The sequence below is a fragment of the Solanum dulcamara genome, chromosome 3, assembly GCF_947179165.1.
Source record: "Solanum dulcamara chromosome 3, daSolDulc1.2, whole genome shotgun sequence".
NCBI lineage: Eukaryota > Viridiplantae > Streptophyta > Magnoliopsida > Solanales > Solanaceae > Solanum > Solanum dulcamara.
Genome location: NC_077239.1, coordinates 78,049,921 through 78,159,394, shown reverse-complemented (window position 1 = coordinate 78,159,394; position 109,474 = coordinate 78,049,921). Strand labels below are relative to the sequence as shown.

Sequence of the window (109,474 nt, the reverse complement as noted above, 5' to 3'; positions counted from 1 at the left end):
GCTCAATCCAATGCTGCAACACTAGTAGTAGATCATGGAGGCTTCTTAATCCTTTTGGTCTTCCTCCGTCTAAAGCTAGGTAGGCCGGCTCTATCTAGCATATAGTATCCTCGTGTACCCCGAGGTAGCTGCTGGAGGGTGGTGTAGTGTCCTGGAGTGGTAAGAGTGTGACTGTGCTTGGAGAGAGCATCCGCAGTGAAGTTTGCCTCTCTATATACATGCCTGCAAGAAAAGAAAACAAATAATTTAGAAATAACAACAAGGTCATGAGTTATCCGGTAAAGGCTCCACGGAGGTTTCGTCTGATGATTGATCCATTTAGTGATCAACTCCGAGTCGACTTCTAGGATAACGTGCTAAAAGCCCTGTTGAATGCACCATTTAAGCCCATAAACTGCCGCCTCTAGTTCGGCTTGATTTTTGGTTCCCTCCCCTAACGGTATGGCGTAGGCGAAGATGAATCTACCCATATGTTCTCTTAAGATGCCACCCCCCCAATTGCTCCCGGATTACCCAACGCGCTTCCGTCAGTGTTCAGCTTAACGAAACCGAGTTGTGGTTTAGTCCACGAGACTTAGGTGATCTTCATTTCATGAGCACACTTATCTATGCAGGAAATAGTGTGGATCCAGTTCGAAGGCCAATTGATATAGGGGTACGCAACTCTAAGTAGATTAGAGATGTCTTTGAAAATGGCAAATTTCACTCTCGCCAGGCTAGAAATCTTTCCCCCGTATTTGCTCGCGCACCTATTCTTCCACAAATTCCAATATATAAATATTGGGATGGAGTGAAGGATAAGTTTGTGAGCTTCTGTGCGGTACTTGTGAAGCCACCAGCTCATAACAAGAGGTTTGAGGGGTGTGGCTTCATGCTTTATCCCTAGGGAGTCAGAGAAGTAGCGCCAAATATTCATAGCGAAGTGGCCCGTGTTGAAAATGTGCTCTATGGTGTCTGGACCTATACTGTGGCAGCAATAGCATAGAGTGGAAACATGACCGAATGCAATGATCTTTTCCTCCGTTGGCAGCTTGCCTCTAAAAGCCCTCCACAGCAAAAAAGAGCATTTAAAGGGGATGTTTTTGTGCCAAGTGTAATGGTCGGAAAGTGTCTTGGTCCTATGTTCCCTCACAAGCTGCCATGCCGAGGAGCATGTGAAGTTCCCATTGGTATTCAGCTTCCAAATGGCCTGGTCCGGTGTGTTTCCTTGCTGCTGAAGTGTGGAAGAAGTGATGAGAGGAACTAGTTGCGCTGGTGCCAATTGATTTAGCATATCGATGTTCCATTGACCATCTATAAGAAAATCAACCACCCTAGCATTCCTTGCTCTTCCCAACTCATGCGTATAGTTGGCTAAGGGTCCGATACCTAGCCAATCATCCCACCAAAAACAACATGAACCCGAGTGAATCCTCCATTGAATGTGAGGTTCGGCAATGTATTTGTTGTGCATCATGTGTTTCCACATAAGCGACTGGCCAGAATGGAATTTTTTGATGATGGGGTTGGCTCTCTGACAGTATTTGGCTCTAAGAAACTCACCCCACAACGTTGGTTTAGCTCTAAAGATCCACCATTGCTTTAACTAGAGAGATTTGCACACATCTATAGTTCTCCTTAACCCAATACCTCCTTCGTCATAAGGATAACACAGTTTTTTCCATGAAGCCCAATGGTATTTTTTCTTGTTATCCTTCCACCCCCAGAAAAAATCAACGGTGACTCTCTCAATCTGTTTGAGAGTGGTACGGGGGGGAGTAATGGCCGAAAGAAGGTGAATGAGGAGCGACTGAAGTACGTATCTCACGAGTGTAGCTCTACCGTCGTAGCTGAGGATTTTGGAGTGCCACCCTCTAATTCTGTTGACAACCTTAGAGACCATGTCCGTGTAGTATATGACTCTCTGCCTGCCAATGTACAGAGGGCATCCTAAGTAGGTAATGGGACTATGCTTCTGAGTGAAACCCATAACCTGTTTCACCGTTTCCACATTGTCTTGGAGCGCACTGGGATGCATCATAAAGTGGCTCTTATTCTTGTTTATAAGCTGCCCCGATGTCTTTTCATACAGAGTCAATGTCTTCATGATAATCTGAAGAATTTCCCTCCTTCTGGAGGAAAAGATGATAATGTCATCCGCAAAACTCAAATGATTGATCTATGGGCCTCTTTTCTCCATATGAAAACCATGGTAGAAGTGGTAACTATGAAGACTATTCAACATTCTGGACAGCACCTCCCCTCCCAAAATAAATAAGGCGGGAGAAAGAGGATCACCCTGTTTGAGCCCTCTGGTGGAGTGGAAAAAACCATGTCTAGACCCATTAATGATAACAGAGTACCAGTTGTTAGACATAATTCGCCAAATCATATCAATAAAGGTCTCACTAAAGCCCATCCTTCTCAGTACCAGACAAGTATAGGACCAGGAGACTCTATCATATGCTTTGGCCATGTCTAACTTGATAACTACGTTGTCGCCAATAACAGGCTTTTGGATATCGTGAATAATCTCCTGTGCTAGCATGATATTTTCTGAGATGCTTCTTCCTTTTACAAACCCGGACTGATTGGGAGAAATAAGACCGGGGAGAATCGGAGCAAGCCTGAGGCAAATGAGTTTTGATATGATCTTATTGGTGAAGTTACTGAGACTAATGGGTCTATAGTCAAAGAGTGTGTTGGGTGATATACCTTTGGGAGCAGGATCAAACAGGCATGAGAAAAGAACTTAGGCATAGCATACCCCTCAAAGAAAGAAGTAACCACTGCTAGTAGGTCTTCTGAAATAATCTCCCAGCAAGCTTGGAAGAATTTTCCATTCATACCATTCGGACCAGCTGCAGAATTAGGATTCATAGAGAAGACTACTTGTTTCAACTCCTCTATGGTAGGCGTGGCTTGAAGGTTTTCATTCTGAGCATCTGTGATCATTCTAGGAACGTAATTCAAGATGTTCTACGGAATCGGAGACTCATCGCCTGTAAATATTTTCTGAAAATGATCGCATGCTGCTCTAACAATATGTTCGTCGCCTTGAATCCACTCCCCCTCTTCGTTGGTAACCTTGTGAATGAACAGACTCCTTCTCCTACCACGGATTAGAGCATGGAAATACTTGGTGTTAGCATCTCCATCCTTGAACCAATGTAGCTGACTTTTTTGTTTGAGAATGTTCTCTTCAATTATAAGAAATTTGATGTATTCGGCGTTGAGAGCATGCAATTGCATCATGTTCTCTTCACTATTGGACACTATCAGATTTTCTTCGGCACTTTTCACCAATTCTTCATATTCCTTAACCTTGGCAAAAATATCGCCGAATTCCACTCGCGACCATTTGCTAAGGGTGGAGGAAAGTCTTTTCATTTTATGGTGGAAGGACAATATTGGATTCCCTGTCATGGGTCTGCTCCAGCAGGACTCTACAGTTTTGAGAAAAGTAGGGTTATCCACCCAACAATTCAAGAATTTAAAATATTTAATCGCGGAATCCTGCCTAGCATTCATCTCTATTAGTAAAGGGTTATGGTCAGAACCAGTAGAGGGAAGATGGGTAATTAAAGTGTGAGGCATAACGACTAACCAATTATCGGACACCATAGCTCTATCGAGTCGCTTCCAAATTCTTTTATGCATATCTCGTTGATTACACCAAGTGTAGTCTAAGCCATGATACCCTAAATCTGTAAGGCCGCAAGCTTCAATAACGTTGATAAACTTGAAGCTTTTTTGCATGTTATAAGGGATTCCACCTAGTTTCTCATTATTGGAGGTAATGACATTGAAGTCTCCAACTGTGCACCAAGGAAGGTTAGTGGGAGCGTGGTGAAGGAGCCTATACCAGAGCGGCCTTCTAAGAGTATCTTTGCATTTTCCATAAACAAATGTCATAAGAAATGCATTTTGATGCTTTACGTGTTTCACCTCGCAAGTGATCTGTTGGTCGTCAACATCAATAACTTTACAATCGACATCTTGTGTCCAGAAGATCCAAATCTTGCCATTAGGATTGCAAGTGGACCCATCCATACCAAGGTTGATTCTAAAGCTTTGCAGATGAGCATTGTTAGAAAAAGGTTCTAGGATGGAAATTATGGACGTTTGATGGATATGTTTGAGTGAGTTTAGTCTATCTATGACTCCTTTGGTATTGATACCTCTTGCATTCCATACAATTGTGCTAATCATTGATGGGATCTAAGGTTGTGGAGCCTAGTGTTTGGTCTTCTAATAGAAGCACGAATAGTTGTAAATTTTGGATTGTGATGAATGTCTCTAGGTGATAAGCCTTGCTCACTAGCTAGTTGGTTCATCTCGTCATTCGTGACCTTAGTAGTGGTCTTGGATGGAGCAGCTATTTTAATGGACTGTTCAGTAGTCTCTCCTTCATCCTCAAATTCAACCTTACCTTGGAAGTCTTGGTCATATTCATCCTCTGAATGAATAACACCATATTCATCATCACTAGCAGGAGTTGAAGTTTGAGCCTCATTGTTAGTGCATAGGATGTTGGTGGCATTTTCAGGTTGCATAAAAGGAGCTAGCTGAATATTCAAAGGGGTAAGATTAAGGGGATCTTCACAACCAAAATCTGGACTTCTTATTGGATTGGTCTGATCTAGGAGAACATACTGTGAGCAAGAGTTTGAAACCACCTCACCATTGTTATCTTTTTCACTAGTATGAACAGTGGTTGTAGGGGTGGAGGATGCAACTTCTTGTTGCTTTTCTAGTTTCTTCTTTCTAGCTCTCTTTCTCCTTAGAGTTTTAGAGGTAGCAGGCTGATTAGAGTTGCTAGGGGTAGCTGAGAATTTCATATCATTAATGTTGTAAGTGTCTTGTTGTTTGGAGTTTGAATCTTGCACTTGGTGGGAGCAAGGACTAGACACTTGGTCACTTAAGATTGTGCTGAAACTGCAGCCAGTAGCTTGGTCATTTTCAGCCCTCTCAATGTGACCAAAACTTTGCCTTTGGTGCTGAAATGATGTAAGTGTAGGAGCCATAGCTTGCACATTTTTTTCTTTCAACCTAGGAGCTGAACTAGCACCCAAAACCTGCAAATTTTCCTCCAAATCTGCAGTTGAGGCATGTCCCAAAACCTGCAGTTTTTGAGACTGCATATGGGCTGAACAACCTCCCAAACCTTGATGAAGTGAACTTAGTTTAGGGGTCACAGTCTGCACTCTATTTTCATTCAAACTAGAAGCTGAATTTGCACCCAAACCATGCATATTTTCCTTTAAACCAGTAGCTGAACTTCCATCTAATAGATGCATGTTTTGATCTTGACCTGAAGCTGCAATTTGACCAAATTCAATAGCAGTACCAGCAGGTCTGAAATCATGCAACTGAACAACCTGTTGAGGTTGTTTTGGGGGCTGATTTGCTCCCACATCTGCACTCACAGTAGGGGTCAGTTTGGAAGCCATTCTTTTAGCATTAATAAGGTCCATTTTGTCACTTTGCTGGGAAGAAAGATGCTGAAACATATTTGTAGTGGTAGCAGGGGCTCTAATGTCATTCCTAGGGTCAACCAAAAGATTCTCATGCAAAACATGAGATAAAACCCCCCCTCTGGACACCCCATCCTGCAGGTTAGTTGGCTTCTCCTGAATACCATCCTCACCTCCATCAGCTTCAGAATCAGACAATACAGTTAAAATATTGTTCGGGGAGCCATGGGGGATTGGGAGCATTGAGTCAAGAATATATCAAGAAGCTGACCAGAGAACAAAGTTTTTTCTTGTGTGACAAACCAAATAACATTTTGTAAGTATGAAATACACAAACTAGTTTTCATTACTCAATAGCAATAGTTACACTCACACCCAACAACTAAATAAATACTTTCTCTAATTTCAAAATAAGTGATGTTTTTAGTTTGGGCATACCCTCTAAGAAAAATACTAATTCTTAGAAATTGAGATGTATTTTTACTAACTTACCCTTGATAAAGGTAAAAAATACCACTTATTGTTACATTATTATTATGATTAGATCTTGTAATGCGATAACGCAGAATTTCCATCCAGGCCTCTATTATGGACGTAAAGAGTGTGGTCTTTCACAGTGGTTGTGCGATATTTTGGAGGATTATCTCCTGATAACAATTCAGAAATTGGTCCATAAAGCTTGGAAGATTGAAATGTATTTTCACCAAAGAAGCATGCAACTGATATTCTTGATCTATCTTTGTTTGCAATTGCTCTGTGCTCAAGACTTATGTACTTGTCATTTGACATGAGCTGCAAGAAAAATAAGCACAACTTGTTGGTTTTAGTACAAAAATAAACGATGATGTACGTTTCAAATGGCTACAACGATTAATATTGTTTTTCATGCATATGGTCGGGGTGCATCAGACATCTATATACATTAGAAAGAAAAGAGTACTAGCCTGCAGAAAATCTCCAATGTTAACGACAAGAGCACCAGGTATAGGAAGAACATCAGCCCATTGATTCTGATGAAGAACTTGGAGTCCTCCGATATCATCTTGTAGAAGCACTGTGATAAAGTTATTGTCGGAATGTTGACGGATGCCCATGGTGAGTTCTGGCTGAGGGCATGATGGATAGTAATGGCATAAGCAACTAACATAACAACAATCCATATAATCTTTGAGATAACTACGATGGAGACCGAGACCTTCAGACAATAATTCAAGCAAGAAAAACCCCAATTTCATCACATCCTTGGAGTAGTCCATTAGTATTTCCCTACATTGAAACAGGACATATTTGTAAAAAAAAAAAAAAAAAGAGTAAATAACAGAGTAGAACATTTTTGGATCAAACTATTAACGATAGAGACATTTTTAGACCATATATACTATTAACTCGGGGCATTTCATTTTTCAATTTCACATATTTTAAGGACATTTTTGACCCTTTTTCGTAGAAGAAATGAACATATATATGTACCCGCATGCTGTTGGAAATTCTTGTGGACTAGGAGGATTAGGATGCATGAAACAGAACATAGAGTCTCTCCAACTTGCAGCTGGAACAGAAGGGCTATACAAATCAAGATTGCTAGTATAAATAACCTTTTTCCCAGTATCTCGAGTGTAATACTGTTTCTTAACCTCGTCATCTTGCTCGAAAAACTGTCGTGCTCCTTGCAACGTTTTGTCCAGGACAGATATTGGAATTCCATGATTAACCACTTGGAAGAAACCCCATGTCTTTGATGCATCTCGAACTTTGTCCACAATCTCCTTATGCTTGATCGGATCCTCATCGATGCCTTGGAGGTCTATAACTGGAAATGTGAACTGTGTTTTACATGTTTTCGCCCTGTATTTTGGTGGTAGAATGAATATTTGAGGTACTTTAGTGATTCCAGAATCATAAAGACCTTTGACACCAGCCTTAGTATCATCAAAGGCTTTTAATTCACTCATTTTGTCATAACTTTTCTGAATTGTGGCCTCAAAATCATCTTTTTTGCTAGAGATAACTGCCATCTTTTTGCTCTGATGTTATAAACAAGATGGCAGCACATTTATACTATAACTCAGTTATGAATAGATCCCTTACAATAAAACACTTACCGTTTTAGTTGATAAAGTTTTTGTGACTTAACAGTTATAGCAAATACAATAAGTTATCTTAATGTGATAAAAAATAGTTTGGCTGCTTAACTATTATAATATATAAAATTAATTATTTTAACATGATAAATAATACTTTATAACGTATTAAATTAAATAAAACTCAATAAACACATCAACAACGCATCCAACATATATCACAATATGTTTGTGTGATCAAAATAGAATATCATACGTGGCGTCCTACAATATCATAAGGATCTCTCACGCGTCTTAAAATGTGAATAATTCTATTAATCTGTCCAATCAATATTTTGTGTTTAAATGATACATTGAAAATGGAGTTGGGCGATTAAAATGAAACACGATTGAATTAGAGTGTCAAAATGAAATTTTAGGAACAAGTTAAAAGGGATTGTGCATGTATTTGGCCTAAAAACAATGACAGTTGAAAATTTGTATAGATGAACCAATTAGAAGACTGATCGAGACTAACCAGAAGATTCTTATTATATTAAAGACATGATCATTATTAGAGTATATAATTAGAGAATAGTATTAGATAATTATACGGAATATTGAAATAACATTGATTCAAACAAAACATTTATGATATTGAGAGGCATAATTTCAACTTGAATTGGGAACAATGTTGATCTCAACCTCTCTCTGTCGTTATTAATTTTATTAAGAAAGAATAAATGAGGCCGTTGCACATTCTAATGGGTAATGTTCGAGTTATGCACAATTTTTAATTTTTGTCTTTAACTTTTTGTCTATTTATATATACTTCCTAATTCTAAAATAATTAATGCTATAGATAAAATTTAAAAAAAATAATCAATTCTCTCTTGATGATTTTTAAATTGAAAAATACTCTCGTCGTTCTATTTTACTTATTTATTTTAGATTTTGCATGCCCTTTAAGAAATAATGATTGATATAAGTATTTTAACATAGTACCTATATTAATTGATGTTTATATAGTATTAGATATTGAAAATAATTTGTGGAATAAGTAATTAATATTAAGGGTAAAAACATTAAAAAAATTGATATGTTAAAAATGACAAATAAAAGAGAAAATCTATATTTGAAATAGTGGACAAGTAAAAGTGAATAGAGGAAGTATTTGGGAATAATTAATTTTTTTTTGTATATATGACCATTATAAGGGGGTGAAGGGAGTGCTCTCTCCGTTTTATATTACTGTACCCTTGTTGATTTGGCACATTCGTTAAAAAAATATTAGAGATATATTTTACCAAACTAATGTATCTATATATATCATATCTATCTATTTATAGTTATATCTATCTATCTATGTATCTAAATCTACATCTATCAAAATGATGAAAGTTTTTAAAACGTTGATTAATTTTTTTGTCATTCATTAAAAGGCTTTATAATAGATAAAATTGTCATTTACTATTTTCCTCTATTAATTACTATCATTTAATTATTATCCTAATATATTTTTAATATTTAATACTTTAAAATTGACTAAAATATTGAATATTGACTATAATAAATATATAAAAAGGTTATGTATAGGGATGACTTAATCAAACCCAACCCGCCCAATCCAACTCAACTCGTTTAAGTTTGAATTGGTTATTGACTCAACCCATTTCAACCCATCAGAAATTGGGTTGATATATAATCTGAATTGACTCATGAGAAATCTTCTTAAAATATTTTTAAAAATCTTTTTTTTTTCAATTTGATATATTATATACAGCCATAATAAAGAAAAAACTAATTTTATTGGGTACTAAAATAGTTTAAAAGAACAAATAAAACAATTAAGCTTAGTAAAAATTAAATTGAAATGGGTCTTGACCCGTTATATAACTCATTACCTAACTCATTTTGACTCAAACTAATTTGAGTTGGATTGGATTATGTTGGGTATTGATCCAATTGTTATCTTTCATTATGATCCACTCATACTTGACCCAACCCGCCTAATTGGCATTCCTAGTACGTAAAGTATATGGGAGGGTTGTGTATGTGAATCTTTTCTAATAAAGATATGGAAAGGTTGTGTACGTGAAGGGATCCTAAAATAATTAATTATGGGAAGACTCCAATGAATATGGAAAGTTCTGCTTGTTACGTGAGCCCTAAATATATGAGAAGTAAACTCTATGGGAACATGAGAAGTTTTGCTTGTGTACGTGATTGAAGATACGTAAAGATTTTCTAATGTCCTTCTAAAATATATGAGAAAAGAACTATTAAAATAGATGGATTTATGGGAAACCTGATAAAATATTAATTAGTGTTCTTTTTATTTACGAATCCTCTACTTCTATAAAGGGATTTCTTTAAATAGTTATTATTTGATTTTTATCCTTATATTTATACTTTGAAATTTATTTAAATTATAGTTATTAAATCTTACTTATTAGGTAAGAACTCCTAATATTTAAAACTATAAATATTTCCTTATTTGAGGTATATTAAAGATCTTAACATTTAAAATTTTAAAATCAATACTTTTACCTTATATAATTTTATTTAAATTATGGTAAATAAATAAATAAAAGAACTAAAAATATTTAAAAATTAGGTTCAAATCTTTTTAAATATATTTTTAAAATAAATTTGTTCGTCTTGTCACATTTGGTCACTTTCAAAAATTGAATTTAATCAATGTGCATTGACTTTGTGTGATTTTACCTTATTGAATTTAATCAATGAATGAAATGACTTGCTCCGATACTCTTGTTGTTCTTCCCTACTCCTTTTAATGTATTTCTATGTTGATATAAATGCGTTGATATTGTTTTAGAAATGGTTGCCTAAATGATGCAGAGTAGTTTTACCTAATATGAACTGATTCACAGTTTTCGATGATGCCAAAAGGGAAAGATAAAAGGGTATGCATTATAAACCCAATTTAACTAACCTAGTTCACTCAAGTGTTCCATGCTTTAGTGTTAAGAGGTGAAAATAGAGGAGTGAGATGGGGAGCAAAATGCCATATGTTTGTCATCATTCAAAAGAGGGAATTTGTTGGGTCTAGCAAAGTTTTGATGATTGACGAAAAGCTATGAAATAGGTAATCACACTTGGTTCACGAGAAACTCTTTCAAGAAACTTCTATCTACACTAGTACTATGAAGATAAAGTCAAGTGTGCTCAAATCAAGGAACACAATTACTTCATATAAAACACAGTGAAATAATCAGGTGTTGAATATTGAAGAGTTAGTGTTTGACTACAACACTTGAAGAAAGGAGTTAGAATTCAAAAGGAGTTCTGATGCCAAGAGGAGTCTCAAGTGAAATATATCTCTGTGAAGAAATTGTATAAATATGAGATTCATTTAACCATGAACGTTTTTATGCATTTCTAAAGCTGTAAAAGCAATTCTCAATTGAGCAAGTTGAGAGATTGACTTTTGAAGTGAATCACGATACAGTGGAACATATCGTAGAACATGGTGCTAGTTAAGGATCTTTGGTTGAGTTGGGTTCATTGTAATGTATTAGAATTATTTATCGAGTTGTATTTTTTATGCTTTCTAGATCCAGTTGAGTTATAAAATTGGAGTAGGATCATTGTTTTAAGTTGGGATGACTCGAAGACTTGGGAACATAAATCTATTGAGGTTTGTGTTGTTTTAGGAATTAGAGTTAATTTCTTAGGCTACTGAGTTTGTAATCCAATTGAATTATAAAATTGGAGTAGGATCATTGTCTTTTATGTTGGGATGACTCGAAGACTTGGGAACATAAATCTTGGGTGGTTTGTGTTGTTCTAGGAATTAGAGTTAATTTCTTAGGTTACAGAGTTTGTAATCTTCATTTGTTATTGGCTCATTGAGTTTGGTGGAATTGGGTTTAAATCTTGTAGATGTATAGGTTGTGATATTTTACACTCTTGTGAGCCGGGTGTTTGTGAGTCAGCCTTTCGGTCAAAAAACAACGTCGATGAAGGCCTGTAGGTGCACTATTCCGTAGTCTTTACTTATTGTACCTATTGTCTACTAGTTTTTGGGCATGCGCTTTGAGCATGTACCCCATATAAGTATAAAAAAAATATTTTTTTTGCCATATAATATACTTAAATTATAAACTAAAAAGTGTGATTTTCTAACAAATGATTTGTGTTTAACTCATTTTTAAGGGTAAAATAATTGAGCGACTTTTGTTCAATTGAATTTCCCTATAATCACTGATTCATCATGGAGAAAAATGTAGTTAGAGTTTCAATGGGTAAGATAGAAAGAATTATTGAAGACATTTGCAAAGCAGATTTATCAATGAAAAAAACAGGAGGAGGAGAAAAATAATGGAATAACTCATCTCGTCATTTATATTAAAATTATAATTGATATAATTCTAGAACTAAATAATATTACCCATTTAAATACGGAATAAAATAATTTCACGAGAGATATTTCAGAGTTATTATCCTTAATCTCATTGATTCCTAAATTCTTGAGCATCGTGGACAAATTAAACTATTCAACCACTTAAGTAAGTTTAGAAATTAGAAAAAAAAAATGTTTTATCAAAAGAATGATCCAAAAATAAGTGAACATGATATTCCGTGGCATCACCACATCTCAAAGAAATCTATGAATTCACAAAGTTAATTCCTCTATTATAAAATTTAATTAGATAAAAAAAAATATGTATATTAAAAAAATGCTTACACGTCTCCATATACAATATGTATAGCCTCCAAAGGCTAATTCACAAGACTACGGAAGGCTACACAAATATTTCATTGAGCAGTATGAACACATATGTGGGTTTCTTCTCTTGATTTCACATTTGTGCTGCTTTCACATTAGCCTTGCTTTCACATTTGAAAATACCGTGGCTTAAGACACAAAAATTAGCCTCACTAACCAAAAAATGAAAAAATTAGTTAACAAAGCAAATAATTTTATTAGATAATTAATACTATAATTATAGACTATAGAGAAAAATAGAACTATATATTGCCCAATGATAATGTAATCAAATTCGTTTAAAAAAATAGTGAAAGGAATTGATATTGAAGGAGAAAAACTGAATCATTTTTTAACTCTTCTGATCCATTAAGTCATCAAAAAGCTAAATCAAATGTTCGTTATCTATGATCATTTGAATAATCTTCTCAAATAGCTAGTTACCTTAGCATAACAAATTATTACAACAACTACAATCCATCTAAAGGCTAAAACATGTGGAATTTTACATTGACACCCAAATAATAGTTACCTTTCAAATCAACGTTTTCTTCATTTTGTGTTTTTGATCTTCTCCTCCATTCTACATTAGCTTCCATTTATAATAATGAGAATATCATGTTGGCTTGATTTTAATTAGGTGACATAAATTTGTACATTTAATAGCGAGGAGGTTATGAAAATGAAAGAACTAAGATTTATGAATATTACTTAATTACTAATATCAATTAAGAATAAGAATTATGAACATGAAGGGGTGTGAGTTATGGAGATGACTTTTTAAAATAAAATAATTTATAAAATGATAAACATAAGCAAAGACAAAGAAAAATGACAAATATAATTCTTGGCCAAAGACATATATGTCACTTCAAAAAAATGATATGAAGGGCCAAAAAAAGAAGAAATAAATATTTGGCCAAGGACAAGCACATTACTCTTCTTTATCTAGTTATATATATATATTTTGTTATGAAAATTTTCCTTCTCCTTCATTATTAATTGGATATTCATTGAATTGTTGGGTGAATTACAAACACGGTTTATATCTAACTGATTAACATGAATGGTTAGAATGTACATTTTCAATTTTGTACAAAATAATAATGTTTGGTTGGAGGGCAAAATAATCTTTCAACTTTTGAGGGGTATTTTATTATTTCAACTTTCAACTTAGTGGCTTCCCACTTTTAATATAAATATATATATATAAGGTTAAGCACTAGGTCTTGTTGAATATCACAAATGTTGACCAGAAAGTTGTTGTGTAACAAACCAAATAACATTTTGTAAGTATGAAATATATAAAGTAGTTTCTATTACTCATTAATAGTAGTTTTACTCACACCCAACAACTAGATAAATAGTAATACTCTCTCCCGGGTCTTGTGAAACATCACTTATTTTAAACAAGAAAGATGAAAAGATAAAACATGACCAGTTTACTTAATAGATTAGATCTTGTAATGCAACAGCGCAGAAGTTCCATCAAGACCTTTATTAAGGGCATAAAATTTGTAGTCTTTGGTTGTGGTTGAGCGATATTTTGGAGGATTATCTTCTGATAACAATTCAGTAATTGGTCCATAAAGCTTGGAAGATTGCCATGGAGTTTCACCAAAGAAGAACGCAACTGAATTTCTTGATTTGTCTTTGTTTGAAATTGCTCTGTGCTCAACACTTATGTACTTGTCATTTGACAGTAGCTGCAAAAGAATAAACACAACTGATTGGTTTCAGTACAAACACGTTTGAAAATATATAAAAGGATTAATGTGGTATATGAGTAGTACTAGCCTGCAGAAAATCTCCAATGTTGACGACAAGAGCACCAGGTTTAGGAGGAACATTAACCCATTGATTCTGGTGAAGAACTTGGAGTCCTCCGATTTCATCTTGTAGAAGGACCGTCAGAAAATCACTGTCAGTATGTTTGTTGATGCCCATGGTGAGTTCGGGTTGAGGGCACGCTGGATAGTAATGACACCAACAACTAAGATGAAAACAATCCATATAGTCTTTGAGATAACTACGGTTGAGACCGAGACCTTGAGACAATAATTCAAGCAAGGAGAACCCCAATTTCTTCACATCGTTGGAGAAATCCTTTAGTATTTCCCTGCATTGAAACAGGACATATTTGTAAGAAAACAGAGTATGCTTGGTTGGTCTAAAAATGTCCAAACAGTAGGGACATTTTTTTTTTCAATTTCACATAGTTAAAGGGAAATTTTACCCTTTTCCATATAAGAAATGAACATATATACGTACCCGCATTCTATTGGAAAATCTTGTGGACTAGGAGGATTCGGAGCCATGAAACAGAACATTGAGTCTCTCCAACTTGCAGTTTGAACAGAAGGGCTATACAAATCAAGATTGCTAACATAAATCACCTTTTTCCCAATATCTCGAGTGTAATACTGTTTCTTAACCTCGTTATCTTGCTCGAAAAACTGTCGTGTTCCTTGCAATGCTTTGTCCAGGACAGATGTTGGAATTCCATGATTAATCACTTGGAAGAAACCCCATGTTTTTGATGCATCTCGAACTTTGTCCACAATCTCCTTATACTTGATCGGATCCTCATCGATGCCTTGGAGGTCTATCACTGGAAAAGTGAAGTCACATTTTTCCAAGGATTCCGCCCTGTTTTTAGTTGGCTGAACGAATATCCGAGGTACTTTAGTGATTCCACCATCAACAAGACCTTTCACACCAGCCTTAGTATCATCAAAGGCTTTTAATTCACTCATTTTATCATAACTTTCCTTTTGAATAGTGGCTTGAAAATCATCTGTGCTAGAGACTACCATCTTTTTTGCTTTGATGTTATAAACAAGCTGATGGCAGAACAATATGTATGTCACTACATTTATACTTTGGAAGATTTCCACCAAAAAGCACGCAACTGATTTGTCTTTTTTTTTCAAAAAAAGTCACTTGCGTGCAGAAAGAAAGAGTAGTAACGTGCAGAAAGTCTCCAAGATTGGAAAGAAAGAACAGTTAGTGAACAAGATTTATATTAATTACGTATACAAATTGAAGATTTCCACAAGATGTTGGATCTTTGTTTCAAACCACAGGTTAACCACTACGTCTCACTTGAGAAAATTGAGTAACAGTCTTAAATAATATAGGCCTGGATATAGGTTGCCAACCGTTAGAAAAAGTTCTCAATCAAAAAAAGTCATATTGATTTGGTCCAATGGGATGGGTTTAAATGGAATGTGGATCTGATTACAGTGATTAGAAATTTTGGGTGCATATTAGAATTTTCAAATTTTAAAAAGTTAATCTTCTCTCTTATTTCAAAGGCATAATATATAAATGTGACTTTTAACTTTGCATCATTTTACATTTATGTCCTTTAACTTTTGGTGTGCATAAGTAGACATGTATAAAATTAAATAAGTAGATGTTGACACCCAATTTTGGCACTACATAATATAAAAAAAATGAGTTTCTTCAATTTTAAAATAATTAGCTTGCAAAAATAAAAATATATATATATATATTTTTTTTATATATATTCTACCTGTAGTTTAAAGGTTGTATTGGATAATACTCTATTATAAAGTTAAATAGTTCAAAATGTTATCAATTGAGAGAAGGTAAGTAAAAAATAAATAAAAATATAAAAGTTATTCATGAAAAAATTAAATTGAATTTGGCTAGAAACTCTATAATATTAAAAAAAAAATCTTGTCCCTTTTTCCTTTGCATTTAATATTGCGGAATCCTTTGTTGTTTTAAGTTTGCAAATACCTGCATATATATTTTTATCATGAAAATTTGAATCGTTTTCCTAATATCTTACTTTTTTTTATTTACATGTACACTCGGGAGCGCATTTGGAGTTGTGATGACTCCATCTCTGTCCAAATCAGACAAGCTATCAATATATGCATTTTTTGGCTCGAGTCTATAGTGATTTGCTCACTCCAAAATCCATCACTTCCTCCTCGCTTCAAAGCTTTAACAAACATACTGACAGTGATTTTATGACGGTCCTTCTACAAGATGAAATCGGAGGACTCCAAGTTCTTCACCAGAATCAATAGATTAATGTTCCTCCTAACCCTGGTGCTCTTGTCGTCGACATTGGAGATTTTCTGCAGGCTAGTAGTACTCATATACCACATTAATCCTTTTATATATTTTCAAACGTGTTTGTACTGAAACCAATCAGTTGTGTTTATTCTTTTGCAGCTACTGTCAAATGACAAGTACATAAGTGTTGAGCACAGAGCAATTTCAAACAAAGACAAATCAAGAAATTCAGTTGCGTTCTTCTTCAGTGAAACTCCATGGCAATCTTCCAAGCTTTATGGACCAATTACTGAATTGTTATCAGAAGATAATCCTCCAAAATATCGCTCAACCACAACCAAAGACTACAAATTTTATGCCCTTAATAAAGGATTGATGGAACTTCTGTGCTGTTGCATTACAAGATCTAATCATCATAATAATAATAATGTAACAATAAGTGCTGTAGTATACCCCTTAATTAAAATAAGTGATGTTTGTGGCTTTTAATTTTGTTTCAAAATAAGCGACGTTTTTACCTTTTTCATTTTATTTAGTTATTGGGTGTGAATGTAACTAGTGCTATTGAGTAATGAAAACTAAGTTTGTGCATTGTACACTTACAAAATGTTGTTTGGTTTGTTATACAACTACTTTCTAGTTAGTGTCTAATTTAATTTTGAAGAACAAAATATGAAATATAATGATATCCTTATATTATGTCAAACTCACAAAATCCTTAAGAGTATATTCGATATGGTGGCCATTGAGTTTTTACTAATTTACGAAACCATCAATTTGATAATTGAACATATACAAAAGAGTTATGTTCTTTCATGAAAGAATGCCACTTTAAATGTGGTGACTTTTGATGAAAATATGCATCTTGTTTCAAAATAAATTAACTTAGCAAAATATAAAGAAAGACAGATATAAAATGAGAGAATGGAGAGTATTTTCTGTATTAATATCATAACATGTAGGCTATTTATAGCCGGAGAAGGGGAGAGAGTTATAATCAAAAGCAAGTGGTAATATAATTGGGTAGGGAAAAGTAAGGGGACAAAATTAATGGGTAGGAAAAGAACAAATGAACAACCACTAGTATAACAAATTAGCAAAAAATGTTATATCAGGACTGTTGCGTTAGCAGGATACATAAATGCACCAATAACACTGAGATATGGTACTTCGGGACCATGAAGTTCTTTATTCTCTTCTGGAGGTCGAAATGGATCTTTTTCCACTTCAAGTGATTGAACAACCATTAGAGTACTTAATGGATATGCTTTGTTCATGTAAAATCGTTTTAAGATTTTCTCAATGTAGACAGATTGGTGGACAAAGACCCCGTCTGCTAAATGTTCAATTTGTAGACCCAGACAAAGTTTTGTCTTTCTAAGGTTTTTCATCTCAAATTCTTTCTTTAGATATTCAATCGTCTTTTGGACCTCTTCAGGGGTTCCAATAAGATTTATGTCATCAACATAAACGGCGAGTATAACAAACTCTGATTCTGTTTTCTAATTAAAAATATGTGGACAAATTACATCATTTATATAACCTTCATTTATCAAGTACTCACTAAGGCGATTATACCGTATACGCCCTGATTGTTTCAGACCATATAATGATATTTGTAATTTGATTGAGTACATCTCCCAAGACTTAGTACATGCTTCAGACAATTTTAATCCTTCTAAAATTTTCATATAAATTTCATTATCAAGTGAACCATATAGGTAAGCTGTAACTACATCCATTAGATGTATTTTAAGATTTTTATGTACAGCTAGACTGATGGGATATCAAAAGGTTATTCCATCCATAACAGATGAATATGTTTCTTTATAGTTGACCTCAGGTTTTTTGAGAGAATCCTTGTGCAACAAGACGTGCCTTGTATCTAACAATTTTATTTCTCTCATTTCATTTTCGCATAAAAACTCATTTATAACCAACTAGTTTTACACCTTCAGAGGTTTGGACTACATGTCCAAAAATCTCACGTTTAGCAAATGAGTCTAATTCTAATTGAATTTTCTTTTGTCATTCTGGTCAATCACATCTACGTCGACATTCTTCGATGAATTTAGGCTCAAGACTTTCACAATCTTGCATGAGATTAAGTGCAACATTATATGCAAAAACATTATCAATCGTGATATTTGATCAATCTAAATTTATCTCATCACTGGTAGAACTTGTTGAAAGTTCTTCATTCACTTGAATTTTGGGTTCACTGATTTTTTCAGGAATATTCGGATTACTCAAATCTTGACCTTCTTCAGGAGGTTCTTTTGTAGTATCATCTTTATTATTTCTTATGTTTCTCTTTATAGGATTTTTATCCTTTGAACCCAATGGTCTACCACGCTTCAGGCGTGTTTGGAATTCAAAAGCTATGATACTAGTAGATGGTCCTTTGGGACATCAATACAGATAGGCATATTCACAACAGGGATATATGACTTAGTTATCCATTTCAAATCAGTAAATACATTTGGCATTTGATTTGCTATTTTCTGTAAGTGGATGATCTTCTGAACATCCTGCTCACATGTGCGGCTACGTGGATCAAAATGATATAGTGATGAAACTCCACGCAATTTCTCTTTAGGTTCCTTTTTCTCTTCCTCTAATTGCAGAAAAATTATTTCATCAAATCGATAATCTGCAAATTGAGCAATAAAAAAGTTTTCTATCAACAGTTCAAGATAACGAATTATGAAGGGTGAATCAAACCCAACATATATGTCCAACCTTCGTTGAGGGTCCATCTTTGTACATTGTGGTGGTGCTACAGGCACGTATACCGTAAAATCAAAATTCGTATATATTTGACTCATGACCAAATACTAATTATGACGGAGAGTATTTATTATAATTTATCGGTTTGAGACGTACAAATGTTGCTGCATGTAAGATAGCATGACCACAAACAGTAATTGGCAATTTTGTTTTCAGAAGTAGAGGTCTTGCTATCAATTGTAGGCATTTAATAAATGACTCTGCAAGTCCATTTTGAGTATGAACATGAGCAACAGGATGTTCAATTGTTATTCCAATTGATAAGCAATAATCATCAAAAGCTTGGGATGTAAATTCTCCAACATTATCAAGGCGAATAGCCTTAATTGGACAATCAGGGAATTGCACCCTTAATCTTATTATTTTTGCTAACAAATTCGCAAATGCCAGGTTGTGAGATGATAAGAGGAACACATAAAACCATCTTGATGATGCATCTATTAGGACCATAAAATATCTAAATAATTCACTAGGTGGATGAATAGGTCTACATATATCCCCATGTATATGCTCTATAAAGTCAGGAGAATCGATGCCAACATTTAGGGTTGATGGTCTGACAATTAATTTGCCTCGATAACAAGCAGCACATGAAAATTCATCATTCATAAGAATCTTCAGGTTCTTTAATGGATGTCCAGTTGAATTTTCAAGAATTCGTCTTATCATTATTAATCCAAGATGACTTATTCGATCATGTTATAGCGTAAATGTATTTAGATCAGTAAACTTTTGGTTTATAATCAAATGTGTTTCAATTGCACTGATTTCTGCATAATATAGGCCAAATGATAAAGTTGGTAATTTTTTCAAAATATATTTCTGGCATGAGATACTCTTGGTTATATCAAAATATTTAATATTCATTTCATTTAGTGTTTCAACATGATATCTATTTCTGTAGATATCTTTAAAACTTAATAAATTTCTTGGGATTTAGAAGAGAATAGTGCATCTTCTATAACAATCTTTGTCCCCTTAGGCAGAAATATAGTAGATTTTTCGGAGCATTTAATAATTTTTGAATTATCAGAACTTGTAGTAACATTGCTTTTCTTCTAAGCAAGTAGAAAAAATATTTTTCGTCATTAAAAATGCATGAGTCGTTCCACTATCAATTACACAAATATCCTCGTGATTGATCATTGATCCAAACAAAATTTGAGGCATATCCATATTTTTCTTCAAAAAGAAATAAGGTAAACGTTATAATTAAAATATGGCTCATTAATCAAATTTTATTTATTTACATGAATTAAAAAAAATATAAACATATTATTTAGTACATACAAATGAAAAGAAAATTATTTAAATATTATTAGGGTTATCAAAAAACACTCACTCTTCCCCATCTACTCTCACTCAACTCATTCTACTATCATCCTGGTCAACTCATCACAATCGAAAGCTCAAGACTTACTTTGGTTCATTACCCTATCATCTCCCCCTTAGCTCAAAGGCAACAACTAAAGGATACTAACTAGACACCCAAAGCAATTCATAAAATTGAAGCCTCATTCAAATTTATACTATCTCATATACACCTCTAAGCCTCTTCTTACCAATGACTTAGCCTTAATTCACTATTTACATCTGAGGGTCGCGTAACCCTCCATTCATTACCCCCCCTCACTCCTTGCAAGTTAATATCTTAATCTCTCACATACGTCATGTCAAGCCTACTAAATCAAATCTTAAAACTAGCACTATCATAATCATTCATTACACCTCATTACTCACCCTATAGATACTTCACTCTAGTTGTAGGCCTCAACCAACCACCATTCTCACTATTTGAGTTCTACTCCTCTAACTCCCTCTTTCTAACTCTACAATCATTCTACCAACCATAGCTCACCATGCCTCAAACCACATTCCATTGGATGGTGAGACTTATCATTTAGATACACAACTTCCCTCTCAAACATAACATTCAAATAAATATTTAGAGATGAGATTCTAGGATACATCTCGCTCTGGCTCAACACATGATCCATATGAATGAGAATGCATTCTTCCAAATCAATAGAGTTAAACACATTAATCGGCTCCTCTCAAGCCTTGTGCACTCTCTTCACTTTCTCAAGACTTTATCTTAACTCATTAACAAGAATCTTAGATTTATTGTTCCAATTACCTTGAGTATGAGGGGTAGTCGAATGGATTTGAGCAACGCACGAATTAGAAGGGAACATTTATAGAGTTAAACTCTATCGCACAAATTCAGAATATGAAAGAGGTGAAACAATTCCTAATGTCCTATAGCCTCCTGATTATAAGTGTAGTGCACAACACACTTATAAGCAAGACTCTACTAGACACGGCTTCATAGACTCCCTATGACTCTTGAACTCTGTGCTCTGATACCATGTTTTTCACGCTCCGAGAGGGTACCCTAGACGTGACTGGCACTTGAAGACCATTGCTGGTCCCCAAGCGAACCACTTGGTTCAATCACACATCCATTCACTATCAATCAATCAGCAGAAAGTTTAAAATAATGAAATAATTTAATGGGCAATCCAAATCAATGATCTAACTCAAGAAAGAAAGGTCATGGGCCAACAAATCAAACTTCAATCTTTGTCATTAAAATAGTTTGATAAAAATAATTCAAGGAAAGAAAATACTCAATTGACCCATCATTATCTAGTCTATGAAGCCTCTATCACTACTATCTAATTGATGACAATGACATGTTCATGGCTATCTCAAATCAAAATAAAGAGGGCTCACTCAACGCAAGAATAACATAAGCGGTGTCCTCCGAATATAAAGGAGGACTCACCAATACGTTGAGTGTGAATAGATCCTCAATGGTGCTCCTATTGACGATCTCTTAAACCTGTCTTTGCATCATGAAATGATGCAGGTCTAAATGAACGTCAGTACATGAAATGTACGAGTATGTAATATGGCAGAATGAAATATACCTCAGGGAAGAATAACGTTGGTTCAAATATCTCAAATTAAAAAAATAAGAGAGACTCAATCAAAGTGTCATAAGTCTAAAGTAAGAATACATTTTTAGACAAAGACCAATCATATACCATACAATCCAATCCAATCATGTACAATGTAGTCAATCAAATTATTTACAATTCGATCACATCCAATCACATACCACTCTATTCAACCTAATCACACATCATTCTATTCAATCCAATCCAATCGTACACTGTCCGATCACATATCATTTAATCCAATTCATCACATTTCACCTAATCTAATCCAATCATACACAATTCAATCATATATATTCTGATTCAATCCAATTCAATATGTATATTCCAATTCAATCCAATCCAATTATATGCAATTAACTCCACCATAAAGTCAAAGGACTCAGCTCAATAGATATGCAAATTAAATTATGCAATGTTTTACAATTCAACCCAATCATATACAATCATAATCAAACCAATCATATCAAGCACAATCCATTCAATTGGGAGTTTTTCTAACCAACAACTATCACCATATGAGCGAGTGATAGTACAATAAGCCGACGTTGTTGCCACGTTCGTTCATACCTTGCCAGGGTAAGAACGAATCAACAATCATGGATTTATAACCAATCAAGTCTTATCATGCCAGGATAGTAATTTAGGAAATATCCGACTTTAACGGTTCAATCCTCTCCTATGTTTGGTGACATAGTTTATTGGTTCGAGTATGGACTATACTCTTACCCAATTCGGTGCTCGATACTCCTCCCAAAACTCAATATGCTCATATCTATCAAGTGAGTAAAATACTCAAAATACTTATTTAATCTCACTGGACTCTTTTCAAAACTCAATCAAATCTGGCCTTATTGGACCTTCTTTCAGATCGACTCATCTTAAATCATCAAATACTTCTCTTTAAATTTGATACCATCTCAACTCAATGAATGCAGAAAATATTAGATGCATTTAAAACATAATTTCAACCCCTCAACTCTAACTCAAAATAGATATTTTTATGTAAAAATACTCAACTCGTTTATACTCAAAATACTCATGTTCAAAAATAATTAAAAGACTTCTCAAACTCAACTCATGCTTAAACTCTTTTTAAATCATAGATGAAAATAATCATTCTTTAAACTCAAAAATAGTGTGTAAATAATTTATGCAAAATGTTCACAATCATTTATTTAAAACTCCTTCTCAAAAGATCATTTATTTTTAAAATGTTCATAAGACTCCAATCAAATTAAATTATGCAAATCACATATCACATAATCACATTAGACTCCAATCTACTTTATCACACAACATCCTCATCAATATAACCTCTTCATCAATCATTCTACATATGTTAAATAACCGCCATTCACATCATTATTCACACCATCATCAAACATCATCATTCACATCATTATCAAACATCATCATTAACATCGTTATCAAACATCTTGCTCCAAAATTCTTATTTAATTCTATATTCTATTTATAGAAATAAAAGTGACATTCTAGCTCTATCAATATTTCATTTGTTTTTATACCCTTCACATTCATAACTATCCCAAAATTCTCATATAACTCAAAATTAATTTCATCAAACTCATGTAAAAGAATACCTCATTTCACTATGAAAAATAATATTGTTTTTATTATACATAAAAACCATCAATCTCATCCTCAAGTTAAATTATGATCAAAAAGAAATCTCATCTTGAATTCATGTGAATGAATACATGAATTCATACTCTCAACAAAGTCAACTCAAGAACATCATTAACACATTTTAGTAATATTCTATAGTTTAGGAAATTTCAAAAAAACCTTCATAGAAGGTTCAAATCTTTCACAACTTCTATCCAACACATCTATGGGCATATGGAAGAACTCATTCCATATTTTAGGTTAGCCTTACATACCTTGCTTGAATATCATCCCACCAAAAACCAAGACTTGACTTGAAGATCTTGAATCCTTGAGCTTTTGAGGGCAAATCTTGTTGGAGATGTTTGGGAGAGAAGAGAATGGAGATTAGGGCTTTTTAGAGAGAGGCACAAGACTTAAAATATGGTCCAAATCGTGAAGTCTAGAGTATATATAATTAGAGAAAAAGTCCAATTTGCCCTTCCTCAAAAATCTGGAAAACTGGGCAAAATCCTACTAGCGCTATAGTGGCGCGTCGCGCCATTGCAGCGCCAAGCCAAAATGGGATTAAAACCCTGCACACCTAATAGTGGTGCGTCGCTCCAAGGACCAAACTACTGAGGTTATTTTCTGGCGCTATAGTGGCGCCGGGCGCCACTGGAGCGTCAAGCCTAAATTTTCTGCAGTTAGAGTCCAGGCCTGTAGTACTAGTCTGTAGTAAAAAGGTCATAACTTTTGGCTCCAAACTTCAAAAATTACAATTTTGGTGGAGTTGGAAAGAAGACTCAAAGACCTTTAATTTGGTAGGTGATGGGCCACCCAGTTCGTTATATTCAAAGAGATATAGTCGTTTGAAGTTGACCCTTATACTAACTCATCCGAAAACTTAATCGATTGGAATTCTTTGGACTCGGTTTGGTGTTAGAGATCCCTTATGACCCCTAAAAACTTCTAACACACTTCAAATACTTAGAAATTAATCTTAACTCATATATAAAATTACAAGTCCTTCAGTTCGAGTCTACACACACACGTGAAGGAATGTTCGAGTCTTTGCGGAAAACAATTCTGGGGTGTTACAGGACATGACCTCTTTCTTGTTGGTTATAGTTTGTTTGGTTCACTTCAGGAAGTGGCAAAGAACCAACGGGCCAACTATCATGATTTTTCATTAACAGTTCGTTGTGACATTCAGCAATAAGAAGATGAGAAAGTAATTCAAAATATTTCTTAAAACCCTTTTCATGATATTGCTGTTATAGGAGCATATTCGCGGGTGGAAATATGGAGTATATTTTTTTAAGTTTGTCTTGCTCAGTGATTTTTTTCTCCGCATAAATTTAACTGTGCTATAATTCTAAACAAGGCAGAATTATATTCAGTTATATTTTTAAAAATCTATTAATCTCAAATTGAGTCAATCGTGACGTATTTGTGGAAGGATGACCAACTTCAGGTGGTCAAATCTTTCTTTTAGATTCTTCCACAGTTTAAGAGGGCCTTTTAATGTGAGGTACTGTAATTTTAACCCCTCGTCAAGATGGTGAGGGAGAAATATAATGACTTTGATACGGTCTTGACTAGATGTCATATTGTCATCTTTGATGGTGTCTGCCAGACCCATCGATTCTAGGTGTATTTCGTCATCTAGTGCCCATGATGAGTAGCATTTTCCAGATATATCAAAAGCAACAAATTCAAGTTTAGAAATATTCGACATTTAAAAAAACTAAAATTCTTACCCTTTTGTTACCTTTTTAAAATAGCTCAAAGTGGTGGAGGCTCGTGCTGATAATGTGTTATAAAACAAATTAACTTAGCAAATCAAGAAGAAAGACGGATATAGAAAGAGAGAATGGAGAGTATTGTCTGTATTAATATCATAACATGTAGACTATTTATAGTCGGGGAAGGGGAGGAAGTTATAATCAAAAGCAAGTGGTAATACAATTGGGTAGAAAAAAGTAAGGGGACAAAATTAGTGGGTAGGAAAAGAACAAATGGACAGCCACTTGTATAACACATCTACTAAATAGAATTATTTGTATAGACATGAATGTTGGTGAAAGGCTATCCCACCTTTTGTTGGTCGATAAAAATGACGATCAATTAATCATTAGTAATGATAAGTGTTTGTTGATAAGTGTTGATTTAACACAGCACTTATGGGGGGAGAGTTATTCTTACAGCTAGTTGGGTACTTAATTGAGTGCCCCATAAAAAACACAATCTACTCCACATGAAAATGAAAAAGAAAAAGTTCAACTTGAATTACTTCAAAGTGTGGAGGTATTTGGCTAAAATGCAAGTTCCTAAATCAAAAAGGGTAAAATAAGATCGAAAATTGTTGATTGTATTTTCATAGAATATACCATCAATAATAAAGGATTTCAATTTCTGAATCACAATTCAAAAAATTCTAAAATTGAGTTAATACAGTGATAATCAATCAGACTATGCTGATTTATTGAAATTATTGTGTTATGACAACCCCACCATATGTCTTTAGCGGCTATTAATACGGTAGTTACTGAAATTCATCACATAACTGGTTGATAGAACTACTCATTATGTCTTTTCAATAAAGGTCATCTTCTTTAATTTAGTGAACAGATGTCACTTGAAATGTTATTACTTTTCATAATAAAATGAGTTTGTTGAAAGACAATCTTTTAAAAAATAAGATGGTTCATTGAATGTATAAGTTCATTGGTCTTATCGAAAAAATCAATTGTTGATAATGATAAAAATTGACAATTATTTGAATTTCTCATCATTAAATGTGTTATTAATTGGAAAAGTCTTGTCTGTCCCCCGATCAAGTTTAGCACATAGTGATAGAGTGTCTAATTCAGACTACATATCATATTAACATATATCCTCATTCCTCAACTATATGACTCGTAATATGATTATTTTCTGAATCGTTTTGCGGTTAAGTAGTATCTAAATAAATAACATTTAGAAATAGTTATTACGGGTATTCACATAAAAGGTTTGTTTGGTAGGGAGGAAAATATTTTTACTAGGAAAATAAATTTTTTAAAAATGGAAAAATGACTTCATTAAAGAAAACAAGAAAAACAAGTTTTACAAGTGACACATTCTATGTTTATTGTATCCTACCCACCCACCCAATGCCCCCAACCCCCATGACTATCCCACCCCCACCAACCAAGAGGCTCCCCTCCCTACCCCCTCCCACTCCTATATTATTTTCCTAAATTACATATAAATGCACTTGAGATAAACACTAGAAAATAAGTAAAAAATCAATTTGTTTTTCAGAAAAACATTTTTCATGAAAAATATTCTCCTTCATATCAAACATACCAAAAATGTGTTATCTCCTTTAATGATATACATCAGTCTCAATTAGAACAAGCTTAAAATTTTTCCATTTATTGAGACTAGCTAATACATATAATTAAAGGAGGATATATATTTTAAATGATTAACTTATCTACATAATTAACACTTGAGAATACATATAAAAAATATTCCAAAAGTTGAAAAAAGTCTCTGATATGAATAGTTTATCATGTGTTCAGTTGCATATATTCACTGACAAATTTAAAGAGATATTTATATATTAAGCCTTCAATAATAGTCTTTCTCTTTCTTTCCGTTTAAGTGATGATAATGTTATGACATAGTTTTCTTCCAAATATTGTCACGTAACTTCTTCATTGGATAAAAATTCTTGCGTTACAATCCCTGCATAACTAGAATGTGAACCAAACGAAAACTTTAGATTTTTAAGTGAGATAGATTTGAAGTTCCATCAAGTCCTTTCTGACTGAAATAATCATAGAAATCCTTCAATGTCGTTGCGCGATACTTTGGAGGATTATTTACTGATAGAAGCTCATCAATTGGTCCATAGAGTTTGGAAGATGGCAATGACCCTGAGCTGAAGAAACTTGCTACTGATATTCTTGGACCAATTTTGTTTGACAAAGCTCTATGATCTACACTTTTGTACTTGTCATTTGATATGAGCTGAAAATACAAAGTTTAAATAAAAATAATAAGTTGATTATAACCTGTTAAACAATTGAGTCTTAAAGAGACTTCTATGGAGAATAGAAGGTTAAGGAGAAGAGGAAGATTCAGGGGCCACTTCGACTGATTCCATTGTTTTTTACTCCATGTATACACATATAATAAAGGGATAGTCTGGTGCATGAAGTATCCATATTGTTCACGCAAGGTCGAGGGAAGAGCCACACTTCAAGGGAGCGTAATATAGACAATCTAGCCTAATGCAAGCAGTGGGAAATAATTTGACTTTCTAGTTACACACTCCCTCCATCCCAATTAATGTGGCACAGTTAGAATTTTGTGAGTCAACCAAATTTTTCTTTAACCAAAATTTTTTTATAGGTCTTTAATTAAGATATTTAAGTTGTTAATTATTGTGATTTATAGTATCTTTTTACATAGTTTTTAAATATATAAATTTTATTTGAAAAAAAAAAAACTTACTGAATTCATGATCAAAGTTTAGAAGTTTGAATATCGAAATTTCAATTGTATTATATAAATTGGGACAAGAAAGTATCACATAAAATGGGTACTCTAGATATTGTCTTGAGAATTTTCAGTATATGTAGTAGTGTACTGAACTCGGAACTCTATCTACATAAGCAGAAGCATTCAAGAATCACTTGACGATTCTTATTTCAATTTTCCTACTCTCATCTTGGTAACTGACTTAACCACAATACTTATCAAACGATAGGACAAGTCGAAAGAGCTTCAGTAGTTACACTTTCAGATTCCACGCCTCAAAATTCGTGACCTATAGGTCACATAAAAATAACTCTAGTTACCGTTGCACCAATCTCCCCTTCAAACTATGCATACATATGCACACACAAAAATTAGTGTATACATACATATGATACTATCATACTCATTCTTCACCTGCTCACTCTAGATCTTGAATTCAACTGATTATTAAGAAGTAAGAATAAAAAAGACTTGCCTGGAGAACGTCTCCGATATTGATCACTAAAGCTCCATGTGTGGGAGGAACATCAACCCAATGATTCTGATGTAGAACTTGGAGACCTCCAATATGATCTTGTAGAAGGACTGTGAAGAAGTCATTGTCTGTATGTTTGCTAAGACCTATGGCTAGTTCTGGCTGTGGGCATGCTGGATAGTAATTGCACAAAATGCTTAGACCCTCTGAACATTCCATTTCTTTGAGATGTCTTGTTTTTAGTCCAAGAGACTCTGAGAGTAACTCAAGCAAAGTGCACCCCATTTTCATTACATGATGTGAGTACTCCATTACTATTTGCCTTCAAGAATACAAGTAAAGTTTATAAAATTTAGTTGTTGAAAGTAACTAATAACAAGTTTTTAAAAGAATTAAGTATGCAACATTTCTTATTTGTAAGTATATCATGCTCCTTCTAGATATTCCATATGTATTTTCTTTTATATGATATAGTATCTAACTAGACAGAGTCTAAGATATAAGTGGACTTTCATAGGAGTACTACTCATGATATATTTTACTCTCTTCATTTTAAAGTAAGTGGTATTTTTAGTAAGAAGTGTTTTTACTAACTTACCCTCAATTAAATGCCTTGAAAAAAAAGTAGCTCTTTAATGATTTCTTGATTATTAAAATTTAATTTATGTAAATAAGGATAAAATTGGAAGAAAAATATAAATATCTTCTTCATTTTATGAAACACCCCTTATTTTGAAACAAAATGAAAAAGAGAAAACACCACTTATTTAATTGGAAACGAGGAAAGTATGTGGCAAGATTCAGAGTAGGAATGTCAGACAACCTGACTTTCTTTGTGAATTCAAACATAAATACTTGAAGGTTTTTTCTAAAATTAGATTTATCTATTTGAAAATCATATAAAAATGTTATAATTTATAATAATTAATGGTTCAAAATATTCAACAAAATCATGGTTAAAGAAGAAACTCGGTGACTTTTCAAAGAGTAATATATCGTGTCACGTAAGATAAGATGGAACAGAGGGAGCATATTAATGATAGTAAAAGCAAACTACTAAAGCAATAATTGAAAAATTATGTTGATTGAAATACCAACTACATATCATAGATTCATAGTTAAAGTTGTGCAATGAATTGGATATTCTTGAAGGTTGTGAAACTTGTGTAGCTATGAAATGGTGTCAAATATTTTAAAACGTCAGAAAGAGTGTCATATAAATTGGACGGATAGAGTAATTTTCAGAAAATATATACCTGCAAGCCTCAGGCAATTCCTCAGGGTTAAGAGGAACAGGTCCGATAGTGGAATAAAGTGAGTCTCTCCAATTTGCTGCTAGAGCTTTAGGACTATACAAATCAAAATTGCTATTGTAAACCACTCTCTGTGTATAATCTCGATGATAATATTTCTTCTTAACGTCGATATCTTGCTCGAAGAAACGACGTGCTCCTCTCAGCATTTCGTCCAAGACTGACACTGGAATACCATGATTGATCACTTGGAAGAATCCCCATGTCTCTGAAGCATCTCCAACTTTTTTAACCATCTCTTTATGCTTAAAAGGATCTTTATTGATGTTTTCGAGATCTATTAATGGAAAAACAAATTGTGTTTCCTCTAGGCTCGGGGAAGGCCCCGAGCCTAAAACCTCTGGATGGATGAATATCCAAGGCACTTGAGTAATTCCATCATCAACAAGACCTTTAACACCGGCTTTCGTGTCATCAAAGGCTTTCAATTCTCTGTTTTTATCATAGTTTGATGAGGAAGTGTCTTGAATTTGCTGTACCATCTTGTAACGGAAATAGAATTTTTTACTAAGAAAATTCCAAAATATAAAGAAGTAAACATACGAAAAAGTCTTTTTATATAGTGTAATTTTTAGATAAAGGGGACTCAGATGAGCTCTCTTTCGATATCCTAGCTCCGAGTTTATTATAAGTAAAACAAAAGCTAGAGTCTCTTTAAACTATGAAATTCCATATTTGATACAAGTTTTGTAATAAAAGGATAGAAAGATGATAAGAATGAGATTCATTTCAAACTACTAATTAACAGCCACTTGTTTGGTAAATTCTTTTGACAATAAGCAGCAAATATTTCAGTTAAATCCTAGTGGACTAGTGGAGCAGTGAGTTATATATTTAAATGGCGGCTTTCACGTTTCTAAGGAATAATTTTATGAAGTCAACGCTTACGGTATATTGTTGTTCAATTAATATTTATAAACACCCATAATATAAGGATGTTTAGCTTAGAGGGAAAATGAAGGATTTATGTGGCATAATATATATGCATTTAACTTAGCTTCAACTGGTATATCTATGCTCTTCAATTTTGAATATCCATAAATAGACACTTAAACTATTATATAAAGTTGAACAAGTAGACACACTCATCCTATATGACAATTCGTGTGAAATACACTAAAACTGATTTGTATTACTCCCTTCATTTAAAAAAGAATAATCTGGTTTGACTTGTCACAGAATTTAAGTAAATAAATAAGACTTTTCAACCTTGCGGTCCTAAATTAAGGTTATGTCACATATATCAAAATGCTCTTTAATTTTGTGGTCTTAAACATGCTACGTAGAAAACTGAAATTAAAGTATTGCCACAAGGAAAGGGGTCATTTTTGTTAAACAGACTAAAAAAGAAAGTAGGAAATGAAGAGAGTATGTCATATAGCATACATAGTATGTCATGTAGAATGTGTGTGTCTACTTATACAAATTTAAGTGTCTACTTGTTCAAAAACAAAATTGAAGACAATAAATATCAATTAAGACTAAAATAAAGGACATATTTATGTGTCATGACTTATTTTTCGAAGGTTCAAGATAAACAGTATTTTTTAGGGGTAGGTGATGGTACACTAGAGCCGTAACTGATATGATAAAAACTCCACCATCAATTAATACAGCCTACCGACAAAAGCTTGGATGAAAAAATCTTCTGGATTATAAAGACGTGTTTAGTGCGCACCTCTAATACTGTTTACAGCTACTTTTCTTTGGGCATGTCTCAAGACTTCCACGGCTGTAAATATAAATGTATAGTTGGAAAAACATATCTCTCTGTTCATTATATTAATACTATCAAGATTTGAATAACTCATGACTGGAAAGCAAAGGTCTTAATTTTCAATCTGTGCGTGAATGAAATAGTGCAAATTGACTAGTTGCCTGCTTTGGATGCAAAGAGAACCAACATGGCTACAGATAATAACAATGTAAATATCAACTAGATATTCCTCATGTTACATTGTTGATATCTAAATAGTCTTCCAATGTTTAAAATTGCCGGCAAAAGGAAAAAAAAAAAAAAACATGAATGCTAAAAATGGCTGGAAAAGTTCAACCCGGAAATAGAACAAGACATTGTAAAACTATGACATCGTGAACCCGTTGCAACAAAAACGCACCCTATCACCACTTCCATTCTTAATTTGCTTTTGCCTTGGGAGCCTTCTTCTTTGAAGACGAGGAGGATGATCTCCTGGGCATTGAGTTCTTCATTCCGATGAAAAACAATAGTGCACCTAGCAACGCCAAGTTCTGTTCAAAAGAGTGAAGAGATACACCTCTTTAATACACTGCAGATACAAATACTAGATGAAGGGAAAGTTTGAAGAGCAAAACAATGGCTTAACCTGAGAGAATTTGAAAAAAAGTTGAGCAAATTCTTTCTTGTCAACATCATAGTTGTAGAAGTCGTACAAGACTGGGGAAGCAACGGCCTGATGTACCAGCTGTGTAAACAAACAAACAAGATGAGGATTGGTGGGTATGAAATAAGAAGGTTCAAACAATACCGATTCCCAAAAATGAAACCCCACGAAAGCTACTATTCAAAGTAAGTCCAACAAGTAAATGACGCATAGTAAGATACAAACCAGAAGAAGAGCTCCAACAGTGCTGCTGAAGATGAATAAAAGGCTTCCAAGACCCTTCAAAACTATGGCCCCCAAAATAAGATGTTTCATCTGTAAATTACATATCATGTTAAGTTAGGTAGAAGTAGAACTAAGAAAGAAGGTCAAATAAGCTGAGCCAAAGTGATACCTCTACATGGGGTACTTCAAATCCGGTGTGTGTTGCCACATGCTTCGACAAAAGACTGAACTTTGGTCCTAATGCCTTTGCTGCTGGTCCACCATCAGACCCAAACTCACTGAACCTATAAACCGGAGCAGTTAGTGAATGATGACGGTTTACGAATAAAATAAAAAAGCAAAGGAATCAACATAATTTTGCAATTTTCTCTACTCTCCTTACATTAAGGTGGAAAAACAAATAAGCAATGATAGGCATGTCAAATTTCTTCATTTTCTTGATAAGTATACGCATATTAAATATAATCAGTTGAGTAGACACATCCCCCCAGACCCCACGTTGTGGGATTTCACTGGGGGGTTGTTGTTGTTGTTGGTAGACACATCCCAATGTTGAAGTCCAAGACAGTCAATAGTATTACTTTGCATAAGTTCTTTCAGCCCAAAGCATCCAATGTAAAGATATCAATCAATGAACTAAGCATTGAAGCCCAGTAGATAGGAGTGCCACGTGGTTGCACTCCGGTACACGTTTTACACCGTTTCGGTAGTGTTATTGACCTCTTAACATATTTCTTTTTGCTTCATCTACAGCTATTTGGCAATACAACTCCCGAAAGAGAGTCTCGGAAGTAGGCTGTGTATTTTATATCAGAACCCACAAACCAAAGAGGTAAGTTTATACGCAGCTTTCAACACAATGTTGCAATGAACACAAGTTATTGACTTTTTAAAGGATTGAGGAAGGTCAGTTATATGCACATTGCAAAAGAAATATTGTGCAAGTTGTCATTATGTCCTTAAGAATTGGCTTCCATACTAACAAATATTGTACATAACTATAAGCTTAAAAAGTGCATCATAAAGGGTATGCTTGTTCAATTCATTTGATAATGAGTTAAGTATTGGATAAAAGTCTACATAAGCTAAACAAGTACTCCATAACAGACTCAGAAGAGAGAGCGGTAACAGTTTACACCATAAAACACACATTCTATACCGTGGACAGACTTTACCCCAATACCAAATTCAAGAATCAGGATGGGGCCTCACATTTAAACTTCGTAATGTAATTTCCCTCCATCAATATGAAACTCCTATGACGGATCAACTCTACCGGTAGTGTTAACAACATGTCAACAGCCAGTTCAATAGGCATGCTTCAATCAATGGTGAGCCTTGGCTCAAACTATGCTATCTTTGCACCATATATCCAGTCATATAGTCGTAAATCTACATCTTCAACGGATCAATACACAGAGCAAAAAAGAAACACAGCTCCAACCAAAAGGTTCAAACTTCAAACATCCAAGTCAAGAAAATTAACAATAAAATCATTGGGATACGTCCAATCACAGCCAAGTGAGCTAATTGCAAATCCCAATTCCAAATCGGTCACACTAATTCATCCACAACTTAGTGATCCAACTCTGATAACAAATCAACCGAACCAATTATAAACATGGGCAGTATCTAATCCCCATCGACAAACTGTTCAAGGCAGAGTAGTAACAACCTAAAGATCCCAGATTTGAATCTCAATTACAGCACTCAGTTATTCAATGTCAACCCATAGGTAGGCAGAATTATCTAGCACCTATCTTGTAAAGCACAGACACCATCATCTCAAGTTAAAAAATTAAACTTTGAGCTAATAACTCAACCCCAAAAGCTAGACAAAACAAAAACACCAAAATAAATGGGCAGATCTGCATGCTGGCTAGTACAAGCTAACCAAAAATATTGCAACTTGAACCATATTTATACAGTTGATATTTCGTCAAAAAGATATATGTAATAGGTCAGCGCATATTATCAATTATATAAAAGATTGTGAAATTTATATAAATTCTGGATCCATCTACTAAAACAAAGAACAAAACCCTAGCTTTCCTAATTGTACACATTCAAACCCCTTCAACAAAAAAATTACACTATTTAGACACATCTTTTTGTGTTTACTTTTTATATTTTAAACGAGTGAAATTTCTGGTCTGTACACATACATACAGAAAAAAACCCAACAGAGATAACCGAATGCAAGTAATTTAGTATTGTTTGTTTTTAAAAAATAAAAACAGAGCAGATCTGAAGAAGAAGAAGAAAAAAAGAAAAACTTACTCTTGATAAGCGGAGAGAACGAAGACGGATACGAAAAGAACCCTCCCAATGAATGATATGACCGCCATTACAATCTAAACGGGGATTCAAATTTCTCTATCCTTTTGCCTTCTTCTCTCTCTACAACTCACAAAACAGAGACGAGTTCAAACACAGAGAGAGAAAAAACAGGTATCTTGTTGGTCTTAGCTTCCATTAATTTATAGGTAATAATAATAATTACTAGAGAAATGAAAAAGAAAATTGTTCTTTTGGTCCCCTGAGTATTGGGGAACTCAAATTTTGGTACTGAAATCTTATTTTTAAACTTTTTATTTTCTTTCGGTATTAAAAGTCTTTATATTAATTTAAATTTATATTAAAAGTTGTCTGCTTGATTATTAAGTGTGAAAATGCTATTGCAAATCATTTCAAAAGTAGTTTGTAAATTGCATGCTTAAGCTACTCACAAAATGTCCATTTGATTGTAAATTTGAGGAAATTGTTGCAATGTTTTTCATGAAACTATTTGCAAGTTATTAGCTTGAATCAAGAAGCTATTGAAGTACATGAATGTACAATTTCAAGTTTGGTTCATTAAAAAAAATTAAAATTATTTTTTTTAAAAAAAGTTACTTAAAAATGAGAAAACTCATAAATAATATTTCATATGAATTGCGTTATCTCTGCTCTTTAAAACAAACAATCTTCATACATCCCGTAAACCTCGTCCCCTCACCACAAAATCCTACCATTCTACCCCATTTTTTCATAGTACATACAAGTGTTTTTAAAATGATATTTTTTACGTATTAAAATCAAAATATAAATATAAATTATTTATTTTTTAAAATTAAAAAAAAAAACAATTTTACTTCGTACCGTACCTACAGCTTAAATCACAACTTTTCTGAAAATGTTCACTTCTACATTTTTCTCTTTTGACTGCTTGTTTTTATATTTTTGTAATAATTTCATCCATATTTGTTACTCCTTCCGTTTTAAAAAGAATGACATTCTTTGCTTTTTAATCTGTTTCAAAAAAGATGATTTTTTTTTCTTTTTTGATAAAACTTTAATTTCAATTTTTCACGTGGCATAAGGTAGCAAGATTAAAGAATATTTTGGTACATTTGACATAAAATTAGTTTAGGACCACAAGATGATTTTTTTAATTTATTTTCTTAAACTCCATACGAAGTCAAAGTAGGAGTAATTTCCCCAAACAATCGCCTATGTTTGGAAAATTACCTAGTAATATTACTTTTCTTTGTTTTAGGACCAGAATATCACCCATCTTTTTATATTTTCCTCCAAATATACTTGACGTAATGATAATAATAATAATAATAATAATAATAATAATTTTCTCTCTCCTAATGGTTGTCGTGTCACTATATTCATTTTTTATTAATAACATTTATTTATTTTTTAATGAAAGTTGTTTAGGGCTTGTTTGGAAAGTCACCCTGATAATTGGATTTGATGTAATTGGATGTAATTACATTGTCTGTCATGTGTGATTGACCATATAATTAATTGGTCAACAAGTAATTGAGTGTAATTGGCATGGGGTAATTACACTCTACAATTCTCAAGGAAAGGTTGTGAATTGGTGTAATTACATTGTTCCTTTTAAATTTCTTTCTTTTATTTCTATTTTTATTTTTTTTGTTTTTAATTTTTTTTAATTCTTATTATTTTTATTATTCTAATATTTTCTAAAAATATATTTTTTAATTTAAATTTCATTTTCTTCTCTTTCTCAACCTTTACTTCACGTGATTTCATGCAATTTTTTGTATTATTTTTTATTTATTTTATGTTTATTACTTTCATTATCATTATTTTGCTAGTTTCGAATTTTTAAATTAAAGTAGAAATCATTGTTGAATAAAGTTTCAAATTTACTTTTTTTAAAAAATCATATGTATGTAGGTTATGTTGAAATTTGACATAAGAATAGTATTGGGTTTAAAATTTTATTTTGAATTTAGAACTTATGTTATATTTTCAGTTTCATTTATTTTATAGTATTGACATGATATTTCACATTGCAAGCCATTTTGTTTAGTTAGACTTGATAGATCATCTTTTTGTCAAATATTTTAATAATTTTATGACATTATATTTATAATATTAATATTTTTTTCAAACATCCATTTCACGATGTTCAAAAAAATCTTATATTTTTAGTTTCTATGATTAATTAATTAAAATACACTAATTTATAAAAATATAAATCAATTATATTTTATAATATTAGTAAGAACGTATTTTTATTAATTAATATATTTTCAAAAGACAATATATATCTTAAATATTTAATTTAATATAATTTATAAAGGTTCTTATTTGTTTAATATAAATTTTAAGTTTAGATAATTAACTTTTATTTTTAAAATTTAATATAACCTTGTAATTACACTTGTGCAACCAAACAATACAATTGTAGTTATATTGTCGACAGATCATCATAGTTATTATATTATGTAATTATTAGGCTGATAATTACTACTCTAATAATTACATCAATTTCAATTATCAGGTGGCTTTCCAAAAAGAGCCTTAAAGTCTCTATCGACTTTTTTTACATAGTCTAGGCATTTATCCCATTCTCTATGAAAATCTAATTACTTCAACTTTATAGCGGAAATTTTTATTCTAGATTTCATTCATGAGTATTTGCCGGTATATTCATACAAAAATTTAATCTTTCTGATCAAGAAAACAATAAATTTAGACAAATTTTCATCACCGCCTTACCAATATATATGCACAAACATATTTCTTGAAGAATCGGAGGAGTTAATATTGGATTTGCCTCCGAACCACTCAAAATTAGGGTAGAAAATTTTGGCGCTAATGTAATTTCTTTACTGGGTATAACATGTGGGTTATTTAAAAAAGTTACAAAAAAATTATTATTAATAAAAAAATGAATAAAATGATATGGCAGCCATTAGAAAAGAGAAAATTATTATTATTGTGTCAAGTATAATTGAAGAAAAATATTTAAAAAAATGAGTGATATTCCGATCAAAAATCATATTACTAGATAATTTCTCCAAAGTGAATAACTATTTGGAAAAATTACTTTTCAACTTAGATCATTGTTTTTAAAATAAAAGGAGTACAAGATTTTGCTACCATTCACTTTGAACTCAAAATTTGTTGAATACTCGCTTTGTGGTTTGTCCATATAAACGATTGATTGAAGAAGACACGTTTCATAACCAATAGCATTAGCTTAACGGATGAAACAATTGAGAAACGTGGCAGCTTCACTCTATCAGTATGTGGGTATGGAAGAAGTATTTTTGTATCCTTCTCAAAATTTTCCCTTGTTTTTAGAGTATATATATAGTTACGCTATATTTAATATAGAATATATGGAATATATGTTAAGTGACGATGTCGTGTAAAAAAAAAGGACTCAGAGAATCAGAAGCAAATGGAGTTTTTGCTCATTTTTGTTAATCCACAAACATAATTTATACATCTCAATCGGAAAAAAAATCATAATGAATCAATAGATTTTTTGAAGAAAGGAAAAGAAATGAAACATGAAACATGAAACATAAATAATTAACTAAGTCTATCTTCTTCTCCTTTTTATTTTCATTCGGTATCTAGTGTCCACATTGAAGCTCGATTAATCTGAATTTACATCACATGAAGCCCATTCAGGACAAGCCTCCCCATAAAGAAATTTTTTCATATCCAAAGCTCGAACCCGATCCTTTGATACAACTAGTGCCTCATTTGTTTGCACTTAATGAGGTTTGAATTGAATGGTTCAGACACTAAGTGCATTTGTTTTCATTAAGATTTAAACACTAAATTAGTCTGGAAGATTTTGATAATTGAGATTTAGAATAGAGTCTTAATATCATTAAAAGGTATTTTTGTGTGGATTATATTCATCACCATTCTATCCACAATCACCAGCCACTATCACTAATCGCCTCTACCATTATCACCATCACCACCACTATTACTGTCGTCTACCACTAACCATCTTTGTCATCACGACCATTACCATCGCTAACCATTATTGTTAGCTACTACCACACTTATCTCATCAATCATTATAATTATATCCATTGCATTCATCACCCCGTCTCTATAGTCGCTGCTCCCTCCGTCACCACCCTTGTTTTTATAGTCATCGCTCCCTCCACCATCACTATCAACCACTACTACCACTACAGTTTATTTCTAATACCAACAAACTCCAACATCACAACGAGCACCGCCAACAACTACCAACATACATTCTTCAATCACCATCGCCTCCGCCTCCACCACTATTATCAGTCATTATCATCACTATGGTGAATCTCTACTGTCAACCACCTCTATCATCATAACTAACACCGCTATCAATTCCCACAAACACATCATCAAACACCACACGTTCCTTAGCAATCACTATCAACACCACAAACTATTAACATCAACTACCTTAACTATTACTACAACCAACACCACTATCAATCGCCATCAATATGACAGTCACCATAACTACTACCATCACCTTCATCATCACAACTACCACAATCATCAATACTAATCATTAACAACAACAACTATTATTATTACCATTGTCATTACAAACTATCTCCACACTAGCAAACCTACGTGTTTCTTTTTTTATTAAATAATAATTTTATTTTATTAATTTTTATTTGAATTATATATTTATTATATGTAATATAAAAATCATATACGTTCAGAAAAATAAACCATCCTAATTATTCAATAATTAGATCTAAAACAACATATTGTTATAATATATATTAATTTAACAAAATAAGAAGGAGAAAGTAAGAGAAAAGAAAGGAGAACAGAGGAGAAATTTATCTGTATATATTTTTTGTATCCGTGCTTAATCTTGGTGATGACTTATTTATAGCTAAAAAGATGAAGTAAAATAGTGGGATGTGGGCCCCACTTAAATTAAACAAAATAATTATTTCAAGTGGACAATCCACTTGTCTATTTGTTCCAACTAATGACCGAAAATTTTCATATTCTTCATAAACAAAAAGATACATGATAAGAACGTGAAAAACTAATAACATAAGAAACTTTAAGAAACTGTACTGCCTTAAGAAATATTTTACGAAGGACAACATAATATCAAACATAATAAAAATACTACTTTTATTCCTAGTTAGATGATTAATTCTCCGGTCAACATTCATAAAATCTTCAGCTTCCAAATGAGTAATATTTGGTAGATCTTCAAAAACATCATCTTGATAAGCAAGATTCACCTCACTATCTTCAAATTTATTTGAGAGAGTTGTTTCATTATCATCATTTCAAAAATTCAAGTGTGCCTCTACATTATTATATCTTCTTTTGAGAGAGACTTGATAAAGTTTCACAAAATGATCGGGCGTACGACATTCACGTGCCCAAGAGGAACTTTATTGTTCTCATGTTTATTTCCATCATGATGACGATAATTGTTTCGTCCTCTTCCACGTCCTCGCCCACATCCTCGACCATGGCCACGGCCGCGGTCACGATAATTATTTTGTCTTGATTTAGACTGATATTTGCTGCTACAACATTCGCTTCAGGGAATGGAGCAGACCTAGTGGGACATGCTTCATGATTTTTTATCAACAAAGTATTATTTTGCCCAGCCACAAGTAAGCATGTAATTAATTCAGAATACTTCTTAAACTCTTTTTCATGATATTGTTGTTGTAGTAACACATTTGAAGCGTGAAAAGTGGAAAAAGTTTTCTCAAGTTAGTCATCATCAGTGATAGTGTTATATTCTGTATTTTTGCTTCTTGGACTATTCGTGAGCTAACGGATATAAATTCAAGGACTTTTAATTTTAAATTTTAAAATGACATGATTTGTTATAAATGACTAGTTATATGGATAATTTATGTGAAGTAAAAGACATCTCAAGAAGTACCCTTGAGCCAAATCAAAATAGAAGCCATCAAATATTTTTTTTCTTAAAGTCACGTTTCGGATAAGCTGACTTCGGGAGGCCATAACCCTTTTATAATTTGGTAATTTGGGAAAACCCTACAAATGAAAGTTGTAGAAAATTTAAATATCTTTCCAACCATAGGTCGTGGGTCTGGATATAACATCGTAATAAATAGATATGCATGTTTTAAGACAGAGGGGTCAAGCTGGATAGTAGATTCGGCCCAACCTGATTCTAACTCGGGTCAGGCCCAATAACCACATCCTTAAGGGATTTGTTTAAGTTTCTATCTTCATCCTCAAATAAGAAAACATCCATAAATTTCCAGAGAGAGAAAGAGAGAGGAAGTTCTTGAGAGAAAATCCTAATCCGTTCCGAAATCCGAAGCTCATGAAGAGAAAATTATTGTACGTCGCGTTGGTTTCAATTTGAGCTAGATATCAGCCAATAAGGAGAAGATTTAGTTTGTTTGCTGCACACTTGAGGTAATATTAAAGTCCCTTTTTTATTGTTAACAAGTTTAGTTAGAGTTTTAACGGATTAGAACGGAGAAAATAGCGTTATAAATTAGTTTGGTGATTTGTTGAGATTTATGGGTTAAAGGGTTATTTTAGGTAGCTTAAATGGATGGAATTAGCTTACTAATGATGTATAATAATGGTTGATATTGCTTGGATGTTGTTGATGAGTTGTGGTTCTTGAATTTGGAGGAAAAAGGTGTATGAAGATTGTGAGGGTTCAAATCCGTTTTTGGGATTGTGTAGCTGGTAGTAATTCTGGAATATCTAATTGTGTAGACCTTTGATTTTAGATATTAAATATGTTTTGGAAATCTAATACACGTACCTACAACTCTTATGTTTATGTTGTAGTCTATATCTGCTGTTATTATGTCAAAAAAAGGGGATGAATCATGAGAAAAATTCTGTCCAGATTCTGGATTGAAAAATCCCTCATGTATAGCTGTTAGTGTTTTGATGATATCTTTTTGTACAAAATGAGTTTTGAATTGATTTCTTTTGGGTTGAAAACTTAAGACATAGATCTAAAAGTTTCATGAAGGTCATTAAGTCCAGTTTTACCGTTTTCAATTTCAAAATGTGGACACAACTTGAGGTACTCGATTTTCCGAACTTACTGTTTTGGATAACATAATTCGGGTGGCAACATTCTAGGCTTATTGTCAATAATAAATTTTGTTTTATGTCAATATTTTGGATTGTTGATATTACTTGATGATTATATGACTGATTTGAAAGTGGGAAAAGTGAGCGGTATAGGGGAGGTGCTGTCCAAATGTTTTTTAGAAATAACCTACTAACGGTAGAGTACGTTTTATTCATGTCCATAGCTTAACCATAGTGCTTAACGTTTTAATATAGGTTGAGAAAATATTGGGCAACATATTCGTATAAACGCTAAAGGTATGTAAAGCTAACCTTTCTTTCTTTTGGCATGATCTTATGAAATAAATGGACGACGAATGTATAAAATTCCAACGAATCTCTTATTCTTAGATATACTAGGATGGCGAATGTTCTTAATTTTCAGAATTTATATCGTTATGTATTGACTCATATGTATGATTCCAGCCATCCAAGTTGGTATAAGTCGTATTTTAGTATAAATAATACTTCTGTATAATTCATATTTGGAATAATTTATAATGTCAATCGGAGGTTACTTGAAATGAATATTGTCTTGATTTTCAAATGATTTTTCATTTGAATTATTCTATTTAGTCTCAAATGATGATTTAAATGCATATGGTTACTCACTACTCTACTCATGCATGCCTTAATGTATCTTTCACCGAGTCCCGGGCTGGGTATGTATTCGTGCACAGTTTCACTATATTATTCACCGAGTCCCTCACTAGAGGGCCGGGTACGATATATATATATATATATGATGATATGATATGATGACATGGTGATATGATGATGGTGCCGAGACCCATGATGGGCTGAATATGATATACATGTATATGACAGATTCACCGAGTCCATAATGGGCCGGATATGATATATGATATGATTATGCATGATTTTATTTCATAAGGCACAGGTACAATGATTTCTTGATTATCGGTATTGTTATGCCCTATTTTTAACCGAGGTTAGATATAAAGCACAATATATGGACTCTGAAAAAGATTAATTATTGTATAGAGTCGCCACCTAATTTATTAAGGAAAATAAGGAAAACCTATTTTGATGCATGACCTGTATGACTCACATTTCAATCTGCGAAAAACCAGTTTAGATTCTAGGTAAGGGTTTACATTATTCCAAAGGGAAGGTGTTAGGCATCCTTCGAAATCCACAAAATGTGGTACCCAGCTAGACTTAATTCATCAAAAAGGGAGGAGATAAAATTATTATTTGCAAGTATAACAAACATATATATAAAAATATATACACTAAAATTGTATAAGAATATATGTATAAAAAAAGTATGTACTAAGTAAGTAAAGTATATTATCACCAATTATGTGTAGAAAAATATGAGGAAGGTATATGTATATAAAAATGGTAGTTTTTATGCAATATTAAAAGAATAGCCCTTTATTCATATGAACAAAAAACTCTTTTATCATATGAAAAGAAAAATAATTTTGAATATTATTTGCAGAAAATATCTCCGAATACATGTACAGACACTTGGTAAAATATTAATAATGAATAAATTATTATCAAAATAATTTTAAAATATGTGTGTATATATACAACAAAAAATAGAATTCTATTTTATAGTAAGCTCAAAGGCGTAACTGTAATAAGTGTTACATCCCTATTAGAATGTCATGGGGTTCGTAAAAATCAATTCAATTGTTCAAAAGATTTTAAAAGAAAATAGTTTAATTTAAGGAGTCACCATAATTTTAGGATAATTAGAAACCAATCAATTATTTAAAAATGTCTACAAATTCAATGGATCCTAAGTAAGGGGTTCAAGTTATTTCAAAGGGAAGGTATCAGCATTCTTCGAAATCCACAACTGCAGGTCCCAGCTAAACTCAGTTTTTAAATTGAGGAGATGAAAATATTGCACAAATATGTAATGAAATATACATAAAGAATAAATTAAAACAATAATATAAGGAACGGCCTAATGTTTGTCTAACGTCAATAATATACACAATAATAAATTAAACATATTATTCGAACTTAATTCGAATAGCTTTCTCAGGAAGCAATTCTGAGTACCTGTAAAAGACTTAATAGAAGTGTTAGTAAGGAATAAATATGATGATGATGATAATAATAATAATAATAATAATAATAACTAAAAATAAAATCCGTCTTATAAACATGGAAGGCCTTGGAAATCGACGGTAATTTCTTCATCGACCTATTAGGTGTAATCTCTATTTAATATGATGAATTACAATAATAATAAAAAATAATAAAATTATTTCAATAAAATGGCGTGAAAGCCATGACAACCAATAATTGATGAAACAATCGACATAATAGAGACAACATATAAGATATTTGAGAAGTAAAACAATAATAGCGTAATTAATAACATAATAAGAAATACACTAGATAAAAGATGTAAAATTCAAACCAACAACAATAATTCAACAAAAATAGTAACATAAACAAAATAACAAAAGAAAAAAAACAATAACTAGTGAATATTTACATCATCAAGCACCAACACCCACAAAAAATAAAGGTACAATATGACAAAAAAAATAAGTGAGAAGATTTTATCAATTAACTTAAACACATGATAATATAAAAAATAAAATAATAATACTAAAGTTTATGACAAGTGAATCAACCTAGCTTTAGTATATCCTACATAGTCAAAAAGAATAAAAACAATAATATCAACATCCATTAAATAAGAAATCATGTATTAAAGAAAATAAATTCTTACTAATCATCAATTATAATCCTTTGATGAATAAATATAGTCAAAACAAATGAAGTTAAACTATTAGCAAAAGTAGTCAAACAAAGTTAAAAATAGATACAAGATAACTATAAATAAATAAAGTATACACTAATCATCAATTATAATCCACCAACAAACAAAAGTGATGAATAAATATAGCCAAAACAAATGAAGTTAAACTATTAACAAAAGTAGTCAAACAAAAACAAAATAATAATTTTCACTCAACAAACAATAGATATCACTAATAGAGAGATATAATGGAGACAACAACAATAAAGTAGAAAAATAATAGAAACAAATCACAATAATTATATCTATCATCAAACAAAGTAGATTAAAACTATCATATCTTTTAAAACAATCAATTAAAATAATCAAAAGCAAATATATATGACAATAGATGTCATTAATAAAAGATATGATGGATACAACAACAATAAAGTAAAAAAATAATAGAAACAAATCACAATAATTATATCTATCATCAAACAAAGTAGATTAAAACTATCATATCTTTTAAAACAATCAATTAAAATAATCAAAAGCAAATATGTATGACAATAGATGTCACTAATAAAAGATATGATGGAGACAACAACAATAAGTAAAAAACATAATAGAAACAAATCACAATAATTATATTTATCATAAAATAAAGTAGATCTATAAACAAAAAAAAAGTAAAAAAACAACAATGAAAAAACAAAAAAAAACAAAGGAGAGATAGAGTTGTTACTTGTTAGTTTCTTACCGGATTTACCATCGCGATAGCTAGTTGTTGTTTCCCGAAGATGGAGCTACTCCGGAGGTTATTGATTTAACACTATTGGACTTTGTTTTAGCTTGCAAAATATAACGTAAAATATAAACTTAAACTAAAATCTCCGTCTTTTTTTTTAATGGGGAGGCCTCGAAAATCGACGGAAAGATTTTTTCATTGGCCAATTACAATTTGAACTATATATAAATTTGAAGTAATATTTCATATTATCACTTAAGGCTATACAACAACAACAACAACAACAAACAACAACACTTAAGGCTATCAAAACAGTAAATCCGACCAAAAATGTACCTCATGTTGTACCTAAAATTTGAAACTCCAAACGGCAAAACTGGACTTTATGTCCTTCATGAAAGTTGTAGATATATGTCTTAAGCTTGCAAAAAGAAAAGAATCAGCACAAAATACATTTTGTACAAAAAGATATGATCAAAATACTAGCGGTTGTACATGCTGGAATTTTAAATAAAAATCTGGACAAAACTTGTCCTATGTTGCGTCCTATTTTTCGACCCAATAACAGCAGATCTAGGCTCCAACATAAACATAAAAGTTGTAGGTACGTGTTTCATCTTTCCAAAACATATTTATTTACTAAAAACAAAGATCTATACAATGAGATACGCCAAAATTACTAACAGCTATGCAGTTTCAAAAATCGAATTCGATTTACTTACCAACAAGGGAGGGGTTGCTTTGTTCTAGCTGAAAGGACAAGCTTCATTGGAGACTTTTTGAGGGAGAAAAAGAGAAGATAATGGAGAAAGTGGTGTATTTTTTAGGAAGAAAAAGAGAAGAGAATGGAGAGAGTGGTGTGTTTGTGAGGGAGGAAAAGAGAAGATAATAGAGAGAGTGGTATGTGTTAGTCTTCTTTTGAAAGAAGAAAAAAAAACAAGATTATCTTCTTTTTTCTTTATGTAGGATTAGTCAAAAGGAGATGGATGATTGGAATCAATATTCTAAATTAATAACCAATGAAGTAAATAATAATATTATTTATATAATAATAACAATAATAAAATTTTAAATATTATACCAAATGTAAGCTCAAACATACAATAAATAAAAATTTAAAGAATACACATTTAATTAAATAGCAATCGAAAAATGGGTTATAGGTCGGTCAAAATTGGATGTCAACACTAATTTACGAAATAATTAATTAAAATAAAATCTTTTTGAGATTATTTTTGAATAATGATAAAAAGTAATAAATTATTATATATAACTATATATATATCATTCAAAAATTATAAAATGACAAATTTATTTTAAAGTATTTAAAATATATTTTTTTGGATTTTTAAAAGATTAATTATTTCAAATTGTTTAAAATTGGAGAAGCTCGATGATTAATTTGCATTGTGGAGGATCGATGTCAACATGGATAAGAATCCTATTATTTACGAAACTAAGAATGCTTATTCATAAATTATAAAAAAAAATGAGAAAACAAATTCATGAAAATGCTAAAAATAAGGATAATTATAAATAAAAAAAACTAAAAAAAAATGTGTAAAAACAAATATTATATTTTGTGTTCTTTAACGACCAAGTAGCCTGAAGACGTTAATTTTGAGTACAGAGAGCCAAAATTGGGTGTCAACAGGTATTATACTTGTCTCCTGATTGCCTATTTCAAATGTGAACTCCTTTGTGGTATTTTATGCTTTATATACTCAGTATATATGTCGTACTGACCCCCTCTCTTCGAGGGGCTGCGTTTCATGCCCGCAGGTACAAATATTAATTTCGGGGATCCGCCAACTTAGAATTTCCACTCAGCTATTTTGGAAGTGCTCTATTGTCCCGGAGCTTAGAATTTTGATATAGATATTTTGATGTATATATTTATTTATCCATGGGTATGGTGGGGTCATGTCCCGTTATATGTTACTGTTGATATTCTTAGAGTTCTGTAGACATATATGTGGGTGGTATATAGATGTTGTCCGGTGTACTAGTATACAACAACAACAACAACAATAACAACAACCCAGTGAAATCCCACATCGTGGGGTCTGGGGAGGGTAGAGTGTACGCAGACCTGACTCCTACCAATGTAGGACGGCTGTTTCCGATAGACCCTCGGCTCAATAAAAGCATAGAAAAAGGTCAGACAAGAATATTAGAGTAAATAGAGTAAATAAGTAGATGACGAAAACGGTCCAAACAATAGTATAATCAAAGCACAAAAACAGTAGATATTATTATTGGATAATAACATAAATACCATAAATAACATACAACAGAATGCAAGAAATGATAGTGCGTTAATACGCCTACGAATAAGGGAGAATAAAACTACTATGTACTAGCCTTCTACCCTAATGTGTGTCCTCCACACCCTCCTATCTAGGGTCATGTCCTCGGTAAGTCGTAAATGCGTCATGTCCTGTCTGATCACCTCTCCCCAATATTTCTTCGGCCTACCACTACCTCTTCTGAAACCATCCATGGCCAGCCTCTCACATCTCCGCACTGGTGCATCTGGGACTCTCCTCTTCACATGCCCAAACCATCTCAGTCGCGTTTCCCGCAACTTGTCTTCCACCGAGGCCACTCCTACCTTTTCTCGAATAGCCTCATTTCTAATCTTGTCACTCCTGGTATGCCCACACATCCATCTCAACATTCTCATCTCGGCAACCTTCATCTTCTGCACATGGGAGACCTTAACTGGCCAACACTCTGCCCCATATAACATAGCTGGTCTAACGACTACTTTGTAGAACTTGCCCTTAAGTTGCGGTGGCACCTTCTTGTCACATAACACACCGGAGGCGAGCCTCCATTTCATCCATCCTGCCCTAATACGGTGTGTGACATCCTCGTCGATCTCTCCGCTGTCTTGCATGATAGAGCCAAGGTACTTAAAACTACTTTTCTTTTGGATGGCTTGGTCCCCGAGCCTAACTTCTGCGCCAACCTCTTGAGGTGTGTCACTGAACTTGCACTCTAGGTACTCTGTCTTGGTCCTACTCAGCTTAAACCCCTTAGACTCCAAGGTGCGTCTCCACTCTTCCAGCTTAGCGTTAACTCCGCTACGAGTCTCATCGATGAGGACTATGTCGTCCGCAAAAAGCATACACCATGGCACCTCACCTTGAATTTATCGCGTCAATCCATCCATCACCAAGGCAAATAGGAACGGGCTAAGAGCTGATCCTTGGTGCAACCCCATCATAACTGGGAAGTGTTCTGAGTCCCCTCCTACTGTCCTTACCCTGGTTTTGGCACCCTCGTACATGTCCTTGATCACCTTTATGTACGCTACAGGTACACCTTTAGCCTCCAAACATCTCCATAGTATCTCTCGTGGAACTTTATCGTAAGCCTTTTCCAAGTCGATGAACACCATATGCAAGTCTCTTTTCCTCTCTCTATATTTCTCCATTAGTCTCCTCATAAGGTGGATGGCTTCTGTAGTTGAGCGTCCCGGCATAAATCCGAACTGGTTCTCTGAAATAGACACGCCTCTCCTCACCCTCATCTCTACCACTCTTTCCCACACTTTCATAGTATGGCTTAGGAGCTTAATACCTCTATAGTTGTCACAGCTCTGGCTATCCCCTTTATTTTTGTAAAGCGGGATCATGATGCTCGATCTCCATTCTACGGGCATCGTTGTCGTCGTAAAGATGACATTAAATAACCTAGTCAGCCATTCCAAACCTACCGAGCCCGCACTCTTCCAAAATTCTCCAGGGATCTCGTTAGGTCCGGTCGCTCTTCCCCAGCGCATCCTACGAACAGCATCCTTAACCTCATCGACCGTAATACTCCTACAACCCCCAAAATCGTGACTCCTTCCTGTATGTTCCAAATCTCCCAATATAATTTCTCTTTCCCCTTTGTCATTCAAAAGTTTATGGAAGTATGACTGCCATCTTTGTTTGATAAGGGTCTCCTCTACCAATACTTTTCCGTCTTCGTCTTTAATGCACTTCACTTGATCCACATCGCGTGCCCTTCTCTCCCGGGCTCTGGCTAGCCTGAATAATTTTCTGTCCCCACCTTTCTCTTCCAGTTCAGCATAAAGACGTTCAAAAGCTGCCATTTTTGCCGTTGCAATCGCTGACTTCGCCTCCTTCCTCGCTATCTTATACAGTTCTCCATTCGTCCACTTCTCCACCTCATCCTTGCTCTCCATCAACTTAGCATACGCCACCTTCTTTGCTTCCACTTTCCCTTGTACTTCTCCATTCCACCACCAGTCCCCTCGATTATGTTTTTGGACATTTACATTCAGAGTGGAAGCATTGTCGGCTTACGTATTATGTTATCGTATTTTTGACAATTAAGACTCCCCACGAGATAGGTAATTTTGGTAATATATAAGTGACAGTTTGAGACGATGTGCTGCCCATATAAATCCTATATCATGTTTAATTGCCGATTGACTATAGATAATAGGTGTGTATATGAGTGTCCAATTCGGACACTAGTCATGGCCCACGGGGTTAGGTCGTGACAGATAGTATCTCCACATAATTTTAACATGGAACTTACCTTGTGGATAGCAGAATTATACTTTGTCACAGTTTTAAAATCTTGAAATCGAAGGTGTATCCAGTCATATCGGACTTTTAGTAACATCGTAAGTTTTAGGTGGTGATATCGATCGTTCAAATTAGTCCATAATTTAAGGGGGTCTTCACAGTTAAATATTCGATTTTTAATCCTTCATGAATATGATGACGGAGAAAAAACATGGCCTTTACTTTATCTTGGCTTGATTCTTTATTTTCTTGTTTAATAGTATTACCAAGACCTTTAGCGTCAAGGTTTATTTCAACATCAAGAATCCATGCTAAATAATTTTTTTTGGAAATGTCAAGTGCCACAAACTCAAGTTTTGATAAATTTGACATGATAAAAACTGAAACAAATTAATTTAGAAATAACAAAAACAACTAAAATAAAATTTCTTTAGTAGATATACTCAATATAGAAGTTAATTTATCTGAAAAAAATTAGAGCTTCGTGCTGATAACGTGTTATAATATATATTAACTTAACAAAATAAGAAGGAGAGAGTAAGAGAAAAGAAAGGAGAACAAAGGAGAAATTTATCTGTGTATATTTTCTGTATCTGTGTTTAATCTTACATTGCAGGTGATTACTTATTTATAGCCAAAAAATAAAGTAAAATAGTGAAATATGGGCTCCACTTAAATTAAACAAAATAAATATTTCAAGTAGAAAATTCACAAATATTCCACTTGTCCATTTGTTCTTTTTAACACATAGTAGTTATTCAAATGGAAACGATGAGGTCTAAGAGCCTGTTTGAATGGATTTAAAAAAAATAATTTTTATGTATGAAGTGCTTATAGATTTTGAAGTGCTGAAAGTTATTTTTGTAAATAAGCAGTTGAGTATTTGGATAAAAGTGCTTAAGTTGAAAATAAGTGTTTGAATTTTAGGGTTAAAAGAATAAAAAGGGTAGTTTGATAATTTAGTTAAAATATAAGGGATATAAAAGTAATTTCTATGGTCAAACAAAACGGCTTTAAACATTTAGAAAAAAAAAGTTAGAAATCCTAACTTTTTATTTTTAACTGACTTTAAGAACTTTATGACTTAAAATTAGTATTAGACAAACACGTCCAAAAGCTAAAAAAAGACTTATAGGTTGGTTTGACCAACTTAAAGCCCATGCAATCGTGCTGTAAGTCAATCTTAAAACAACCTCAACTAAGCTAATCTAATTTTACGTATAGTCAAATTAATCTGTACATAAATTGAGCAAATTCAATTTTGGGTCAATTTCGAAGAGTATATAAGCTAAACCCCTTCTTCATCAGTAGCGTCTTCTGCTCCGTCAGCACCAGCTCAAGCTTTAACCATGGTACTTTCCTTCACCATTGCTACACACATTCACTTTTTCTATATTCTTCTTCTCAATCTCTTTTTTCTAAAAATCTAACAAATTTTGTTTCCATGGCATATACACAGGATTACCTGAAAACGGCAGTTCCTTCTAACCTATTCACCGAGCGCGGGTCCAACATCGTCGTCATCAATCCAGGTACTAAACCCTAACTTCTCTCAATTTCGAGTTTTTTTTTTCTTTTTCTGATAGCTAATTACTTAATCAGTGGATAAATTATGTATAATTAAATTAATTTACTGTAATTTAGGTTCCGCAAATATCAGAATAGGATTGGCTCAACATGACACGCCATTCAATATACCTCATTGCATTTCCCGTCGCACTAGTCAATTGCCTAAGCGAAATGTTCAGGATCAAGTAAGGCCAAATTTTTGATTTTTTGTAGTAATGTTTGCAGTTTTATGTGATTTTCCGCAAAATCAAGTTTTGAAGTTTTAATTTATCTTTAGTTTGTCGATCATATTTCAAGTTTGTATTTTTATGTGAATGTGTTTTGATGATTTTTTTTTTTGTGCTTAGATGCTGAATTCTCAGGTTACAACTGCACAGCATATGGAGCGGGAAAGAGCGTATGACATTGTAAGTACAATGGAATATAGTAAACAACGTTTAAATTATATATGTGATCTTGGAAAAAAAAGGTGTTTAAACATATATGTGTGAATATGAAACTTTTATAGATGGATGACATGAATATTTTATAACATAATTTTTTAATTATCAGATCGCGTCGTTATTGAGAATTCCATATTTGGGTGAGGAGGTAGCTAACAGTTCTTATCCACGCAAGGTACCGGAGACAATTCTCTATGCTTTTTAAGTATAATATGAAATTTGTTTCTTGGATTATGCGTGATTTCCATGTAAATGTGTGGTAAGAAATGGTTGTTGGAGCTATTGAAGCTCGATTTTATCAGGAGGATTTTAATGGAATCGAAACTAGTTGAACTACAAAGTATCTGTAGTCATGCTTGCTGGAATACCTCTATTGACAAGCTTCTGCGTGCATTTTGTGTTTATCTGTCCAGATAGGGCGTGTAGACGCATATCCTCCGCAAAATAACATAAACGAGCCAGTGTTCACTTGGACTGATGTTTTCGATAAAGATGTCCCTCATTCTTCAACAACAGGTGTGAACTGTAACCTGTTCATTCTTCGAATGGAGCATTTATTCGTTTAGGTTTGGCTGTTGCATTCTCAATGCTGAATGTTATAGGTGGTGTATAGTTTTCTTGTAAACCAATTATATGTACGCAATATTTGTATGGAATTTGATAACTCTTTTAGTCTACATACATAGACTACTCATTCTTTTTTGCCCGCAAGTGATGTCCAATCCAGTTAGTTGATTTGCAAGTAGCCCCATGTTCTAGGTGACATGACAATATTTTCTGCTGCTAATGTCTAAAGCAGCCGATTGGTTGGCTCTCTATAATACTACGAGTGCTGCTGTGGGTGGTCTAATTCATATTTTCTGGGAGATCTATATGTGTTTAGATATCATCTGATATTCCTGCGTCAAGCTTCTCGGATGACCGATGAGCATTATGACAAGGATATTATACGTCAACTCTTCCATAGTTGATCTGGCCCCGTTTGGCCCTGAAAATTGTGAAATAAAAAAGAGTAGTTTTTGTTTTCAAAGTGAAAAATGGTATTTGGAAATTGGAGTTGTGTTTGTCCAGAATACAAATTTGAGTTATTTATTGAATTCTCGTGAGTGATTTGGGGTGGAAAAAGTTTTTTATTTTTTGGAAAATAATTTTTGGAGTGAAAACATCTTTTTGGTTTTTCCAAATTCTGGAAAATTCCGGAATTCAACTACGGAAAAAAGTAAAAAATATTCATAGCCAAACGGCTTGACTTGGAAATATTATTTTTCTTTCTCAACATCTTGTTTTGAATATTAAGGACTCTTTGGTTATATCTCTACTGGAAATTTAGCTTCTACCATTGTGAATATAGAAGATTTCAATGCTTGTACTCATTAATCAGAACATCCATGTGGGAGAGATGATGTTTTCTGATTGGCTTAGCTTTTGTTGATTTCAATAGTAACTGATACAAGGACATGCCTAGTTTTTTTATTCTGTTGTTTTCACCTTTCTTTCAAGAACGAGTAATTATGTTTTGCAATAGCAGAAGAAGATGCAACCAATGAGGGTGATACCAGCGAGTCCCCCACTCTGAAGGAAAGCAAGATTAAGGTTGAACCTAATTCCAGTGAACGTAAATATAGAGAGTATATATGTGGAGAGGAAGCTCTAAGAATATCCCCAACTGAACCATATTGCTTGCGCCGTCCTATACGTCGAGGTCATCTGAATGTATCTCAACATTACGCGACGCAGCAGGTAATTCTTGTTTCAATATTTCTTTAGATGCATGGAACATTTGAGGTGCCTCTGCGTCTTCCAGTTGTGACTCACAAATTAGCAACTTTACTTTTGAAATCAATGTTTTTGGATTTTCCCGTTCCAATATTTTCATTGAGCATTCGGAAAGGTGTATAAATGTGACTTCTTTCAGAAACACTAGATTTCCAGTGACTATTATGTTAATATAATACTTTGGGAATTTTAGGTTCTTGAAGACCTGCGTACTATCTGGGATTGGATTTTGGTTGAGAAATTGCATATTCCCCATCGTGAAAGAAACATGTATTCTGCAATCCTTGTTATTCCAGAGACATTTGACAATCGTGGTATATATACATTATTTTTTCCCATTCATTTTTTGTGTTTCTGAAACCAGAACTTTGGTAACTTTATCTTTAGGATAGAATCTTGTTATTTCGGACTTTTGGTCAAATCTGCAATATTGGGGAGAAATATTATAAGGTGCATACTCCACTGGATCTTGGAATTTAGCTGCTCATAGTCTAGCTAGCTTTGCTAATTCACATCTGCATAAGGTTTCTTATGTGTTAACCTGAGTTGGTTTGTACATGCCATTGTGTCATCCATGGGACACCTAGTTTTCGTTGATGATGTAATGTGAAGTTTCAGCATTCTTGAGAAAATTAGTACTCCACTAATTGTACTATCAAGAGAGAGATATGTGTGTGTGACAGTGGATCTCCCCAGCGGCTCCAGCCTTAGAGGGCAGGGCTTACCAACATTTGTGCTTATGTGCTATAATAGTAGTTGTCAAGAGACATCTGTGTCTCACAATGGGTCTCCCCAGCGGCTCCAGCCTTAGAGGGCAACATTTGTGTTTGTGTTCTATAATAGTAGGTGGATAGTTCAAATTTGCCCAAGTTGGCCTGAACACCACTATCATTTAAAAAAATATGACAGTGTGTTCTCTTACGTATGTGCTGTCCTGCAGACTGAAATGAGGATAATCAATTTAATTGACAATAGATTGAGCTGAATCCAAAGAGCTGTTCTGGTCTCGTTTCCACTGATTTTGGAAACAGGAATGGTAAGGCGAAGGAGAACAGAAGTATAAGAAGAAGGAAAATTGAAGAGGAAAGGGAAATTAGAATTTGTAGGCCAAAGGGAAATTATATCCCCATGTTCCTTCCTTTTCCTACTGCTAACACCAAACGACGAAATTTCCTTGCCACTCCTAATACTGAAGATAGTGATCCATCATAAGATGGTCTCTCGGAGAATTTCCCTACTCATCCATTATGCGGATTTGAAATTAGAAAAACCAGAATTCAGAACCGGAACTTTAAAAGAGGTTATTGTTATGCATGGAGATGCCCAACAGTTTGGCGAAGAGGACATTTCCCTATGGTTTCCGCAGATTGTCATTCTTATTTCTTTGGTAGGATGTCTTAGTGATTGCTGGTAAGTGACTAATGTTCGGATAGATGAACACAGGTTGGACTGGCGCAATGATATAACATTTTAAAAAGATTTTAGTTTCATCAAATTAAATACAGAAGAATAAGAACAAAACATTAATTTCATGTCAATCTCTACTCTAACTTGCCACTGCTGGTGGCTGATATAGAAGTTCTGCATTTTACTTTCTTCGCCGGGGGAAATTCTTTCAAATTTCACCACCTTCGCTGACTCGTCAATCAAGCCATCCATTATCCTCTTAGTACTTCATCACAAGGAATCTAGTGGCTATCTGGTCATTGGATCTTTTGTGCTTTATTCTCCTGCTTGTTTTGTGTCCATTTCCTAAGAGTGCTTTTTCTTTCATAAAAGCACACTCTTTGCACAAACAAGGTAAAAGAGTTCTCTAAGACTGTAGACGTGGTCAGTGAGGATTCATATAAGCGAACCCAACTTGTTTGGGACTAATGCATAGTTGTTGTCGTTGTTGTTGTATGTGAGTGTGACTTTACCATATGACCACCATTTTCCTTTGTTCATATAGCACTTCTTGTTCCTTATGAAAAATGTAACACTTCTTGTTGTTTATGCAAGCAGAAATCAAGGAAATGCTATCTATCGTGTTGCGTGACTTATGCTTTGGTTCAGCAGTAGTCCACCAGGTGATATTATGTTGCTGTACTTTTTTGGCATTAATGTAAAGTGATTGTATGCACACAAGTCAGACCTAAACCTTCATTGTTATTAACCTGTTCAGAATTTTTTTTCAATTACCGTCCTACATGACAGCATGAACTTTGAAATATATAGATTGCTTCTTCAGTCTAATTTTAGGAAGATCTGATAATTGCTTGTCCTATGCTTTCTAATCAACAATAAAACCAAGAACACTTGTGTGTATGGTATGTATTGTTAAGCAGTGCAATTTAGAGCTATACCTTACTTATTACTACCCTCGTTGCGAGTTTCTAGATAGGCTTGTTGCACTTTATAAAAGGGGATCACATTTATTTTTCTAAGGGAATTTTACTTCTTACGTATTTAATATAGATCAAACTTAATACATTCTATTTTCATTAAATTAAGGAAAATAGGAAGATTTATCTTGTACACCATTACGTTTAGCAATAATTTGCCAACAGATGGACCCAACTTGCTTTCTTATGGAGCACCTATTTCTTGATGAATTGAAAAAAAGAAGGGTCAGAATCTATTAAAAACACTTATTTATTTGAAGTTGGGCATAGTGGGAGGAGGTGCGGGATGATGAGTAAATCTCTTGTATTGTTTACATTAATAGTTTCTGCTCCCCAAGAATCCTATGTTTAGGGTGTCACATCTATGTTATGTTTTTTCCTTCCTAGTTTACTCTTATCATAAACAACAAGAAGAAGAAGAATGAAATCTCACAAGTGGGGAGGGTAGAGTGTACAAAGACCTTACCTCTACCTCATGGAGATAGAGAGGTTGTTTCCAAGACCCTTGGCTCAAGTGCAGCGTGTCAAAGTAATTATGAAAAGGAAAAATGGCAGTAAAGAAATCATGACAATTAATAAGGAAAGCAGTGCATAACATTCGGAAAGGAAAAGTAACAACATCAAAATAGTGTGATAATACAACAACAACAACAACAACAACCCAGTGAAATCCCCCAACATGGGATCTGGGGAGGGTAGAGTGTACGCAGACCTTACTCCTACCAAAGTAGGACGGCTGTTTCCGGGAGACCCTCGGCTCAATAAAAGCATAAAAAGATGTCAGATAAGGCTAAAATAGTGTGATAATGGTAGAACAATAAACAATAGATGACAACAAATATCAAAAGCAAGAAACTACATGTATAAATAAGGTTAATACTATGACATACACAGTGCACAAGACTACCACACTCTTATCATATTCACAAGATCTAAATTTTTTACTCCCCTCGGTTATAGTTTATGTGACAATTTTTTAGTTAGTTTAAAAAAGAGTGGCAATTTTCTAAGTTTGGAACTATTAACATAAACCCCCTATTTTACCCGTAATACAAGCATTTATAGCCACGCTAATGTTATAGCATATTTAATGCTACAAGTTTCAAAAGTCTCCCTTTCTTTCTTGAACTTTGTGCCAGTTCTCATTGATGAAATATTCTTAGTTACCTTACGAGGGATAAAGAAGAAACATTCGAGGATAAAAAGTTTGCTGAAATAGGAAGACTTCACTCTTGAATATATAATCAATCACCTGTTCTTGGAAATGCAGACTACTGAAAACAACTATCTGGAAGTGCTAACGTACCTTGTAATCAACAGTAGGGATGAAAATGTATGAAATCATCTTTGTTATTCATGTTCTGTTTGAATTGATTAAACCAGGAAGGTCTTGCTGCAGTTTTTGGAAATGGTTTATCAACAGCATGCATTGTCAACATGGGAGCTCAAGTGACATCTGTTATCTGTGTTGAGGTATGGTGGCGTTATTTCTGCCTTCTATATGGTTGGGAAGTTACAGTTAAGCACCCTTTTCTGTTACAGCTTTGTTTATAGCACTCCAGTATTAGAAACGGAATCCAGGATAAGGATTCTAGTGACTTTGATACTGGCATACTGCAAGGGTTTTTCCTTGTGTGTGCAGAAGTGGGTGGTGGTTATTACTGGACATGAATCATGATAACATTCCAAAAGTAATTCATGTTACTAAGGTGTCACGACTCACAGTAATGTTAACTTTCCTCTTTATTTCTTTAATAGATTTTCCGAATTGCTCTTGCCTCCTATTATGACAAGTCTTGATTAATACATCCAGTACCATCAATGCTATTGATGCACACCCAAGTATAAAAAAATTTCTCATTACCCATAGTCTCGATACTAGGTTAAAATTATACAAGAAAATTGGGATTCTGAGAGTGCTATTCTATAATTGGCATGATATCTTTCATTACAAAAATTACTTCACTGTGATTACTGCTTCAGCATGAATCCTGTCACTCGAGCAAGAATATCAGGGGCAACCACCCTTGGTCTCCCCAATTGCTCTGCAAATGCCATGTTATCTATGTAGATGACGTACAGTCTATACATCTGCTCTTACTTGAATCATGAAGTGTAGAGAATTCTGTGATATTCTTATGCTTTTTACCAAGAACATCCTGAAAATTTCTATTTGACCTTTATGCTGATCCTCCATATGTCCCTATGCTAATGGTGGATGCTGTTGGACAGGATGGAGTGGCTCTACCCACAACACAGATATCTTTACGTTTTGGTGGAGAGGTGAGCATTCAGTGATAAGTATGGATTTTACTTTGCAGAGTGGAAAAGTCGAGAAGCTCAATTCATATTTATCTTTTTTATGCTTTGCTTTTACTAGATGTTATTTTCATTTTTATTTCTTGTAGATGCCATCTGAGTTTCTTTTTTAAGTAGGGTGAAGCATATAATCGACTGGGAACTTGTTTACTCGGATGTTTCTATTGAATAGTTTTGCAGTCAATAGGCTGCTTATGCTTGACAACTCAAAAGGATTTGCATAGAGAAATTGAAATGAGCTCAAATATCAAGAATCTTTGAGTACCTCAATATAAACGTGTCTTATCCTTGTTCAATTAGTCAATCATTTATGCCTCAATGCCAAACTAGTTTGTTCTGACTTTATACAACAACAACAACATACCCAGTGAAATCCCATCAAGTGGGGTCAGGGGAGGGTAGAGTGTACGCAGACCTTACCACTACCTCGTGGAGGTAAATAGATTATTTCTGAAAGTCCCTCGTCTCAAGTGCATCAAATCCAAGCAAAAGAAGAAGAAAGCAATGAAGAGCATAGCCGTTAATAAGAAAAACAGTGTAAAGTCTACAAGAAAGAAACAATAACTACAACAAAATAAGGCGATAATCGAAACAAATAAACAACAGTCTCGCTTCCCTCATCTTACCTGCCACAGAGGCCACACCCACCTTCTCCTGGATAGCCTCATTCCTAATCTTTCGCTCTTACTATGCCCACACATTCATCTCAATATCCTTATTTCCGCAACATACATCTTCTGAATATGTGAGTTCTTGACTGACCAACACTCCACCCCATATAGTAAGGACGGTCTAATCACCACTCTGTAGAACTTACCTTTGAGTTTAGGTGGTACCTTTTTATCACACAAGACTCCAGAGGCAAGCCTCCATTTCATCCATGCCGCTCCATTGCGGTGTGTGACATCATCGTCGATGTCCCTACTACCCTGGAGTACGGATCCAAGATACTTAAAACTATCTTGCTTGGCAAATAGTCTGTGTGGAAAGCCTTCCTTCTACATCCTCTTCATCCAGCGCAACACTGAACTTGCACTCCAAATATTCCGTTTTGGTCCTGCTCAACCTGAACCCTTTGGACTCCAGAGTCTGTCTCTAAACCTCCGACCTAGCATTAACTCTGTCCCGTGTCTTATCAATCAGTACTATGTCATCCGCAAATAACATACACCATAGACATGGAACCTCCTCCTGAATAGACCGAGTCAACTCATCCTTCACCAAAACTAAATTACTTTTATTGTAAGGCAAATTAAGGGTTCTCAAAACTTGAAATTCTCTAAATCTCATACTTATCGTTTGATAAATATGTAGCAACGATAACGAAAGAATCTCAACTAATTGGTATCACCTTTATGGATCGTAGCTTCCATTGTGTTCTGTTTCCTAGTTAAGTTTGTATACTGATTCTGAGAGATTATAGATCTACAATGGACATGGGCAGACCGTTTTAAGTGACATCTCAGTTTATCCTCTGTTGGGATTTGATTAGTTTTACACTTTTCCACTCCAGTATGACGGTGCATCCTAACATCTGTGTTTCTACAACACCTATATGATATTGGTATTGTAATCGTTCAATAGTATTTGCCTCTCACTTTGTTAGGTATCTTTTTATTGCATAATTGCACCCCTACCAATCTTCCTTTTCAACCATTTCATCGTACTTCTGTATTACATATTTATCTGTCATTCCATTCTCATAGAAGATTGAGTCCGGATATCCAAACTATTTGCATTTGAATATCACAGTCCTGTCTAATCTCACTTCACCTTCAATATTATTATAAGGTTTAAAACTGCAATGCATTGTATTTTATACTTCCTAAATTTTTAGTTTCCAAATTACTTCTCCATAATTGATAGTTCCAAATTTTGGTTGGCTGCTTTGCTAGTTTCGTTTATTAATACAACATCATCTGCAAATAGCATGTACCAAAACCTCATTATATATGTTGTTAATTCATCCATAATTAGGGCAATTAAGTATGGGCTCAAGGCAGATCTCTAGTGTAAACTCACAGTCATGACTCCTTTGTTTCTCCTTTCGCAGTTCTAACACTTGGAACTGCTCTTTCATACATGTCCTCTGCGTGATATTAATAGTTTAGATGTGTTATTTTTTCTTCTCGCGCACTTACCAAATGGACTTTTCTGGACACCCTATTATATGCTTTTCTAGGTCAATTATCTATCATGTAGGGATCATTTTCCTCTCCCTATAAAGTTACTTCTATCTTAGATCTATTGCTCGTGACTCAAAACTGATTTCACCTTTGTAATATCCCCAAGTCTATATTCTATAACTTTATTCCAAAGATCTATCATATGATGCAAAGTTCAATATTATGATAATTAGCACAAACTTAAATATCCCTTGTTCTTATATACCGGAACAAACTTTCCTTCTCCACCATTTGGTATCTTTCTAATTTTTAATATTACTCCAACCTCTGACATACTTCAACCTCTATAGGATTCCTAGTGGTGTTTTTTTTTGCTAACCCTAATATTTTTCAGGAAATCCCCCCCCCCCCTTTTTTTTTGCAGGGCTGACGCTATAAGTGTACCTAAGGTTTTATTTGTCACGGATTTATGAAAATTTGTAAAGTTATCTGATAGACTTTACTGCTGAAATAGTAAATAAAGGAACAAATACTGCTGTTTCACACTAGATACACTGATATTGCAACAAGAAGCCTGAAAAACAATCACTAGGACACTGCCAACACCATAAATTACATCCTAAGACATGAATGAACTAAATTTAGTTATATAATACAAAACCTACGATTAAACAGATCACCACCTTACTAGACATTCGAAAAGCTAGAACGCTCCTAGAATTCCCTTTTCCTTTTGCTGAACCCCCTCTTCTAACTGCCTCACCCCTTTTTCTACAGAGAAAACCACCCCGTAACTGTCTCATGACAGTTACTAAGTCTTTTAATTGTTTATTTTTGTCTCCTGGAATAAACTTTTATAACTTGAGGCACATCATTACCCTTCTTATTTATGCTGTCCGATAGATCAAATAGCATCTCTATCTCTCATTTTATTCTCTGTTTCATGTTAAAGCATTTTGGAAATTGTCTCTAATTAACTGAATTTGGTTCACGTCTTTAACTCTCTGTCACCACCATATTAGATAATATCATTTTTCTCCGCTGTTTGCACCCTTGCTTTTCGTACTAGTTGTCTGAGGCTTTACCTCATTCTTTACTAATGGCCTTTTTTTTTTCTCATAGATTTCTTGTACCAATGTCTGGTTTTACTCTGCTCTTTGCATCTCATTTCACCATGTAGGTCTTTATACCTATTTGGAATTTTTCTTGATAAAAAGAGATCGATGAACTGTCTTTCGGCTATGAATCACCTCAGGGGTTCAAGAATCGAATAAAGAAGATTTAAGAAGTTGCAGAAGCTAAAAACAGAAATTAAAGAATACAAAATTGAACATAACAACCAGCTGATACAACAACAACGGAAGTCATAATCTCTTCGATCTCTTCATTTACGTGCTAAAATAGATCAAGAGATATGGTAGCAAAATGGAACCAGTCTTTTCTTTGTTTGCTGTAATCATAATCAAAGGGAGCTGCTTTAGGGATTTTTTGGAAAATCCTGGGGTGTCTTTGTTTTCAAGTGTTGATACATAATATAATTAAATAATTAAAAGTGTGCTCTCACTAATAGCTTAAGCTTTTAGATGAGATGGTTACACATTTCAACATCAATCTTGAAGCAATTTATTAAGTTCTCGGCTTCTCACTCTTCTGTTTTTCCTCGATGATTTTTTTAATTCCCTTTCGTCTTTCTTAGCCAAATTCTGTCTTTTTTCTAAAAAAAATTCTAACAGGATATATCAAGATGCCTTCTCTGGACTCAGAGGCATCATCAAACATGGCCACCGATTCGGACTGATGCCCTGTCAAAGCCTGTAGATTTGCTGATGCTCAACAGACTTAAGGAGTCCTACTGTCAAATCAAAGTGAGTTTCCTAATATTTAGGAAAATACAAATTTAAGGGTTTCAACATTTATATGCTAGAAACATGTATAACCCATTACTGGATGTTCCTCACACTTCGGTAATCAACATATGAAGCTGAGATTGTATATCCAATAATGTCCTTGGGATGAATAGAGACAATAAGCGGATGATGTTCAGTCTATTTGTTCGATTTATCATCTTCTATTGTAATACCGCACCGTTTATAATTACTCTAGTTATGAATATGATGCATCCTTACATGAACACCTAAATGTTTAATTTATTCCACTGTCCAGGAGGGGGAAGTAGAAGCTGTTGCTATGGTACATTCATATGAAGATGGAATGTCACCTGGATCTCATAAGACTAGGCTGACTGCTCTTAGTGTATACCTCTTAACTTCATAATCTTCTTGTATTTATTTTGCTTTTGTTGAAGAGGATGTGCGATTAACGCCATTTGTTTTACTTTCACATTCTAACTTTTCGAAAATAGATTTTGCTTATGCTTCATAATTTTCTGGGGCAACAGTTCCAATGCAATAGATCACAAGGTTACTGTTTACAAGGAAGTGCAGCTAGTGTTTTTTGTCATGGTTATATTACTTGAATTGTCTAATCCAAACAAGTTTTTTATTAATCATAATTCAAAGAAAAATCCAAAATTAATTCATGACATGCTTTTGCAATTGAAGCTGAGATTTCACGTGAGCAATTGTGACGTGAACATGAGATCCCATGTTAACAATTAGCCAAATCTTTTATAGTATCAAATTCCATCTGTATTTCAAAAGAAAAGGACAGATTTAGTACTTGCTGATAAAGCTGAACTGTTGAATTAACAAGGGTTAATATTAAGTGCTTTGTGCCTGAGTTGCTAATACAGGTTCCCCCAATGGGTTTATTTTACCCAACGCTTTTGGTTCCAGATGTATATCCTTCGCCACCCCGCTCTTGGTAAGTTAAGTACATGTGATGTCACTAAATCCTTTCTCCCTCCTTCCATGCTCAGTTATTGCATCTAAATAGGTTTAATGATTATGATGATATGCTTGAGGACACATGGCACGACTTCCCTAGTGGTGGTGCATATCCAATGTGGGAGAGCTACCCAATTTTCCAAACAAAACCAAAGAAAGAAGATATCATTGGACTTGCTGAAGCTATTACAAAGAGCATTCTCTTGACAGGTGATAATAGCAATCTATTCTATAATTTAGTAGAATTTGAATATACTCTCTCTGAACCTTGTTTCATACAATTGACAGGGCGTATTGACCTACAGAGAAAGTTGTTTTGCAGCATGCAACTGGTTAGTTATTTTGACATTCAACCTATAGTTATTGTCATGTGGTTCGAAATGTGATATTTTTCAATTCTTCAGATTGGTGGAGCTGCATTGATTTATGGTCTCATTCCTGCTGTGGAGGAAAGGTTTGTTTCAAGTCTAGTTTTGCCTAAATTTAAATGGAAAAAGAAAACAATGCCCCTCTTGCTAGAAGTTGGTCATAACTATATGTACATATAATATATTTCACTCTCTGTTTAGAAGATTTTTAAAGCATAATTTGACGATTGCATTTTGGTATGTTATCAGGTAAGTGTTAATAAGTAGAATGTTCACAATTTTCTAATTTATAGAAATGGTTTAGGAGATCACTAGTATGCTTTGATGCTTTTTCTTTCTAAAAAAATTAGTATGCTTTGATGCTTTTATGCTAACCTCACTTTTTTCATATGCAGAGTTTTACATGCAATTCCTTCACATGAAGCAATTGACACTGTAGAGGTAAGTTTTGAGCTTTTGATTTCTTTCCATTCTAGTTGTTAGGTCGTTCTTCAATATGCATTTCCGAACAATCTCATGTACCTTTATATCTTCTTTTTGCCAAATGCATATGTCCGGCTTCTTGATTTAATCAAATAGATTTTATATCAGTCCTGCCCCATTATCACCCTAAGATTTCCTGTTTGGCCTTTTCAAATATATCCTTCAGATGCTTAAGTTGTTTTTAGCATGCTGAAGACCATAAATGGGGAAAACAAATGGAAAAGGGAAAGGAGAATGCAAAAATGAATATATGAGAGTTCCTTGGTGTTTCCTCAGGAATCATGCACATCTTTTGCTCTCACATGTTGATGACGATTTAGAGCCTGTTCGACTTAGCTGATTGAAACTTGCTGATAAGCATCAAGTACTAATAAGGTCGTTTAAGGGAAGTCCCAAAACTGATAATAAGCCGTTGATCTGTTTGGTGAAAATGTGTTGATAATCACTTTTATCTTTTAAAATGACTTAAACGCTTTAAAGTGTTCACACTAAAAAGAAGTTGATTATGTGGCACCTTGAGCCATTTCTTTTAGAAGGAGTTGATTATTGCAAGATTCTTAATTCTAATTGATTCAACTATAAATTAACTTATGTATCAATTTACTCTAAAATTGATTAGATAGAATTACTTTTAGTGAATGTAAATTATTTTAAGATAAATGCAATAGACCTAAGGGCAAAAGAAGAACAAATGGTGAAAATGGAATGAAGAGGGAGTTAGGAGTTTTCTATGAGAAGGGTAATTTGGGGATTGAAAAGTACTAGAGATTAAATAGTAGAAGTTCTTGTCAAACCAAAATGCTTATAGCCAAGTGTTGGGTGTGATTAATTTATGAATTTTGGCCGATTTTGGCATATTAGCACTTTTAGTATTTACCGAACGTGTAGATAAGCCAAAACTTAAAGGCCTACCCAAATACCCTTTTAGAGAGTTTCTTCTATGTTCCTTCTTTTCCTCTTTTTTCTTTCTGACAGATAAAGCAATCTAATTAAGATTCATATATGGAATCAATTGCCAAAAGACGATTTTTGAAGTGTTTTTTGTTCTGTTCTTGATTCATATAGTCGACACCAACTTGCTCGGATGAAGCGTAGTAATTGTCGTTGCCATTTTTTCCCTGTATGTAGAATTTCTTCACCAACTAATCCAACTTGTTGGTTTACATATGTAAAATGGAACATGTGGGTAAACATTTGGAATGAAACTTTGAAGAATCTTTGGGTCTTGAATAGGTGCAATAGAAACTAGTATGTATGGATGCCCATCTTTTTTTTGGGCCCATACTGTCCTTGCAGACTTTCATCATTTTGTTTTCTTGTCAACTTTTATTCTTTTTTATATAGTAAGTTGCTGTCAGGAATCTGCATTTACGTTTGTATGTACATAAATCAGGTCTTGCAATCGAGAACAAATCCAGCATTTGTGTCATGGAAAGGCGGAGCAGTAAGTAGACACTATTTTTATTAGAGGTTCTGCTTAATGTCCATCACACTATTTTTTAATAGCTAAATCCTACATTCTGGTAATATGGCTTTGATACACTTTCGGGCTTCGTATAAGAAGTTATTATAAGGAGGTGGTAGATGATTAGCAGGCAAGGTAGCTCCTCACACCACAGATAAAGAAAAAGAAAAAAAGGATTTGATAAATAATAACTATCTATTATAGCATTACCTGAAGTGTGTTTTTGTCACTAAGGACATCAAGGGCACTGAAGAGTTTGAACAGCATAATGGGGCTGCTAATCGCATCAACTGATTACTCCAGCTACATGGTTTAAAGAACAGTTGACGCCATTGAACCTATTTTTGTGCATAATTTATGAATAGTATCTCTCAGTTCAAGATAGGAGCCTTAGAGGGACAAGCATTGTATTGTCTCATACTTTTTGTTTAATAAACTTAGTTCCTGAAGAAGACTAACTGGTACACTATTACACTTGGTAGAATTCTTCTTTTCGAATAACCACCAGGTGAATTTGAGATTGCTATTATGCAGCAGGCTAAAATGTACTTATCTTGTTGAGACAATTTTCTCTTAATCATGCGTAAGGTGATACCTGTTTCACCAGATCCTGCATCATGCTTCACTTTTGAGTTTGTATGAGAACTCTATAGGATCACTTCTTCACACTCTAAATATATCTCTGCAGATCCTTGGAATTCTTGATATTAGCAGGGATGCCTGGATTCATCGAGAGGACTGGATTAGAAGTGGGATTCACATTGGCAGTGGTAGAAAGTACAAGGATTCATATTTTCTTCAAGCACAGGCAATGTGCTATATAAATTCATAAGAGGTACAACTGAAAGTTGCTCTAATTTATCCATTGGTATATTTATTTTCACATACATCTCAGTTTAACAAACAATCTGTGCACGTTTTAGACGTTGGCTTTTATTTTTGCTTCAGATAGTGGGAAGTGGAAGAAGGAAAGGGTTGGGGGATTAATCTAGAACTGACGAGGGAATTGAACAGTTACGATCATTGTCTTTCCTTTTCCTCTTGTCAAGACATGATTCTTGTCCTTGCCTTCTGATATCTTGTTATTGGTATAGTGCTGGACTGATGGGGATGGGAGTATATGCTTTCATATCGTTGTAATTGTAGAAGAGATTTTGAGAGATCACACTGGGAAGTAAAAAAATTGAGCAAGTTTTGGTCATCAATGTTTTGCGTTTTACACGTGTATTCACAATTGTTTGAGATGGAAGGTGAGGCTTAGCGTAACCGGTAAAGTTGCTTGCAATGTGACCATGCCATGTTACCTCATCACATGTTCGAGCCTTGGAAACAACCTCTTACAGAAATGCAGAGTAAGGTTGTATACAATAGACCCTTGTGGTTCGGCCCTTCCGGGTGCCCTTTTATTCAGAATTGTTCGAGATAGAAGAAAAATTCAAGGAGTCTGTGTACAGACATACATCTAGACAACACGATCACATTTATACACATTATTATTTCAATCGATAAGTAAGAAATAAATGTTTGATCTCCTCTTCTGCTTCTTTTCTTTTTTTTTCGTTTGCTCAGTTTTGGATGCTTTTAGAAGTTCTTAGAGGTGGGTTAGACCTTGCTTCTCATATGAAATGAGAGAGAGATATTGAATTTTATGTTCAATCAAATAATATCACATAAAATGTGATGGACAGAAAAAGAAATATATATTTTGGAAGTTGATATTTGAGTACTTGAGTCTGTTGAATTTTGTTTCTTTTGGTTTTCCATGCGGTGATTGGTACTCTTTTTAGGGGATGATTAATTCGGACTCGTGTCAAAAAATTTACTTCCTTAAATAAGATGATTTTATTTTCAAGACTTGGAACCAATGACATCTTAGTTAAAGATGTATCGAACAAATATAATTCATTGTGATGAACAAAATGGATCTATTCAATTTTATTTTATGTTTTTATATGAATCACAAAGAGTGAACCTAATAAGTAATAACGAAAGTTTTATTAGGGGACCGGAGCAAGCTATCATGAGATAAAAGATCTTCTTTTCAAAGAAATTTGATTCGATTCGGGAGTTGAAGAGGAGGAGAATTCTCAACTTTGTGGAACATTCATAGGGTTGGTTTGCATGTGAATAATTAACTTCTAGGGAGGAATTTAATTAGTCAAATAAATAGAATTATCGTGCTATATCAAATACTAAACCATGCAGTCATCAAAATTCGGCGCATTGATCAAAAGCAAAACAGTTTGATGACCTTTGGTTGGTATCAGGGGTGGGCATAATTATTAGAAAATTGGATTGAACCCAACACAGTGATATTAGAGGGGTTAAAATGGTCATTTGGCAAACAATTACTTATTTCTATTTTATGCACTTCACACTTCTCTACTACTCAGCTTTTTTATAATTTCTTCATTACTTTAGAAAATTTTGAATTAATATATTTTCAGAATATTAGTTGGTGCTCCCCCCCCCCCCTCCCCCCCCCCCCCAAAAAAAAAAAAAAAAGTGGTTACAATTTACATATTAATCCAAGCAAGGAAAAGAAGTAATTAATCAAGAATCAATAAACTACTACTTCTCTTTGATTTAATTAATATGGAAGACATAGCTAGTCAATTACAGATTGAATTGTGATATCTTAATCGCTAAAGTATCACATTAAAGATTGAATTGAAACACTCAAGATGTTTTTTTTCCTTGCCTAGTTGAATAAAGATCACAACTGCCCTTAAACTATTTATAATGAACAAAAATATCCTTTATTTATAATTTGAGCTAAAAATATCTTTGGCGTCAGTACTTTAATCCAAAAATAATCTTATTATTATTTAATGGGTCAAAAAATATCCTTTTTCAAAAAATGAAATTATACAATTTTAATTGATAAAGTGGTTTAAAAAAACAAAACAAGAATAGAGTTCCTTAAAAGTAATATTTTTATAAGGAACAAGATTTGTTTTTAAAAAAATATATATTTATTTGAAAAAGGACATTTTGGACCCATTTTGTAATAATAGGGGCATTTTTGACCTATTAAATAACAACAAAAGCATTTTTGAACCAAAGTATTGACGATAAAGATATTTTTGGACCAAACTACAAACGGAGAACATTTTTGACTCTTTTCCATTGATTTATTGCAAAATTTTATGCACTTCACACTTTGTTCTCTATTACTTAGTTTTCCAATTATTATTTTCTTTACTTTTAGAAAAATATGAATTAACATCTTCTAAAAATATTAGTTGGTACACCAAAAAGTGGTTACAAATCCTAACAAGGAAGTAAAGGATGAATCGAAAAATTTCTTCTCCTCTTTTGACTCAGTTAAACACTTACAGGAACAACAGAACTCGTCAACTACAAATTAAATTATGATATCTTAATCTTAATTGTAACACTTAAAAGTTTTGGCCTAGTTGGTTGATTTATTGTGAATTGCTTAAAACATAAATTAAGAGAGGAAAAAAGATAAGAAAATATTCTATATAAAGGGTGGATAAATTATTTTAGTATAGTCAAAAAATGAGTCAAAAAAGTTCTTCCAAATCTTGTAGAGTATAACAAAAACTAGTGTTAGGGGTTAATTGATTCCCTCTTTGCCTATGCTTTTGGATTGGGTCTTTATTTAGTCCATTCATTTCTGTATATTCTTTTTTTTTTTCAAAGGTGATTTAACTATGACCCACCATGGACACTGAGACTGGGGCACATAAAGAATATTTAGAAATTATGTTTGTTCTAAACTGATGTACTAAGAGGTCTTTTGGTTCCTAGATAAGATTAAATATGTTCGAGGTTAAATTTATATTTTATTTGATTGAATGTATAATTTAATTGGGATATATATATATATATTACAAATTTATTCAAAATTAATTTAAATATTTGTATTTCACCTTGTTTTATCTAATTAAATTTATTTTATCTCATCTTTCAAGTGAAATAAATTAATCCAATAATTATAATTTCGAAATAACTTAGTTAGCTAACTGAGCAATCCCCGTAAGATTTTAGGTTGCATAAGATAATATTTGGAAAAAAAAGAAGAGATAAGTATCAAAAATACACATAAACTATCAATCTTTTTTGAGTTTCATACCTAAACTATTGAAAATGTGAGTTTCATACATAAACTATCACTTCTCAGTTTGAGAAACACATCTCAGTGGTGTGTGTAATACACTCTCTCTACTCTCTCTATTTTTTGAACTTTTTTGTCACATGGCTAAAATATTCTATATTGATAAAAATTAAATAAACTATTAATATTAGTTAAAAATTAAAACTAAAGTATTTCTATCCCAAAAAAAGAAATTATTTTTTAAAAAAAAAGTTATTTTTCTCACTCGTGTGTATGTATCTAACACAAAAAGAGAAAAAAATTAGCAGCGGAGGATTAGGTGTGGTGGGGTAAAAAAAAAAATTTAAAAAAATGTAAAAATAATATCTAAATTATTATTTGAAGGGGGAGGGGGAAGATGAAGTAGAAATTTTTTTAAAAAAACTTTTATAAAAGAAATTTAGAAAATAAAAATAAAACAAAAAAAATCGGGTGGGGGGGGGGGAGGAGGGGAGTATGGTGAGAAAAAGTGGTGGAGTGGGGTAGTAAAAATATTTTATATTTTATTTTATATTTTTTTAGGGTGGGATAGTGATATTTTAATATTTAATTTTAACTAATTCTAAGAATTTATTTAATTTTTGTCTAGGTGAAATATTTTGTCTATGTGAAGTCTGATGTGACAAATTTTTTAAAATGAAAGAGAGAGTGTAGCACACAGACCATGGTGAGAGTAGAATAAAAGAGAGAGAGAGAAATGTTTTTCAAACTAAGAAGTGATAGTTTATGTATGAAACTCACACCCCCAGTAGTTTAGGTATGAAACTCAAAAAAAGGATAGTTTAGGTGTGTTTTTGACACTTATCTCTAAAAAGAATAACAATAATGATATATAGTATTCCACAATATTTATTTTGTAATAACAGTTATTGCGGAATACTATATATCAGACCCACCAAAGTCAATATCTCACATCTCCAACTGGGGCATCTAGATATCTCCTTTTCACATGTCCGAACCATGTCAAATTCAACTTCGCTTTTATTAATTTGTCCATCACAGAGGCAACACACACCTAGCCTCGAATATCTTCATGATTTCTTATCCTATCTCGCCTAGTAATGCCAACACATTCATCTTAAATTCTCATTTCCACTACTTTAAGTCTTTTGAATATGGGAGCTTTTAGTCGACCAACACTCCTTATATTGCTAATTTTACATCATTATTCCTATATTACTTTACAATATAATATTTATTCGTAATCTAGGTATAACTTGTCTCTAATCAAATGATCTCTTATGTGTAAGTTATGTCCTCAAATCTTTTCATCGAACCAACTAATTCAAAGTTCACTCTATTTTAGGAACAGATCCAAAATTTTACCTACAAATTTATGGATCCAAAATTTTTTAATTTAATTTAAAATTTTTATAAAAACACGTAATTTCAAATATCTAAATTAGTCTCGATCTTGCAGCTCTTTATTATAATTTTTTAATGTTTTATAATATTACGTTTGATTAAAAACGAAATGATCCAAAGTTTGAAATGTGTGACAGCACAATGAGACAATGAAGATAACTCGATATCTCCGATCCAAACGTGCGTTGTCGTTTCAAGGATTACAAACAGCCACGTAAGTATAATCATAGCCGTTGAATTATCACATCAGCTGTCAGACAATGTACGATGATGATATGGTTCCACGTGCGGGTAAAATAGCACATATTTTCCTCATAATTTATTAATTACGTGGATTTTAAATTGTCAATCAAATGTCGTATTAATTTTATATATGAATAATTTATTTTTTATTTACCTATCAAATATCAAAAAATATTGACACGTAAATAATTTATTTCTTATCAACCTATTATAAGATAATGTAATTTACATAAATTTCATAGTATTAAAAACTAATTATATTACCTACTCTTTTTCAAATTATAAAAATCCCTTAAAGGTTCTGAATTTCGGATACATCACTGGACTTTCGAATATATTAACATACATCCAGATACATAGGGGGATGTATCTGAGAAGGAAAGGGATGTATCAAAGAGGAAATAGAACATCCGGATACATAGGAGAGAGATGTATCCGAGAGGGGGTAGGAATGTATGAGCGAGAGGAGAGTGATATATCTAAACGGAGATTTTAAAAAAAAATAGTAATTTTTTAAAAATATTATGATAAAATAAAATATGTATTTCAATAATTTTTCCTAAAGGTTAAACTTATCAAGTGTACAATCGAACGGATATTTCCAAGGAAGTTTGAAATTTTTTCCAAATAATAATTTGAAACTATTTGAGATGTGTTTTCAGTTTTTACATGAACAAATGGAAAAGCTTATCTTATTAAAGTTTTTTATCATGGTTTTTAGTTTTTACAATTGAAAAAAAAAAATCACTTATTTTATGGACTAAGTTGGTTTATGATTTGCCCTTTAATAGAAAGAGTGACGTTGGGTTAAGGATCCAATTAGCTATATATGCAAGGCTTTTGAACTATTGAGATTATCGCCTCGAATGGATTTATAAAATATGCGATTTAAATTTAGTCAAAGTTTTAATATAGACTCCAAACATCGAGCACATAGAAAACTACATGTATAAATAAAATTTAAATTTCTAATCAACTTAATTTATAAAATCACTATTCTTATACTAATTTTAAAGTAAAAAATCTTCACGTAAATTAAAAGCAGATAAGTAAATACGCACTGTGCAACATAAATATTCTGGCTCTTTCTTTGACCTTTGACTGAAAATCTCTCCACAGCCACGTGTTATCCACATGCCCCCTATATAAACCCCCTATTTTCTTCTCTTCCGCATTCACACTTTCCCTCTTTTCAGCCCTAATTTTACAAATCTCCGATCCAATTATGTCCAACAACCACCGGACTTCCACCGCCGACCGACGGAATCCTAGCAGGTTACAACGTCGAGCACCGGCGTCGATTCAAATCAACCGACCGACCGATTGGAATGTCGCTATACCGCTTTTGTCACCGTTGATTACTTCTCCGGCTTCTCCTGATGCCGGAAACCTGAAAGCAGCGATAAATCGTCTCTCTAATTCGAGTAATAGTAAGAAAGAGGAGGTGAAGAAAGAGTTACCGGTGTTTAAGAAGTGGCAACATCCAGCGGCGCCGTTTTGTCATGAACCGACGCCGTTGATTCAGTTTGTGTGTACAGGAACCGCCGATCGACGGTGAAATTTGAATAGATCGAAAAATCTGAATCTGTTAATGTTAGATTTTAATTAAAAGTATACTAAGATCTCTGTATAATTAGATTATTAACAAAGTTATGAAATACTGATTGAGGAAAAATTGTCTCTTTCTCTCACTATTTTATTTATTTTGGGGTTTCATTGATTACTTTGATGAGGTGATAATGTGACTGTGTAAAATGACAGCTGCCACTTGTTTTTTTTTGCATTAAAATAAAATGATAAATGTTATGTTTGACCAATCTATTGCTTAACTAGAACTTTTAAATTGTCCTAAATATGGAGTTTTCTAGCTTACGAAAAACTTTATCCTCACTGTGAATTTTTTTAATGCAAACTTACCACTTGTTTGAATAGATTTATTTTAAATACCTTTTAACTTAAATTATCATTTAAGTTTTTTTAATAGCGTTTGAATAAATTAAAGAATTGTTTTTGAACACGTATTTTAAAATAAAATAGCTTTAAAAAGCTGAAAATGAAAAACTAAAATTTTTAATTTTTTAAAAAATAAAATTAAAATAAACTTATCCAAACAGCCTAGATTTAATCGAATTTTGAAACGACTACCGAATCTGAATGAAGGAAAGGAAAATATTGAGGAAAGGACTATGGGATTTAAGGTGATTTTATTTAGAGCTGTCAGTTTGCCTGTGAGGTTGGTCCAATCCAATTTTTGAATTAAGTAGGATTAGATTAAAAGATTTCAGCTTATTTAGAAACGAGATTTTTTAGTTCAGTTTTATTTAGCCCGCCATAATTATAGGCTCAATCCGCGAACCTTAGAGGACAGTCCGTGGGTCAAAATTTTAAAAATATTTATTATATATATATATATTAAGTAGTGATTTATTCTGTCAAATTTTCATCAACTAGACAATTGAAGTTATTATAACTATTAATCTTTGACCTCTTTTATTTTTGTGTTTATGCCTAATTTTTCGTTTCTCTCTTCTTGTCTAGTTTATGAAAAAAATGATCATGTAATGTACGTTGTTCTGATAAATCCTATGAATGTTGACTGTTATATCTTGTCTATTCTGTTGTTTTGTAAGTATTCTACTAAAGTGTATGCAACTCATGAACATATGAATTTTTGACGTATTGATGTTGTATTCATTAATATTCGATAGTCTTTTTAAGAGGTCAGTGTTATTCCTCTTTTGATTAAAGAACCGACCTGTTCCAACTCGTAGCCCGCTTAGGACTGAATTGGGCTATTATTTTATAGGTCCTTTAGTTAAAAGGGTCAACTCATCCTAACTCATGTAACTCGCTAACACTTTAGGATTGGGTTGGGCTAGCCCATTTTGATAGCTCTAATTTTATTAGATTTAATAGTTGAGAGTAATTTCTTTCCATTTTCAATGGAACGCTTTAAAATAAAAAATGAATTCGATACAATTCAAATACTATAATTTAAGAAAGGTAAAATACATAAATATAAGTGTTAATTTAGTTTCAATTGATATTTATGACCCTCAATTTTTAATACGAATAAATAAACATTTAAATTTATATAAAATTAAATAAATAAATACATGCATTTTATGTGGCATAATATAAGTAAGAAGCCACATAGGATGTGAATTGCCATGTAGAATGCATATGTCTATTTGTTTAACTCTATACAAATTTTAGTGTGTAATTATGCGCATTTAAAATTAGAGGACATATATGTCAGATGAGATCAAGTTAAAACACACCATTATGCCTTTAAGAAATGATCAAATTCAAAAATTATTTCTTTTTTGAATTTATAAAAATTCTCAATTATATCAAATAGGCTCTTTTCTTTTTTTTGAATAAATACATGAATTAAAATCCAAAAATCACATTCTTCAGTAGAGCTTCCAATAGATTTTCCCCCTTTTTCTTTTTAGTGATGAAAAGGATATCAAAAGTAGTAGAGTATAGTACCTAGAAAACAAAAACTAAAAGGGTGTCCACTTTGGATGATTGTAAATAATTATCACATATTTTTGCTTACCTTTTTGCTTTTTTCTTTCCACACAAATATTTTTTTATACAAACACCTCACGTCTTATTGTTTTTGTCTATTTTTGTTTCATAGATACGTATCTCTTAATTTTATCTCTCCAATCAAACAAAATAAGCCAAGTTCATTGACAACTAAGTCCACTATTCCTTATTCATGCCAAATAATTCTGTGTCAACAGTTCACTATATACAATTTCAAATCTTAATATCAAGAGTTCGATTTGAAAATCACAACTAGTTGTGGATTTTTAATATGAAATTTAATTCAAGAAGTTAAATATAAAAAAGAATATTTTGAAGCATATAATTATAATGAAATATACAATCAATTTAATATTATCAAATTTGATAAAGAATTAGAAGAAACAGCCCAAGTATCTTATTTTGATGATTTCTTAAATCGAGAGATCATCCATGAATTGTTGAATCGAGATTTTGATGTATATAAATACAAATAATTTAATAGGGACAAGAATCTAATTTACCTTTTTTTTTAGAGATGAATTCAAAATTTTATGATTATTAATTATAAATTAACCAATGATATTTGCTAACATAAATGATACATCTAGTTTGAATCCAATATAATAACGATACTATTTATATTGCATTCAAACTAGATCATGTAATATAAATAATAACCATACTATTTAAATATATCTAGTTTGAATGCAATATAAAATAACATATTATAATATATATATATATATATATATATAACAAGGTAGCTAGTACAAACTAGTACCTAATTTTTCCAAGTTTAAATATTGAATTTGAAAAAAATATAATAGTAAGAAGGAAGATGAGGTAATAGACTCAATAGCCAAACATTCTAATTAAGTGTAGACTGCTGCATACATAGACCGGCCAAACCTATTAGTATATTATTAGTTGTAATTGATTATTATTATTATATATATATATACACACACTTTGGGATGTTTGGTTTGATTTTGAATTTGAATGGTCTATAAATAAGAAACACAATCCATGCAAAACATGATCCTCTTCTTATATATAAATATATATGCATTCAACGTCGACACACTAGAAAAGTATTAGATGCCAACTTCATGAAATATTACTTTTATTTTTTAGTTGACAAAAGGGAATTTCCGGTTTATGTTTTTTAAGTGTATTCACACGAGGGTAATTTTGCTTCAGGGGAAATTTTAAGCTACATGTAATGAGTTTGGTCGAGAAAGCATGCAAGCTCTAAGGCTTTCTATTTGGAAGATCACCTGTTCAACTAATCCGGTTACTCGTGGAGTGAAATATTACTAATATTAGAGTATTAATATATTAATTTTTTTAAAGTTAATAATATTTTGTGAGTATAATTGTGTGGTTTTGACTTATATATATTTCGGGAAAGGTCTTGGTCTTTTGGCGAAGCAAATTTAAATTAATTAATCGAGGCTCTAATAGTAGTATCAAACAACAAATAAAAAAGTTTAAAATAAAAATATATATTATAAGTAGCATATTAAACTGTACTTTGTGATATGAAATTTCTCCACAGCGTATATAAGCAGGAGGGGATGTATATAACATGCCAAAAGAGTAGTCTAACTTGTCGTCTGGCTTATAGTTCTTAAGAAAATTAATTTGGTAATCCAATCTGTTTAACTAACAAAAGAACGTCAACTTAAAACAAAGAATATTAGGTAGAGTTAAACTGTCAAACATGTTGACATTAATTGTTAGCACCCTTATTAATTACATTATAAGTTGTTACTTATAATTTGGTACAATTAGGTTATTGTTTACCTTATTCTTTGCTAATATCGAAGTATGTGGTGAATTTTGCATTTTCATATATATATATATATATATATATATATATATATATATATATCAGTGGCAATTGCAGTCTAAAAATTAGTTAAAACATCTAGTGACGATATTTTGGGATTTTGTGGTGATTTTTATCATTGCTAAGGGTCCGATTTCTTGTAGTGAATCCTACTTAGCAACGTAGCTGGTGGGATTAGTACCAAGTGGCTTGCCATATCACAAAAAAATTGGGTTGTTAATTTTTGAGGGTATTTGTGGTCTCTTGAGATAAAGACAGGAGCATTTTTTATCCTAGAATGTAAAAGAGGGTATAAGTGGTCTATTTCGCATAGTTCATGGGCAATTTTGACCCTTTTCTGTTATTTGAAAGTATAGGCAGAATTAATATATATGGTATGGGTGTATGTCTATTTAGGTAGTTTACCAACAAAAAAAAGAAGAAGGGGAACTTACATAAATCTCACTATTTTAGGAACTAATTACTTAGATACACTCTAATTTGTAATGTTAGTATCTTACCATATGTTTGTGCATCTAGATACATTCAGATATGTCCAGATATATTTAGTTATGTTCTAGATCCATTGTATCCAAGTGGATCGCATGTATCTGGGTTACATAAAAAATCTTGATTGTCTTCCACGTCTCTTTCTCATCTCACTCGCCACTCTCGCATCTATGTGGTATCTTAGATGCATGTGAATCACGCCAGATAAATACAGATACATGTATCTAGTGTGCATATAGCGTGATTCGCATGTATCTATGATACATACGAATGATAAAATACGTAACACTTTAAATATAGATAATAATAATAAATATGATAGTGAAGTAGGCGTAATTATATAGTTTTTCCAAAAACAAGAACAACACATACACCAAACTCGGTCCAAGAAAAACATGGGCTTCTGCATTGTTGGACCATTCATAGGAGGTAGTAATTGGGACATATTTTGATGGTCGTGAATTTGAGAGTTTCTGATGCAAATAAGCTAAATTTTGTTCCTATTTAGTGTGATAAAGAAACAATATTACACCTTTTGTGGGTCAAAATTAACAACTTAGAATGTCAAAATGATTGGATACTATCTAGTGTGGATGTGCTTTAATAATCTAGTCAATAAACAATTTTTGATTTTGTCTCTCTAGTTACCTTTTAGGCTTTTACAGATCAAAACAAATAAAATAAGATTTAAGAATACTTTACAACTTATAAAACAATTTAGGGACTTCTAATAACAATTGCTCTCTATAAATGAGTATGGAGAATATTATTAACAAATATTAAGTGAGTGAAGGCAATTGATCAGCTCTTGATACGAGGATAATGCAATAATCATTTGGTCCACGATTCCATATTCATGTGTAATCCACTTAAAACTGTGATTTCCTTCGTTTCATAATACTCTTTATGTTTTGCTTTCCGAAAATCAAATTACTTGTACTTTGGTCAATATTTTAATATGTATTTCTTCACCAAATTGACATGAGAGGAATCACAATTTATAATACTTTTCATATTGCTTTGATGATTAGTTAAATTAATTTTCGAAATGCAAGATGTGACAAGTATTTTGTTATGGAGGGAGTAGTACCTAAAATGAAACATCTCTTTCGGTTTTGGGCTCCACAAAAAGGACTAATCATTGGGCTTTCCAGCATGGACTAGCCTGTTATTGAAAGGCACATCTCAGACCTAAAATTTTGAATTGGGCCTTCCTGCATGGACTAGTCTGATAATTAATTTTAATTTATTGACTTTTTAAATTTTGGGAAATTGGTCAAATGGTCAAATTCTGTATTATTTGAAATTGAGTAATATTATCCTCTATTAAACTTTTGTTCTAATACTACCTTACTGTTAGGAAAAAGTTTTGGTAATTTTCCCTTAATAAATAACACAACTCAATTGTATTGGTAAATTTTAAACCATTTGAAACTCTTTTCCCACCTATTTTGCATGTACGTAGCTTCGCTAATCACAAAGAAAAAATACGAAACGATTTACTAACTATAAGAATATAAATAGACCAAAAATGTAACTAATGGCAAAAATGAACCATTTGAGATAGGACAAAAGCAAGTCATGTGGACCTTTTCCTTTAAATTTGTAAAATACATTTGCAGTTTATACTTATAAATTAAAAGTCAGAAGTTAGAAATTTTAATTTTTGATTTTTGGTTTATTTTTGTTTTTTTGGCTTAAAAATAAATTTTTATAAATATTTTTTTAACTTTACCCCAACACTCTAAAATTGTTTTAAAATTATTTTAGATTAAAAACATCTAAAATAAGTCAATCCAAACAGACTTTTGAATAATGCCTTAGGATCAAATTTGCAATTTTCATTTTCCCTGTAACTCAGGCAACATTTATGAATAATGTCTCTTCTGAAGTGATATTAATAAACATAATTTGTGTATATAGTGTGTAACTATTATTTATTTATTTATATGTATAATTACCAAAGTAATCTAAGGATGTTAAGTGGTAATATTTTTTGTTCCCATAGATCTCATATAAATACCTTTACACCTATACGTAGCTTCTTCCTTTTTTTCCAACTACCAAATATAGAACTTTGTTCGCACGGATAATAATTTTTTCGCTGAATTAAGTTCTAAATGAGTCGTCATTATTTTTTAAGTGAGCGTCAATTTACATCATCTGAGTATTTATGGCTGTCAAAGTCCACTGAATTCTTTTTTGTGTATGTATCTTTAATGCTACGGGCAAAAGCAGCTAGCAAATCGGCCTGTAGACGAATGAAGACACTAACCTCGAGTTCACGCTATTACTTCACATTTCTATCCTTATCTCGATGACTATTGGCTCAAATATTAATTGTTGGGCTAAAACAATTAAAATACATTTTTAATATGAAACTTTATTCACATACGCCTAACATTATTTATTTAGCGATTCAACTATGATAAACTACTAACTAGTCTAGTTGAGAAGAGTAGTCTTGTATTTCTAATAAAGAGAAAAAAAAATGGACCATTACGTACGGACTTAATAAAAGCTAGTAATAAATTTACCAACAACTTGGATCTTCAAAGATGAATCTTCATATGTCTAAATCTAGGTTCCACTACTTGAATTGAAGGTCATCTTCTAGAGTTGGAAATATGTTGAAATATCTCTGTCTTTATCCTATGGCCATATCATATATATGTTGAACTAATTTTTTTTTTCTCATTTGCTGTCTTGATACTCGTATTGGTGTCTGATTAAATTGAGATTGCATAATTTATTTCTGGGGAGTTGGCGGTCCTAATAAGATTGTTTCAATTACCAGGGAATCGAATCCAAAATATCTAATTAAGAATGAAGAAATTTTATCTATTCCACGAGCGCGCCCCACAACCGTCGTTGGTTGAACTAACTTTTCTTTCATAGCATGTTAGTCCATTTTTGGAGGTCAACTAATACAACATTCGTGCTGAATATTCTGTGGAAAATTAACAACGGTTCCATATTGTCTTTACGTAGAAGTTTAAACAATTTGAATTGTATTTGGTAACCTCTATTTGACAAGGACTACGTGAGCCTATATGGCGCTCATTAATTTGAATTTGTATCGAGTAAGATTCACTTTGTTCTATCAATATTTTTTCTGTTCGCCCGACTCATGTCCGAAACCAAGAATATTATATTAGAAGCACGCACTCTATGTTGAACTTGATTTCTAAATATGTAATTATGTGTTTGGTTTAAAAATTTAAATGTAGAAGTTATTGCATGATATCCAATTGATTTTTTTTTGGTAGAAAATTATCAATATCAATCTTTGAAATTGTCAAATTTAATATTCCCTCCGTTTTTATTTACTTGTCAAACATTTTCTAGTTTGATTTTCCTTTTTTACTTGTCAATTTTGACAAATCAAGAAAGGACAATTTTTTTTCCTATTATTATACCCTCAATTTATTAATATTGAGTTAATGTATTTGAAAAATGTAGTGAGTAAATATGTTTAAAAATCTATCAATTAATAGGGTTAAAACGGTAAACTCATTATATCAATGATTATTTTCTTAATAGATGTGTTAAGTCAAAATTTGACAAGTAAAAAGGAACAAAGTGAGTACTTTGTTCACTTTTGGCGAAACGAGTGGCTTCAATTGACTTTTTTATTTATTTCCCATTTGGTGTCCGGACCCCGCATTGGAACTCCAAGTAAATCCGGATCGCTTTGCAGGGCTCATTTGGGAGTGTCACTCTCAACAAGATTTTCTCCATCTCGAACCCTAAACCTTTGATTAAGGGTGAAACAATCCCACCACTGCACCACAATCCATGCCGGGAGAGTGGGTTCAATTGACAAGTGTTAGGTTTAGCTGAAAAACTCATTGTCTTAATTAGTATCTAGTATTCTTTAAACAATAATAAATAAGAGAATAAATTAAATTGTTTAAGGACATAGTTTTTTTTATCCACGATATATTAAAATTTTATATAAACATTGCCAACATCTATATACACTGTTTTCCCTCCTAAGTACTCACAACAACTGTAAAATTACTGTTAATTCTTTGCAATAATTGTTTAACATAATGGTTAATTAATTAAACACCATAAAATTATTCAAGACACATTATTAATGCCATATTAAATAAGTTTGCCTAAATTACTCCTGTGAATTGTTGTACATATTAATTCATCACCATTTGAATTTAATAAGTTTGACTTCGTGTTGCTAAGTTATTTACTTTTGTACTTTCAAATTTAAAAGGGGGGGGGGGGGGCGGATATTTTAGCAAGAAGTAGAAATAGAGTGCTGAATTTAATTGGTGTTATAGGAAGATACAAACAATAAGCTTTAAATCAGACTTTACATGTGTGTTAAATATTAGAATTAATAAGTATAAGTAATAAGTTTTGAATCCAATAAATTAAATGAGTTATAATAAAAAAATTAAATTAGATCATAAATTTTAAATTTTAATACGCCTTTGTCAGCTTTATTTCCTAAAATGTAAAGTTAATATAGTTTTGGGCTCTTGAGGTGTTTAAATTTTAGGGAAAATTACCCTTTTACACATATTAAGATGCTATATTTACTTTTATTCTTTACTACACCAAAAAATTTCCAAAATTCCTCTTTTTCCTTTCTCTCTCTCTCCCTCACTGATACATCCGCCTCCTATCCTCGCTCTAATTTGCTCTAGTTAATTTGATCCTCTTCAACCGTTAATCAATTTCAAGGTTTCAACAAAGGTATATTTTAATCTTTCCTTATATGGAATTTCACTTCATCCTTATTCAATCTGATTTCTCCTAAAATTTGTATCTTTTGATTTCTTCTGTAAATCTTTGAAAAATCTTCTAAATTTTTTATCATTTGCTTTCTTCTATAAATCTTTCTATTTTTGTTTCTCATACCTTCAATGATCCATATGGAATCCGTTCATGGTCTCAAACAGTCCAATAAAAATCAAGAAATTCTTGTTTCACCTGGTTCTGATTCGTCTTGGGAAGGTTACGACGAGGTTAGATCCAAACATCGTAACGATCCAGCAGTGATGAATAAGCTACGTGATAAATTGAAGTCGAAAGCTACAGTTAAACATGCACCCAAAGAAATAGACAACAAGATTGAAGGGGTTACAACACGCCCTAATCTCCCAAAGGTATGGGTTCAATTAAGTTTTTTTTTTAGAATGAAAATTTTGTGAAGGTTTTAATGATTCTGATACATATCATTTATGTATCAGATACATAATGTCTTTTTCAAATGCAATTTTTTGGAAATTTACTATTTCTGATACATCATGTTTAAGTGTCAGTTTCTGTTGTTTCAAGTTTTAATGATTCTGATACATATCATTTATGTATCAGATACATAATGTCTTTTTCAAATGCAATTTTTTGGAGATTTACTATTTCTGATACATCATGTTTAAGTGTCAGTTTCTGTTATTTCAAGTTTTAATGATTCTAATACATCTACATTTATGTATCAGATACATAATATCTTTTTCAAATGCAATTTTTTGGAGATTTGCTATTTCTGATACATCATGTTTAAGTGTCATTTTCTGTTGTTTCAAGTTTTAATGATTCTGATACATCTACATTTATGTATCAGAATATAATATATAACTGCTTCTGATACATCTCCTGTATGTATCAGAATCTCATCTCATGCATCAGATATTTTAATGCATATGATACATCGTATTTATGTATAAAGTTCAAGTTGTATTTAACCATTTTCATGTCAATGCAGGAAATGAAATACGTCATCAAGAAGATCCCGTCCCACCCATTGAGATTCGGAACTATAAGAGCCAATCATACCTTATCTCAATCTTCTATCCATAAATAGCTGATGTGCATTAACTATTCTATAGCTAAAGTTATGTATCAGATACATAACTTATGTATCAGCAAAAGTGAAAAAATAATTGAAATCAACTTCGGTTTGAATTGATGCTCTGTTTTTTCCATTCGAGACGATGCTCTATTTTTTGGCTTGAATCTTCATGAACATCACAGTTGCTTTTTTAAACAAATTAATCTCATTAATTAGATCAGTGATTCAATTAAATAACCAATCAAAACTTACATTAAAATACTAACCATAAATAGCTGATATGCATTAAGTATTCGACATCTAAAGTTGATGTATCAGATACATAACTTATGTATCACCAAAACTGAAAGAAAAAAAAAATCGAATTTGGTTTGAATTTATGCTCTATTTTTTTGCTTGAATCTTCACGTACACAACCGTTATTTTTTTAACCAAATTAATCTCATTAATTAGATCAGTAATTGATTTAAAGAACCAATCATACCTTATATTAAGATACTATTCATAAATAGATGATCTTCATTAATTACTCTATAGATAATTGATGTATCAGATACATCACTAATGTATCAGAAAAGTTGAAAAAAAGGGGATATCGAATAATTTTGATATAATGAGGGATGTATAGTAATTAGACTTTTTCATTATGGGATTTAGGTAAAGTTTACTAAATTTTAATACGCCTTTGTCAGCTTTATTTCCTCAAAACTTTATATTAAGGTGAAAGAGCCCAAAACTATATTAACTTTATACCAACACATTTTTATATTAAATGGGGGTTCAAATCTCATATTTTGCAATAGATCATAATAACTCATCAGGTTCTGCATTTGTTGTCTTTGAAGACTATCTATGACAACATCAGCGTTAACATCAATGACACAATGGGCATACGGAGGGTGATGAATTGATAGCAGGCTATGATGCCATTGATACAATTTAAAGAGAATCACGCCCTTAAAGCTAACTATTAAGATGATAAAAGGCTTAAAGCTATACTATATCCTGCATCGACACATACTCATATTAACATAAAATTCAAATCACATACCTCTCGCGCTGAACTATAATAATTATTCACATCAATTTTATTGGTGTATTTAGTAAGATAACTCTAACAGATATTTTCTAAGGAACAAATAATTCCTTCAAAACCAAATGAATTAAACATTCCAACAAACAATTTTAAAACACTTTTTTCTCTAATTTGTTTGTTTTGTTTTGGAGATTCAATATTTTTAAACAAAAATATAAATTGTTTTCTATAGAAATTCTAACTATACAAATAGATCTGGTCTTCTCATTGGATGTCACATGCTTACCAATTTTTCTGCACGAAATTATTTATTTTTTCAGTGATCTGCATATTACTTTTAATTAATGTAATTAAGTAAAATTTTCTTTTCTAATATAATGGAATGCAGAATTTGGTAGATGTGATCACTGTACCGTTGATTACGTTATTTATTTATTTAATTATGACTTTAAAGTCTACATTTTAAAACTTTTCTTTGGTTGATGAACTCCAATTTCAAAAAGCTCTTCTTCCTTTTTTTTTTTTTGGGGGGGGGGGGGGGGGGGGATAAGGAAAAAAGGTTGTTTTAGCTAGTTTTTTTTAATTTCATTTCTTAAACAAGCTAATGCATTATCTTTTTCCAAGAAAAATAATTAAATAATAGAGTAATGTTTCATTTGTACGTTTATCAAATGAGTGGGATTAACCATGTTCTGCCCTTTTCCTTTTAAAATCAAAAGGGTATTTTATTTTTTTCAACTATGGTGAAATATTGATTTTGCACGTGTAATTTTTTAAGTACTTCATTCGATTCAAAATAAGTTATTTTTTTAATTTTTTAAATTGTATTCAGAATAATCAGTAATCTTTTTAAAATTAAGAATTTTTTTTAAAAAAAACGTTATTTGTCTAATAAATGGTCTAACTAAATTTTTACAAGGTCCTTCATTATTTTTTAGTTAATGTCGAGGAGAGATAAATAATATTATTTTTACTATTAAATGGCTTTTTAAATGAACGTGTCAAAACCTTAAAATACTTATAATGAACAAGAGGAAACATTTTTTAACCCTTTCTATGGACATTTTCTACAACTACTTTCTCTTCTTTCGTCCAATCTAGTTTACCTAAAATAGATTTGGTTTTATGTCCTCTAATCTATCAAAACGAGAAAATATCTTCCAAATAGGGTCGGTCGGAGGGTCAAGCCATTAAAGTGGGAGTTTTAGGTTCCTAATTTCTTTTCATATGGTGGTTAGTATCTATATTAAATTGTTCGATTAATTTAATTTTGAGACACGTAAAATCAATTAAAGAGGAGCAAGAATTTTTAATTCTGAAAATCAAACACAAGATCTCTAGTTTAGAGAGGATGAGACTCAGTTTTTACCTATAATAAATTCATGAGTTAATTTTCTTTTACCTCCATAAGCATGTTAAACTTTCTTCTTGTTCCTTTTTTTTCTTTTATCCTTAACCGTTTTTTCCATTTTCTCAACGAATCACTTTTTTTTTCTAGAAGAATATTAAAAGGCTGTTGAAATTAGCCCCACAAACTTTTAGAATATTTAGAATTTCAATTTGATTTTAAAAAATGTCAATATCATGGAGAAGGTGCTTTTGTTCTTTAATTATTAATTAAACGTAGAACTTAGATTCTACTTTTTGACATAATGTACCCCTCAATTGACAACAAAAAGTCTTCAATTTTGTTAACCATTATGAAACAACCAATCAACTATACATAGCTTTTTTAATGTAACAAAGAATTAACCTAATCAATTAGTAGTATGATTTTGCCTACATTTTATTTTTTATTTTTTATGTTTTTACTTTTCCCTTCTTTTGATGAGACTTTTATATATCATATGGATGGGATTATCATCATTTGATTTAAAGGTATGTTAAACAGTCTTTTTAAAAGAGCACTCACCTTTAGATAGTTTGGCTCTTACATAAATATATGGTCCAACATACATTTTCTTATAATCCACTTCGATTAATAATGGAGTAGTAAGTATTACTTTATTTTTAATTAAAAAAAATTTGAGTTTAAGATATGAAATTATTTTTAATAAAAAAAATAAGTGTCAAAAATATATCTGAACTATTTTTCTTTTTTGAGTTTCATACCTAAACTATCACTTATTAGTTTGAGAAACACACATTTCTTTTTAATTCCACTCTCATCATACTACACTCTCTCTTTCATTTAAAAAAATTGTCACATTATACTCCACATGGATAAAACATTCCACCTTAATAAAAATTAAATAAATTATTATAATTAATTAAAATTAAGCCCAACAAAAATTATAAAATATTTTTCTTACTTCACTCCACCACTTTCTCTCACCATAACACCCCCCCCCCCTTTTCATTTTATTTTTATTTATTAAATTTCTCTTATAAAACTTTTTTAAAAAAATCTTACTTAATCTCCCCTCCCTCCCCCACCCCTTCAAATAATAATTTAGATATTTTTATTTTTTTTTAAAAAATTGTCCCACCTAACCCTCCGCTTTCAAAAAAAAATTCGTTTCGTGTTAGATATATACATATGATTTTAGGAAAATATTTTTTACTTGTCGCAAGACTTTTCTTAAAATAAAATTTTTATTTTTGTTACATTCGGTACGCAAGTAGAAAAAAATATTTTCCTAAAAATATATGTACATATCTAACACAAAACGAGAAAAATATATTTAAAAAATATAAATTAAGAGCGGAGGGTTAGATGGAATGGGTATAATTTTATTTTGAGAAAAATTAATAAATGACGTATTTAAGAGTTAAAGAGGACTTACCTGGTGTTTCTTGGTAAAAAGAAAATTCACTGTCCAATTAAATTAACAACAATAGTTTGTTAAATTTTTTTGTTGCGGACAAGAAGTGTTCAGTTTTGACAAGTTCAAGAGATCAAAACTGTTCGAAAATATATTTGGAGGAGTATTTTAAACTTACCCCAAATATCAAGGATCATTTTTTTTCACTTCCTCGGCACTCTTACACAACAACAAATCAACAATATGTTGAGTCTGATCCCACAAGTGAGATATAAAAGAAAAAAATGTATGTATATCTTATTTTTATCTGGCGTAAGAAGGAAAATTTGTTTCTAATAATCCTCATTTATCTATTGATTTAATACTCTGAATCTATTCTATATGGTCATTTCATTCACATTATTTGTGGTGGACTAAAAAGAATTATGGGACAAATAGAACAAAACAAAAAAGAAAGAAGTACACAACAAAAGCAAATTGTGAAACTAAAATGCATGAGTGGAAAAATATGAGGTATCTAAAAAGACATTTAAACCAAACCCACAATATACTCAAGGTGGCTATCTAGTTGGGCAGGTTATCTCTTTTTGTCATTGTGTACTTGTCTTTGAATAATGATTTTGTCTTTGTATTGAAAAAAATAAATAATAATTTCAACAACTCCCACTATATATTTCCATCTTTTTGACCTAATTTATAGTCAAGTTTCTATCTCAATATTTGTCTTTACACCTTGTAAAATTGAACTAAAACTTACCAAATCCAATTCAATAGCCCCATGTAAAAGATAACGAGGTACTTTTGTTATAAGTCTTTTCATATTCTATAACTAATAATATTCCATCGTTTTCATATCTCATTATCTTCACTATTTCTTTCTTCCTAAGATGGCTATTCTTTCTTTCTTGCCCCAGCTTTTATTTGAGAGACTTGAAATGACCACGTCAAGCTCTATGAGTGGAGTTAGGGTAATGAAAAGGAGTTCATTCTAATCTTCTTTATCGAAAAATTAAATTAAATATAAAATTAAATTATTTTTTATATATATAATAGTAAATGTTGAATTTTCTTAACTTCTTCGTATGTTTTTTTTTTATATACAACCACTGTCATGCTCATATCTTATTCCGATTTATATTGTACTCCCTCGAATTCACAATAAGCGATTGTAAAAGGATTAACATATACTCCTACAAGTTAAGAAAATTATTTAATAGCAATAATTAATATTTGACTAAATTATTATTTATCTGTCTTCAATATTGACTAAGAAGTATTGAAAGACTTTTTAGAAATTAGTTCAAATTTAACTACGTAAGAGTAATTTTTTTTTAAAGACAATTAATAGCTTTTTGATTTTTCTTCTCTTTTCAGATTGTTCATTCAGATGCAAAGGTAAATTTAATTACGTATTTATTAGTAGTATAAAAGAAAGAATATTTGCTCCATTCTTAATTGAATATCTTGGGTTCGAGCCCTGACTATGGTGAAAATTCTATTGGGAGCGCCACCTCAAATAGATTTTATAGTGCGCGATCTGAATTTAATTAAAGCTCCATAGATTCCGCTCAATCCAATTAAGTTAGTAGCGTCTACCAATTTCGCCATATCCCCCTTTCTTATGTGAAATCAAAAAAATAAAAATAAAAGAAAGGACAAATTGTTTGGCCACTGCAAAAATAGCAGGCTTTGCTTTGTGATACTGTGTGCTCTTTTTTCTTTCTTGGCCTATTTGACTTTCTAAATTCATTAGTGTGATTTTTACATCACTTGTTACTTACATTTTGTTTCATTCCTCAAATTGTGCCTATTTGACTTTCGAAATGGCGCCAAGAGTCACTACTTATGGTGTTTTATTCCTTTCAAGTTACGTGATGTAATTTGACATAGAATTATAAGATTTTTTAATTGAAAGTTATGATTTAAAATTACATCTGACAAAGAATTATAAGATTTTTTTAATTGAAATTTATGATTTAAAATAAAATATAAATATTTTTGTAGCTATAAATCATTTTATTAAGAGTCAAATGAATATTTATAAAATTAAATTATTATTAAATATAAAAAGTATATTATTTTTTAGGGACAAACTAAAAAAATTGAATCAAATTATAAATTGAAATATAGGAAGTGATATTTTGACTTTAAAACTTTTATTTCTGACAAAATTACATATGAAAATTTAGTTCTTTCTCGGTACCCTTATTTTACAGGTGCGTTTGGTGTTATGAGGTGCTTATTACGTAAATAAGTTAATTACTTAAAATATATCATATTTTTTTAATTATATACATTAACCTTAATAACCAATAAAACATCATGCATGGTTCAATCGACTCTAATATATATATATATATATATAAAAGTAAATCAGAGGTATTTTTCATGTGATTAACTTATCTATATAATAAATGTATGTGATCACACACAAAAACTATTCCAAAATATGAGTTAAAAATATCTAATAGAAACACTTTATCTTGTATTTAGATGCTCAATTATTACATATTAAAATTTGAGTGTCTAAATAAAAATTTACTGACAAATTTAAAATGTTCGTAAGATATATGAAAAGCCTCGTCATAGTTAGTACTCCAATTAGTTATGAGAAAGTACCCCGTTAATTAAAATAAAACGTTTTCCTTTAAAGCAAATGTAGCCTACTATTTAATATTTGCCCACTTTTACCTTATTTCTTTAAACCAACTACAAACCAAATATCATTAAAGAATGTGGAGCGGTGGATGAAACTATTTCTTTTCAAATTCTGAATATGGAGAAATTTTTTATAGAGAACACTTTTTTTCAAATAGGGCCCTACATTGTGTAGATTTATATTAGTCAAATTCCAATACGAATATTAGATACCTAGTGAAAACTAAAATAAAAAATATAACAGGATACACATAACTTCAATGAAAATTACTCCTTTTTCCTCCTAGGTTCTATATAGCTGTATCTATATAATTATAGTAATGTTTGATACTGGTATGTCATTCACAATAAATTGACCATAAATAAAGAACAACAATTTCCATTCCTTATATAATCATCACTCAAATTTGGAGCACAATTATATTTTTTCCACCAATTTTTGCTAACGAAAAATAACACAGTATTACAGAGTAAGATAAAGAAAAATTATGAAATCTGAAATTAATAATCATTACTTTTATAAAGACCATATTACCCAATCGAATTTTTGATCGATTCTCATTGGAAAAAAAAGACTTTCTTATTGTAGACTCCCTCGTCTATAATTATCTGTCAGATGACTTGATATTTGATAATGTAACATTTCCTCCGTCTTATATTAGTTATTCACTTTATCCTTTAAACGTTTATTATGAAATCATAAATAACAGCTGCTGATGTTTGATAGTTTAAACTCGCAACCAAGAAATGTTCCTGATCTGAGAACAAAATCGAAGGAGGTTACCGCGACAATAAACCAACATGCATGATTTAGAGAAGGATGATGATCTATCGTGTATGCAGGAATCGCTATTGGATAGAGCCGCATTACTATTATACCCCTTAAGAAACTTTACAAACTTGTTTACATACACTTTCAAAAGAATTAATTATACAGGTAAAAAAAAATAAAAAAAAATTATATCTTGATTTTATAAATTGACAAATAATTCAGAAATATTATTTTTAGTAACATGAATAATTAATATAAACTGGTGATAGTATTTTTTAATATTGTGTTAAAAATATTTTCTCCACTTGACTTCCTTGTCCCCGTATATTTAGAAAACACGAAAATCCACTTTAAAACACCATATTTAATTTTTTCCATGCGTCTATCAATGCGTACAGCTGAGGTAGTTTCAAAATTATGGTATTAGTTTATTTTCTTACCAAATAGTACTATAGTAGTAAAAACTTTTGAAATGAAAACGAAAAGGCTAATGAAGTGAATTTGGTCAAAAAATTTACACTCCTAAAAGGAAAAAGGAAAAAAACTAATTATATAACCTACAAAGGTAACATATGAATCATATTTGATTCGACCAAAAAAAAAAGAGAATCATATTTGATTACCTTTTTTTCTTCTCCATTTAAGTTTGTTAGACACTTTTCATAATTGGAAAAAAATTACTCATAAAATTTTAAGTTTAATGATATATTCTTGACTCTTGAGATGAAGTACGTTAGATTTTCTTTTATTCCTTCGTAGGAGCTCTCGCCTTTTTGTTCACTTGGTCATTTAAATTCATAAAATTGAAAATGAGGGATGATTAATATCTGAGCAACTATCTCTTGTCGAAGTACTTTAGATTATGTTATATTCCTTTCGTTTTCATGTTATACACTTTTTAAAATTCATTTAAAACAAAGCAATATAATTTTAAATTTAAAAATAATTAACTTTATATTTCATATTCTATTTTTTATAGTCAAATAAATATTATGTCATTTTTAAGTCTATAAATTTTAAAATTTTCATCATCATAAAATTTATGACATATTTTAAAATATAAATTTTCATTTCTTTGTTAAATTTCATGAGGCCTCAAATTGTGTTCTATAAATTGAAATGCCGGATTTTTTTTATTTTTTTAGGCTTAATACACTGATAACTTTTTAAACTTGTCAGCAAATTTCATTTAGACACTCGAATTAAAACTTTTCTAATATTGAGCAACTGAACACATTATAAAATATTCTTATTAGACACTTTTGATTCAAAATTTAAACTTTTTTTCGCATGTTCTCAAATGTCTATTACGCAAATACTTAACCATTTAAAAATTAGGAAAAATTATCAAATTACACACTTTATATTCTTATATTTTCAATTATTTCATACCATTTGTAAAAAATTCAAAAATCCATCTTCTGATACATAGGAATGATGCTGATACATCGTGATTTGATACATAAGTTTTTTTCATAATACATCGCTAGTTGATAGAAACCAAACACAAAATATATAAGTTTTACTACTATTTTTATTTTGTTCATGATATATTAGGTGTTATAAGTTGATTCACAAGTTTTATTGATATTACAATGTTTGATTTGTATCAACTAGCGATGTATCACGAAAAAGACTTATGTATCAAATCGTGATGTATCAGCGTCATTCGTATGTATCAGAAATCTGAAAAAAGAAAAAATTCGAATAATTACCCAAAAAATTAAAATAAATTATAATTAAATTTTTTTCACTATGAGATTTAAGTAAAATATCCTTTAAATTATGTCATCTTCTTTAATCATATATATTCACTTCAATAAGCTATTAAACACCATACGTTTTCGGTTGATGTACGTAACTAAAAGTGATGACTCATTTAAATGATTGACTTGTTATGTAATAGACATTTATAAATAAACACACAATTTTTTTTTTAAAATTTGAATAAAAAATATCTAATATAAATATTTTATCATATATTTAATTAAAACAAGACTAGTTCAAGTATCTAAATAAAATTTCTAAAAATTATTTATGTATTGTTTTTTAATATTTGTTTGGGATGATGGTACAGTTGATAGGGGTGGGTGGTTGTGAGGGTGTTTGGTTTTTTTTTTTGTGTGTGTGGGGGGGGGGGGGGGGGTAGAGGAAGCTTTGAGCTTTGGCTTCTTCTTCCTCTTCAAAACTACCATTTGCCTTTTCAAAAAAATCATTACAAATTCTCACACGCAGAGAAGTCTTCCTTAGCAAAAAGCTCTGAAACCACTTAAAAACTTTTCCTCTTCATTTCCATTCTTCTTCAGTACTTCCACTTTGCATCAAATCAATTACATTTCATTTTTTTCACACCATGCGCGTTTCTTGAAACTCATCTACATTGTTCCCACTTTTTTCAGCACAAAAAATCAATGAACCCACTTCCAAAATCCCTTTTTACACCTCTTCACTTCTTGAACACTTCAACCCCACTTCAATTTTCTTGTTTTCTTGCATTTCTCTTCTTGATTTCACCTTTTTTGTAGATCTGTTGAAACCCCATTTCAAGAAAATGGTGGCAGAGCCTTGGTGTTTGAGGATGGGAAGTCAGGTAAGTACTAATGTCAAGAAACACTCTATGCTTATTGAGAATTCTAAGAAATTGTCTTTGAAGAAACAAAGCCAGCAAGAGAAGCAAGTTATTGGGATATTGTCATTTGAAGTTGCTAATATGATGTCTAAGATTATTCATCTTCATAAATCTTTGACTGATTCTGAGATTCTTAAGCTTAAAAATGAGATCTTTAAGTCTGTAGGAGTAAGGGCTTTAGTTTCTGATGATGAAGAGAAGCTTCTTGAATTAGTACTTGTAGAAAAACTTGATGATTTGAATAGGGTTGCTAGTGTAGTGTCTAGGCTTGGGAAAAAATGTACAATTTCTGCCTTGCAAGGGTTTCAGCATGTTTATGGGGATATTATTTCTGGGGTTATTGATGTGAAGGATTTGGGATTTTTGGTTAAAGACATGGAGGGGATGGTTAGGAAAATGGAAAGATATGTGAATTCTACAGCTAGTTTGTATTGTGAGATGGCAGTTTTGAATGAATTGGAAGTGGCAACAAAGAAATTTCAGCAGAATCAGCATGAGGAAAGTAGAAAGGCATTTGAGCAGAAATTGGCTTGGCAGAAACAAGATGTGAGGCATTTAGAAGATGTTTCACTTTGGAATCAGACTTATGATAAAGTTGTTGAACTGTTGGCCAGGACTGTGTGTACGGTATATGCTCGGATTAGTACGGTGTTTGGTTATAATGTTCTCATAAAGAGGGATCTTTTAGGTAATCAAGGATTCAGTGAGAGGTCTGGTGTAATCGTTATAGATAGCAAGTCTGAAGTCATGGATGCTGATTTCAATAAGCCTGTTTTGAGGAACAACAATGGAAGTTATCGATTGGGGACAATTGGGAGAGGGGCGTCGGGAAAGAGGAGCATGAGCCATAGTACTCAAACTAAGGTTGGAAGAAATGAAGGGAGCTTATTTGGTAGTGAGAATTTTAATTTTGCTTGTGGAATGGGACCTGGGAGACTATTCATGGAGTGTCTAAGCTTGAGTTCTGCTTCAAAAATGGATTTCGACAATGATCTTGGGACTGATGACAGAAGTAGTCAGATATCTGGATGTTGTAGTGTTTCAAGTGGTATGAAGAGGGAGCAATGTAGCGTTTCGGGTTCATTCAATAGGTCCCCTGGTAGTATCTGTTTAAGCGGAGATGCTAGACAGCTAAAGAGTTGTGTGGCTGATGCTGCAAAACATGGTCCCAAAAGTAGGATAACTTTGTATGCTCCTCCTACAACAGTCGGAGGCTCTGCTTTAGCCTTGCATTACGCGAATGTGATTATCGTTGTAGAAAAGCTGCTCCAGTACCCACATCTGGTTGGTGACGAGGGGAGAGATGATCTATATCAGATGTTACCGACAAGCTTAAGAAAGATGCTGAAGGCTAGTCTGAGATCTTATATGAAAGGTTTAGCCATATATGATGCGCCTCTTGCGCATGATTGGAAAGAGAGGCTTGAAGAGATAATCAAATGGCTTGCACCTTTAGCACATAATATGATCAGGTGGCAAAGCGAGCGAAATTTTGAGCAGCAGCAGATTGTTAAAAGAACTAATGTTCTCCTGCTTCAGACATTGTATTTTGCCGATTGTCAGAAGATGGAGGCAGTAATTTGCGAGCTGCTTATTGGATTAAACTACATATGCCGGTTTGAGCAACAACAAAATGCTTTATTGGACTGCGCCAGCAGCATTGATTTTGAAGATTGTATGGAGTGGCAACTGCAATTTGGAGGTTCTTTTCATTCTTGATCACGTTGTTCGCATTGGAACAACACTTAGTGTGGTACTTTTTTTTTTAATTTGATGCATTTGTATGATAGTTTAGAATATAGTTCGACACGATTGTCAACATCAGAGATTCAGACATCCAAGATGTCTGGTTCTCTGGGGTTGATCATTTTAGATATTTCATTGCTAGTTATTGAAAAGCAAGGACTTCCAAGAGTCCATATTTATGCACTTCCACTTTATTGCAGTTTAAGTTGTATACGTTTTTCATCTTCAGAATGGATGTTCTTTATTTGTTATTTAATTTCTATCGTTAGAGTGGGATACTCAACGGATTATTACTGTTCCATTTGATCTATTGTCTGTTGCTGTATTTTAGATCCAAAATTCAGAGTGCTGAATGGATTCATTTCTGGCTTGATTCTTCCAATGTGTTACATAAGTTGTATTATGTAGTTGAAACTGGAGATTTTGCAACTATGAAGAGTTGTACCAGACATTTCTTCCAAGATTAGCCATAGTGCTCTATTTCACAGAAATTTTGTGTATGTGTTTCACCGTACAACAACACACTCAACGTGATCCCACAAGTGGGGTTTAGGAAGGGCGATATGTACGCAAACCTTACCTCTATTTTTGTTGAGATAGAGAGGCGATGTTTTACTATATGTTATCACAAATAATTTACTCTTGCAAACACTGATGTATGGGTGTCAATGAGTGTTTAAATTTGAATTCTAATGCTGGAGAGGTTTAGTCTCCTAAGAACCTCCTATGCTTTCAAACTGTATTTTCTTGGTGGAGCCATATAATATTTTTGATTTTATATATAATTTGAGGATCATCCATACAAAAAGGAACGGGTCAATATGAAATTGTTTCATCAGAATCTCTCTTGAGAGCATTAGTAACAAAAGAAGGAGATGCTTCAAAAACATTGTTTTTGTTTCTAGTCATAGTTAGGTCCTTAGAATTCCTTCCGAATTCTGCTTGTGCATCCGCTATCCTATTAGCCTTCGTCGGGATATATTTCAGTATTGGTCCTTCCATATAATTCTAATGAGAACAATAATAACGCCAGTTTTACTATAAAAGATTTTTTATTTTTACACGTAAGAAATCTGAAACGATAATTTTTTTTTATTTAATTTGTAAAAGGCAATAAAAAAAATGAGTGTCACATAAAATAAAATATTACTATTTGAATAAATTAAGTTAGGTATACAGACAACATAAAGATTTATCATCAGTAATAGTATGTTAGGCACCATTCATATCAAATTTCACTTAATTCTTATGATAACATTTTTATACTATATATTTATTTATTTAATTGTATATATGTATATTTTTTATTATTATTCACTGACACGTCCAATATTCTTCTATCGCCAAATTTCAGTCGCTTTTCCCAACATTTCCAATTCGATTTGTAAATATCACTCAAAAAAGTAGAAATTTTTCCCACAGAAAATTTCGAGATCTGCACTTCGCTGCCCTAAAATGCAGTTTCCCTGGTCCCAATTGTAGATTTCTACTAGCAATTTCTTCTTCCGGCTTCTAGAATCTTCCATTTTCGTGTATGCATAGTTTCAATCGGATCACCGGCGGTTTCTGCAATGAGTTATCGGAGGTCAGTCAGTTTCTGCGATTCTCTGTTCCTAATGAATGTAAACTTGAATGTATGTTAATGGAACTATTTGGAGTATTTCTGCATTGTCGTGCATTTGTAGTTTATAATATCTCCTGCCAAAAAAGAATGATGAATAGAGTCAAGGCATTGTTGATTTCGTAATTACAGTGGTGTTATAACTCTCCATTAAAGTTAATTGACATTAAAAATGAAAAAGAATCTCAATACAACAAGCAAATTTGATCAGTTCGGTTCGTTGGGGCATTGACGTGAAGATTTGAAGTCCCCAGTCCAAGGCGAATGGTAAGGAAGTTGGTCTGCATGAAGGATATAGATCCTAACCACTAAGCTTGAAGAAAGAGTAGAAACTTTATCGGTCCATTTCAGGTTAGAGAAATAGTTGGTGCTTATTTGGCTCCCTCTCTAATTGTGGCTAGACTTGGTGAAATTATAATATCAACGGTCTTACATAACTCGGTTAAGATTATTAATAGCAGCAATAGTCATGTGAGAGGATTTAATATAAAAAGTTAACATAGGACGGATGAGTTATTAAAATATATCTGAATGTTAGACTCAAACACTGGACAGGTTAAATATGTTTAAGTGAGTAGAATTATCCACTTTTAGGTTTATGGTAGTTTGATAAGCTTTTTTGGACCAATGCTCTAAACTCGAGTGTGATTTTGTATGCCATTTTGCTGTCTGCAATGTGGAGTTGTGTTTCTAATCAACAAGAAATGATAAAATTTGTTCCCTGTGTTGATATTTTAACATTTGTGAAATGAAACAACAGTTAGTTCCTGTATTTTTACTGAATTGAAAGGAAGTTTTGAATAACAAATTATCGGACAAGGCATTACTTTCGTCTTAAGATTTGTAGCTTTAATGATACCATTATTGCCAAATTAATTGTCAAACAAGTAGTCAGAATCAGATCATCTGTTGGGTCCATCTCCTAAGTGACTTAAACTTGATCTCACTTCCTGTGATAAACTTGATCTACTTATATATAAAAGGCTTTCAAGAATCATGTCCTTTACCATAAAGTTATGGGTTGTTTTGGAAAGAAAAGTTCTATCTGTGGAAAAAGCAACAATATTCAGACATCAAAAAAAGAAAGGAGAGAAAACCTTGGGATGGAAGGATTATCTGTTTAGTGGTACATTCATCTGACCTTTTGCAGTTTCACATGGTTGTTGTGGCTCCAGTTTGTTGCTTCTTAAAAGATAGGCAGATGCCTCTGTTCTTTTTCAGCTTATGTTAAATCTTTGCTAGGGAAGTTAGTTTAACAGCTTGATGTCAAGATTCAAGAACATACTTGAGAGTAGCTGAAATACTTCTTTCAAAGAGTATATATGTCGAAATAGGCACTTGTCTAGTCTGAAGGAGGAAATTAATTAACAATAGTGTAATAGATGCTTAAGACCAGCCTACCATGTTGAGAGTATAGCTAAATGCCTGGGAAAAATAATTCATGATTGTGACAATCTGATGGATTAAGATGCCAGTCTAAATGCATTGAAACAGATTCATGATGCATAGCTTTGAGAAATAATTTGGATATCTGGAGGGAGTATTGTGATGTATGATTGAAGCTAAGACTGGGGTTAGAAGATGGAAGTCATAAGAAAGCATTGCATATCAGTTATCGTGATTTCATTTCTTATGTGCCAAGTGAATGCTCTTTTTGCTGGGTGGCTGATGTTTGCTTCTAAAAAAGTTGGACAGTTGAAGAGGTATATATAACAAAAAGAGAAAAAAGAAGATGTACTTGAAGAAGCAATATCTGGTTTGGACTTTGATACTCTCGGGAACATGCCTAGTATGTATTTGACTACTCTGAAAGAGAATGTCAATTGTGAAAATTATGCACTGAAATTGTAGATTGTCAAAAATTATTTAATGGATATAATGTATATAGAGGAGTCATATGGTTGATCCAAACCGATTTGGGATTGACATAGTTGATTGATATTTATGGACACTTCAGCAAGCTGTCAAGCTTTCTTGTAGATTTCTAATGCCTGTGAATATAGGTACATATCAAATACAGATAGATGTAAGTATTTAGTATGGGAATGTGCAGTTGTTGCTAATTTGTAGTGTAATTTGAAGAGTTCATATAATGTACCCATATCCATATTTCAACTTTTCGACATGGGTACATGTAGGCAGGCGAATGATTCATGCAACATTGATTTTGGAAAGTCAAAATTCGATCAAATACTCTGTCTATATAGGGGTAGGGTGTGGTATGAATTGTTTTTTCTTTAGGGTGTGCATTCGTGCTGCAAGCAATTTGTGCCAAGGATTTTTCCTGATATTGCAATATAAAGGTATCACATCCAATTTATGTTATCTGGACAATAAACTTATACATTTCTGGTATCTGCATATGCACAAGATAAAAAGCTCTTCCTTGCCTCAACCTCAAAATTAATTATTTAAAAGAAAAGGATACAATACGAGGTTTGACTTAATCTATATCATCGAAGGCTTTGTTTCTATGATTGGTCTATTTTATCACCCTAGGGGGCTCTTGTACAATGAGATACATAGCAAAGAAATAGTTATAGCTACCTTACTGACTGCTAACACATGTACTAATATCCAGAAGTCTGTTATTTTTGTTTCATGGCCTTAGAATTTGCATTTGAACTTCTTGGTCCACAGGGATCATCGAGCCCATAGAGCTGCTCTCTTTGATAACTATGATAGTATTGAGGAAGGTGGTATACGGGCTTCATCTTCCTATCCCCGTGATCTTGATGAAAGGCACAATGACAAAGCTGTGGATAGCTTACAAGACAGAGTCAGTTTTTTAAAGAAAGTAAGTTTTCCAATAATTCATTTATCTTCTTTCCCCCCATTTTCTATAGTACCCATTGAGTAGCTGTGGTTTCTGCCCAAGCTTCATTACCTTTGAAATTAAGCAGAATTTTCAAGAAGTACGAAATTGTAAACTAATAATGCAAACAAAAAAATTTATAATGCAAGGGTTGATTGTACGACGCATAATAATAAAGAGATTGTTATGCGATGAATAGTAATGCAAGGGTTTATCAACATTTATTTTTAAAAGCGTAAAGTGCAAAAACAACAAGGTTCTTTGTGGTTTAGGTGAAACACTTGAACTGAATCACACAATTCTTTGAGATGACGCACACAATTCACAACATTAAAAAATACCAAACATATATGAATTTAGCACTATATTGCTCAAATTGCAAGTAAAAACTCCCCCTGTCACATAAAAATGACAAGTTTCAAAATTTTTTCTTTTTTCTTAAACACCGTGCCCAATTATACACCGCCACATAAATTGGAACGGAGGGAATGACAAATTTCAGTATTCAATATGTCAATATTGGTCCAACTCCTTAAAAGTGAGATCTAAAGAACTGGCCACTTCCCGCTGAGATTACTTTGCGTGTCATTGTTGAAACACACACTTTCGAGAAGTGTTGGATTCACACTAGAAGCGCTAACCCTCGCTTCATCACTTTAAGCAATGAAGCGATGACTTTCAGTAACATTATTTATCACTACAACTCTTTGAGTTAGTTGTCATTGGACCTGCAGTGTAACTGTTATAAAATTTAGGTAGAATTTAAGGTGAACATTATTGCTGTGGAAAAAGAAAAAAGAAAAAAGAAAAGCTAGAACATTTGAAGAGCAATATGGCCTATATATACGACATCTTATCTTTAACCTACTTGATCAAAGTGGTCGTGCCTAGAATTTTTATTAGTTACAAGCTTATAATATCATTTCTAAGCAGAAAAATACTGTTCATCTTCAAGGGCTGTCACTCAGTCCTTATGTGAGGTGTCAGCAAAGGATGGTCCCAGATGGTTGACATATTACTGCAATATGATGACAATTTCACTAACAGTTTGTCATTGAACTGCAATATCATGCTTGTGTCCATTGCAGTGGTAGGCTTCATTGCCATCTTATGGACCACATTGTCTGATGCTACTGTTATTTTCTTGACAAGTCAAAAAGTTTCATTAATAAACACCAAGTGACAAAAAATAAGTACAAAATGTGCTTGTGACTCTGCTTGAGTCATACATTGTCTTCCACTAAGTTTGACCAACTATCAATACATCATCGTATTTTCTCCTTGCACCAAAAATACAAGTGACACTGAATATCAGGAAGTTGGAGAAACAATGTGTACTTGGTGTTATTGACCATCTGGAGGCTAATCATTCATTCTCAACTGGTGCTACTATCACTGAGAAAGCTACATTTATTGTATGCATTTTGTATAGCTTTTGTCTACTGAAGTTGCATACTTGCATAAAAAATATATGACATGATGCTCAGAGCTATATAAATGAAAGCTGTTCTTTCTGTTGTCATATCACGTGTAATATTCTTAAGCTCTAATGATATTGGTTTTGGAGTTCCAGCATGTCTGCTATGTATTTTTAAATGTTTTTGAGGTATCGATAATATATTTGCACTTGGACAGTTAACAGGTGACATACATGAGGAGGTGGAGACCCACAGCAAGATGCTAGACCGATTGGTAAGCCTGATAGTTTTGTGAATCTTTTTTGTACACTACTATTTAACTTTTTCAGTAAAACAGCTATTTTTTGAATCTTTTTTGTTCACTATTTGTTAACTTTTTCTTTCTTGGATTATTTCCATTAGGGGAATGAGATGGATTCATCTAGAGGAATCATGTCAGGAACTATGGATCGGTTCAAGATGGTAAGCACATTTGATATATTATGCTGTTATGTTGTGTGTGTTTCTCTACCTCTTTGAGGTAGTGGTGAAGTCTGCTTACACTCTACCCTCCCCAGACCCCACTTAGTGGGATTTCACTGGGTATGTTGTTTTTGTTGTCGTGTGTGTTTGTGATTGTGTTTGACATACTTAGAGGATATGCTATGTTTTCCCTTAATTTCCTTTTATCAAATGCTAGTCTAACAATCCATTTACTTTCTTAGGTGTTTGAGAAGAAATCGAATCAGAAAGTGTGCAAACTTGTTGGATACTTCGTACTTTCCTTTTTCATAATATACTACATATTTAGGTAAGTATCTCTACTTGGATTCTACAGTTCACATATTTTATATGAGACACTAAATGCAAATACAGTTCACATATTTTATATGAGACACTAAATGCAAAGACTTGCTTTTATATATATCCCTATGGTGAGAAACCACATAAACTTGATTTATTCTTCCATCTCAAGATAGCAATCCTAAAGGTAAATCTACTTAGTTTTCTAAATGATTCTCTAACCAGAACCATAAACTTAAGTTTGGAAAAATGCCGAGTGTAAACAGACCTCTGATTTCTCATCTCAGATGTTTTCCTTTGTTAGATAACTTTGTTCCTACCCATTCACTTCCATTAGTTGCTTCAAGATGCCATCCATGTATCAGGTTTTGATTTGGATATCTACTGCACTGTTACCTTTTCTTCTTTTGGTACTAAGTTTTGTTGCAAAATTGCTAATGTGTGAGAGTGTGAGATTATCGGTTAAAAAGAAACCAAATAAAGGTACTAACATGATGATATCATTGAGGCAATTGGTGGCTATCTATGAGCCTATGCTAGAAACCTATTTAAATTAATGTATTAGAGCTGGGTATAACCATTTCATCCATGATGCATGGTATGCTGACCATATTGTATGAATTGATAAACTAACGCGGATGTTAGTAAAAAGCTTTAGTGATGGAAAAGTGTTCTGAAGAAAATTGTTTTTAGGATAAGTAGGAATAAGATGAATATATATACTACAGGTTTAGCTATCAGAAAAGTGAAGTTAAGATGAGATTAGACCAGGAATTTGATGCATAATATCTACCCTCAGATGTTTTATCTCTACTTATATATAAAAAAAAGATATCCAGGATAATGATACAATAGATGAAGATTTAACATAGAATTAAATAAGATAGTTGCAAGAAGTATCATTGGAGTGTTATATGATAAGAGGAAACCTATCAAAGTGAAACGTTTGTTCTATAAAACATTTGTAGGACCAACAATGTTATAAATGAGCAAATGTTAAACTCGTAATGTCAACCACATCCACAAGATGAATGTTGGAAAATTGGTATGTTAAGATGGATGTGTGGTTAGACAAGATTATACACGATCACATTAAGCAGAAGGTGCTAGTAGCCTGCGTACAAGTTTAGATGAAAGAAGGCCGCTTGAGATTGATCCGTCGGTCCTATGTTGACATAGATATGGAAATATAGTTATTGAATGTGTTTACAGGTAAGGAGACCTAAAAATTACATGGAAGGAATTCATTTAGAAACACCTACAATCCTACTTTGAATAGGAATAAGAATATGAATAGAAATAATATATAGAATCCTACTTGGCAAAGAATTATAATGTAGTGTCCTAGTTGGGAAAGGAGTCTAATGTAGTGTCTATAAATAGGGTCTCAATGTAATAATGTAGAGACACAATTCAACAATATTTTTCTCCAATATTTCTCACATGGTATCAGAGCCTCTACAATTTTGGTAGAGAATGAAAGAGCTTCCGCTGTCGGCGTTGGCTATTACCCATATATGCTGCTCGTCTGACCAATGATTATGTTAACAAAAGTTGGGTCACTGTGTATCTTTTTCGGTGACTACTTTCTTATATCTAATTTGCGTAGCACCTTGCATCTTTCCAGTGTCCACTTTCTCATATCTATTTTTGCAGCAGCGTGCCATCTTTCCGGTGACTATTTTCTCATATTTTATTTGTGTAGCACTATACCATCTTTTCAATGACTATTTTTTCATATCTGATTTGCATAGCATGGTGCCATTTTTTCGGTGACTACTTTTTTATTTGTGTAGGGTCGTGCCATCATTGTGATCCTACCCATATAATTTCTCTTTTTCAGTAGGATTGTGTCGCCGATCTGACCTTGCCTATATAATTTCTATTTTCCAATAAGGTCGTGCCATCATTCCAACCTTACCCATATAATTCTCTTTCTCAGTAGGGTCATGCTATCATTCTGACCCTGCTCATATAATTTTATTTCTCAGATTGTGACCACTTTCAACCATCAAATCTAATACTCTGACGCATGAGCATGTTCCGACCAGTTTTTCGGTTTCTTTTTTGTTTAATATAGACTCGTCTTGATTCCAAGATGATCCATATGCTTTATACCAAATTTTGAGCACTTCTCGGCGTTCGTTGCACTCTGAAGAAGTCTTTATGGAGCAACCACCTAGTTTTGTTGCTCAGGGGGAGTTTAGTAGCCTTGTATGTCAATTACGAAAGTTCAACAAAGTAATTCAGGAGTTTGGCATGACTCATAGTGGAGCTGATCATTATGTGTTTTATCACATTCTACACCAAATCCAATATTTCATGAGAAGACTAACATTGAGATTGACTGTCAATTTTGTGAAGTCGATCAACTTGCAAATATCCTCACCAAGCCCCTCACCGGTACTCATATTAATTACATCTGTAACAAGCTAGGTACATATGACTTATATGAACCAGCTTGAGGGGGACTGTTAACAAGAATAATATATACAATCCTACTTAGAATAGGAATAGGAATGGGAATATGAATAGGAATAATATATAGAATTCTACTTGGAAAAGGATGTCCTAGTTGGGAAAGGAATCTAATGTAATGTCTATAAATAGGGTCTCAATGTAATAATGTAGAGACACAATTCAATAATATTCTCCAATATTTCTCACAATAGTTATTGAATGTGTTTACAGGGTAAGGAGACCTAGAAATTACATGGAAGGAATTCATTTAGAAACTCCTACAATCTATTGAAATTCACACAAACTTAGGAAAAATTGAACAAAATGGAATATCTTGAGACTAATTTAAATGGAGCGACATGGATAATAAGGATTCATATAGCTGATCTCAACTAGTTTTGGATTGAGGTGTAGTATTAGTTGTTATCGCTATGGTCTGGCCTGTCTTGGTATGGATTTTTTTCTGAGCTGGGTCAGTGTCACTCAATCTGGCTATTACATAATTAAACTATCTACTAGCTGGGTACGTTTATGTCATCATATGCCTTAAGAATGATTTCATTGTTTCCTGGAAACATAAATCAGTAAACCAGAGAGACGGAGATGAAATATAGAAGTGTTCTTAATCTCCATTTTTTTTTTTGCTTGCAGGTTTCTCATGTATTTCATGTATGGTTGAGGGCCAGGATCACTAAGATTGTTCATCCAAATTAGTTGGCCACACCACAAAGGCACAAACACGACACGTATAACTGGCATCTTCTGCATTCTTATCGGTAAAAGCTGGCACCGTAAATATTATATTTCGTGTTGTGTCAAGTCAGAGATTTTTATACACATGTTTGAAAATTCATACAGAAAGCAATGTGGTGTAAACTTGTCAAAAGAATTGTTGGTTTATAGACCTGTATAGTAAGCGTATTTCAATGTTATGCTGATGATAACTATTTTTTTACTGAAAAATGTTGAAAGTCAGTGAGTTTTACCAAGGTCGTTGTGCCGGCTTCATTGAACAATAATTGTTTATTTATATAGGGAAGTAATATTTGTTTAGTTACAACATGGTTTTGAATGTTTGACCCACTGTATGGACACTTATCTTCTTTCGTGCTTTGAAAATTTCCTCTAAAAGTAGCTTTCATTTGGTTTGGTTGCTACTCGTCACGAAATTGAATCATTTACTATTAGAATTGACTTCTAATTGGCATCCTAATTTTTGATACCGTAGTGAACAAGCCACAAGTCTAAAAAGGCTTGTTTGGTAGGATGGATAAAAATAGTACTCTGCTTTGCTATGGCGGGATTAGTTATGTTGATATTAGTTTTTATTGACAATTTAATTTTTTGTATTAAATAAATAAGGTGTATTAGAATAGAAATAGTATTGAATAGGGTGTTTTAGAATAGGAATAGTATCATGTATTGTTAATGTCATGGTTAATTATGTATTAGAATAGTATTGAATACGGGATTCGGCGCTACCTAGCTCCCCTCTATGTTATTGTTATTGGTGAAATTAGAACTTATAAGCATATTCAAGCTTTTAAAAGTATTTCTTTAATTTAAATACACAATATAATTTTTCAATAAAAAATAGCCAATTGATCTTTTTTCACTCTATGTTACTGGGCTATATGTTTCAAACTTGTTAGATCATCTTTGACAAAGGTTGAACGATGTAATTTCTTTGGTAATGCAGCAGTTCTGAACTTGAATATTCTATCTATACTGAAACGGTCAAGTGTTCCTGTGCATTATTGGTGTCGGTATTTGGCATATCAAGAGTAATAAGTGATAATAGACTATGACCTCATTTATCTAATTTAATAGAGGTTTGAATTTGAATTCTTAAATTATTTAAGTGTATTTATTATATTAAGATTAACTTTTTTTCTTTCATTTAAATAGATTTTAATTGTTAAAATTTTGAATAAAGTCTTAATATCATTAAAAAGTATTTTTGTAAGCAATTTTCATCATCGCCTTGTCCAGAGTTATATATCAGCCACCACTATCAACCACATCTGGTATAACAATCGCCATCACTATTGTCAACCACTGTCATCATCACCAACCACCAACCATCACTATCATTAACCATCTTCGCCAACACCACTATCAACTACTATCACCGTCGCCAATCACTAGCTATCCAGAACCACCAATCACTTTTGTTGCGCCATCAAAATGCATCATTGTCGCCAACCATTACTATTGTCGTTATCATACATACCATCTCCATCATTATAATTATATTGACGAGTGACGACCACTATCACCACCTTCACCATCACTATTAGTTTCAACCACTATTGCGGTCTATCTCTGTTACCAACCACCTCTATCATCACAACTAGTACCACGTCCAACTACTACCAACATCATCGTCAATCACCACATATTCTTCTACCACTGCCTGCACGTCCAACACACCATCTATTAACATCAACCAACTCCACTATCACAACCAACATTATCATGCCAATCACCTACAACACCAACTACCTCCACCATCACAATTATTATCATCATCATTGCTAGCCACTAACACTAACCATCGCTACCACAATCGCCAGTCCACCATTACTATAAATCATCTCCACCATCACTAGCGAGCATAAATATTATTTTTTAATCAAATAATGATTTTATTATATTAACTGCTACTCTTTATTTGAATGGTATAATAATTAAACATATTACATAAATATGCCTTTTGACTTGACCTTATTTCACATTTATGCCTTCCAACTTTGAATGCGTAGAAGTAGACACTTAAACTTGTATAAAATTGAACAAGTAGACGCACATGTCCTACATGGTACAGTACACGTAGGACGCCACTTATGACACAAAATTGTCATGTAGGACGAATGTGTCTATTTGTTCAAGTTTTGGATAGTCAAAATGCTTACTTGTGCATTAGTAAAGTTAGAGGTCATAGTTGTCAGCTGAAGCCAAGTTAAGGGTTATATTTATGTATTATGCCTAATAATTATGTTTAAAAATAATAAATCATGCACATTCAAATATTAAAAAATAAATCGACTTAATTATTTTGTGTTCAAATCTTGAAACAACATCTTAATCATTTAAATGTACATTTAATTTCATATATCTTAATCTTAGTGCAAACATAAGAGGCCCCAGATATAAATCATATTGAAATGTCAATTTTTGGCAAATTGTAAAAATGTTAGGTTGCCACGTATTTCCGCGATATTAACTATGTTAATCTTGTCATTTTAACTTAGAAAATGGTTGTTGATAATTGAATGAAGTGCCTTTCCTCTGTGGGTTTTACCTATTCAATTTTCTAATGCTCCAAAAGGAACATAAGCTTGATTCTTTTGCTTGATTAATTCACATTGAGATTTACAGTTCAATTTTTATTTTATTTTTTGGTTGGGGTGGGTGGGAAGAACTTAACTTTGAAGAATACAGTCCCCCCATCAAAATAATTAACAAAAACTTTATTATATAATTTATAATAATCGAGTGACCATTTAAGCAATAAAGTCAATCAAAACGAAAGATGGCTAAGATTAGAATATACGACTTTTTTCTATTTTTAGACCATTTTCTTTTTCATACAATTATAGCAAGAGATGATGTTTTGTATCCTCTATCTTATCTTATGTTTTAGTAAAGTAATTAAGGTCGATATCTCTTTTATCTTTATTGTTCAATATTTTCATTTATAATATTTCGTATTAGGAATTAAAAAAGTAACAAATAAATAAATATTGTGAAACTAGTTTAGTTTTATAATAAGCTATTGCATAATAAAATGTCACGTTTTTCTTTCATGTGTTAATGATGCATTGACAGTATCAATTTGACACCATACTGCTTTTTCAAACATCATGAGAAACTTGTTTATGTGTTAAAAATCATCAATCAGACAAAATAATTGGAGCATATGTTTGTTGTTATGACTCTTTAAAATTTTGTTGTATCTTTATTGATATGATATATGGGTGTTGATATGAATTAATATCGAATTTGATCAACTTACGTACCTTAGGTACTTAGTGTTCATATAGAATAAAGTTTTATTAGTTTTAATTCAGTATTCTTAAATAATCAAAATATATACTTTATCTATCGTAATATATATATATATATATAATATTCCAAAATTCATAATCGCACTCAATATACCCCCAAAACTTACAAGAAAAGAGAGTGCATCAAATCATGTAATTACTGTAAACAACAAATTTTCGAGCCGAGAAAATAAATAATCAAGACCGGAAAATTGGAGTAACAAAGAGTAATATTTGATTTTAAAATGTAGTGCGTGTTACAATCTTTATGATAATTCTCTGATTCTTCAAATAATATGGAATATGTTGAACTTAAATTTGATTTGAGTCAAGGACTTGAATAACTTGATTTTGAATCTTCGTCTTCAAATTTGAATTTGAATTATTCGTCACGAACACTTGTATGGTTATGACAAATAATAAATATGAACAAGTAACTTGATCTTGAACTTCTTGATATTTTCCTTCGTTCTTGATCTTGAACTTGAACTTGAGCTTGAATTTGATTAATTGAACTTTGTAGCTTTGTAGAAAATTTGTGGCCTTTGATCCACGAGCTCTCTTCTTGCTTCTTGTTCTTTCTAAAATCCCCCCCGGAGAACGTGGCTTATTTAATTTGAATTGGATTGCCACATAATTTTAGCACATGACATGATTCTAATGGTTCATTTAATTTGACTTGGATTGCCATATAACTTTGTCACTTGGTGTAATTTTAGTGGCTCATTTAATTTGACTTGGATTGCCACATAACTTTGACACGTGGTGTGCTTTTAGTGACTCATTTAATTTGACTTGGATTGTCATATAACTTTGACACTTGGTGTAATTTTAGTGGCTCATTTAATTTGATTTGGATTGCCACATAACTTTGACATGTGGTGTGCTTTTAGTGGCTCTTTTAATTTGACTTGGATTGCCACATCATTTGGATTATTTTTTTGAATTTAATATAGTTAAATCCAATATAATTTTAATGTTTACAATTACATCATATATATTGTTCTATATAATATGTAGAGCTGTCAAAATGAATTGTCCTAACCCAATTCAATCCACCCCTAAAGTACTAGCGAGTTAAATGAGTTAGAACGGGCTGATCTTTTTAACTTAAGAACCTATAAAATAGCAGCCCAATTCATCCATAAACGGACTACGGAATGAGACGGGTTGACTATTCAATCAAAAGATGGACAACATTGACCTTTTAGAAAGACTATCGAACATTGATGAACACAACACAAATACGTCAAAAATTCACATGTCCACATTAGTGGACTACTTACAAGACAACAGAATAGGCAAGATACATTAGTCAACATTCATAAGATTCATCAGAACAACATTCATTACATGATCATTTTTTTCATAAACTAGATAAGAAAGGAGAAACGGGAAATTAAGCATAAACACAAAAGTAAAAGAGATCAAAGATTTATAGTTATAATAACTTCAATTGCCTAATTACTGAAGATTTGACAAAATAAAAACTACTTAAAATCTATATAATAAATATT

General features: G+C 32.5%; 8 protein-coding genes and 1 pseudogene across 14 annotated transcripts; 5 read left to right on the top strand and 4 right to left on the bottom strand.

Moving 5' to 3' along the window:
* Window positions 1-5,976: 5,976 nt before the first annotated feature.
* LOC129883118 (1-aminocyclopropane-1-carboxylate oxidase homolog) lies at window positions 5,977-7,484 on the bottom strand. Its single transcript, XM_055957701.1, has 3 exons — window positions 6,927-7,484; window positions 6,401-6,722; window positions 5,977-6,248 (listed from the first exon to the last, which is right to left on the bottom strand). The coding sequence occupies exons 1-3, from the start codon at window positions 7,469-7,471 to the stop codon at window positions 5,997-5,999; spliced, it is 1,119 nt and encodes a 372-aa protein (XP_055813676.1). The 5' UTR covers window positions 7,472-7,484; the 3' UTR covers window positions 5,977-5,996.
* A 6,060-nt stretch (window positions 7,485-13,544) lies between these two features.
* LOC129883111 (1-aminocyclopropane-1-carboxylate oxidase homolog) lies at window positions 13,545-15,312 on the bottom strand. Its single transcript, XM_055957695.1, has 3 exons — window positions 14,520-15,312; window positions 14,046-14,367; window positions 13,545-13,954 (listed from the first exon to the last, which is right to left on the bottom strand). Exons 1-3 carry the CDS (start codon window positions 15,062-15,064, stop codon window positions 13,703-13,705), a joined length of 1,119 nt encoding a protein of 372 aa, XP_055813670.1. The 5' UTR covers window positions 15,065-15,312; the 3' UTR covers window positions 13,545-13,702.
* An 810-nt stretch (window positions 15,313-16,122) lies between these two features.
* On the top strand, window positions 16,123-16,908 carry LOC129883117 (1-aminocyclopropane-1-carboxylate oxidase homolog; annotated as a pseudogene).
* A 10,301-nt stretch (window positions 16,909-27,209) lies between these two features.
* Window positions 27,210-30,708, bottom strand: LOC129883108 (1-aminocyclopropane-1-carboxylate oxidase homolog). Its single transcript, XM_055957692.1, has 3 exons — window positions 29,930-30,708; window positions 28,674-28,995; window positions 27,210-27,685 (listed from the first exon to the last, which is right to left on the bottom strand). The coding sequence occupies exons 1-3, from the start codon at window positions 30,466-30,468 to the stop codon at window positions 27,434-27,436; spliced, it is 1,113 nt and encodes a 370-aa protein (XP_055813667.1). The 5' UTR covers window positions 30,469-30,708; the 3' UTR covers window positions 27,210-27,433.
* Window positions 30,709-31,895: 1,187 nt separating this feature from the next.
* LOC129883107 (uncharacterized) lies at window positions 31,896-35,037 on the bottom strand. Its single transcript, XM_055957690.1, has 5 exons — window positions 34,855-35,037; window positions 32,744-32,858; window positions 32,575-32,664; window positions 32,332-32,430; window positions 31,896-32,236 (listed from the first exon to the last, which is right to left on the bottom strand). The coding sequence occupies exons 1-5, from the start codon at window positions 34,920-34,922 to the stop codon at window positions 32,123-32,125; spliced, it is 486 nt and encodes a 161-aa protein (XP_055813665.1). The 5' UTR covers window positions 34,923-35,037; the 3' UTR covers window positions 31,896-32,122.
* A 16,206-nt stretch (window positions 35,038-51,243) lies between these two features.
* LOC129883105 (actin-related protein 9) lies at window positions 51,244-69,476 on the top strand. Of its 7 annotated transcripts, none has more exons than XR_008765873.1 (22): window positions 51,244-51,348; window positions 51,456-51,528; window positions 51,641-51,750; window positions 51,913-51,972; window positions 52,118-52,183; window positions 52,422-52,524; window positions 53,534-53,748; window positions 53,978-54,098; window positions 55,789-55,853; window positions 57,552-57,641; window positions 58,401-58,451; window positions 62,347-62,478; window positions 62,777-62,866; window positions 63,366-63,436; window positions 63,509-63,669; window positions 63,748-63,791; window positions 63,864-63,913; window positions 64,223-64,268; window positions 65,704-65,754; window positions 66,464-66,610; window positions 66,724-66,788; window positions 66,870-66,994. XR_008765873.1 is itself a non-coding variant. In XM_055957688.1 (21 exons), the coding sequence occupies exons 1-20, from the start codon at window positions 51,346-51,348 to the stop codon at window positions 66,605-66,607; spliced, it is 1,746 nt and encodes a 581-aa protein (XP_055813663.1). In that variant the 5' UTR covers window positions 51,244-51,345; the 3' UTR covers window positions 66,608-66,610; window positions 69,445-69,476. The 7 variants fall into 7 exon arrangements, 5 of the variants coding, with proteins under 5 accessions (XP_055813663.1, XP_055813664.1, XP_055813662.1 ...); XR_008765874.1 differs by having other exon boundaries at window positions 66,699-66,788; XM_055957688.1 differs by lacking the exons at window positions 66,724-66,788; window positions 66,870-66,994 and adding an exon at window positions 69,445-69,476.
* A 3,209-nt stretch (window positions 69,477-72,685) lies between these two features.
* On the top strand, window positions 72,686-73,359 carry LOC129881851 (uncharacterized protein At4g14450, chloroplastic-like). Its single transcript, XM_055955960.1, has one exon. The coding sequence runs from the start codon at window positions 72,732-72,734 to the stop codon at window positions 73,062-73,064; it is 333 nt and encodes a 110-aa protein (XP_055811935.1). The 5' UTR covers window positions 72,686-72,731; the 3' UTR covers window positions 73,065-73,359.
* Window positions 73,360-92,620: 19,261 nt separating this feature from the next.
* LOC129883104 (uncharacterized) lies at window positions 92,621-95,104 on the top strand. The gene has a single exon (XM_055957684.1). It carries the CDS (start codon window positions 92,988-92,990, stop codon window positions 94,782-94,784), a length of 1,797 nt encoding a protein of 598 aa, XP_055813659.1. The 5' UTR covers window positions 92,621-92,987; the 3' UTR covers window positions 94,785-95,104.
* A 1,030-nt stretch (window positions 95,105-96,134) lies between these two features.
* Window positions 96,135-104,968, top strand: LOC129883103 (bet1-like SNARE 1-2). The gene is made up of 6 exons (XM_055957683.1): window positions 96,135-96,396; window positions 99,073-99,229; window positions 100,883-100,939; window positions 101,068-101,127; window positions 101,370-101,455; window positions 104,560-104,968. Exons 1-6 carry the CDS (start codon window positions 96,383-96,385, stop codon window positions 104,585-104,587), a joined length of 402 nt encoding a protein of 133 aa, XP_055813658.1. The 5' UTR covers window positions 96,135-96,382; the 3' UTR covers window positions 104,588-104,968.
* The last annotated feature ends 4,506 nt before the right edge of the window (window positions 104,969-109,474 follow it).

Bases quoted from the DNA above. Each gene is read 5' to 3' on its own strand.
- LOC129883107 (XM_055957690.1), bottom strand. From the start codon at position 34,922: ATGGCGGTCATATCATTCATTGGGAGGGTTCTTTTCGTATCCGTCTTC. The intron at 32,665-32,743 runs GTATCACTTTGG...TGTAATTTACAG, and splicing joins TTGAAGTACCCCATGTAGAG to ATGAAACATCTTATTTTGGG. The intron at 32,237-32,331 runs GTTAAGCCATTG...TCTTTTGAACAG, and splicing joins TTTTTTTCAAATTCTCTCAG to AACTTGGCGTTGCTAGGTGC.
- LOC129883118 (XM_055957701.1), bottom strand. From the start codon at position 7,471: ATGGCAGTTATCTCTAGCAAAAAAGATGATTTTGAGGCCACAATTCAG. The intron at 6,723-6,926 runs GTACATATATAT...GTTTCAATGTAG, and splicing joins GAATTTCCAACAGCATGCGG to GGAAATACTAATGGACTACT. The intron at 6,249-6,400 runs GCTAGTACTCTT...TTTTTCTTGCAG, and splicing joins ACATTGGAGATTTTCTGCAG to CTCATGTCAAATGACAAGTA.
- LOC129883103 (XM_055957683.1), top strand. The intron at 100,940-101,067 runs GTAAGCCTGATA...TATTTCCATTAG, and splicing joins GCAAGATGCTAGACCGATTG to GGGAATGAGATGGATTCATC. The intron at 101,456-104,559 runs GTAAGTATCTCT...TTTTGCTTGCAG, and splicing joins ATAATATACTACATATTTAG to GTTTCTCATGTATTTCATGT.
- LOC129883104 (XM_055957684.1), top strand. From the start codon at position 92,988: ATGGTGGCAGAGCCTTGGTGTTTGAGGATGGGAAGTCAGGTAAGTACT.
- LOC129881851 (XM_055955960.1), top strand. From the start codon at position 72,732: ATGTCCAACAACCACCGGACTTCCACCGCCGACCGACGGAATCCTAGC.
- LOC129883105 (XM_055957688.1), top strand. The intron at 51,529-51,640 runs GTACTAAACCCT...ACTGTAATTTAG, and splicing joins CATCGTCGTCATCAATCCAG to GTTCCGCAAATATCAGAATA. The intron at 52,525-53,533 runs GTGTGAACTGTA...GTTTTGCAATAG, and splicing joins CCCTCATTCTTCAACAACAG to CAGAAGAAGATGCAACCAAT.
- LOC129883111 (XM_055957695.1), bottom strand. From the start codon at position 15,064: ATGGTAGTCTCTAGCACAGATGATTTTCAAGCCACTATTCAAAAGGAA. The intron at 14,368-14,519 runs GTACGTATATAT...GTTTCAATGCAG, and splicing joins GATTTTCCAATAGAATGCGG to GGAAATACTAAAGGATTTCT. The intron at 13,955-14,045 runs GCTAGTACTACT...ATTCTTTTGCAG, and splicing joins ACATTGGAGATTTTCTGCAG to CTACTGTCAAATGACAAGTA.
- LOC129883108 (XM_055957692.1), bottom strand. From the start codon at position 30,468: ATGGTACAGCAAATTCAAGACACTTCCTCATCAAACTATGATAAAAAC. The intron at 28,996-29,929 runs GTATATATTTTC...GTATTCTTGAAG, and splicing joins GAATTGCCTGAGGCTTGCAG to GCAAATAGTAATGGAGTACT. The intron at 27,686-28,673 runs GCAAGTCTTTTT...TTGTATTTTCAG, and splicing joins ATATCGGAGACGTTCTCCAG to CTCATATCAAATGACAAGTA.